Here is a 144,179-nt window from a genome sequence, read left to right as displayed (position 1 = left end):
ACAAAAAAAAATATGAATGTGTGTCCTCATGTAACGTAACTGGTGCTATGTAAAGCGCTCTGATACCTGATTGGATTCGGGTCAAGTTTGCGCTATAAAAAACTCTGCCAAAAAAAAAAAAGATGGTGAGTAATGTGAGTGGGGTAGCCATGGTGAGACTGTGGTTAGTGATGTGAGAGTTTATTGAGTAGTGATTGTGAGACTGTAGTGAGTGCTTTGGTGTAATGATGTGTAGCTTTGGTGAGTGATGTGAGTGCGATAAGAGGGTGATGTTCAATTATACTGTGTAGTGACTTAAGAGGGAGATACATTAGCCTCTGTGATACATGGTTAGTGATGTGAATTTATATTGTGTAGTGATGGAGTGAGATAAGGGGGTGATGCATTAGCCTTGGTGATACTGTGGTTAGTGATGTGAATATTGTGTAGTGATGGAGAGACTGAGGCTAGTAAAGTGAGAATATGGTGGGTGGGGATGGCGATTGATGTGTGTGAGATAAGAGTGTGAAGAGTAGCTATTGTGAGATTGTGGTGAGCAATGTGAGATTGTGTTGTATAACAACAAGACTTTGGTGAGTGACGTGGGTAGTGATAGTGACACTGCGGTGAGTGATCTTGTAGTGTTATTTGTCATGATGTAGAGAAAGTAGCTAGTGGCAGTAGAGTGTGATTAGTAACTATGATGAGATGGGAAACAACCATTACAACACAGTCATTACAACGCACTACCTTTACAACACAGCTGTTACAACGCAGCTGCCTTTACATCGCATGCCATTACAATGCATGCCATTACAACGCATTCCATTACAACGCATGCCATTGAAACGCATTATAAGGTAAGTGATGGGGATTTTTTAGTTTTAGGGTGGGTATGGGCTTTGGGGTACATGGGGATAGTATTTTTACCCCTACACTATCCAACACTTACCCTACTGTTGCACCACTCACTGGAGTGGGAATAGTGATTTTTATCCCTACACTATCCTACACTTACCCCACTGTTGCCCCGAAAGTATTATGCGTTGTAATGGTATGCATTGTAATAGCATGCGTTGTAATAGTAGTTTCTAAAAATGCGTTGTAATGGTAGTTCGATGTAAAAACCTTGTTGTAAAGGCATGCGTTGTAATTGTTGAGTCAGATGGGAGGATGTTCAAGTGTAGCAATGACAAGTGATGTGCTAGAGGTATGAGTGTGATAGGTAGAGATGGTTAGACTGTGCTGGGTAGAGATGGTGAAAGTGTGGTGTTTGTGGTTTTCAGTATGCTTGCAGCTTTGAACAGCTCTGTAGTTCCCTTTATGTAATTACTTTTTTATCATAGTCCACTTAGCCAGTTACTGGACCTGGTTGTCTATTCTGAGATATTTTGTTTAAACTTTATAGTCTGGAGCACATTGTTTGGAGGGACAAATGGTAGGAAGATCTGCTGGGATTGACTTTGTTACTACCATCCCATCCCTGACTAGCGCTGTGAGATGTCAGATTAGATAACTAGTTGGACCTGCTTTGGTAGTCAACATACGTGTGCCAGTGGTGTGCAGCATATCTCTTCAGTTACTCCATGCCTGTTCAGATGGTGATGGGTGGTTTAATGCTGCAGACAGGTACAACATTGGAAGATGGACAAGAAGTGTAGCAGATCAGTCTGATGTGAGAATGAGAGTATGCTGTGTGATGGAATTATTATTCATCCTATATAAATTACAATTGGATGCCCAGCAACTGAGTGTTATGGTATTAGTATTAGTGCAGGCTAGGAGGGTTATATAAGAATTGACATTACTATATAATACCCAGGCTGGACATAGAGCAGGCCTTCGTAGCTTACTTGAACAAAGAAAGTTGTGTAGTGGTTCGGCTGTTCAATATCTGTGGGCTGTAGACTGTACTTGAAGGTGTGATTACGATTCCAGGATCTATCCCAATGTTGTGGGATGATGTAATTATCTTTTAAATAGCCATGTTTTCAACTCTCCTTTGAAATATATATGCTACTGAGTGCTTTGAATCTTGGCAGGAGGTGAGTGCCAGAGTTTAGGGGCTTGTACTGAGAAAGCGGGCCCCCTAGGGCTTTCTTATAGCAAAGTGCAATTCCTGATGCAAGCCTAGAGTGCAATGTTCTATTTAGTTTGTATTGCTTGAATTTAACATTTAGGTGTAGGGATTATTTTCATTGATAGGCTCTGTGGACAATGCAAGGTGTCTTAATCATTGCTCTTCTAGCTATTGATAGCCAGTGGAGCTATCGAAAGAGTGGAGTCATGCATTCGCTTGGATGAAGGGGGAGAAGGAGCCTGGTAGAAGCATTTTGGATTCATTGTATTTTAAGTATGATTAATGACATTGGGGGTCCCAGGGTATAGGCTCTTGGCATAGTCAAGCTTAGGTATTACAGTTGTGAGGATAGCTTGTAGCTTTTGCTGGTATCCAAGGTATGTGAAGATGCAACACACTGTTTTCATTGTGTAGAAGGCGCTCTTTGTGACCCAGTTGACGTGGTATCAATGATAGATCTGAATCCCTGGATACCCCGATGTTTCTTACTTCTCTTGATGGTATTTGCAGTGACTTGAGACCATTATAGGCGGTATGAAGGTATTTGTGCCATCTCCATTATCTGCAGGTCATGATCTCTGTTTTTGGTGAGCTTTAGATGGTTACTCCCAATCCACGTATTATTTTATACCGTAAAGGCGGTCCTCAAGTTTTGAGTTGTTGAGGTCTTCCCCTCCATCCATTTTTAGGATGTTCTGCATGTCATTTGCAGAGTTATAACAGGTGAGGTTGAATTACCTATTCAGATCTGGTAAGGGGGTTAGGCAGATTGATAAATATTAGAGGAAAAATGATGGACCCCTGAATGACGTCACAGTGTTGAGTGTTAGGTGCTGATGTTTGTGATGGGTAGTACTACGCTTTGTCTGACTGATGTATGAGGCAATCCATTTTAAGAGAATTTTAAATAATCCAAGATGACAGAGCCTTTGTAGTAGCATGTGGTGGTGTACAAATGTCACTGATATCTGAGGTCTGGAAGTACTGCTTGCAAAGCAGACTAGTACATACAACTGGAAAGCCAGCAGTTCTACTAGCATCCTTGAATAGAACCAGGCGTTGCTATTGTGGGGTGAGGCAGAAGAGAAAATACTCAAAAGAGATGTCTGTGGGATTCAAAGACATATATTATTGTAGGGGTGGGACGCACTCCTGTTGAATTTTGAAATGCTACCAAGAATGATACTCTCCCACTTTAGGCAAGGCATAGTTTCTAGACAATGCAAGTACACGTCTAACACATGTCGGGTGGAGCTAGGATATTGCCTGTTAATATATATTGTGCTCTCCCCCAATAGGCTGTGGGCAAAACTGTTTATCACCCAGCACTGGTGATGGCTAGCTCTAGTTCTCCACTGCCGTCCTGCCCTGTGATACTAAGGTCCTTATTACGATGTCGGGCGGACCGTTGCGGAATCGAGACCAACTGACCTCTCGTCGACGGTCCCGACCACAGCAATACAATGTTTGTGCTGAAAGCCGTAAACAGGCCATAGCACAAGCTCCTATAGAGAAATAGAATAATCTGTTCATCCTTGCACCTTTAGGTGCCTGCCACACGGTGCAGGGATTAAGGGAGAAGAGGGCCCTGCTAGGGGCCCCTAAAGTCACTTTCCAACTGCTTTCCATGTCGGAAAGCCCGACATGGAAAGCCTGTCCGATACCGACATCGTAATCCCTACGGCGGAAACGCCATCCACAGGGATTAAAGTGAGGCCTCTGACTGGCCGATGGTCTCATTGAGCCCCTCGGAATCCAGCCGGAATGACTGGACAGTATCACTTTCGACCGCCTGCATTGTAATGCGGGGGTTGAAAGTGAAACCCACGATGTGACTCGGAAAAGCTGAGAGTTGAGCTCAGAGGCTTTCCGGGTCTCATAGTAATGAGGCCCAGCATTACATGCCTTTTACAGCTCTACTGTAATGCCTGGTACACTGTGATGTACTGTATGTATTGCCAATACTACTCTTACCCCTACATAACACTGTGTAATTGCGCCAAACTGCTGAATTAATTGTTTGCAGTTATTGTTTTATGCATACGTCAGAAATATTGTAAAACGTATAAAATGAGCTTTATGAATCTCACATTGCCTATCTCCTATATAGCTCTGTTGTAATTGTATGCTGAAAAATATGCCTACGTCCATTGTGTGAAGCTAAAGATCCTTTTGTAACTAACTACACTCTGTACTGCTTGCCATTTTGTTGGTTCTGGAAAAGCCAATAAAAAGATATCAGCAATGTCGGATACTCCTTTCTTCTCAACTGTAAGTTTCAGGTCATCCCAAATGGATATGATGGCTGGTTTTGTGCCTTTGTTTGTTCTTAAACTGGATTGTTGGTCTAACATCAAGACAGTTTCCTGTGCTCCACTGCTCTTTCAAATATTTCTCCTAGAATTGGGCCATTAAATAATGGTCTGTAGTTTGTTGGGCTGGATGGGTAGAGGTTTTTCTTTTTGGAGGAGCAGTGTAGGTGGTTTCAGCTCAGGTGGAAATGCCCCTAGTTCCAAGGACTTGTCGAGTAAGGTTCAGACTACTTCCCCTGTACAAAAGTTGTGTGAAGTTTATGTTTAACGATTTTTGGTGGTACTGGGTCAGAAGGTGATCTTGAGGGTCTGCTTGTTCTGATAATGTAGAGGAAACCTTTTTCTGAGAGGGTATTAAAGTCCTTAGTGGTTGTAATATTGTTTTTGTCTCTTTCTGTAGTGAATGGGTCAAGTTTTGCTATGGTTTTATCTGTGTTCTCCTGAAGATCATTTTCTTTCTTTTTAATTTTTTGGATCAATGCCATGAAAAATGTTTTCACAAAAGGCTTGCGATTGGAGTGTATCTGTGTTTTAGCGCTCTGGATTTCGTAATTCTGCCAGGATCTCATGGATTTCCTTAGAAGGGCAGTCTGGCTCAATTATACGTATGGAATAGTAGTGTCTTGTTCTGGATCTGATGGGTCTTCCATAGGCCCTGCTAAACTGCTGTAGTATGTCTTTTCACCTCTTGATTTTCTCCATTGCCTTGTAGCATGTTGAGTTATGTTTTCATTCTTTTGATGTCAGTAATCCATGTGGTTTTATTTTTATGGTCAACAACTTTATCAGTATCTGATTGTCCAGTGCAGTGGAAAACCTGTTGCATGTCTTGAGGTTGCATATTATTGCAGTTCTTTCAAGATGTGAGTTGGAGTTCTTTGGAGATCTAGTTTTTTACACTTCCTGAATGTGTATTTATCATTTGTGGATGTTGCTGATTTTAAAGTGTAGTTGATAGGTCTGCTGATACGGAAGACAATGTGATGTTGTGATCGCCCCATATTACTAGGGAGTTGCCTGTAACAGTAGACTGTTTCAGGGGTAAACATAACATCCAGGTTGTGTCCACCAAAGTAGGTTGGGCCAGATTAAATTTGTAAGAGTTTGAAGGCCTTAAGGTTGGTTCTGACATCTATAATTATAGTAAGATTCTTCTTGTGAGACCGTATGTTGAGGTCTCCTAGAACGAAGAGCTTTAGTGGTTCAGATGAGTCTTGATGACTGCATTGCTGGATGATGCTCTATGTATTATGAGGTTGGAATAAGTGAGATATGGAGTGGGGAGACATCTTACCAGAATCGTTCTCAGTTGTCATGAAGACATTTTCAATGCGTGTTATTTTTTGTGATTTTTTATGGATGACTACTAGACCTGTTCCAATTTTTCCAAATATGATTTTAGCTGCAAATACTAAATTCATGTTGCATGGTTTTGGTGCAGAATCTTCGCTGAGCCATATTTGTATATTGAAGGTGAGGTCTGGTGTAGTTTCGGAGAGTAGATAAACATGTTCAACCAATCCCTATGTTGAGAGAATAAGCAGCAATTTGCCAGAAGACATATCCTGACATTTGACTTCTATCTTTGAATGCATGACAAAAGTGACAAGATAAAAAAAAATTAAAGGCATCTTTATTAGTCATTCAGCTTCTGAACTTCAGCATGTTTATTGTGGGGGTGTTACAGCATCGTCCACAGCTCTACTTCCAGAGCCTATGCTCAACTGATACAATTGCAACAATAACACAATCTTAAAAGGCTTTGAAAATGCTTCTGTTCATTTGAACAACTCTGCTCTGCTGCATTTGGTTCCTGATGCTACCTTTCTTGGTATGGTATCTGCATTGGAGCTAAGAGATGCTTTTAGGTCATTTTGTGCACACTATAAATGAGATAAGTGATCAAAAATAAATGTATTTCCCTTTAAAACCCAAGCTGAACATTTATCATCATTGCTTTCTTGAGTTGCTTCTCTTAGACCTCAAATATGTGCAGGAAATAAATGTTATTCTAATTTGGCCGTGCATGAAATCAGTCTTCAGATGTAATATGCGACCTAAATGAGTGTCTAGTGATCTCAACAACAGCAGGTGCCTCCCACGGGAACATCTACTGATGGTTTCAGAGGACACTCTCTGTTCATCTTCGGACAATAAGCAAAGAGCTATTTGCTTGAACTATAAGTGTGCAATTCACAAAGAAAAAGCTGGCAGACGACAACTGCTGAATAATTTAAATATTCTCATACTGTTATACGACTCTGTTCATCTTTAAATCCTGCATCAAGCACCCCTTCTTGGGGACCTATCACCTGTGCCTCAATGATAAAGGTCAATGGAGGAGATGTCACATGATGAAGAAGGCGTGTGTCTGATAAGGACTAGACCAGTTGCTAGCCACACTCTGTTTGCAGAACTATCAGCCTTCAGAGACATTTGTCCACACAGATGACATCAAACATTGGAACACAAAACCTTTGCATTTCAGCCTGTGCGAATCCAAAACGAAAACTATCCCGGGCTCTAAGACTTTTGATTTAATTGGTATGGATATATCGGTATTGGGGACAACATTCCTCACCAGTGCTGTGTTTGCTTTTCATACACCAACATTTCCAAAAGGTGACTCAAACCTTGAGTAAACAATTGTACCTGTAGCGTCCTCCCCAGCCTGTGTACCCGCCAATGACTAGCCACACATGTAGCGTAGTATTGCACGTCTTTATTCATTTGCATGTAACTGCGAACTCAACATTCTAAACCAACCTTCAATGCACTAACACTTACATCACAGTTCTGCAGAGTCAATCAGGAGCCAAGAGGATTCCATGATTTCTAACTCACAGACACTATATCCCCCTCTTTGTTAAATATATATATATTTTTTTACTATATATACAATTAAATCTCTTCAATCAGTCTTTTTGGTGCTTTAAATCTTTAGCTAGACCTTGTTCTTGAAAACTGGGAGCTGTCACCATCACTGTCCAAGATCTACTTCAATGAAGTAAAGGCAACAGCAGTAACTGAGGTTTCAGACCCAGTCTCTACTTGAAAAGTTAGATCTGATGAACAATTAGTTAAGTGCATTAAATGGAAATAGTCTCTGGCAATAGAATTCCAAGGGCGCTGGGCAGTCACCATATGTCCCTTGCTGAACATCACTTGAAAGGTTTTGCATCAAATTGAGCATCACATTTTCTTCTCAGCATCTGTTGTGTGAGCACTTATTATCCTTTCTTAAACACGATGTTTTTCGCAGGTCGTCTTGGTCAGCATATCCTTTCATCTTTTGTTTGTTCACAACGAGCCTGTGCACACGTCAGACAGTATCTGTAGAGCAATTTCTCTGTATCATAATTTTTCACAGAATAGAAATACAACATTACAGAAATGCATTCAATTATGATGAACAATCCGGAGTATTGTTTGTTCTTCTTTTAATCCTGAACTGTTGCCCAGGCCATACACGTGTTTCGTCTGGAGAAGTACCCCAAAACATCTTCAGGGCTTACGGCAATAGGAAAGCAACCGGAAATCTCTCTGCTGGTTGTACTTCCGTTCCGACTGGCAAAGGGAAATAAGTATTTCTAACCAATGTTTCGCGTCCAGAGTGTAGACCAATGGTGGAGCCAACAGTAGGGGCTTCACAAGCAGTGTGAATGGTGCATATGTCAATTTTGAGAGACGGTGCCGAAAGTATAGCAACACGGTCTCCAAACTTAGGTCCTCGGACATCGCAGCGTACCCACTTGGAGTTAATTACCCCAGACGCCAGCCGTTCAACCCAACGGCGTGTTGCTATACTTTCTGCTCTGTCCCTCAAAATTGACATACACAGCATTCATGCTGCTTGTGAACTCACACTTGTCTGCATTCAAAGTCAAACATACTTCAGCAAGTATACGACATACTTGTGTAAGAGCTTTATCGTGCTCCTTTTGTGGTGCTTCAGAAACCAATATGTAATTGCTGTAAGTGAATGCATTCATGACAGGCTGTATGATGCATTGAATGACGTCTTGAAACAGTTCTGTAGGGCATGACACCAAAACTTAGGGCTTGATTACGTCTTTGGTGGTCTGGGAGCAGGCTGCCACACCAGTGTCCTGCTCCCAGACCGGCAAAGTTGACTGCCGTTCACCTGCCAGATTACGAGTTTCCTTGCTTTCCGGCGAATGGGCGGCGCAGCAGTCCCATTGCGGTGCCTACTAAAAAGGAACCACAATGGGAGCACCTAATGGCTCTCTGCAGACGGGGGCACAGCATGATCCCCCTGCATGCATCCCCATGCACAGGGGCAACAGGGGGCCTTTTAGGTCCGCTTTTGTCTCCCCAGTGCCAGCCTTTTCATGGCAGGATTACTGCCATGCAAAGGATTGGGGTGAGGAAACTCATAATATGCTTGCTGGTGCCGCAGCTGCACCACCAAGCATATTGGTTCCCCAGACCGCCACAAGACAGCCCGGTATCGCGGATCTCTGGCAGTTGCAATGGACCCCTGGAAGTCAGATGGCTGTATTAGTAATACGGCGGTCGGACAGCTGGTTTAGTGATCCCTGATCACCACCGCACCTCCACCGTGAGTTTGTCGGTCTCATGAGACTTCAAACTCATAATCAGACCATTAGTCTTTTGTAACAAAACAAACCAACATGTGTAGAAAAGGTTGTAATATACTTGCATTCTTCTTCGAGTTATAACTTATGACAACCTTTATTTAAATCAAGGAAAGAGAAGAACTTTGCACCAGTTAATTGCGTTATCATGTCAGCAAAGTGGAGACCTGGATATTGTTCTTGATTAATTGCCTTGTTTACCTGACACATGTCAATGCATGTGCATACAGCTCCTTCACTGTCCTTTTTAAGCACTGCTACTATAGGAGAAACCCATGGCTTCGAGCCAGTAGAACGCCCAATAATATCATGCTTAAGTAATGATTTAAGTTCTTTTTTAACAGCTTCTGGCAAATGAAAAGCCATTTATCTATGTCTTTGAGCAACAGGACATACATACTCATTAATATGCATCTTTACTTTCATACTCTTAAGCTTTCTCAATCCATGAAATAACTAAGGGAACTGACTTACTATTCTGTGGTGAGCATTCATGTTGTAATTCACAGAGATCTGTTCCATATCTGTGGCTGTGCTGAAAGTGAGTAGACAGTCCTTGATTCTGTGCCTTGAAGCACATGGATGATTGCGTGTACCTTCATTTTCTTGTGTTTTATTGTCACTACAAATAAACCTTGACATTTTAAGGATGTTGATGCAGCCCATGTATACACTTTGGGTAAATGCAGCAATGCAGGTAATTCATTGTATTTCTCCTCAGGCATAATGTTTATTGATGCACCACTGTTGATAATGAAAGTTATTGAACAACTATTTACTTTCAGTGTGATCTTCAGACAATGTTTGAATGACTTTGGTGCTTTGACATGTCGATATTTCTTCGACTGATATTTTTCTTCACAAGCGACCAAACATATTTATGCACGCTTTTCTGAGGTAAACATTCACATGGCGCAATAATTTTCATCATTTTGACTTCACACTGATACAGAAGAACTGTTTGATAATGATTTAGATGACGATCGACTTCAGAGAGTGTCGACTTGTCTTTACTCATGTCACTTCTTGGCCTTGTAGGTGTGTGTCAAACATTGCTTCTGGAATGTTCTGGTGGCCATTTTGCCTTCACGCCGTGATGCGCTTACTTTTTCCTTCACTTTGCAAATCATCTCAAAATGGTTCTCCTTCCCACAGCCTTTAAATATCTGTCCAAGAGCGGGACATTTGCCTTTGTATTGAAACTCATGACAAATTCATTCTAAGCACCTGCGGCCTCCATGTCAACAGCTTGTCTATCAGTACACTCTTCAGCTCTAGCAGCCATTAACACTCGCTGCTGACTAAGAGTTTCTCTCAGCTGTCGTCTTCTGAATGAATCTGATAAGACACATAGCTTGTTCATCATTAAATTCATTGAACTTACAATTTATGATGAGTGTTTAGAGTCTCTCCACAAATTCATCAATGGTTTCACCAACTTTCCGGCATTCTTGGGTGAAGATATAAAGTTTGTAATCAACATTTGGCATTTGATTACAATTATGTGACTTCTTCATCAGGTTGCTGCATTTTCTTTATGACTTCTTTCACACCATCACCAGCAAGTTTCTTGAGATACTTGATAATCTTTTTTCTACCTGTCTCTTCAAGTGCATCAATGAAATTATAAAATGTCTCTATCCAAGCCGTTCATTTATTGCCAATATTTTGCTTTTTGGTGGAATTGAACAATAGTGGTGGTTTCAAGAAAGCAGCAGTGTTGTAGTCATTTCTGGGAGTGGACAAACAGTTTGCTTGGACCATGGCAAACTCTCTGGGAGAGCACTGTTGATCTTCAGGTTACTTACCCCCTAACTCGTCGCCAGTTGTAGCATCCTTCCCAGCCTAAGTTCCTGCCAATGACTACGCCACACTCGGAGCTTAGTATTACACGTATTTATTAATCTGCGTATAACTGCCAACTCAACATTCTAAACCAGCCTTCATTGAATTCCACTCTAACACTTACATCATAGTTCTACAGAGTCCATCAGGAGCCAAAAGGGTTCCATCATTTCTAACTCGCAAGACGCTGCAATACCCTCCTTGCTGAATGGGATGGTAGATTGGTGTGGGTTCTATCTCCATGTTTGGGCAAATATATTAATGACCGTGTGTGAGAGAGAAAGTGGAGGGGATGGTGGGCTGTGTGAGGTAAGAAGGGTAGGCAGTGTGTGTGTGGATAATGGGGGTCTTGTGTGTGGGCTTTCACATGTGTGTGCATGTCTGTGTTGCTTGGCCATAATGTAGTGACTTTTGGCTCCCAACGGACTCCATTGAGCTGTGACGTAGGTGTCAGAGTACAATACCATGAAATCGTGCTTTAGAATGCTGAGTTTGCAGTTACACACAGCAGAATAAAGACGTACGATACTAAGCTATGTGTATGGCGTGGTCATTTGCGGGTACCCAGGCTGGGACAACGCTACACATAGTAGGTATGGTGAAATCATCTTATAAGATGACAAATTGTGGAATGTTCTAAAAATAGGTAAGTGGATGCTACGCCTGTATGTAGTGCATTGGCATATGTTAGCACCTGGTGTGACTATCTACCAAGGGGCCTAAACGCAAAACCTGATACAGGTTGGAATGCCTGGCATATGGCAGGAATGCCCATCCAAGCATATGAAGACATTGGACAGTGTATGATGAGATTAACCATGCTGCATAATATGGCAACACCTGCTATGTGACTACCTGGCATATGTTGACAATCTATGCTGTTAAGTAGGACTACCTCCTGAGTAGGCATGTGATAAAGTGACCAGTATATCTTTGGAATATCCAGCTAGTGATGTGATGGCAATATCTGACAGGTACGTATATTTGCGTATATTTTCTTATTGTGGAAACAGCTGAAATAATGTAGTATCTGGGCACGTGATGGTAATACCCACTGTGAAAATGAAGAAAATGGCCTTGTAACAAATGTTAAACTTAAGTGTGGATTCTGACATGACACTGTGTGCTCTATTCAGCCAGGGGTGGAAAATGTCATCAAACAAACATCTTAGTCCTGAGGAATAATTCAGTTGTTTGAGTTTGTCAAATATGTAACCTGACAATAATCGTCCCTAGCTCTGGCACCCTGAGAAGCCCCCTCACACATTATGCCATCCTAGGCATATTTCATGTGTAAATCTGGTATATTTTTATGTCATGACATATTTGAACAACACCACTGTTATAGTGAGTAGCATAGACACATTTGAGCATCACTGCTGTTGTATTGAGCAGTCAAGCAAGTGCGAGCAGCAAATACCCTGGCATATTTGACCAGCATCTCTGAAAGCAGTGGCGGCTGCTGAGTGGCGGGCGGAGGAGATGAAAAATAAAAATAAAGATCACTTACCTGTTCATGCCAAACGCTTCTCATCGTCCTCTGCTCTTCCTCGCTTCCGGAAGCAGGAAGCACCCAGGCTCCCCTAAGCCAATCACAAAGCTGCTGTTACCATGACAACAGCGTCATGAATGGTCTAAGCACCCTTGTTCGGTGCTCAGACAGGGACTGCGAGCCTGTGCATGATCTCCACCCAGGCTGTGTATTACAGCCCGGTGGAGCCAAACCGTCATGCATACTTAAGGTACATATACCACTCCTCCTGCTTCACTCTCAGAGAAGCCCTGCCCTGCCCAACCTGACTCCGTAGAGAAAAATTAAATGATAATGACATCATGTTATTATCATTTTATTTTTCCTTTGTTGCACTGCTCAGAAGCGGTAGGGCAACGCTCCTCCGCCTTTGCAGTGGAGCCGCTGCTGTCTGAAAGTCTGGGACAGTGAGCAGAACTCAGCAATATGCTTAACTATTTGAGCTGCATGATGACACTACAGGTAATACCCTCAATTACTTATGTACCTGACATATGATTGCAGCACCCTGCCAAAAATTACCAGTAGTTGATATGGTATTTAATTTTCGGGGGTTTTTTTGTCCTCATTTGCCTCAAACCCCATTGAACGCACAAGCTGCCTATTTCATTGTTCCTCAATCTGAGGGGAATAGGCATTACATTAAGTTCTCACGGTGCCTTCCACCTATAAGGTACCTTAGCAAACATGGTCATTTCTTTCCCCTACAAGGGGGAGAGGTTTCTCTCTGACTAGGCCGCAAGAACCTGATGAACATCTTTCGTTGAAAAATGGACGGGTGTGCCCAACGTTGTCCAAAGAGTTACAAAAAGGCATAATCATAGGACCCGTTGTTCTTAGATACATTGTTAAAACAAGAGATGAAACAAGAGTTGAAACAAGAGTGTGCCTCCCTATATTCATGCCTTGACCCACTTCAGCAACAGATCCCAAAATGCTATCTTTTTCCTGCTACAGGCTCTGGACAGGTCTATCTTCGAAGTCTCAAGCATCAATGCCAGCCACTCACAATGTGTAGGAGGGGCAGGGTCAATCCAACGTTTGCATATTTGCCTCCTGGCTAACAAGATAGCGTAGTAAACAAGAGAGCTAGCTAGGCCAGTAACTTGTTTTGTAAGGCCAAAAATTATCAAGGCCAAGTCAATTTGACTTGGGGCTTTTAAAATACTCTCCAGTGTCTTCTGGACTTCATCCCAATACAAAGCAATAAAAGGGCAGACTTTGAACATATGAATGCCTGAGGCTTTGGCTAGACCACACTTTTTACAATAAAATTGCGTCCCGTTTGAGAACTTAGACTGCCTCAGAGGGGAAAGATAGGCCCTATGTACGGTGAATATGTGGTTTCTCTTCAGCCAGGCAGGTTTCACTATGCCAAAGACAGTCTTAAATGAGTTCTGCCACAGTTGCTCACACTGTACATTTGGAAGATGTTCACTCTACACTTCATTTGTGAGTTTGAATTCACCATCCACAGCCTCTTCTATTGCCCAGTACCAGTAGGAGACCTCTCTCCTTCCTACTGCCCTGGCTACTAGCTATTGTTCTAGACTATTCCCCCAACCTATGAGTTTCTTCTGGCTTTGGTGGGTTTTGACCCAGCTCTGAAGTTGGATGTACTTGAACTTTGAGAGGCCCACTCCCACTTTCTCTCTTAGTTGTTCCCATGCAAAGAGAGTGCCCTCATAAGCGCACAGGGCCACCTTCCTCTCCCACTACCCAAATCTAAAAGGGGCGATGCTAGGATCTTCTCTAAGTCTCTGAGCAAGAGGTTCTATATACATATCGAAAAGGAGAGGGGGCATCCCTGCCTGGTACCCCTGGTGATCTTAAGTGGTTCCATTGACCAACAGTCTAGCAGACGGCTCTTGATATAGCATCTGAATGGTACGACAGAACTTTCTGCCAAAATTGAATTTCCACAAGACTTCCGATTTTCTGGTGCATAAATATATTTGGGCAAACTCAATGGTAATTATATATTTTTAATATATATGCTATTTTTTCTATGGTATGCCTAAAGATTCCCATTTTCCGGAGGCGCAGCTTCAAGACCTATGTTTACCTATGGTTACCAATCCTTTACAATACACATAGAGTAGACTTGACTCAACCCGCAGAAATATTTATCTCCCACCGTGTGTAATTGACTGTTTGGTTCAGTATACTACATACTATGGAGTGCTTATATTGTACATCTCAAAATTATTCAGAATCCTCACACATTCAACCCTTTAGCTCACAGATGCATTGTCTACAGAAAAAAAGGTTTTTTGTTTTATCACCGGAGAAGGTTTTATTAAAATTATTTATTCAATAAATGCAAGTCAGTTCTACTGGTTTTGCCGGTGCTTGTATTGTAGATCTGGCCTTTGATATACCTTTAGTTGTTTTTCTAAATTATTGTTTTTCCAAAAAAACGTACATACTTTAAATACATACAGAGACTTTTGTGCAGTGGGCTTCATCCATTGGTCTGTTGAACTGTCATCCACCTCTTATTTCCACCCACCACAACATATAACATGGGGCAAAAAGTCCCCCCACTTTATTCTCTGGCTCCCTTCACTTTGAGTGGCTGTATAAAGCCTGTGTGTATTGTTCACATTCATATAAAAAAGTTCCTTTCTCTTCAGTGACCGAGCTGGTTCAACATATTTTATTTGTATTTATTTTTATATTAATTTGAAATACCAGCTATTTATTTTTCTTGTACTTCCAGTGCCCAGTTAGGTGGTGATTTATTTTCTATCTCCTTTTCAACGTTGCCTTTGTAAAGTACCATTGTGACAGAGCAGCTCCATGGGACTTGAATGCTCTGCTTGGTGGCAATTTATTCTTGTTTCTTTCACAAATATATTATTTAAAAATATCTTTAGTTATACTGCCACATTAGTAACTATTTTGAATTTTGAAATTTTTGATTCAAAGGATATGATGGCCATGTTTCAGTGGCTGCAAATTCTCTTTTTTCCCCTTTTCATTTTTGGTGCCGAAGTTCACAATAAAAATAATTTAGAAAAAAAACACAATCATCAGATAAGCTTTCCAAAGCCAGAATGATTGGCTTTGCCAATGCCTCTCTCTTCCACTCCCCCCCCCCCTGCAATCACTATGTTAGTCACACTCAAAGCACAGCGGCCAGCACCGTGAAGTCTTGCGAGTCATACCAGAGTAGTCCGACTGTACTTGCTTGAAATATAAGCCACAACCATATCCAGAGTTAATTAGGGGTAATTTAAGAGGCACCCTGGGAGCTGGAGCACTTGAGGTCCTCGTGGGATGAAGTCACATGCTGACCTTGCTAATCTTTGCTGTGATATCTATTTCAACATACCAAATCTGAGACAACGTTTCGTCTTTGCTAATTGCTGCAGGTGGCATATCTTAGAGGAAAAATAATGTCATCAAAGACATTGCGGACCCATCACTTCATCTCTGTTGTATGCATGTTTTCTGACTGCTATGCGCTAATGGAATGTATTACTGTTTGGTATTTTATGCCAATTGGTAGTGACACCACCTTCACTAATGATGGGAAAATGGGAAAGATGGAACATATCCGTTCACACAAACCCTTTCATCCAGGCAAATTGGGAACTCAAAACTTCCAAAGCATAACTGTATCATCCCCAGCTGCTGGCCAGGGCAGACACAACAAAGTGCCTTCCGTTCAACCAGACTGTCTTTGTGGCCAACTCCGGAACAACTACAAATGTATTCACCCTATCCGTCTTGATAGAGAAAGCGGCAGCCCAACACACCCAACTTCACTGCTGCTTTGTTGATTTTAAAGTGGCCTTTGATCGGGTGCCCTTGTGGCAAAAACTTGAGCTCTGGGGCATACCCCTGGCCGCTTTAAATGCTTTAATTCAACTTCATTCGTAAACATGGATAATAATTAAGTTGGGAGAAGGTTCCCATGCTTCCAGGAAGATTGAGACCAAAAGTGGAGTCAAATAAGGCTGCATGCTGGCCCCTCTCCTTTTTAATTTGTTCGACTCAGATCTATCCCCAATACTTGACAGTGTTAACAGCCACCCCCCCCCCCCCAATTAGATGAAACCCGCATCAGCAATTTGCTAAATGCCGATGACCTTGTGCTATTAAGTCACACAAAAGTAGGCCTACAGAGGCCACTTGCCGAGCTGCTCTCCTGCACCACAAGAAATCTCCTTGAGCTGAACTTGTCTAAAACAAAAACTATTTCTTTTGGGAGGCAAAAGCGGCTGCGTGGAGGATTGGTTCTTTAACAATGCAAAGCTGTAATCAGTGCCTCACTATAAGTGTTTGGGAATTTACCTTGACACCAGGTGCTCATTTTCTAAGCAGAAAGATGCATTAAGGGCCAAAGCTCTTACACTTGAGGTTGTCTCAGCTAAACTGTCAAATCAATTACTTGGGCCACGTCTAACTCCGATGCTGAAGGGGATGAAGGCCAAGATAACAAACTCTCTGTCGTACGGGCATGAGATCATGAAGGGCGCAATAAGTATTTTATTAAACAAACTAACCACAAAAATGTTTAAACGAGCCTTCCGTCTGACAAGATCTGCTTCGCCAGCCCAAGTCAGAGTTGAACTAGGCTTATTAGACCAGCATGGCATCGAGGCAGGTGCATTTATAAAATTCTGTAATAGACTGCGCAACACCCGGGTGGGCAGCCTGGAGGCCAGACTCTGGAACAAAATATCGAATAGCCACTTCAGCCATAAGCTGCGGCATCACCTGGACTACTGCCTTCAACTACTTAGCGTCAAGAAGTATTAGGGAACAAACCCCTCCCATCCGGCGCTAAAGGCAGTCATTAAGAGAAGCGTTCGGCTGTGGTCTTTCCATTCAGATAGGGCAACACTGTCTAGAAGGAAAACACGCCTGGGCAATAATCTCTGATTTTAAACTCGGGTTGAATTATCCTACTTATCTAGCACGTTTGCACTTTTCTGTAAACTGAAGTTCGTGGCCCTGAGGATTGGAGAATGGCCTTTTTTAAAGCACCTGCCTGAACGGCGCCGCCCCGGCACTAGTATCAAATGCAGGAAGTGCGGCTATCACTACGAAGCTATGGAGCATATAGTCTGTGTATGTCCCACTATACTCATCGACAGATGGTCTTTATTGCGGGACGAATGGAACAACATTGGAATAGGTTCCTGCCGCCAAGCCATAATCGCCGCCCTAAACCCAGACAATACGAAGCTGAACATTCAGTTCACCAAATTTGTAAACAGAGCGGCGAAAATGTTGGGAGATAACATAGAGCTGCAAATCTCCATCATCCCGGCTGAGTTGTAACCCTGCTCCGGGTTCAATTAATGAACTTTTGATTGCTAATTTCTGTTGACAGGAACATTGCCCTCTGCTTAACATTAACAGTTTATAGGTCCCTAGCTAGCTTTTGAAAACACCAGTTTCGTAGTTTCTTATAAAAAGAGAGGGGGTGATGCCCTGATTGACCTGACACCTCAGTATTGGACTGCCACAGGTAACCATTATCGTGAGGGTGTCTTTATCATTCCCCCCCTTTTAGAGTCTTTTAGTATTAACCTTAGTCTTTTTAACCCCTTCAGCGTGGCGCGGATTACCGCGCCGTGCTGAAGGTTCATTGCGCGGGCGGGGCCGTGACGGAGCGGTTCCGTCATACGCACAGCGCGACCGATGCGCATGACGGAACCGCTCCGTCATGCGCATCGAAATGGTTAACACCTTGTCACCCGCATATAAGAACCAAATGAGTTTTTTTTAAATGTAAAATTGTAATGATTTTAAGTAATCAAACAACAAAGAATTATTATTATTATCATCCCCAGAAATCAACATTACAACATCATTAACATGAGGGTTCACTGTACTTTTTCCCACTCCATTCTCTTCTCCCAAGTGCTCTGTGAGATTTGTGAAAATGCCCCGATTTCCCAACCCCTGTAGTTCAACCGTTTTCCTGACATGTTAAGACCAGATCATAAACATATACTGCATTTAATTCAGTTTGCAAATGGCAGTGCCATGAATTGTAGGAGGTGTGATGAGTGAGCTAGGAGATGGCTTGTGATCTATTGGGTGGGTTGATTTCCGCACATGTTTTGGAACGAAATGTTCCAATCATCAGTACTCGGTAGACTGTTAGGTACAAAAATGTGTTTACCAAATTACTCTACCTGGTTCCAAGATCTCAGAACTTTTGTGCACCTCTATTTACAATAGATATGCAAATACTGTGATCTATGACTGCAAATGGTAGGTAATGATAGGTTTTGAGTCAATAAATTATGTTCTACCGAATGTTTAGTCCCAGATAAATTCATAACTGCCTAGAATTCACTAGGTAAATGCATTTCCAACAGACATAGGGGTTTGAATGGAGTCTGAAAATGGGAGTACATGTGTCAGCTGAGCGGCCATTGGAAAGTTGGAGGACACCCACAAAGGCTGAACATCGAGGTCCTTCACAAACATTTCCCAAAAAAGGTTTCAATAAGTGTACGTTTAGGGTCAGAAGGTTCGCCTCAACATCCCAATATTTTCTTGGAGTAGTGCTTTCACCACAAGAAAAATGTTTTCTACATTGAGAAAATAATGGGGCAAAAAAATTGCAGTTGCAAACTTTTTCTAACTATTAAAATGTAAATTGTCCCTTGGCATGGGAGTAAGGCAAACAGGCAAATGCAATCTAAAATTTTGAAAAAATGTTAGTTGGACACATTGGTATTTTGATACATTCCCTAAAGAGAGTAAATAAAAATCATAGGTGTAGAGTTGTAGAATGACTATGTATTGACAAAGCTGCCTCCTAAGACTGCTGTAAAATGTAATCCACGGATACTGGCACTGGTTCTCTTTTTGTACTGCCAGTATTGGTTAAATAGGTTTTTAAGACTAGTTCACTTTTGGAAGTTTGATCACAGTGGCTCGCCAATCTTAATCCTGATGGACGTCTGTGATTTCAGTATATAGCGTCTTTTGTCACCGTGTTTGAGTGGCACACATCTTACAGGACTCATAGATGTCCCTGAAACAGCCCCAAGAATCACTATATCTGATCATCAAAAAGGGGTTGAGTGAAGTTTTGTTTTCAAATTTGTCATAGATTTCAGGATACAAGATTTAAAAACACAGACATTTGATTTATGTCAATATTGATGATATTACAGAACCTCTTTGCCCAATCCATCAATCCGTCAGGGAAGGTTAGGTACTTGCCCATTGCTTTTGAGACCACCATTGCCATGAGATCAGCATGTTGATAAGTAGACACTTTCTACAAATGAGTAAACTGAAACACATCTTATCTCACATATCCACCTATTGTATGGCATGGGTTGTAGGAACAGCTGTGAATGCCAATCTGTACTACTGCAATGTGATATACACTGCTTTGCCTGCTACACAGCAATAGCACTTAAGAGGACACAGAATACAGCCGTACGCTTGGGCCCTCCTTTCTGGCACTGAGACCACATCATTGCAGCCATAAAATCCTTATATTGGCTGCCGTTGAAAGAAAGGATGGGGTTTTCGTTTAACTGTCTAGTTTTCCAGTGTCTCAATGGTATTTCCCCCTTTTACTTGACAATTCACGCTTATTTCCCAATCAGGGATCTTAGAAGTTCACATTAGCTATTGCTATACAAACACTGCTTTAAATGAATACTTGTTTGGAAATAAGCCTTCTTGGATCAGGACTTCATCTGCTGGAACACACTACTGCTTCACACTGGAAATCTGATTCCCTGATCAGGTCCGCAATGAAGAGCCAAGTGAAACACCCTACGACGCAACAACTTATATCACCTGCCCACAGGTAATCAACGTTCACCCTTTCTTTTCTACTGTATACAAATACCCAGATTGCATCCTATCTCAATACTAAAAAGAAACCTGTATGAAAATTAAACTGATTTATAGTTCAGGATTATTCTCTCTTCTACCTTTCTATTTGAATGAAACTCCTTACTCTCCATCCTCCGCTTGCCTTCTTACCTCTGAATGTATACAACTCTTTTACATGCCTACTGCCTTAATCTCTACTATACTTCTGTAATTTAACAATATCCCTTCCTTACAGATCATAGATTCTCCTTCTGAGTAATCATTCCTCAATAACCCAACCTTTTTCTAAGCTATGTACTCATCCCACTCCCATAAAGCACAATTTCCCATTCTGTGTAACCTCGCCTAACAATCTCACACTATCTACCCTTCTCCACCGTATTTACTTATCCCATTTTTAATACAATGACACCTAACTCATATTAACTTTGTCCACACTAGAAATTGAGGGAAATGCTTCGGTTTGATCAGAGCACAAGATGAACCCAATAACCAACAGATTTGCAGCAATAATTAATAACCACTGGGTTAAACACTCACTTTGATTTCCGGAATATTGTGCTACTCGCCATGAAGAGCATCAACACCTCGTCAGCACTCCATAAAGGCAATTACAATACAGATCAGTTCAATGTTCTTCATGAAAAACTGAAAAGCACATTTTCTAACTGTTAGGCAGGATGGCACATACAAGACTGGAGCTAAGAGACCTGTAAGGGTTGTGTGTATGCCTGTTACACATGCACTCAGTCAACTAGAATTATTCTCAGGTGTGAGACTCCATAACATTGATTGGGGTAATGGAACAGCCTTTGTGAGATTGTTCACCAAGGTTAGAGATTCACAACTAGTGAAAAGAGATGTCTTCAAAGGACGGCTGTCACACCTGCTTTTTGAAAAGCCCAGAAGGCAGAAACGTGTCAGATGTTCACATTGTTGATGTTTCCTATACCTAATGACTATACTTAATATGTTCTGACCAAGGCGGAGGAGCGTTGCCCCACTGCTTTGAAGCAGTGATAGAAAGAGAAAAGAAAATGATAATAACTTGATGTTATTATTATTTTATTTTGCCCTGCTGTGGCAGTTTGGCGGGCGGGGTGGGGCGGGGCTGCTCTGTTCACACAGCACGGTAGGGGCAGGAGTGGTGGGCACTCTGAAGTACGCATGAAGCTTTGGACGCCCCGAGCGGGCTGGCCAAACAATCATGCACACTTAGCATGTTCTCCACACAGGCTGCAATACAGCCTAGTTAAAGAACATGCCCAAGCCCCCAGTTCCAATCTGAGCATCGAGTTAAGGCGCTCAGACCAATCACAACGCTGCAGTGCAGCGTTGTGATTGGCTCGGGAGCCTGGGTGTGCTTACTGTTCTGCGACTTCGGCCCGACATGGAGGACAGATGACGTGGGAAAGAAGAGGCAGGAGGTAAATCTATTTCTTTTATTTTAGACCCCCTTACTCCCCCAAACCCATCTACCCACCCGCCCTGCCACCCCGGATCTTTGCAGGCCGCCACTTTAACCAATCGGTTTGTTTTTTCTTCATGAAAAGATTTTGGCCAACATCTATCAATCAATCAACCACTGCATTTGTAAAGCGCGCTACATACCCGAGAGGGTCTCAAGGCGCTGGGGAGGGGGGGTGCTACTGATCGAAGAGCCAGGTCTTGAGGAGTCTTCTGAAGGCCATCAGGTCTTGGGTCTGTCATAGGATGGTGGGGAGAGTATTACAGGTCTTGGCGGCGAGGTAGGAGAAGTATCTGCCGCCGGCAGTGGTTTTTCGGATGCGAGGGACTGTGGCGAGGGCGAGGTTGGCTGAGCGGAGGCTTCGGGTGGGGGTGTGGAAGCTGAGTCGGTTGTTGAGGTAGGTGGGTCCGGTGTTGTGCAGTGCTTTGTATGCATGGATCAGGAGCTTGAAGGTGATCCTTTTGTTGACGGGGAGCCAGAGCAGGCCACTCAGGTGGAGCGTGAAGTGGCTGCGGCGGGGGACGTCGAGGATGAGTCTACTGAAGTTTTGCATAAATGGTCCTACAAGAATGACAAAGCTCCACATTGTCCATGAATGATAACATCAATTAACTTCAGCACACAAAAGTCGGGCCTGTAGTAGTTCAGTGTTTCATGGTTAACACTTGCACCTCTACAAGTTGATGTGGGATTTTAAACCATTTTATCCCACGTATCTTCGTTTTTGTGGCAATTATTTCCACAAAAATGGAGGGTGCATCCTAAATTTTGTCCTAAGGAATACCCTTTCTCATTAAGTGCCCTGGAAGTGAAAATAACAAATGTTATACTTTTGGACTACTTTGTATCTAGTGTGCTTCTCAAAATTTGAATAGTGCATATAGCAGGCATTAAGTTGTTAATAAATTTGAGTTGTAATTTTTCACTTTGTTTAACTTTGTTCACAGCTCATCAGTGGCGTAGCCCAGTGGTGGCCCTTATGTTTGCCGTCCATGGCAGCCAAATCTAAGAGTAGGGGGTGGCTGGTGATTCCTGCGGCCGCCACCCCACGATGGTCGCAGGAATGAGCAGGGGAGCCACTGCTCCCAAACTGGTACCGCCCCCTCTTGCTATTCCAGTGCAGCTCATGTGTACTGCACCAACAAACTTTTTCTTGGAGCACCCTATAAACCTTTTATAAATGTGATAAAATACACATTCTCTGATTATTTGTTAGGCTGTGCACTTATTGGTATCTTGGAATCATTACTTGGAGAGGACTTATCTAGTTTCTTTGCAAATTGGCAACGTTTGTCTCAATAATTCCGTAAGGACCATTTTCAACTTGTCGTTCAACATGTTGTAGCGGGCAATTCAGTAAGTCATAAGGCCCAGACAGTGGTGCTTTTTGCCAGCGGGCAAATATGCTCTAGGCCAGCAGCTCATAACTTTTTTACTTCTATGGACCACCACTGAATTATTAATTGAATCAGGGGACCCCAACTGAGTAATAAATCAAGTATACATGATACAAATACTCAGGTATTAAAATATTTTGTTCGATTCCCAATCAAGTATTAAAAATGTTTGAACATTTTTAGTTTTGCTTCTTCATTTGTATATTATTTATTAATTTTAATATTATTTTTTTTTAAACAGTCATGGACCACTTGAGTACGCCTCTTGGACCGCAGGGGTCCTTGCTAAGCAGACTAAGAACCACAGCTCTGGGTGGTTGCTCGGATATGCATTTGGTAGTGCTACTGTGCGTGACAAAAGAGGGCTTCTGAATGTGACATGGGCTTCCGCGCAATAATCTGTGGGTTCTTGTTATATATGACGCAAGCTACTGCTTAATTTGTGCTAGGGATCTCACCTGTATGACAAAGAGGATATTTTAATATAGCATGGATGTTCTTAAATATACCCACAAACACACAGAAATCAAAAGGCACGTGCTACGTTCACATGCATATACAACCAAAAATACACACAATCACACACACACATACAAACACTCAATCACCCATTGTCCTTTCACTTTACATCAAGTGGCCCATGATGACCGACACACCCATTCATTAGCGGGTGTGACTAGGTTATTAAGGGTCAGAGGTAGGCGTCAATGGAGCGCCACATTTCTCTTTGTCTCCCTCTATGCTCTTTCTCTGCCTCACGCATAGTCTCAAGTAGGGGAAGCTGAACGAGAGAGGACAATGGAAAGCGAGGCCGATGGTTCAAACATAATGTGTATTTGTAAAGTGCAAATTCACACCTACGGGTATCTTGGCGCTGAATAACAGATGTTTACTGTTACCCATGGCACTCATTTTATCAACCTCCAAAAAATGAAAATCTGAGTGCACCTGCTGGGATTTGAACCTGTGTCCATGCCCTACAGCGGACACATTAGTCTGCTAAGCCACTAGACCTAGCTTTAAAGAGCACAGGAGAAGACCCTTTGGGACGGGGAACGGGGCATGTGCTGCAATGGCAGTGAGTTACGGGGCAAAGATCAAGATGACTGCGCAGCTTTCCCCTTTTCCTAAGACCAGTACTGAGGAGGGCGACAAAGGCTGCTCTTGGCCATCAGCAGGAGCCATGCTGTATGGCAGGCGCGCAAGTCCATAGGGCTAAATGGGCTTTAGCCCCCTCCCATCGTGTGTCTCGGGCCGGGCTGCTGCAGGTTGAGCTGGGCAATGTCTGAAGTCTTATCTCCAACAATACCCGAGATTTTCACAGGTCTTTAAAAGACCATTTACATGCCTTTGTGAACTGGTTAACAAGGCTTTATGTTTGTTCACTGGTTCCAGTACCCCCTGGGTCCGCACTCTGCCTCTTGCTTACATTTGAATTTTATTTTTACTGCCACGTGGGAGAATGCATTTTGTGAAAAGGCACCGTTCCAAGAGAAAAATACAGGCCATTTGTTGTTGTTTAAAGAGTCTGTAAAGGCCTTACCTTAAACTAAATAGGGCTGAAAATAAAATGGTTTATATTCCTTTGTAACATGACTTTTGTATCTTTGCTTTCTTCAATTACTTGTCATGGATCATTAATTGAGCCCTAGAACACATTTTAAATTGCTATTTATATTTGCTGTTTGCAGTATGGACAAATAAGTGCTAAAAATACTTCCTTTAGGTAATTTTACTTATTTTTGTACAGGCTGGGACTTCACAATTTTAGTGGTGCCGGTATAAATCCGATTAGCTGGCAACCTTAATCAGGACACTGAAAGTTTGTTGCAGGGTCAGCACATTATTTATTTCCTCCACTCTCCATCCCTGATTAACCCCTTCGCTGCTGCGGACATTCCGCTGCAGCGCTGGGGGGGGCAGGGGGGCAGCGCGGTGGGCCTGTGCTCATGACGGAGCCGCTCCGTCATGAGCCACAGTTGAGCTGTGCTCATGACGGAACAGTTCCGTCATGACTCCGCCCATTTGCGTTGTCCCCCCGCACAGGCGGGGAAACAGCGCCGCGCAGGCGGAGCGGCCGCCAACAGGATTGTCATGACGGAACCGTTCCGTCATGAGCACACGGCAACCGTGGCTCATGACGGAACGGTTCCGTCATGAGCGGGGAAGGGGTTAATGCCATAATAGCAATAGTTTAACTTCTATCTGAAATCCTATGCCAGCCGTCAATAAAATGCTGAGTTACTTCAGGTGTCTGAGAATACATTCTGCGTTCAGACAACTCCCTCCTCATTCTCACCTCTCACCTTTCACTTTCATCTTCACCCTGCACTCACAGCGATCACACTGCACTCACACTGATCACCATGCACTCACGCCATTCACCCTCCTCCTATCCTGCACTTACACAAGTTCACTGCTCACCCTGCATGCACATGACACTCCACTCACTTGTCACTTTCACCACTCACCCTACACTCACAGTGATCACACTGCACTCACGCTGCTACCCTGCACCCACACTGTTCCTCCTCCTCTTAACCTGTGCTCACATGAGCACACCATTCACCCTGAACTCACTGTGAACACACTGCACTTATGCCCCTTGCCATGAACTCACACCATTCTCCCTCCACTTACCCTGCAGTCACATCAGCACACAGCTCACCCTGCACTCACAGTGATCACACTGCACTCACACCACTCACCATGCACTCACGCTTTTCTCCCTACACTTACACAACCACACGACTCACCCTGCACTCATGTGACACTTCACTCACCTGTCACTCTCACTCTGCAATTTCACTCAAACAAGCACATCACTCACCATGCATTCGTTCCTCCCACCTGCACTTTCACCTGCATCCAAACTCATATGTCACATCACTCACCCTGCAGTCACTCCTTTCAACCTACTCTACTCTCCCACTATCACTGTGTGCACTCACATAGGCACTCCTGCACTCACATAGCTCACCCTTCACTCACATGGGCACAGCACTCACCCTGTACTCACAGCACACAAACAAGCACTCACACTGCACTTCCGCCTCTCACCCTGCACTCACATTAACAAACTTCTCAGCTTGTATTCATAAAGGCACTCTGTTCATCCGGCCTGCACATAGGAATTATAGTCTGCCAGAACTCATGGGGACACACCACTCACTCTGCACTAACTCCTCTCACCATGCACTCACCAGTCACTCTCACAGATCAACCTTCACTGCCACTGATCACCCTTCACCACACACAGGCACACCACTCACTGTGCATGTATACCGCTCACATCACCCTGCACTCACTCATCTCACTGTGCATGCACTCCTTTCACCGGACTCTCACTTGGGCCCTCCTCTCACATTGCATTCATGCAGCTCACCTAGCACTCACATCGGCACATTTTTCACCCTACATTTACACCACTTACGCTGCACTCACTCACACTATTCTCCATCATCGAGCACCTACATGAGAACACATATTACTCTGCACATAGAAAATTATACAAATCTCGTCAATATACATAGATATCTACAAAGGCACCCACAGAATACCTGCTCTTTCTGTAGTAGTAGATGCCTACTAAATTCCTTCTGCAACAAAGGGGCTGTTGCAAGAGGGGAGTGTGGACTGTGAATGTGGAATGGCACAAGGAGGGAGACTAGGGCTGAAGCATTGAGGTATGGTGATGGATTGAGGATCGTGTGACACCTTAAGCAATTCCTGCTTTTTTTTCATTCACCACAATGCTTCATTCCGGGATTGTCGTTTTTTGTTTTTAGATTGTAAGTCGGGTCTCAAAAACCCAAAAACGCAAAGTGTTACTGGATAAAATCCATGGTTGCTGAAGAAGTCAAGCATTTCATAATATCAGTTGGATGCTGTGATATTACGTTAGAACATGCATTAGTTCATTTCCAATACTGTAACTACTTGATCCACACGTAAAACCAAATATAAGCCCTGTACAGCTATTTTAAGGAAGTGTACTTTCATTCACATCATACTTGTAACAAACATTGATAAGGCAAATATATTATTATTTTTCAATAGCATATAGAAAATATGTTTTAATTAAGCTTCACTAAAGGGCACCACAGGTATGGCAGAAACAGGAGGGTAAACTTTTAAAAGCAGATTGACTAATGGAAGTGTGAGTGGCAGTGTGTCTGTGTGTGAGTGTGATAGTACAAATGTACGAAAGAGTGCAAGAGATGTAGTGAGAATGAGTGTGTGTGAGAGAATGTGTGTGTGTGTGTCAGTGTATGTGTGTTAGGCATGCAAGTGTGCTGCTGGCCAAGCATACTGGAAGCTATTCTTTACTTATGGACAAGGGCACTATAGAATATGGATGGGAGGGGTTAACTATCTCAAACTGCAGACCCTGACATGCTTCTCTTAAGACCATCAATGGCTGTGGAGACTCTAACTGCCTAACTAAAAACAATGCTAACCCAGTCATACCCAGTGGCAGGCACACAGAACACGCAACACCACACAAGGCTAAAGGCCCTGGCATGATGCATGTAATTCTTAGCATATGGGGTGGATCCATAGCAAAATGTTGGAACTGATATTTGAGGTAACTGTTGTCATACGATTTCCTGTACTCATTTTATAGGGGGCGTCAATGGCAAAATGCTGACTCTTGAATACCAAAGGGAATTTTTAGAGGTACCCATGGCTATGGCTGAAGTATTCATGGTAAATTTCTGCCACTGTCATATTGAATGTACTCCTTGGCATAAGGGGCTCACCCATGAAAAAATGATGACATTGGTATAGTGAAGTAATTTCCGACATAAGACATTTGAAAAAAACAAGATCTACTCCTAGGAAAGGCCAGGCTTCCCTGGTGCACCATAAAAGTACTGGAACAGTTCATGAATTTCATCAAGGCTCAGTTGCATTTTAGCAAATTTGATCCCAAAATGTAAGAACATTCTCTGGGGAGAAGTTTACTTTCCCTTAATTTATCTACAAGAAATCTGTTAGCTTGTTTTGCTTGCTGTAATTTGGGGGAAGTATCACGCCCCACCAAATAGATAGATCTTTTTCCTCTTATAATGGGTATGAGGTTAGCTCTTACTCCGTTTCTGGTAATGCTTATCCTGCCCCATTGCTGGGAGTAGGACTGGCTTTAGGGCGGTGCGACTGGTGCAGATGCACCTGGCGTTGGCTTTGTTGGGGGGGCGCTATCTTTAAAAATACATTTTGGTTTAAAATCACATGAACTTCCTTGTGCAGCAGGTAGTTTTCAGGCAACAATAAAAATATCAATATAAGTCTGGTGATTAATGTTCCTACTAGTAAGAGTTCAGAATTTTGTCTAGTTGCAGTTTCGGCTCATCGTAAAGTAGCACGGAGAGTTAATGTGCCTGCTGCATAGAACTTGTACAATGCAGATCACAGAACTGAATGTGAGTGCCCTCTGAGTAGCACTATAAAAAATGAAATATACATCAGAGAAAGGCTATGGAGAGATTAGGTGCACTGCTTGTTAGTGGTAGTGAGGGAATTAATGGAGAAGGAGGATATGGGAGTGGAGAGCACCAAGAAAAGACTGTCGTAACAGCCGCCACCAGAGCTCTAGGCGGCCCTGGCTGGGAGTCTTAACACTCCCCGAAGTTCGGGTCTAGTTGCACCCCTACTGTATGGTGCTGCCAGCACTCTGCCCGCCTGCCTCTCCCACCCCTGGCACTGAGCAGCAGGAGATCTGAACTGCAATCAAAGTGGAGGAGGTGTGGGTAAAGACCCTGAAATGAGTGCTTTGGGGAGTATTGTGACAAAACAGCCCATCACCAATTGCCCTGCTGCAGGGCTTTAAGTGAGCTGGGCCCTGCCGGTGCTCAGCACTAGCAGTTCTTAAAAGCAGGTGCAGAGACGAGTCCCTATCAGGCTCTCCATTTTTGCCCTCACCATCAGGGTGAAAAAAAATCTCAACTCAGCAGCAGTACCACCCTTGACTTACTTTGATGTAACTTCATAGAGACTCGTTACACTTCTTTTAGTCTCATCATTTCAGAACTGAAGCATTTACAATATTATATACAACAAAGCCAAAGTTGTTGCTTATTTATCTTATGCAACTAACAATCATTGGCAAAGCCAATAGTCCTGGCTTGTTGTAGGCATAGTGTTACTTGTGGTTTTATATATCTGGAAGCAATGACAGAAGCAGCAAAATACCAGTCGGGCGGCACACTATGCTAAGCACATTATTTTAGCTTACGTGTTTGATATCCAAGCCCTTAATTACACCAGCCACGCCCCTTTAAGAGCCTCCCCCAAGTTTTTTTATCCCTCTTAAAGCCGTGCACTTTTGGCTGCTGCATATGTGCTCTGATGCTGTTCTCCTACTCTTGCCATATCCACCGGAGTATGGCACGTTGTATGACTTTACAACGCATTCTGTTGTTACGCATGCCTTTACCACGCATGCGTTACAACGCGAATGCCATCACCACGCATATCCTTTACCACGAAAATTCCTTTTACACGCATACTTTTACAACAGTTTTTCGTTGTTAAACTATGCATGTAAATGGCATTTTCATGTTAAAGGATTTTCACCCTAAAAATGTACCTGTTCAATTCCTCATTCCGCCTTACCTTTCCTCTCCGTGATCTTCCGTGGTGATGTTGTACATCGTTAAGAGGAAGCAGAAGTGTTTTTCCGTTTCCTCTTATGATGCCGATTGCCTCCATGTCTTTTTCTTTATACTTCGGAAAAAGGTGCGTTTTTTTTTGTTTTTTTGGGGTGGGTGCCCCCAGCCCCCTTTTTTTATCCCATGCTTTTTTTTGTGGGGGTGAGACCATCCCAAGCCTCCCCCTTTTTTTTTTTTACTTTAGCACACATGCCTTTACTACGTATTTTGTAGTAAAGGTATGCGTGGTAAAGCCTTTTCAATATAACCACGCATGCGTTATAATGCATGCGTGGTTATGGTAATGCGTGGAAACGGCCGCGTTGTAGTGGGCGTTTCCCGTATGGCACCATGCTTTTCAATGCCACACACAACGCTGCACTTTCTTTTAGAGAGGGAGGTGGGTACAACCTTCACTCTCAGGCATCAAAACTTCGTTACAGAAGATGGCGCTACTCAGTATAATCAGTGTCGTTGTCTAGAGTCAGTCACTGCTATTGTGAACCTCGACTCGATTTTCTATTCCCGTCCATTAGTCCTACCACAGAGAGGCAGTTCCCCCACTGGACCCAAAAACGGATTCCTTTTGTCCAAGAGGCATTCTTTAACTGTACAAAGAGAATTCAACTACTTTGCAGAATTCATTGGTACCGAAGCGCTTTATTCCTACTCGAATTACAGATGCTCGCCTAGCAGCAGGATAATGTAAATACAAAGATGTAACCCCCACGATGCGTTACAGTCATTGACTCATTTGATTCGACCTGAGAGCCTTACTTTACCTCCTAAATATCCATCACGTAGCACGTCCTCTCACTCAACCAACTGGCCGCGCAGCCCGCGCTTCACAGCAAATGGATTCGTTACAGCGCGTGTCTGTCAGTTGCTCTCGTAAAGCGGGAGCTCTGATTACAGCACAGCAGATGCAGCAATGAAATCACAGCCTGTGCGCGAGCTCAGATGGCTAAGGAAGTAAGTCATACCTTTGTGCATACTTCAGCTACAGACACGCTTTTTCGTTCTTCGTGTATAATTTTCCACTTAAAGGTCATGTGCAAAAAACCAAATTTTATTTTTGAAAATGATGAAGAGATGATGTAGAGTTTCATCTAAGTCAAGAAATGTGTGGTGGAGAGACTAAGCGGTGCTAAAGCGTGACAGCAAAATAAATATATAATGGGTCGAGGACTAAAAGATGTGACATAAGGAGTGAAAGCAAAAGAGGTGGGTGAGTTTTTTTTTTACGAAACACAAATAATATTTAAGAAAAGTACGTGAAATGACCTGTATTATTCAAAACATACTTGGCCAATATTGGCCACTAGTGTGAGCATTTCATGTGAGGGTGTACCTCGCGCATAAAAGTCATGCGAACAGGCATGGCAGGAGAATCGTTCGAGCGAAATCGTCTCTTGATCATTTTATTTATTTATAAAGTTTTATATAACACGAACATGATCCCGAAGGATATCAGAGCGCTTTACAATTTGAGGGAAAGGAAGGTAAAAGTAGTAGTACAATCGTCAGAAGGGGAATCACCTAAACAAATCATATATGCATATCAAACAAGGTTACAATCGAAAGGGACAATAAAGGGGTCTGGTCTGGCCACGCAGGAAGATGGCCGCCTGACGAGCGAGCTTCGGCGCGGGATGGGCCCCTAACGGAATTTCCTCACCTTATATTGTCCCTGGAGCCTTATCTTCATGCCCAGCTGCAGTCAGAAGGTATGAGGATGTATCGGGCAAGTTTCCAGGCACATGACGGTAACGGCTCTCTTGTATTGAGCGTCAGTGCGGTGTTCGTGCGGTTCTGCCTCATTCAGTGCGCCTCACCTGACGTGTCTCCTCAGGCCGCGCCTCATCCCCTTCAGGAAGCCGCACCCTATATGCTGACGAAGACCATGTGCGCGTTCCTGTCATAGCCACGCCTCCTTCACTCGCTTGAAGCCGCACCTCCTTCAGGCATCTCACTAGAGAAATAATGCGTTCTTTAGCGCGGACTGAATGACATTAAGGAGAGCGCGCCTTTATTTCTGTCGTCACAGCACCTTTGCCACCTCCTAAAGTCAAGACTTGTTCATTCTGTCCCTGCATGGGCAGCGATTCTCTCACATACTGAAGCCACGCTTGCTCAAGTTCATCTGAAATTAAGGCTGTGTCTTCCACCGCTACATGCGCGCCCTGACAGTTGCTTCTCTTCACCTTTGTTGCAGCTGTGCCTACGCGCCTTTAAGTACTGTAAGGATTTGTGCTTTGTCTCCACATGGATGGCATTTCCTCAACATAATAAAACTTTGCCTCATCAAACTTAAACTACAAGAGAGACTAACCCTTTCAATATATAGTAAATTTGCTCCTGTTTCTCTTTTTGCATATATGACTCTTTCTAATGTATTAACACATACAATTACATTGAGTTTATTACCTTAGGAGAAAATAAGCAATGATTTTTTTTTACATTTCAGTGTTTGAAAGTGAGATTTAGGCTTTATTGAGGGAAAAACATATTATTATTATCTGCATGTATAATTATTAGCTGTACTGTCTTTGAATATACTGGTAACCAGTTTCAAACCCTTTGTTATTTATCATTTCACACGTTTGTTTCACCATCCTGGCAATAGTCTCACATCTACCAATTTCATCTCAACAATACTTAACGTGATTATATATAAATATCCCACAAAGCAGAACGGCGTCTTTACGCTTCTTTAGAGTTTCCATCTAACATAACTCCCAAATATCTGCTACTAAGCAAGGAAATAAGACTCCTAAACAACTCCTCTTCGCAGAAGCTTTCAAACAGCCTAACAACACGCCAACAAAAGGTAACACACTTTCTCCATCCAATTTACCTCAAACTTCGCCTCCTATTGCTGGACATGCATCTGCGGAAACCATGCCACGTATTCTACATGAAATCTCTGAGGTTAGTCGTCGATTAGAAGGTATGAACATCACAATCACATCCTTAGCTGAGGAGACCAAATCAATTAGATCAGATATTACAAGCTTCCATGCCAAATTTGAGGGTCTTGACTCCAGAGTTCTGGCAATGGAGAATCGTCTTGATTCATTTCCAAACAAAGATCAAGAGCTTCTATTCCTTCATAGCAAAATTATTGATTTGGAAGATCGCAGTAGAAGAGATAACATCAGTTTTTTTGGGTTTCCGGAACGTATTGAAGGCCAAAATGCCAGAGCATTTATTTGTGACATACTTCCAAATTTGACTGGTATTTCTTTCGATCCACCTTTAGAAATCCAACGAGCTCATAGAATTGGCCCTCCACGTAAAGATCCTGCAGCGCGTCCAAGACTGATCATTGCTTGTTTCCTTCGCCATGAACAAACAAGACAATTATTGGCTGCAGCTCGCTCACAAGGCTCCTTCTCCTTCGAAGGTCATCTCATCCACATGGCAGCTGATTTTTCTAAGGAAACAAATGAGCGGCAGAAAGCTTTTCTATCCATGCGACCTCAATTATGCCATATAGACATCAAGTATGGCTTGTTTGAGCCTGCGCGTTTTCGCATCACCAGAAATGGAGATTCTAAAGACTTTTATGATCCGGAACACCTTCAGAAATTCTTAGACTGTATTCAACCCCAAGACATGGATGTTCAAGCTCAATTTTCGCAACGGGATTAGTCTCAATCATCCTCTACATCTTCTATATCATTGCTGGATCACAGACGACGAAATCTTAGCAGTCCCAGACATCGTGGGAGGGATCTTGAAAGGCTCCATCGCTCACAAGAAGCTATAAACTCTGCCATACAACCAGTTTCTACTGCTACTTTCACACAAGAACCTTAGGGAGATAAGTCCAGATATCCTCTTAAAACTCCCTCAGACGCGGATTGAATAACATTCTGTCATGCAAGTTGCTTTTTTTCTGTCTCATTGTAGTTAACTGTAGACTTCATACTTATCTGTAAGTCTCTCCTTATTGCTACTAGCATTAAGGTTAATTAATTTACTCTTGCATTATGACATTCCCACAATGTTAGATGAATTATAACTAGCTGTATACTTTATCTTCTATCTCTTCAATTCCATACTTATAATGTTTCCTTCCATTCTAGTGGTTACTCCTTGGTCCTAATATTACTTACTATTAATGTTACAAATTATAACATGTTACCATAAGTCATGCCTTCATTTAGTTATCTTGGCAGCTAGTTATCTGATTATAGTTTTAATAATTTTATTGACAGTCATATAATGATTTGATACCATTTTATGTCTATTTATATGCGCAATATATATTCTTATATTTTCTAGGTTACTACAAGTAATCTAATTGTTACTCTATTTTTTCTTCGTAAGAAACGTCCTATAGCCTCTAAATTCTTATTTTGTTCTTCCTTGCTCTTCTATCATCCTCCATCGTATTTATGTTCCTTTACCAAAATGTTCTCATGGGCTCTATTTTATATTATTGTTTCCTTTCCTAATCTTTTTTCTTTTCCAGTGGGGTCCTCACACGCGGCGGCGCTCCAGTCCGCCTAGACCCACGAGTAACAGTTTAGGTTTCCAACTTTTCTCCCTTCGATCTATACCCTCTGCTCTCATAATATTTTGATTTTATCTTTATCCCTTCCCCCTCCTCTTTACTGTACTCCCTATAAACAAACATCTTATAGCTTTGTTTTATATTGTATCATTTGTCTAAATCTTATTTCTTTACTCTTCATTTTTCTTTCTAATTACTTATTGATGTTTTTCTTTTGAGCCAGGGTATCTCTTTTCAATTTCCATTTCCCTTTTATGTTTCTATCCTTTTGCTTTCTTTGACTAGTTAAGAACGCTGATTTTTGCTTTATTTTTATTTTCCTAACACTGGTACTGCTCTAACATGGCAAAAATACACCCCCTAAATACAATCATATGGAATGTGCATGCCTCACCCATTACATTAAGAGGAAGAAAATACTCTCCTATCTTGAGTCCAAGCATGTAGACTTGGTCTTACTCCGAATTGGAGACTCACACATTTGTGTAGGTTCTGTCTATGCTCCTACCGGTACTAAAAAATCATTCTTTCTTCAACTGTCCCGTCTATTATCAGAAATTAATGCATCACAATATCTGATTGGCGGAGACTGGAATGTGACACAAGATTCCATTCTAGATAAAACAGGCCCATTAGACAGGGGAAATGCTTCAGATAGGGCTTTACTAGGTGATATAATGTCAGACACTGGATTAGTTGATCATTGGCGTCTTAGCCACCCAACAGATAAGGAATACACCTTTTTTCCCCTCTGTCCATGGCACATTCTCTCGTCTAGATTATTTCCTTATGGCACAGAAAGTAGTTCAATTGGTCACAGATTCCTGTATCCTGGAAGCAGCCCTGTCTGACCACTCTCCTGTCTTTCTCTCCCTTGAACTGGGACTCTCTAGGCCAGGACGAAAGCCATGGCGTATGAACATACAACGTCACAGGACTCCAAATGGCAAATCCCAACTACAATCGCATCTTCAAAATTATCTTTCCATTAATCAGGGCTCTGTGGCCTCCAACAGGTCTATTTGGGCTGCAGCTAAAGCCACTATTAGGGGTCAATTAATGCGTGATGCAGCAATTGCTAATAAACAGAACGCTAGGAGGCAAACTGAACTAAAACAAGATATACAATCTTACTCTTGCTTGTATATACTGTCTCCAACATTACAAAATTGCAAATCGCTTGAACAAGCTCTTATTGTTTTAAATAGCCTTTTCACATCTAAAGCAGAATATGCTTTACAGAAAATGAAAGGTCGACATTACGAGCAAGGTGAAAAGGCAGGAAGACTATTAACTGCACAATTACGCCAGAGGGAGGCAGCTATTGCTATCCCATTAGGACAGCGCAAGGAGACCTGTGCACAAAACCTCAAGACATTGTTAATGAGTTCGCCTCCTTTTACAAATCCCTTTATACTTCAGATAATCATATAGATTCGGATAAGATGTCAGCATTGCTTACAAAGGTCGATCTCTCTTAGATGACGGTAGAGCCATTCTTGAAGGTGAAATTACTAAAGATGAAGTTTCTCGTGCTATGGCTGCCCTGCCCTATTACAAAGCTCCTGGTGAGGATGGATTCCCTGCCGAATTTTATCGATGGGCAGGTCACGACGTTATTGATACTCTACATGCTGCATTCCAAGAGGCGGAGAATGTATCTTCATTAGGCCCCCTCTCCAACAAAGCTATTATTGCTGTCCTACCTAAACCCGGTAAAGATCCCCAGTTATGCAGTAACTACCGTCCCATTTCATTATTAAATTCCGATATTAAAATCTTAGCTAGTATCCTTGCATCTCGTTTACGTAAAGTCTTGCCTTCCTTGATACATCATACTCAAGTTGGTTTTGTCCCGGGGCGTTCCTCTCGGAATCATTTACGCACTCTGGCCCATGCAATGTGGTCGGCTAAAAATCTCACAGAAGATGCATTAGCACTCTCACTCGATGCAGAAAAAGCGTTTCACCGCATTGAATGGAACTACCTCTTCACAGTCATGGAAAGATTTGGACTAGGTAAGAAATTTATCGACAAGGTACACTTATTATACAACAATCCTTCTGCTCAGGTGAATTGTGGTGGGTTTCTATCTGAAGTGTTTACGATTATGAGAGGGACACGCCAAGGTTGCCTATTATCCCCCCTTCTTTTTCTCCTGGCTATGGAACCTTTGGCTGCTACCATTCGTCAATCTGAGGAGGTTACAGGTGTTCCCCTTCCAATTGGACACTCTAAAATATACCTATCTGCTGATGATATCCTACTAACTCTTACTCATCTTTCCCGATTGCTTCCTTCTCTTCTTCAAACCATTAATGATTTTTCTTCTTTTTTGGGCTACAAGATCAATTGGGATAAGAGTGAGGCGTTATCCATCTCTAATGGAACCACAAAAGCAGCTATACATGGATTCCCTTTTCATTGGCAGCCCTCACGTCTCAAATATTAAGGTATCCTAGTCAATAAAGGGTTAGAAGAAATAGTTGTAGATAATTTAACCCATCTAATTTCTCAAATGTAGCATGATTTCGACAAATGGAAGGCCTTGGGTCTCTCACTATGGGATAGAGCCCAAGCTATTAAAATGGTTACCCTTCCGAGATTTATTTACATTCTAGGTATGCTTCCCCTTCAGATTCCCTTATCCTTACTTCGATCAATATATTCCCAGATTTAAACTTTTATTTGGGGTTCCACTAAACCTCGTCTTGCTATAACAAAGCTAAAGGCTCATCAGTTATACGGGGAATTGGTCTTCCATCTATTGAACACTATTCTCTAGCATTGCACATTTCACAACTTTCATATCTGTTACCTGCCATCAAAGATGTCCCACAATGGGTTCACATAGAACGTCATCTTCTTTCCTCAGATTCAGATCCTTCTCTTTTATATGGTAGTGGTACTAGTTGCTTTGACTCGAAAAATCCAATTTTATCTGCCATGCATAAATCTTGGCATAAAGGTAATCGGTTATTAGGTTCCAATCCGCGAATTCACAACAAGGCTCCCCTCTGGAATAACTCAAGTATCCGTATTAATGGCTGTATGTTATCCTGGCCTGTGTGGCAAACTGCAGGTATTCACTGCCCAGATCAACTTCTTCTTAATGGTGACTTCAAACCGTTTTCACAGCTTAGCACGGAATTAGTCTTCCCCTACATCATTCTTCCAAATATCTTCAGCTCCAACAGTGTTTGAAAAATTATTTAGGGTCACCCCTTTGGTCACTACAAACTTACCCAATATTATGCTATTTACATACTTGGGGAAAATTCAAAGGTGTTACTTCTGGTCTTTACAAAATTTTTACATCTCATCTTTTTTCTAAATCTCTCTCACATGATATTCAATGCAAATGTCAATCCCGTCTATCAATCTCTTATTCAGATGCTGAATGGGATCAGATCCTAGAAAATATTCACAAAGGAGCTCGAGAAGCAAGGCTCAAATTTTGTTTATTCAAAATATTGCATGACTGGAACTGGTCACCAGTCAAATTACACAAAGCTGGTCTTCTTCCTCATACTGTGGTAAATATTTCTCCTTTACCGGGACTGAATTTGATACAGGAACATAGTAAAATAGCTCAATGAAATGAGAGGCAGAATCCGTGATATTAGAGTTTCAGAATGGGCTTTATTCCAATAAGCGATTATAATCGGATGCTTCAAGTTCCATCACCACGGGAGTTCAGGAAGTGAAGTACATACTTTATTGACAAGCAGTAACTTTTATAATACATACATCATAATGAAGTGAATACAGTAGGCGTAACAATTGATAAGGACATTGACGTTTGGTTTACGTAACCGAAAATGGGTGTAATAATGAGTAAAAAGGAACATGATTGGCTATGATGTAATACATAGGTGGATCTATAAGATAATACTTGGCATTGATGCGCGCGCAGCAGTCTGACGTGTAATTGACGTGTAACTAGGGGGTGACGGGGACTTGACATTTAGCTCTACGTGTGGAGACAAGAAGTCTGGGGGGTCAAGTCAACCTAATCCCAAATCATATCTAACATCCTATGTTTAAAGAACTATGTTATCCACAAAAGAAGGACTCTCGGACAGAATCTATTCTATACTGACTGTGCGTGCGTGTACAAGCGTCTAGGTGTCTACACTGAATGCGAGGGGGTAGGAATATTCCATGGTAACAGGGCTATGAATTACTTGCATGAGGACAGAGAAGATGGGCCTTTTTGCTTGGTAACTGGAAGAATGTTTACTTAAGCTACTAGGCAGGAATGCATCGGCTGAGGGGGAAGCAGATAATTCGAAGGTGAAATACAGTTCTTGGCAGAGAATAGGCTGATGTCAGGCTTCGTGAGCCGCGCAGAGAATGAGACAAAGTTCATGGTCACAGATGCAGGCTTGAACTGGAGCTTTCAGAGGCAGAAGGCAAAAGGAGTTCGATGACAGAATCAGGGCCTACTTGCCTGGACTGTAAAATGGCATAAGTGAACCATATAAAGCCGGTGGCCTTTCATATTTAGGAATGGAATATCCAGCCCATTTATGGCGGATCTGACAGAGGACATGTTGACGGTGGACGCACATGTGTTTGCGTCATCATTACTGGAACTGGAGGGAGCATACATGTACTTGCGACATGCACATAGAACCGTTGGGGTCCAAGATAGGGGACATAACTGACCAGAAAAATCCATATTTCCACAATACTACTTGCTGGAGATGTTCCAATTGTGGTTGTGACACTGCTCACATAATTTGTGAATGTCCAAGCATAAATCCTTTTGAACTTACATTGGTACTACCTTGAATTCCATAATGCCTTTACACCTACCACTCACGCCAATTAATATCCTCTTACATGATTTAGGTCACTCCCCAAAGCTTTCAAAACCACAACTCCGTCTTTTTCATACCGCCCTAGCCACAGCTAAAATATGTATATTACGTCATTGGAAATCATCTTTACCACCCTCACAGGAAGAATGGTTGGTAGCTATGATCCAAATAGCTTCACATTAAAGGACGATTTATAATCTTCAGGATCAAGCTGATATATTTCTTCTGACATGGTCTCCATTCCTAAAAACCAACGTTATTGATCCCCCTGTCAACACTTCTACCTTAGCAGATTAATTCACTCCTATTTTCCTGTTTATTCTGTCCGATTGTTTATTCTGCCCCTTCCATTCCTCATGTTCATTCTTTTTTCCTCTTTATTTATTTCTTCTCCTGTTTCTTCCTATACCCTGGCTCATCCTCCTATTATTATCTGGTTACGATTTTATCTTCTCATATATTCCATTTTACACCTCTGCACTCTTCTACATTAGACCTCCAGAATAAACTTTGCTCTAATTTTTATTTATTTTTAATAACAAGTACCTCCTTGTGATAATAATTATTTATATTGTCTACATTTTCATTTATTCTTACTTTTTCTGCAATTTCCTTTTCTTCCCTCTTTTCTTTCTTACAGGTTTTACCCTCCAATATGTATTAGTTAACACTTTATTTGTTTATTCAATTATTCAATTATTTAAAGGCCTATCTGTAATATATTTCTTCATAAGCATTATTTTACATGCTTTATTTAAATATCAATATTGTATACCTATTACTATTTTATCTCATAAGATCTATTTATTCCTGTAACTCCTTGTTTATCGATTTTATTCCCATGATGTATTCTCATTATAAAATTCACTAAAATATTTCAACACAAAAGAAAGGGAAAATAAAGGGTAGGATAAAAACTGGATAATAACGAACTGGGAGGGTGCAAGTGACTAGTAAAGCAGAATAACACCAAACACAGGACTTAGGGTGTAGGTCCAAGGCATTAGAGCAGAGGATACGAGATCATGGTTTAATTGCTCACATAGGATGTTTTATGTTCAAACCCATCTCAGGAGGAAGAAAAAAAAATGCCAAATAGCATTATCACATATATATATACAAAAAGATAGGTAGTAGTGTTCCCTTTAAGGGAGAAACCACACATCAAATGAGAACCATATGTATATATCTGGCAGTCATGAGCGTGTAGTGTTGGTGATGCTAAAAATACACCCGGGGTGCTAGGGCAGCTTACGGCACCTACTACCTAGAGATGCTATCAGCACAACATAAAATAACATGCATGCGGGGTGTGCTGCAATAGCTTATATTGTTTTTGTAAACATTATCACATATTTTATTGAAAAACGGTCATGAAATCAAGATGATGTCAAATATGTCCAGTTTGCGAGATTTCACCCTTGTAATACAAAGGGTGCTTGGGCCTACTATAGACCATGTGTAAAACAAGAGTCCTGCGTAACTGAGGTAAAGACCTAATAGGCATGGACGCGTACATTGTGTTTTGGTACATTTCTTATCAAATATAGCCTTTTAAAGCATACAGAATATATGGAATCAGTAAATGAACAGCTATTTACCTAAATGTTTAACCCTTGTATTGTGTTTCTTGGTATTTATATAGTACACTTTTGGAACTAGTATAACTTTGCAGCATCTCTAACGGTGATTAGTACTGAGAATTGTAAATCCGACAGCTGTACACTACCAAAAATGCTTCATTTTGATTGGATCCTTGCTGGTTGCTATCTACCAAAGAGATTCATAGCTAGTACTTGAGACAAGCATCATGAGATTATCAATCTGCATATCACTGCAACACCATCTAGTTGCAGCTGCCTGTGAAGATCACAGAGTTCTAAAAAAGAATTGGAACCTTTAACTATCTACTAGAATGTGTCTGCCTTGGAAGACATGCTGCTGGAGGAGACAGCTTTAGAAGCATTCACTCCCCTCTACAGAATATGTACATGAAAATGACGTTTTTAGGGCCGGGCCTGCGAGAGCATGTGCTAACGCATGCGTCTCGCTTGCAAGACACTATTGTTAATAAAAAGTTCCTGCAACCCGCCCATTTCTCATGATTTGTTGGCTTGCGTAGCCTAACATCATTCCTATTCCTCTCTGTGGAGCATGGACCAAGCTCTGATTGATTCAACTTAAACAGTGCCCGTACGCTGCTCCCAACGTAATTGAGGTACTATTTTGTTCCGTTTAACTTTTAGTGCCCTGCAAACAGAAGGCATGTGACTGGCAAAAACGTGCCCAGCAGGACAAACAAAATTGCAAAGATTCATTTTCTATAGTTAACTTTCTTTTATTTTGCCATGTCTTCTATTCTCACTTTGCACTCATGTTTTCTTTTGTTTTTGCTTATGGACACTGTTGTAAAAAATGAGGATTACCTTATTGCAAAACGACATTGTTTCATTTTTATTTGTAATTTCTGAGATGATACTTTAACACATAATTGTGCAGTACACTCCAATCCACCCCACTTCAGTTCACCCCACTCCAAACCACACCAATCCACCCCACCTCACCCCAGACCAAACCATTTCAGTCCACCACCCTCCAGTCCTCCCAAGCCACCACATTCCAATCTGCCCCACTCCAATTCACCTCACTCCAATCCAAAACAATGTGTCCCACTGTAATCTAAATCAACCTACCCCACTCCAATCTTTGTCACTCCAATCTGCCCAACTCCAATCCACACAGCACTGTACTTACTATGCCAAAGCTGCTCCTCTGCACAACAACCTAACTTTGTTATCTCAGGGGGCGGAATCTTACCGCCATCTCTGCCCTTTGCTCGTTGATACAGATTGCCAAAGTTCCCAGGCAAGCGGGTGCTGTGTTCTCACTGCTCTATGTAACTAGACTACACTCGCGATTTAAAATGGCGCCTCCAGATGAAACTTCTTTCGCTTTCCATTGAGGTGTGCATGCCACTGTAGAAATATGCTTTCTAGAGGCTGGGAAAGGCTAGCTTGAATTAGCCTTGCTAAAAGACGTCATAGATATTCATTAAAATGTAATCTTAGAAAAATGTTGGATTAAGTTATAGGTCATTTTCATAAAAATTTAATATTAAACAAATTGAAAATGGATTTTGATTTTGATTTTTTTTTTTTAATGTGGCTGGTATTACGGGCAAAAAAAGAAATCAATTACAATTAAAAAAATGTAAAAAAGGGAGGTTATGAGTGTACACAGTAATCTAGTGCAAAAAAAAGTGTACAGAGAAACTTCCTCAATGTTGGGCACAGAGAAACGGCTTATTGATCTCGGTTAGAGGGTAAGGTTCTGCTCATACAGTGTACCTGGTACCCCTCTGGGGATTAGCTTTTCATCAGGATTACTACAATGTTGATAAGATGGGTTATGCTATGAATTGGACCCATGGTATATTGTTGTTCAGCTCCCCAATGTGCACTTTAAGTCTGAACACCCAGCTTTGCTCTTTCTCAAACAGTCTAGACTCACAGTTCACCGGGTCCATCACATGTTCCAGGATCACTCATCGGTAGCCCTGTGCTTTGTGTCTTTTCTCAGTGTAGTGGGTCGACATCTTTATTGTCAGGTGGCCACATCTGAGGTTGATGCGGTGTTCACAGATCCTTGTTTTTATCTTGCACGTTGTCATTCCCACATAGTAGGAATTGCGGGGGCAGGTTAATAAGTATACCACGCTTTGTGTATTACAATTTGTAAATTTCCTCAGGTGCTATGTTGTGCTGTTATTGAAGGAAATTGTTTTCATGGCCTTTGTCAAGTGGCATACACTGCATCCCCCACTCTGGCAATGACCCATAACAGGTGACATTGTACCCTGTGATTGTAATCCATCGGTGGGTGCTTTCCTGCGGCGTGTATGTACTAGCATGTCCCGTAGACTTTGCCCTCGTCTATGGGAGAGCATTGGCTTAGGAAACTCTAGAGAGCTGCTGTTCAGAATGCGCCAGTATTTATTGATAATCGTGATCACTTAGTTCTAGGCTATTTTGTAAGTTTTGATGTAAACAGGTCTTTCCTCCTTTTCTTTTTGAGGAACAGTGTCCAATAGGGTCTCCCTATTGTTGTTTTGTGCCCTTTTCATTCCCAGTGACACTATCCTTGATGGATAAGTTCTGGCCTCCAGTTTGGTTGCCAGACGGTCACTAATTTCATGGCACTGCACTGCACAAGAGACTGGCTAATCCTAATTATAAAAATAGCAGCCCGTTTATCACAAGAACTAAAAACAGAAATACATACCATAGCAGCCCGTTTAAAATCTTCCCAATCCATATCTGGTCTGAAGAAAAGGTTAGAGGAAATGAATCAGACCATGTATGAGTTTGAGGATACACTCAAACAATCAAAATTCCAATAATTAAAAAAGTACACCAACAAAGTCACACATGAGCGGGTATACCCGTATATAAGTGATGGCTATGTCACATCAGGAACTAATTCATGTTACAAAGCAGATAGTGATACAACAGAAACTGGATCCAACAGTTCAGATTTAAGTTCAGGTGCCAGTGGTAAATATCGAGACAGGAGAAGCAATAGGAGAGGCACAGGACCAGGAAATGGACAAGGAAGATTATTGGGCCCATACAATGGTCCACCGATCTATTCTATGCCATATTGCTATGGTCCACCACGACCCCCTCAGATGCATCCATCTAATTTTGAACATTGGGAACCGTCAAGCAGCCCATACCCAAGTCACTCATACAAAAAACACAGGTCTTTTGTTAGGGGCAGGCCAGGAATGCACAAGAGGCAAGCTGAAGAGGAGAACTCAAGTACAGTGGGCCCCCATACAGGTGTCATCTGCGGAATACCCCAGAGTCGATTTGATGCTCAAACATGGGTCCACCTCTTGATCGTCTCAATTCTGTTAGTGTAACAACACAGAATGTTGATCTGATCAAGCGAGGGAAGGAAAGAGAGGGAACAGCAGGGAAGGAGACCTAAAAGGAAATCCACAGATTAGTTTGCTTCATAACACATAAATATATGTGTATATATTAATGATGTGTATGTGTTGACCTTAATACCTGTAAAACAAAAGAAGAAGACTAGAACAATGGATTCTTTAATTGACCCAGGTTAAGAGATTTTTAGAACTGTCTTGTTCCTGTAAAGACCCAATGATACAAAAAAGGAACATCACATATAACCCCTGTAAGTATGATAATACATGAGCTATATATATATATTAGACCTCGAAGCACCTACCAAAGGTATCTACTGCCCAGCGTTTATATACTTCCCCCCTTGTTAATGGCAAATAGAAAACATATTACTCAAGGTCAATACCACCTAGCCAAGATTTCTATTACTCTCAGAGAATATTCTGGTATTGAAAAAGTAACAAACGTTGCCAGGAATAGGAAACTTTAACATTGAAGCAAACGAAAGTACTTGTTCTCCAAGATTCACACCAGCAAGGGAAAATAAACCGTAGGGTTGTTCCCACTCATACTATAGATTTCAGCAAAGAAAGTCACGAAATGAAAACACAGCACCAAAGGTTATTGTACTTGGAGAAACGAAATAACCTGACTCAGTCGAGGAATGAACAATAAGGGCACCCTCTCCACGAGGTTTGAAATGTATTCATCTCCAACGAAAGTGTAATTTGAGTACACAACACAGTGTACTCCGAGTGTCTGGAAAACCTTCTGAATGCCACAGCACAGAAACTTTCAATACGATTAAAGTACAAGAGCGTGTAACCACACGCTAGCAAAGGCAATACTTTTCCCCACGCAGACTTCTGGAACTCTGTTTGCCTGACGATAACCAGAACACGAACACAGCAGCACCGCTACCGTCCAAAGTTGACAATAATCTGCATCGAGTGTTCCGAGCAGCCGTCTCTTGAGGATTCTTGACGGTCACTCATCCCAAGATTCCTAGAGGCAGAACACAAGAAGTCATCCCCAGGGATCATGGGAAATGTAGTTCATGACCTCCAAGGCGAACCTGTTTTCTCCGTAGACAAAATACATCAGGACAGTGTTCATTACGACACACACAAAACGTAACAAAAGGAACAGGTCGGGGTGACCACACGGAGTATGACCAAGGATACACCACCAGGGCCGAGCAACCAATCAGGATCAAGCAACCGACCAGTCTAGTTATCAACCTCACAGAACAGAGCCTCTCAACCCAACAGAGGCAGGTTTTAGAGAAAAGCCTAGGTTTTGTACTGACAGAAATCTTAGACAAATTCAAACTCAGTTGTGAACTTGATGAATTCATGAGAAAGATTAAACGGAAGGCTTTTTTCGAAGGGAAACCTTTGAACGATGACACACACGGGGACACTGGCTTGAGAGTGTAATCTACTTTCACTCCACCAACCACTGCAGTTCCTATTGAGATACTGGCATTCCAGAAGGTTGTTTTGAAAGAGATTGGGTAGATTGATCCCGTCACATTGTGGGGTTTTCACAACCCCACCAAAGAGGAAAAGACAGCCATAAGAGAAGAGGCTAACGAAAAAAATATAGGGATCAAGTCAGCAGATAAAGGGGGAGCCATGGTCATTCAGTCGACAGAGGTATACCGGAGGGAATGCCTTAGGCTCCTTAGTGACGAGAGAAATTATGAACTGCTACCTGCAGATCCAACCTATTTCCTCAGAACACATATTGGTAGTATGACGGACAAGGCTCTAGCACATGACAGGATGTCACAGAAAGAGTGTGATTTTCTGACTAGCAAAACCCCAGTCACTCACTATTTTCATACAATTTCAAAGATACACAAAATCTAGCGAACCCTCATGGACGACCTTTAGTGTCTGGGATAGGCTCAATGTTTGAACCTTTATCTAGGTTCGCTGATGCTTTCTTGAGGCCTATAGTTCAAAACACTAACACATATCTACAAGATCCCAAAGAGGTTCTCAGCCTTCTAAAAGACACTTAATTCGACCCAGACATCCATCTACTCAAGGGTCTGGACATCAAGAGTCTAAATACAATCCTCCCCCATACTGAGACTTTGAACATAGTTGAAGATGTCCTTTTTGAGGTAGACTGGGAGTACCGAACACCAAGAAATGTGGTGATAGAGTGTTATAAGTGGGCCTTAATTTACAACGTTTTTGAGTTTGAATGCTCACTCTACCTTCAGAAACACTGGACCTGAATGGACAGCACCTTTGTACCAATCATTGCAGGTCTTTATGTCCACCATTTGGACTACATAACTACATACTATGCCCTCACAACCCCTATCACAAGCACATAAAACAGTGGAAGTGGTACATTGTCAATGTTTTGTTCATATGTAAGGGAAATGAAGCCACAGCAAAAAACTTATTGGTTAGGTTCAATGCACAAAATGAGTTTCTGAAGTTTGCCCACAACTTAAGCAAGAAAGAGCTCTTATTCCTCAACCTTAATATTATATCTGACTAGGGAACGCTCAGAACCACTACACATGAAAAACCAACAGCCAAGAACTGCCTACTCCTTTATAATATTGTCCTTCCTCGCCATCTTAGAGAGAACCTCCTTTTTGGCCAGTTCCTAAGGTTGAGGAGAAACTGTTGCAAACTAAAGGACTATAAAGTTCAGGAGGACCATCCGGTAACCAAACTAGAAGCCAGAAAATAGTCATCAAGGATAGTGTCACAGGCAATGAAAAGGGCACAAAACAACAATTGGGATGCTCTATTGGACACTCCTCCTCAAAACGAAAAGGAGGACAGACCCATTTGCATCACTACTTACAACATATCCTCGAACAAAGTGACTTAGAGTATCAATAAACACTGGCCTATTCTAAACAGCATCCCTCTAGAGCTCCCCAAGCCAATGTTGTCCAATAGATGACGTCAAAGTCTACGGGACATGCTAGTACATACACGCCACAGGAAAGAAACCACAGATAGATTACAATTACAGGGTACAATATCACCTGTTTTGGGTCATAAGTAACCCTTGTGGAGGATGCAGTGTCTGCACTTGACTAAGGCCATGAAAACAATTTCCTTCAATAGCAACACAACATGGTAACTGAGGAAATTCACAAATTGTAATACACAAAGGGTGGTATACTGAATAATTGACCCTGCTATTTGTACTATGTGGTAATGACAACCTACAAGCTAAAACCAAGGATCTGCGAACACCGAAACAACCTCAGGTGTGACCGTGCGACAACAAAGATGTTGACTCACTACATTGAGAAAAGACACACAGCACAGGACTACCAATGTGTGATCCTGGAATATTTGAGTGACCCAGTGAACTGTGAGTTCTCCCCAAATGCAGAAGGACCGTCACCCATGCCCTCATAACCAGCAGACTGGACTACGGCAACGCCTACTACCCTGGATTCCATAGAACTCTCCTACAGAAACTCCAAACCATCCAGAACACCGCAGCTTGACTCGTCCTCGGGACTCCACGTCACAAACACATGACACATCACCTACGAGACCACCACCGGCTCCCCGTCGAGATGAGGGTTACCTTCAAACTCCTCACCCACGCCTACAAATCCTTCCACAACATCGGACCCAAATGCCTTAACAAGAGAGTCTCCTTCCACGTACCCAAGAGGAACCTCTGCTCCGGCGACCTCGCCCTGGCAGAGATCCCCCGCATCTGCAGAAACAGAGCAGGTGGGAGAGCCTTCTCCTACATCGCAGCCAAAACCTGGAACGAGCTCCCAGTGAACATCAGACACTCCCCGACCCTGCACACATTCAGGAAGGACCTCAAGTCCTGGCTCTTCGACTGATCCGGAGCTGCACCCCCCCCACCCCCCCCAGCGCCTTGCGAACCTCACGGGTGAGTAGCGCGCTCTATAAACCCCTGCTTGATTGATTGATTGATTGATTGAGTAAAGACTGTTTGAGAAAAAAGTATGCTGGGTGTTCAGCCAATTGAGGGCCTCAACGACAATATACCATGAGGCCAATTCATGGCATAACCCATCTTATAATCATTGTAGTAATCCTGATGAAAAGCTAATCTCCAGATGGGTACAAGGTACAATGTATGAGTACAACTTTACCCTCTATCTGACATCAATAAGTCATTTGTCTGTGCCCAACATTGATAAAACTTCTCTGTACACTTTTTGTGCACTCGATTACAGTGTAAACTCAAAAAACACACTTATGAAATTTTAAACATTTTTATTGATTTATTTTTTGCCTGTAATAACCACCACATTTTTCAAAATCATTTTTCAAAATCCCTTAAAAAAATGTAATATTACCTTTTTAAGAAAATGACCCACTGCTTAATCCAACATTTTTCAAAAATTACATTTTAACGACTATCTATGATGTCTTTGGCAAGGCAAATTCAAGCATGCGTTTCCTGAAATTTTGAAAGTCTGTTTTTACCGCGGCACGCATACCTTAATGGAACAAGGAAGTAGTTCCATCTGCAGGCGCCATTTTCAGCGGCGACTGCTACCTGTTAGCAGCAGCTGGGTGTGGGGAAGGGGCGGGGGGAGGGGTCAAATAGGTTAAAACATATCACTTACCTCTCGGCCGGCTACTTTGCCGGCCGCTGCCTGTCCTACGTCCTCTTCCTGGCTTCTTCGGGGAGACAGGAAGCAGGAAGCACCAGGGTTCCCAGGCTCCCTGCAGCCAATCACAATGCTGCAATACAGAGTTGTGATTGGTCTGAGCGCCATGACACGGTGCTCAGCCAAGGGCTGGAGGGGTGGGCATGTTCTTCACACAGGCTGTAATGCAGCCTGCATGGAGAACACAGGTTGTGCGTATGACTGTTTTGGGCCCGAGAGGACCGGCCAAGCACTCATGCTCACATAGGGAGTGCAAACCACTCCTCCTCCTGCTCTGAGAGCAGCTCCCCCCCACAAAGATGGCGCAGCGGGGAGAACTAAAATCATAATAACCTTGGGTTATTATCATTTTATTTTTATTTTTTTTACACTGCAAAAAGCAGTGGGGCGATGCCTCTCTGCCTTAGTGGAGGAGCCACCACTAGCCTTTCAGATTGCGAGCATGGTCTAGTTCTTTAGAGCAGTGAGGACACAGCGCCCGCTTGCCGCAGAACTTTGCCAATCTGCATAAATGAGTGAAGGGCAGACATGACGGTAAGATTTTGGCCCCAGCCGTGCAAATTTAAGGTTCATTTTTTAAAGGAACAGCTTTGACATGGTAAGTTCGGCACAGCTGCTTTAAATTCTATCTTTCAGAGTCCCATAAAAGTCGATTTTGACATGTCAGGATACTTTTCTCCCTTTTTTTTTATAGAGTGTATCAACAAGCTCCTCTCTCCTACCGAGGATCCATGATGCAATAATTCTGCAAATCATATGTAGGTAGTATTTTTATGTGTGTATTGTGCTCAATGTTGTATGTAACAAGGCTCATTTGGTTTCACTAGAAGTGCTCCCCTCGAGTATTGCCATGTATTTTTCTTCACTAAACCTGTCACGATGAGGTGCTTAATTCAGATAATGGACACAACGTTCTCATAAATATCAGCATATGGTGTGTGTTTTAATAAGTACACTGCCAGTTTTTTGGCAGTCTAACTCTCCCATTATGTGTTCACAGCAGTAACACCAAATAGATGGTGTATATTACATTATATATCCTCAGCATGCAGAGTGTGTGCAGCTATACAAAAGGAGTGGTATCAGAGAGTTCAATCCTTGGTCCTAAAGAAAAGCCATGGGGTATGGCTTGAAACATGTAGACCCGTAGAAAGGCAGGTACATTATTGCCTACACTTTCCAAATCTCAGTTTTTAACTGATAGAGCAGAGGTATTTCCTCTCATCACTTTACGACAATTTGCACAGAAATGATTTTGACACTATTTTACATGAAAATGACAAAATGTGTGTTAGGATCCACGTTTAAAAAAAAACACACATATGAAATTCTGATTTAGATACTGCATTATAAAAACATGCAGAATGTTAGAAGTAGTTTTCTGATACACATAACTGTCAATAAGTAGATGTGAAATCTGACAGTTTAATGTGTTCTTCTATTAGATAAAAGTGATAATACCAATAACACAGTAATTCCTATATGAGAATTAAACGCTTCGTATTAGAATGTATAAAGGGGCACTGAAAATTACAAAAGAAAAGTAAGTGCTACAAGAGGTTATGTTAAGACTGCATTTCATGAATCTTATCTTTGATGTGCCTTTAAACTTGTATGCTGTAATAACATATAGGTGCCGATTACGATCCGGTAAAAAATTTCCCCGTGCGACTCGTATCCGGTCTTTTCACCGTACGAATCGTACAAGTGCCGTACGAACTGGCAATCACGATTCGCATGGTAAAAAGTCCATACGAACCGCATTGGGAATCATTCCCCACACGTCCTCGGGTCGGAAAATGTGTCCGACACGTCCTCGTACGATTTACCGTACAAATGTGAAAGGTGAAGTCCGACCGAGGAATCACGATCCATCCCGTGCGTCCGAGGTTACAACCGTATGGAAAAAACACCGTCCGCACCGAACTCCCATAGCAACCATGGAGACGTGCCTGCATACGCGCCGACCCCCCCCAGCCCCCGTACGTACGCGCTGACCCCCCCAGCCCCTGTACATATGCGCTGACCCCCCCCAGCCCCCGTACGTACGCGCCGACCCCCCCCAGCCCCCGTACGTACGCGCCGACCCCCCCCAGCCCCCGTACGTATGCGCCGAACCCCCTGTGTATGTACACCCGTGTACGTTCGAGTCGAACCCCCCGTGTACGTTCGAGTCGAACCCCCCGTGTATGTACACCCGTGTACGTTCGAGTCGAACCCCCCCGTGTACGTTCGAGTCGAACCCCCCGTGTATGTACACCCATGTACGTTCGAGTCGAACCCCCCTGTGTACGTTCGAGTCGAACCCCCCGTGTACGTTCGAGTCAAACCCCCATGTACGTTCGAGTCGAACCCCCCGTGTACGTTCGAGTCGAACCCCCCCGTGTACGTTCGAGTCGAACCCCCCGTGTACGTTCGAGTTGAACCCCCCGTGTATGTACACCCGTGTACGTTCGAGTCGTACCCCCACCCGTGTATGTACGGTGCATACCCCCAGCGCTACGTGCTGGGGGTACGCACCGTACATACACGGGTGGGGGTACGACTCGAACGTACACGGGTGTACATACACGGGGGGGTTCGACTCGAACGTACACGGGGGGGTTCGACTCGAAAGTACACGGGGGGGTTCGACTCGAACGTACACGGGTGTACATACACGGGGGGGTTCGACTCGAACGTACACGGGTGTACATACACGGGGGTTCGGCGCGTACGTACGGGGGCTGGGGGGGTCGGCGCGTACGTACGGGGGCTGGGGGGGGTCGGCGCATATGTACGGGGGCTGGGGGGGGGTCGGCGCATACATACGGGGGCTGGGGGGGGGTCGGCACATACGTACAGTGGCTGGGGGGGTCGGCGCATACATACGGGGGCTGGGGGGGGTCGGCGCGTACGTACGGGGGCTGGGGGGGTCGGCGCGTACGTACGGGGCGGGGGGGATACGGTGCGTACCGGGCCACCTACTCTGGTTGATTCGCGCCGTACTTCGCTTTACCGGCACTTTTTGGGTGCCGTGAAAATATTGCCGTCCGGACTGCTGTCTGTTCGAATCGTAATTCCTGGGTCGTGAAACGCTGCCTGAAAGCGTCCCGACGTCACGTCGCAGCATTCCCGGATCACATTCGTATGTATATTTTCGTCGGTCGGTGTTTTTTACGATTCGTACGGAAATGGTGTTTCCGTGCGAATCATAATTCCATGTTTGTAAAGTTTTACGACCGGGTACGAGTCGGACGGGGAAAACGCTTCGACCGACGGTTCGTACCCGGTTTTTACCGGATCGTAATCGGCACCATTATGTAAGCCTGGGCAGAGTATGCGTAGTGGAGCTCAGCGTAGCTCCACGTAGTAAAAAAAAAAACCCAGTGGAACTACACGGGGCTCTACTTTGCCCGGGGCCATTAGCAATATAATAAAAAAAACAAAAAAAAACGACTTACCTTGTCTCCTGCCATCCCTGCTCCTCGCCACGGTGTCTCCCTTCTTCCCTCGTCCTCCTCCTCGCGTCCCTGTAGGTATTACGTCTTCCGTGAACTGCGCATGCGCAGTTCATGTATGACGTAATACCTACAGGGCGGCGAGGAGGAGGACGCCGGAAGAAGGGAGACACTACGGCGAGGAGGAGGGAAGGCAGAAGACAAGCTAAGTGGTGTTTTAAAAAAAAATTTTTTATGGGGGGCTAGCCTCGTACTCCGCTCCGTCACGGAGGTGGAGATTTGCCAAACTTCGCGTTCCCAGCAGAGCGCGGAGTTGGTAAATCTCCTAAACTCCGCTGGTGGAGCGGAGAACGATACCCAGGGTTAATATAATGTGCAAAAGAAATGTACTAAAATTATATGTGAGTGACAGTGATATATTGAAAATAATTTTTAGGAGTACCCTATACTTACATAAATTAATTGCAATAATATTGAAGTAATATTAATAAGTTTAATTGAAATATTAATGTATTAGTCTATGTGGCGACAGATTCATATTCTAGCACAATTTCATCATGTATGAGCTGTATTTCATGAAGACCTCAACTTTGCATCCTTTCCTCATATGAATTTATGAACTGAATAGTCTGAAGCCTATGGGAATCTTTTGTAAAGTTACCACTTTTGTTCTAACTTTCAGTCGCCTTCTTTGACATTTGCAGCCTACTTGATTAGATTTGCAACAAAAGTTCCTAGAGCAAATGCTGACAGACAATGGATGAGAGCATGAAATTGCTTACTTTGTAAATGCTACAATGATTGTATGACTAAACTACAGTGGCTCTAAGGAAATTATGAGTAATGGATTACTTAATTCTTCTGGAACTGTACACTTTTTACTTACTACATTAGCTCATCCTATTGAGAGCGATCAATGGGACAGATTGGTCTGACAAATTTGGTGATGCACAGGGGTGTAAACCTGGAATCGATGGATTATAATTGCTCAGATTTTGGAACTGATGCGGCGGCACCCTTACCCATTTTGCGGCATAGAGACTGACAATTCAGACTTCCAGAAACAACGCAAACTGTGACGAAATACTGCGATCTGCTGGTATGCTAGCATAGTGGAACCTTTTCTGTTAAAAGGGTTCATGTCAGAGCAGCTGTGGCATTTGCACTGCAGTGTTGGACAGAGGCAGATATTCTGTCTTTATGAACTGGAATTGGTCATTTGGAACTACTGAACACTCCTAAATGTTAGTATGAAACGTAACTGATTTTCCTTGATGATCAACCCTTCCTAAGATAATTATCTCCCTCGGCTGAGGAAGATCTTTTCTTTTATATTTGGATCTCGCAGTCTGAAAATGCTTTATTGAACCTGATCTAATTTAATTTTAGGGTAGTATGCTATTCATTTGCAGCTAAAATAGAAATACAAAACTAAGACTAATTAATCTGCTGATTCTGACTCATTATTTGTTTGTGGTTAAACTCATTTTGATTTGATGGATTCATTCAGACAGATGTGAGATCCTTTGGGAGTTATGAATAATATTGTATGTTAACAATGATCTTATTCAATATCCTCATTTGATATTTGCTCATACTCGAAGTATTCCAGTCCCGTCCAGCACAGAACAAGATTCATCGAAGGACCGTAAAGATTTGGTACAGTAGCTCAAATTAATCTAGGATAGGAGAAAATTTGATAAATGATAGTTAATCAAAAAGGGGCCCGACAAGTTAACGCTAAAACAGAATAACCATTCAAACTAGAAGCCAGAATAAATAATACTTTACCTACTAGGCAGGTATTTACATTTTTTACTTCCCACCCAAAAAAAAAATACTCCAATTTTTTCATCATTTAGTACATATCTATAAGTGCTCCCACGCAATTCGTAGGTTGTGGCATGCCTCATTTCTCAGTGGAACAGGATGGACATAATGATGAAGCATGCCACCAAAGGGCAGCCCTGGTGGGTGATGGTTATGTAAGAAAGCAATGCATTTTCTTCGCTTTGTGGAGGGTAAGTCCATGCAAGCGGATAAGCTCTTTTTTGTTTTGATACATATTGACTGGAGGACAAGCCCCTCTGATTTTTCGTAATCCTCTTTCTCTCCCTTTTTGTTAAAAATCAAAGATGATTTGCCCCAAGAGTTAAGAGACACAATATTATCTAAGGCTTGGGATTTTAAAGATAAAGATATTGGGCTCATCAAAAGTGCTAAACCAATGTGAAGCTAAATGCTGAATTTCAGAGAATTCCACAATACAATTTGAATCCCTAGGCCATTGCTGGGATTACTCCTGTAATTGTCTCAATGATTGAGCATGGCATTCAGAAAGAGATTATGAGGAGTCCATGTAATTCAACCATCATGGGTTTACAAAGAAGCTCAACGGCAAGTGCCGCATTGTGCAAGACCTGTGAAAGGTCAACTCCAGTGTTGTCCCTTTTCATCCTATGGTACTGAATCTAGCTGTGATATTGCTTCAGGTTCAATGTGAGGCCAAGTGGTTTTCTGTCATTGATCTATTTCAAGCCTTTTTTTCTATTCCCTTGCACGAGGATAGCCAGTTCTTCTCAGCTTTCTGTTTCGGCAGCCGTGCCTTGGCATGGTGCTGCAGCCCACAAGGGTATACAGAGTGCCCCTCGATTTTCAACCAGATACTTAAAAAGAATCTTTAATGAAGCCTCAGCATTCCATTCTGGTCCAATATATTGATGACCTGTTGGTGATATTGAATACCCAAGAGGCTTGCAAATGTGACACTTTTGCTTTGATGAACCATTTAGCCGACACGTCCATATTGCAATTCTGCCAGAAGCAAGTTCTGTATCTAGGACACCACATTGAGAAAGGAGCAAGGAAGGAGTCTCGGCAATTATGAAAATGAATCCACCCACCACTCAGAAAGAAGTCCAATTGTTCTTGGGAATGGTTGGCTACTGTCGACAGTGGATTCCCAACTTTTTCCTGATGTCCAAACCTCTCCAGAGGTTGACACACAAAGACGTGTCAGATCCAGTACAATGGAATGCCTTCTCAGAGCTGCGAGAATATCTCTGCAGCACCCCAGTCCTTGAAATGCCTGACTACAATAAGAGCTTTGCATTATTTTGCAGTGAGAGAGAGGGATGCGCTCTCTCAGTGCTTACCCAAATTCCTGGAAATGCGCGAAGGCCAGTAGCTTCTTTTTCTGCTACCCTTGACCCTGCAGCTGTCCTACTGCCAAGTTGCCTGAAAACGGATACTTCCACCTGCGTGAGTCTCGAATAGTGTGAAAATATAGTAATAGGTCACCCAATGACAGTGTTTGGACCCTATTCAGTCCAGATGCTGCTGACCTGAACTCAAATGCAACAACTTAGCAATAGTTAGCTTACCAGATATTAGCAAATAATTCTGGGTGCTGAGAATGTTACCCTTAGAAGGTGTACCATTCTGAATCCTGCCACCTTGTTGCCCATTCCTGGAAATGAGACTATGGGTGATGAGGCTGAACATGATGGTCTAGATGTTACTGATCTATGCATGAAACCCAAACCTGACATACAAGATATGACACTACCTGAATCAGTGCTGTGGCAACAAATGATGGACGGAATGCTGAATGAATCAGACATTTATCCCCAGTCAAGCAATCTGGGTTAAATCCATTGTTCTTTTGATGACCCAGCCATATGCAAATCAGTATTGACACTGCTCCTCATTGGAATAGTCCAGCCTGAAATTCCTGAATCAGAGAATGTGTTGTTCTTGATGGCTCCTGCATGTGTGACCAAGATGGAAATTTGATATCCTCTTATGTGATTTGTACAGTACAGGAGTAGTTGAGGCCTCATGGCTTCAAGGAGTGTTTTCAGCACAAGTGACCAAATTGATATCTCTTTCCAGGGCATGATGTGTTACAGAACAGCTGAGAGTAATGATTTTCATTGTTAGCCAGTATGGATTTGGGGTTGTGCATGATTTTGGCAGTTGTGGTTTGAATGTGGATTCATGACCTCATCTGGGTCACCAATCCGTAATGGAGAAAGCGTTCGAAACCTTCTTCGGTCCCTACAACTGCCTGACCAAATTGCTGTGTCAAACGTGCTGCCCACAGGCCAGGTCTAGGTTATGTGACAGTTGGAAATAAGTATGCAGACAAAACTGCATGTTACTTTGTACTACATTTTTGCATACTTAATGGGGAATATATCAATGAAAGTTTCGATGTCACAAACTACAACTTTGTTGTAGTCTGCAGTTGATACGTGGGAGGAGGCTAAGAGATTGCACAAAGAAGTGCCAGAATCAAAGCAGTAAGGTTGGGTCTGAGCAGTCTGTGTCAAAAGAGACTAAGTTTCAACTGATGGAAAACAAGTATTGCCTGACAGTTTGTTATCTCCTAGGGCAAGGCATTACATGGTCCTCCACATGTAGGGAGATATACAATCATGTCTCTTCAGAGAAACATGGTTTCATCCCAGGTTCAGATTGATGGCTGAAAGTTTATGTCACAGATGTGTGGTATGTCAACAACAGAATGCTGGCAGGAAAACACCAGTAACCATAAGCCACATCGGAAGATCTTGAGGTCCCTTCCACAGAATGTAAATGAATTTCAAAGAGATACTGTGATCGACTGAGATATGTCCTAGTGATTGTTTGCATCATTTCACGGTTGGTTGAAGCTTACCTGACTAGGAGAAATGAGAGTCGAGGGAGATAATTCCACGGTTTGGATTTCCAACTTCTCTAGAGTCAGACTGAGGAACTTATTTTAATAGTGAGGTCCTGAAGATGTTGTGTGAAGCATTAAAAGATGAGCAAAGACTACATTGCAGTTACTGTCCGGAGGCTTCCAGCATTGTGGAGCAAGTACACGGCACATTGACATCCATATTGGCAAAGGTTTGTGCTTAAACATCTCTGAAATGGCCTGATGTGTTGCCCCTTGTGTTGATGAGTCTGCAAAATACCCCAGACAGCAAGACAGGATTGTCACCCCATAAGATCATCATGAGGAGAACTATAAGACAACCAGCTGTGCCTGCGAATGTGCTTGTGAACATTACAGATGACATGATTCTTGATTACTGTAAAGGAGTGGCTGATGTGGTGCGCTCTGTGTCCCACCAGGTTGGAGAGGCAACTGTCCCACCTCATCATGAGCACTGCCAGGTGACTGGGTAATGGTGAAGAAGCAATTGAGCAAGTCATGTTTGGAGCCTGGTTGGCATGGGTCGTAGCAGGTGATTCTGGTTGCTACTACTGCTGTAAAGTGTGGAGTTCTCCCAAACTGGATACATGCTGCTTGTGCTCACAGAGTCCTATGCCCCTTGATGATATAACAGCACTTGTTCCTGAGGTGCCGATGGTAACAGTGAGACAGAGGGAGCAGGATAGTCAAGCTGTTGGGGATCATCAAGCTGCTGGGACAGCACTCGTTTGGCCTGAGGAGGCTCCGAGAGAGGCAACTGTTGTCGGTACAGAAGCATCCAATCTAGTAGAGTTGACTGCATGAAGTTTAGATTCCGTCGAAGTGCTTAGTGCAATGGTAATATGAGTTGTACCCAGAAACCGATGGCCCAGGCGATAGGAGAGACGAGACACTGTCTGACTGAAGTGCAAGTGCCCCGCACCATCCCTGATGGCACTGTTGAATCCAGCCAAAGTGATGGTGATGGTAAAGGGCCAGCAGTGAGAAGGTCAAAAAGAACAAAAGTACCCTGCCAGAGGTACTCCTCACCTGAATGGACTTACATGGAAGCCAAGAATTGGGAGAGAGCATTTTCACACCTTTTGCTATACCAATTTGTATCCACATGAACCTCCTTGAATTTAACTTTGTGGCTGAACTGCGATTTTAAATTACATTGCCACTAGATAGACTGATTCAACTTGTTCTGGAAGTTATCATCAGGGAATTTGAATACAGCATCTACTAAAAGTTTCACTTTAAACTTCGAAAGAGGCATTTGAACTGTGCTTTGCTGCTTATGCTAAAAAAAGAATTAACTGTAAGAAATAATTGTGCTGCAATCTTCTAAAGGTAATGGTCTTTCACTAGAGAACTCATGGAGCCTATTGCAAAGTCCCTCAGACGTAAACGCATGTGTGCATGAGTGTTTGCTGTTGCAACTGCAGTATTAGTTATTTCGCTTATGAGTTTGAGTCTGCCATATCATCTGCATTGACGAAGATCCTAGATCCATCCACACACCCCAAAAGCCTAATCCTACTGGTAATAGATTGCCCCCATTAAATGAGAAACATTTACACACTTCTAGAGGAGATTATTCACTGAATGTGTACACAAAACTGTTGTATGAATACGTCAACACTATGGATGCTAGGAATTGCTACATCTGTATGCAACTGCCTGCAGCGGTTGCTGAGGGAATTTCCTATCACCATATTCCTTTGGCATATCGAGTCACCTGTAGTTTAGTAACAAGTTTATTTTACGGGAAAGGTCACTTCCAGTATTATTACTGAAATCAAGATCTAGTTCTATCTGAAATTCCGGTGCTAAAGCACTTGAATAGACACCAAGATGGCAAGAATGCTGAGATAATGGGACACTTCTTTAGACCCACCATGCCCCTAAACACTGCTTATGCACAGCAACATAATTTAACCTGTTCTAGCACCAGTGTATAAAATAAATTAATTGATTCTGTAGATGACAGATGGAAAGACCTTTTAGCAAAGGCTGTTATGTTATGTTAAATGTTATGTTACATTTCTTATAGAGCGCACATACACCGATTGGTTTCCTGGCGCTAACCTAGGATATTGCCAGAGCCCCATGTGTTTGATCATCTATTGGGTTTTAGGTATAAGCTTGGATATATAACCAAGTCTTGAGAAGCCTCCTGAATCTAAAGAATTCAGTGCAGGTTCTGATGTCCGAGGGAAGAGTATTCCAGAAGCTGGGTACCAATACTGCAAACCTACAACCACCTAGTCGTTTCCGTTTGTATGAAGGAATGAATAGGAGGTTCTTTTGAGCGGAGCACAAGCTCCAGGAAGGTATGTATTTTTGAACATGCCGGGATATGGATTTTGGGCTAGCACCATGCAGGGACTTAAAAATGCACATCTTTGTGGGATAGGAAGCCAATGTAATTTTTTCATAATGGGTGAAACATGTTCCCATCTGGGTTGCTGAAATATCAGCCTGGCTGCTTGATTCTTCACCAACTGCAATCTTTTAGTAAGATATAAAGGGATGCCAAAATATAAAGGTGTTACATGTTTCCGTTCGCGTAAATCGCTACGCTCTGGAACATATCGATTAATTTGGTTAAACTTTTGCTTTCAGCAACATGCTACAGTTGCAGTTAATCCGCGGGTAACAATCGCGGGAGGCTTCCCCAGAGAGCGATAAGAATAAACGGAGGGCGTCTCGGAATAATTTGGAAGCAGCGGCTGTTTTTTAAGAAATTTCGAAGGACACTGCAGTAAAGCTTTGCCGCATCCAGGCAGGGTCCAAAAAGCAATTGCAGTTCTTTAAAGACAAAGTTGTTATCAGGAAACACTAAAATAACACCACACCAGACAAATCACCATTGCACACAGGACTAAAGTCCAGTGCGAATCTAGACATTCAGAAGCCCTGATGAGAGTCCTTGCATCGTTTGGACTAGGACTCGAAACGCGTTGGCATCCATGTCATTGAGGAACTTTTTAAATATTGCTCCCTTTGATTGTAGATGATGATTATCAAAATTCAATGAATTACACTTTATGAACAGTCATTGTTAGATTGTGTAAGAGAAATAATATGTGTTTAGTTCACTTCCGTTGTCACTAGTCAATGTTTGGTATAATTTTGTGTAATGTTTTACGTATATTGTTAATTATGTGGATTTAGTTATTGATTTTCTTTTTTATAATGTATGTAATTCTTTAATGATATGACAACATGTCTTTCTCTTTATAAATTTTCAGAAAACAAATGAATTTTTGAGAAAATAATACAGGTTAATAAAAACCTGATTTAGCAAAAGTCATGTTTGTTGATCACTTCAGCGTTAAAAAATATGCTGTAAGTAACTTGTAGGCTCGGGTAATTACTTTTTTCTTGTTGAAATATAAAGAGTTGGCATAGTCCAGGTGTGAAATCACCACGGCTACGACCACCTGGATCAGAGCTTCCCGAGTAAGTAATCTTCTGATCTTTCTTATCTTTCTGAGCTGAAAGAAACAGGTGGAGGTTACTGCTCCTATCTGGGATTTCATAGTGAGGTCACTATTGATGATCACCCCTAGACTCTTGGCTGAGGAGGAAGGAGTGGGGGATTTGCCGAAAATGTGCATTCCAACGGTCCAAGGGACTCCCTATCAGAATCACTTCGGTTTTGTCTGGGTTAAGTTTTAACTGGTTACTATTCATCCAGTCGCGGCTGTGCAGCATTGTTGCCTGGAATTCCGATACCGAATCAGGTGAATTATCGATAGTGAACACCAGTTGTAAATCATCTGCATATTTATACGTGCACACCTAGAGGTTGAACAAATGAGGGAACAATGAGGAGCCCTGAGGTACTCCACATGTCGTTTCCATTTTTGGTGAGGAGAACTAGGAAAGACGCACCGACTGGGTGCAATCCTCAAGAAATGACTCAATCCATCTGGACGCTGATCCCTTAAGGCCAGCAGCCCTGACACGGTCGATCAGGATACCATGATCGACCGTGTCAAATGCCGCAGACAAATCCAGCAATACCAAGGCTTAGGGGGAGCCCTTATCAACTTTCTCTCGAAGTGTGTGAAGTGTGTCCAGTACAGTAAGTTACTGCCTCGGTTTAATGGGATGGACGAAACCCTGCTTGGTTGGGATCAAGGTAGTCAGACTGCTCAATGAAAGCACAAAGGCTGCAAACCATTGTAAAGATTTACCCTGGGCAAAAGAAGGGAGTGAACACAGAATAGAGGGAAACATGGATGTGCTTTGACTAGATTGGCAAAATAAAGGGAGATTGTGCTTTGTTATTATTAAATCCACAACTGAGATACATTTTGTTGGGATAAGTGAATGTGACCACAGTTTGGAAGTTCAAGGAAATAGGAGAGGATTTTTTGATGAAGGAGATCCTGTGCCACCTGGAGTCTATTATGTTTGTGGTAAGAGTGCATTTTACAGATTACCCAACAGATGGTATGGAACATGTTATTTAGGAATAGTTTTTCCAAACATTTATCATGTAGACCATATTGAGGATTCAACAAGGGGGAAAAGAGTGAGAACCAAGAGGTGAGCGAAAGCTAGTGAGATAGTAGGTGGTACTTTTGGTGCCCTGATTCCAACTGTAAGAGTGCTTCTCAACTCACACAAAATTAGAAATTTAGAAAGCTTTCTACTGCAGTTAACAAGCTAGCTTCTAGTAAGGCTGCAGGCTTCCTAGTTGTTGATACAGAAATGGCCATTAGATCCATGGATTTACAGAACACACTTGCTTTAGACGTCCTTCTCGCAAAGAAAGGCAGTGTTTGCCAGATGTTAAAGATTTAACAATGCTGTACTTACATTCCAGGTATAAGTAAGGACCTGAAGAAATACTTTAGTAACATTACTGACTTGAAGAAACATTTGAAAGGGTTAGCAGCTATAAATGCTTGGGAAGCAGTAGGGAATGGATTTTCTGCTATTGGCAGATGGTTTGATAACTTAGAAAGTGGAATGGTTTGAAGTATCCTGAGACCCTTATTGATATTCTCTGTTTGTGGATTCATTTTTTTGGGTTATTCTGAAAGTATGAAGGCATGCACAAGTGAAGAAGGGAGTAAAAAGGTAGAAAGCAGATGTAGAATAAGAGGAGAAACAGAGTAAAGTTTATGATGAGATGAAACTTCTGGAGGATTCCAGAAGGAAAATGATGAAGACAACAAAGCTGTAATCTGAACATCTGTTAAGAGGTTGATGTGATGGCTTGATTCACCATCAGAGGTGGGATTATGTTGGCCACTCTTTACACATCACAAAACCCAAAAATGACTGACGCTTGACACACAAAATGAATGTGCACTTTGGACATGAAATCCTGTGTGTCTGTTATTCTGACATGCTATACTCGATGCTGCGGATGCTGTGAGTCTTCCCTTAAAGTTTCAGATCTTACATATAATGTTTACTAATGACGAGAGAAATGCACTTGATGATTAGTATAGAAATCTGGTATTATTAATAAAAGATTTCTCTAAAAGAAAAGAATTTGCAAATAAAGTGACTGACGTATTAATCCATTTATATAATTAATACTAGTCGGTCAGTGAAAATTATTTATTTAGATTATATTCTACTCCACAAAAGCACAGTAAAACTTAAACAATTATATAATAGATTCACATACATACATACAATAAAACAATTAAAAATCACATATTAGAATCACATACATTTGGGCCCAGTAAACACTCAGTGCAGTACACTTATAAAAATAGTAGCAGCATAATCACAGACTTCCATACACACACACACAAACACACACATATATACATATATTTACAGAGTATTCAGGATTCTAAAAATGCAAAAATGAAAATGTTCCCCATACATAAAGCAATCCTATAAAGTGCTATCAAGAAAACAAGACATATAGCAATCATTTGCTATCACAATATTCAGGACTCCTATCTTCATAGCATAGACCAGGGATACTCATAGTACGGCCCGCGGGCCGGCAGCGGCCCGGCAAGCCTTTCTTGGCGGCCCGCAGACCTTGCAGACCCATTCAGGTGGGAGACTACCGATTTCATGGCTAGTCTCCCGCCTCCCGATCCCTGCAAGCGAAAACCCGATTCCTCCGGTTTCAGCAGACAGGGCGTGGTATTGTGTAACGTGCTGATTCTTCCAGCAATAGCCAGAATTGCGATGCAGGAGGTCTAGAAGAGGTGAAAACCCAACAAAGCCTCATTAACAAGGGAATGGTCTGTGAAGTACTGTGGGGGGGGGGGGGCGGGGGGGGCGGCGGCTGTGTGTGTGCCCAAAGCTGTTTCAGCCCGGGCTGACGGGGGAGGGGTGTATGCAATGTAATATTCAAATATGTGTTCAAATTCACCCAGTGCTGACATGGACAAAGTGACCAACTTTGTGCCCAAAACGCGTTAGTCTTTCTATTGCAAACGTGTTTCTTGCTGTGGCAAGTGTTGCTTCTGCTAAAGTATTTTACTTATGCACATCATTGCTTGGAAAAGGCCTCCTCTGCTGATCTGTAGAGTTTCACCGTATACTGGCATGTTTGTTTAAGAGGACTTTAGTCATTCTGTGGCTAACCTGTTTCTTTCAGTAGTTAAAAGTATTGTTATGCCTAAAAGCATTTCCTTTAAGTGTTTTGCAGTTGAAGAAATAGCCACTTCTATAGCCAGGCCAGTGCAAACTCTTGCATCCCCCTCTTTCTCTGCCTGCCATTGCGCTCCATGCTTCTGAAAGGTGATAAAAAACACGTGAATTTGCTTTCAAATGTCCGATCCTGCAGCAGCACACTTTCAAAGTCCATACATGACAGAAACCCGATTCAAGGCCCCATTCTCCCCGATTTTTTTTCAGGGAGGGAGACGGAGGAGAGAGAGAGACGGAGGAGGGAGGGAGACGGAGGACAGAGGGAGAGGGAGGGAGATGGAGAACGGAGGGAGATGGAGAGAGATGGAGAGGGAAGGGGAGAGAGAGAGGGAGGGAGAGAGAGAGAGGGATGGAGACGGAGGAGGGAGGGTGAGAGAGGGAGAGAGAGGGAGAGAGAGAGGGGTAGAGAGAGGGAGGGAGACAGGGAGGGAGGGAGACAGAGAGGGAGGGGACAGAGAGGGAGGGGGACAGAGAGGGAGGGAGATAGAGAGCGAGGGAGACAGAGAGGGAGGGAGACGGAGGACAGAGGGAGAGGGAGGGAGACGGAGGACGTAGGGAGAGGGAGGGAGACGGAGGACGTTGGGAGACGGAGGGAGACGGAGGGGGAAGGAGAGGGAGGGAGGGAGAGAGAGAGGGAGGGAGAGGGAGGAGGAAGGGAGATGGAGGAGGGAGGGAGACGGATGAGGGAGGGTGACGGAGGAGGGAGAGAGGGGGAGAGAGAGAGGGAGGGAGACAGGGAGGGAGGGAGACCGATGTTTTTAAAGGTTTTTTTTTTACTCTAGCTCCGCCCCCCACTGATTGCGCCCCCACTGACTCCACCCCTACCAGTGCGGCCCTCGGCCACTAACCACACTGTAATTTCGGCCCCCGACAGAAAGTTTGTGAGTACCCCTGGCATAGACAATCTATATATGACAGTGATTTACATCTTCAGATGGCCTTCTTTATGTAAGGTAAAGCTACACTGCATATTTTAATACTTGTAGAATTTATTAAAAAGGTAAAAGCCTCTTGGTAATAAATGAGGCCCTGGGTCAGAAAGAGAAGATGCAGTGGAACAAATCTAATGTCTTTACAAAATTTACAAAATAACAGAACATGGATTTGTGATTATCTGGTCTTTCCATCACATGGACAGTTTGGGAGGTTCAGAGTCCATGAGTCTGATTTGGGGAATGCTACAAGAAGGTGTAGCTGTTCTAGGTGTAATCCCGTTAACACAAACCTATCCTGGGTGAAAAAAGGCACACAACGGCTGACCAAGGTTCAGCACTTCAATCCCTCTTGCTTATTGAGTAAGTGTCCTGTGCATCTACTTCTGGCACTCGCCGTCGTTGAGTGCTACTGTGATGAAAATATACTTTGGAATGGAAGGAGCACCAGAAACGTATTCAGAACAGATTAAGCCCATAAATCCACTTTATTCAAAAACAGGTATTAAAACCGGCACTCAGCCAGCGCGTTTGATAATGATATCTTTGAGAATAAATTTTTTAACAAATGCGAAACATGGTACGAAGTTTCAGGTAAGCATATTGATCCATTTTTTTCACATTCACATCCAAGCACACGTGTACTGGCATAACTCGGGTAGTTGATTTTGTATGGCACTTTCACTCATTCCAGGATTTACGGCCAAAAGCATTTTTGCATTCATGACTTTATAAGAGCACAGTCACAAAGGTAAAGCCACAGATAGAAAAAAAAGAAATGATGTTGACAATTTGAATTGCTTTTGTTTTCCTGCCTTTAATAGGCTTTTTTTTTTTACATTTGTATGTTAAAAAGCACACAGTTAAAAATGACTTTGCTCTTTTTGTGTCATACATTCTAACTATAAAGTGCATTTTGGGAACAAGAAATAGGTTTGTAATTAGTACTTCAACATCAGTGTTTACAGAAATGACTCAATCCATCTGGACGCTGATCCCTTAAGGCCAGCAGCCCTGACACGGTCGATCAGGATACCATGATCGACCGTGTCAAATGCCGCAGACAAATCCAGCAATACCAAGGCTTAGGGGGAGCCCTTATCAACTTTCTCTCGAAGTGTGTCCAGTACAGTAAGTTACTGCCTCGGTTTAATGGGATGGACGAAACCCTGCTTGGTTGGGATCAAGGTAGTCAGACTGCTCAATGAAAGCACAAAGGCTGCAAACCATTGTAAAGATTTACCCTGGGCAAAAGAAGGGAGTGAACACAGAATAGAGGGAAACATGGCTGTGCTTTGACTAGATTGGCAAAATAAAGGGAGATTGTGCTTTGTTATTATTAAATCCACAACTGAGATACATTTTGTTGGGTGAGCAGTCTATATATCGACATTTAAATATCGAGGGACATAAATATCGAGTCAAAAATATCTAATGTACAAAATATCGAAATAGATAATATCGATGTGCAAAATATAGTTTTTTTTTGTTTAATTATATGTCGATGTAAGTAATATCGTTAGTAATAATATCGACATGTGAAAATATTGTTATTGTGTGTTTAGTAAATATTTTGAAGTTGTTTGTATAAATAGTTAAAATGTATATAATATGAGAAATATTTATATTGTTTTAGGGGCGGGATGTTGGGTTATAGGGGATAAGGGTGGGGAGTGTTTTAAAAAAGTTAATTTTTTTTTTAATATATTGTAAAATTTCATTAGTAAATTTTATTTCAAATTTGAAATGTATATTTAATTTTAGGAGCGGGATGTTGGGTTACAGGGGATAAGGGTGGGAAGTGTTTTAAAAATGTTTATATATTTTTGAATTTTTACAAAAATTTATTTAGAAATTTTAATATAAATTTAGAATTTTAAAATTATTTTTAGGAGCGGGATGTTGGGTTATAGGGGATAAGGGTGGGAAGTGTTTTAAAAATGTTTATATATCTTAGAATTTAAAAAAAGAATTATTTAGAAGTTTTAAATTAAATTTAGAATTTTACAATTAATTTTAGGAGCGGGATGTTGCTTTATAGGGGATAAGGGTGGGAAGTGTTTTAAAAATGTTTATATATTTTTTAATTTAAAAAAAATATAATTTAGAAATTGTAAATTAAATTTAGAATTTTACAAATAATTTTTGGAGCTATACGGGATAAGGGTGGGAAGTGTTTTAAAAATGTTTATATGTTTTAGAATGTTTAAAAAAAAAATGTAGAAATTTTAATTTTAATTTAGAAATTTAAAAATAATTTTAGGAGTGGGATGCTGGGTTATAGGGAATAAGGGTGGGAAGTGTTTTGCAAATGTTTATATATTTTTGAATTGTTTTTAAAAAAAAATTATAATTTTAAATGTAATTTAGAAATTTAGTTAAAATTTTCGGAGTGGGATGTTGAGTTACAGGGGATAAGGGTGGGAAGTGTTGTAAAAATTTTTTTTTAATTTGGAATATTTAATACATTTTATTTGAAATTTGGAATAAAAATATATTTTTTATATTATCTTTTAGGAGTGGGATGTTGGGCTATAGGGGATGAGGGTGGGGAGTGTTTTAAAAAATTTGATTTATGTATGAATAATTTGTATACAAAATTTAGAAAATTATAATAAAATTTCGAATGTTATATTGAATTTTAGGAGTGAGATGTTGTGTTATGGGGATAAGGGTGTGGAGTTTGATAAAAATGTGTAAAATGTTGGTAATATTGTATAAAAAGTATGTATAAATTTTGATTTTGATTGTACAATTTTGAATTTTTTTGGGGCTTGGGATGTTGGCTTATAGGGGGTAAGGGTGGGGAGTGTTTTAAAAATTTATTTGAAATTAGTAATATTGAGTAATTTATATTAAAAAATAATATATTATAATATAATATTTTGGGATAAATTTTAGATTGGGGATTTGGATTTGTAGAGGATAAGTGTGGGTATTTTTTATGTAAATTTTTTAATAATGATTAAAATATATTTTTTTTTATATATTTATATTTATATATTTGTATTGCAATTACTGTAATTAAATACATATTGGAGTGGGAATATAAAATTAATTAAGATTAGTATACATGATCTAGTGTAATTAAATATATTTATGAGTGGGAATACTAAATTAATGAAGTTTTTTTTTTTTTTGTTTGTTTTCCAAAACCTTTATTAACAAGTTGCAACCCCCATACATCTTCACGCCTACAACCTCACGGGCCGGCTACCAGTCAGCATTCCCCCTGTCATCAGCCTTAAAATACACAGCCATATCTCCGACACCCCGGAGGTTCGGCGGCGAAGAGTTGCATCACATTCCAGTCATCAAATCAGCTATGTGCCTATCAATCTCATGGCCATAAAGACGCACTGCACTTACAGTCGCATTTCAACATTGTGTAATAACGGCAGAGTCAGACTGAAGGTTAAAAAACCCAACGCTCTCATGCTAATCAGAAAGTCACAGCTTCCCCCATCAATGTCCGATACGCAGCCGTGCCCCCCCCATCACCCGGGCACACCTGACCCACTGTAGTTTCTCACTGCAAGCACTCCCACCCCAGCCTCCTAAGGGACACTCCGTAACCAGGGGTGACCTCCAGGAAAACCATCTACGTTTGCTGCGTCCCAGCCAATCACTCTCGCACCCGCAATCTATGCGTTACAGCCCCCACTACTATAGCTACAGATAAGTCCTTCCTCCTCCCCACTCCCAGAGAGCTGCCATATTGGCAATACAGCTAACTATCTCCGCATCAGTGTTAGAGCTATCCTAGCTGCAGCGCCTCCCATTCGAAACACAGCCCCAACGCGCCAGCAGGCGCCCTCCAGCCAGGCGTGGCAGCCCCCCGGATCCCAAGCGCTCTATTCCAACCCTGATGTAGCAACTGCGGGGTCAGCACCGCCTGCTTCCAGTTCCCCATCCCCGTCTGAAGCGGCCGCAGCCGCTAGATACGCCCTAAATGGATCCCATATGTCCTTGGCTCTACTGCTCACTGGTTGCGTCTCCGCGTATATTACATTCTGTTCCTGACAGTATAATAAATCAGCCACCCAGTCCTTAAATTTCGGCGCGCGGCCCCTCCCCCACCTGCATGCCACCCTCCGTTTCGCCATCAAAATTGCGATATCTCCAAATTTCCGGTGTACTTTGGGTATGCCCATAGTATGGCCCAACAGCATCATTAGTGGATCGCAGTCAATCGTGTTCCCTATCATGACAGTAAGCGCTTGGTGAACCTGCTGCCAGTACTCAGACACTGTCGGACATAGCCATGCTAAGTGTAAGAACCCAGCCCCTTCCGAGTGACAACGTTCACACCTGTCATTGTCCGCTAGGCGACACCGCAACTTCCGCGCAGGTGTGCAATACATACGATGCAGAAATTTATAGTGTATGATTCTCAATCTGCAGCTGGCCGAGATCTGCGAGGTCAATCCGCAACAGTACGCCCATTGCGCTTCCGTTATTTCTCTCCCTAGATCCTCACTCCACTGTCGGAGCGCTCTGCAGTCACCACTACCACTGTGTTCCCGAATGCTCCGGTATAAGTGCGAAACTAGATGCCTGCCATCCGCAGACGTAAGTAAAACCTGTAGAGGCAATACTACAGCAGGTTCCTCCGGGAACTGTGGTATGACCGCCCACAATCCCTGCCGCAGCCGAAGATAATAAAAGACATCCAGCGGTGTGTGCTGAGCCTCTTGAAACCATTGGTCTTTCGTTTTGAACCGACCATTCAGGAATAGATCTCCCCAGCAGCGGACCCCTAGCCCAGCGCACATCCCCTGGAACCCCCTTTCCTGCAACAAGGACAGACCAGGGTGGTAAGCCAATGGCAGTGTTGGTGCATATAAAAACGGGAGTGCGACTTTACGGAGGACCCGCTGCCACGCATCCACCGTGCATGCCACCGTTGCGGCCGGAGTGTCGAGCACACTTACCGGGCCCTGAATAATGCCTCTCAGTGGCAGCGGTCTAACTATCCAGTCTTCCACAGCCAGCTGTGGCATATATGGCGTAGGCGCAAACCAGTGATATGCAAACTGGGCCTGAGCACTCAGGAAATAGACTAGAAAATCAGGGACATCAAATCCCCCTGCACCATAGGGCTGGGTAATAATTGACCATGCCAAGCGAGGCTGCTTCCCAGCCCAGAACAATCTTATTAACTCCGTGCGAAGCCTACGGAAGAAAAAGGCACCCGGATAGTAGGGGACATTTTGGAACAAATATAAAAACCGGGGCAGCACCACCATTTTAATAAGTGAGGCCCGTCCAGCCATGGTGAAAGGCAGAGAAATCCAGCGCGTAACATCGTCAGATAGCTTAGCAATGGCAGTGCCGTAATTTAAGCGCACTGTCTCCTCCTTTAGCTTCGCTATCTGGATCCCTAAGTAACGCAAGTCCGAGTCACACCATTCAAGCGGGTAATCCAATGAAAAGCGGTGAACCGCAGGAGTCAGGGGAAAAAACTGCGACTTCTTCCAATTAATTTGTACACCAGACATCCGACCAAATACCAAGAATTCTCGGAGCAATGGATTGAGATTCGTCACTGGATCTACCACATATAGGTGCCGATTACGATCCTGGAAAAAAATTCCCCGTACGACTCGTATCCGGTCTTTTTACCGTACGAATCGTACAAGTGCCGTACAAACTGGCAATCACGATTCGCATGGTAAAAAGTCCATACGAACCGCATTTGGAATATTTCCCCACACGTCCTCGGGTCGGAAAATGTGTCCGACACGTCCTCGGACGATTTACCGTACAAATGTGAAAAGTCAAGTCCAACCGAGGAATCACGATCCAACCCGTGCGTCCGATCTCACAACCATATGGTAAAAACACTGTCCGCACCGAACTCCCATTGCAACCATGGAGACATGTCCCCGCATACGCGCCCAACACTCCCCCCAGCACCCATACGTTCGAGTCGCACTCCCCGTTAATGTACACCCCCCCCTGTATGTACACCCGTGTACGTGTACGTGTCGAACCCCCACCCGTGCATGTACACCCCAGTACGTTCGCGTCGTACCCCCACCCCTGTACGTGTCATACCACCGTGTATGTACACCCCAGTACGTTCGCGTCGTACCCCCACCCCTGTACGTGTCATACCACCGTGTATGTACACCCCAGTACATTCGCGTCGTACCCCCACCCCTGTACGTGTCGTACCACCGTGTATGTACACCCCAGTACGTCCGCGTCGTACCCCCACCCCTGTACGTGTCGTACCACCGTGTATGTACACCCCAGTACGTCCGAGTCGTACCCCCACCCCTGTACGTGTCGTACCACCGTGTATGTACACCCCAGTACGTCCGAGTCGTACCCCCACCCCTGTACATGTCGTACCACCGTGTATGTACACCCCAGTACGTCCGCATCGTACCCCCACCCCTGTACGTGTCGTACCACCGTGTATGTACACCCCTGTACGTTCGCGTCGTACCCCCACCCCTGTACGTGTCGAACCCCCACCCGTGCATGTACACCCCAGTACGTTTGCGTCGTACCCCCACCCCTGTACGTGTCGTACCACCGTGTATGTACACCCCAGTACGTTCGCGTCGTACCCCCACCCCTGTACGTGTCGTACCACCGTGTATGTACACCCCAGTACGTCCGCGTCGTACCCCCACCCCTGTACGTGTCGTACCACCGTGTATGTACACCCCAGTACGTTCGAGTCCTACCCCCACCCCTGTACGTGTCGTACCACCGTGTATGTACACCCCTGTACGTTCGCGTCGTACCCCCACCCCTGTACGTGTCGAACCCCCACCCGTGTATGTACACCCCAGTATGTCCGAGTCGTACCCCCACCCCTGTACGTGTCGTACCACCGTGTATGTACACCCCAGTACGTCCGCGTTGTACCCCCACCCCTGTACGTGTCGTACCACCGTGTATGTACACCCCTGTACGTTCGCGTCGTACCCCCACCCCTGTACGTGTCGAACCCCCACCCGTGCATGTACACCCCAGTACGTCAGAGTCGCACCCCCACCACAACCTCCTAAGTACGGGGGGGAAGACTCACAGGACCCGGATCTGCGGGAGCCCGATCCCACCGGCAGCGACGACTCTCACCACTCTGTGGACGACCCCGACCGACCTGGCCCCTCTGGTGTCCAACCACCTGCAGCAACTGCGTCAGGTACAACTGTGCCAACCACCACCCCCACTCCTGCCACATCCCAGGAGACACCCAGGATCCCTGCCCCACCACCACAATGCAGCCAGGCTGGCCAGGAGGGACACGGTGTCCCGGGCACCCAGGAGGAGGCAGGCGACAACGCCAATGCCACCCCTCATGGGTCCCGGAGACCCGATGTACCCACAAGGGCAGGCCAGGTGCAAGTGGGCAGGGGTGGTGGGAGTGGAGGACGGCGGAGGCGCGAGCCTGACCAGTTGGCTGGGGAACCGGTATATTCCCATGTCCGTAACATCCTGGACACATACCGGCAGGACACCACGGGCCTGGCCCAGGTTGTGTCCGTCCTCGAGGGGATCAAGACCCAGCAGGCCCAGCAACATGCGGAGCTACATGCCTGTCTACTGCAACACCAACGGAGGATGGAGGACGGACAGGCTGAGCTCGTGACGGCGTACACGGGAATTCACGATACACTCCGTCGGATGGCCGACAACATTGCCGACCCTCCCTGTGCCAGAGGGCGGAGAACATCACCACCCACAGGGAGGGATCAGGAGGAGGAGGAGGAAACATCCGATGGAGCATCCCAGACGTCGTCACGGCCTGCTTCTGAGGGTCCCCGCAGGAGGGCGGGTCGTCCACGGAAAAGACCGTGAGGGTCGGCGCTACATCACCATCTCCCAGGACACCTGGCCTGGCACCTGGCCCACTGGAGCAACAGCATCACAGCATCAAGAGACATTCTCTGCCACATGGCCCTGCTGGTCACTGTCTGACCAATGTTGACAAAGACTGTGGCATGGACAATGAGGATTTCCAATGGCAAGGACACCAACTCCCCTACTGAACTTTGGATTCCAAACTCCCGGAAAGCCCCTCACTTTATACCCCCCCCCCAAAATAAAATATCACACCATGAAGAGAAGATGCCTGCTGGTTGCATTATTACCTTACATGTGTGTTGTAAAGTCTAAACATGCCTGAGTTCTCTTTTGACTTCAACCATCCACACCCTGGGGCCTGAGTCTGGCACAGGACACACGGGTCACAGTGTATTAGGCAAGACAGACATGGAGCACCATACACACCCGTGATGGGCCCAACCAGCTGAGGGGGTGGCCGCACAACCGTGCTGACAGACACATTGAGTACAGCAACAGTCATGCGCAGAGGTCAGGGATCATGTGGAGTGTCCTGGGGGGCACCCAGGTATGTGTAGACAGGTGGCAGAACCATGTCCTGCAAGCTTGAGTCCGGTGGATGCAGAGAATGGGGGCCTGGCCAACGTTGGATGCATGGGGATGGCACATGTCACAATACCCACACAGTCATGAACATCATGCCCAATACACGGTCTCAGCCCACACACACAGCTTGCATCTTGCTACTCGACACATCAACACATAGCCACTATCCGGGAAAACCATGCCAGACATGCTGGATGCACCGTGGCAACACACCAGCATTGACTCAGAAGAGGCACCTTGGAGGCATAGGGACACCTTTATTAGTCATGTTTTCGGGATAGCAGAGGCAACTTGAAGTACACATGAACACTTCTTGTGGAGTAACATGTGGGTCCAACACTGGCACCCCCCTTCTGCAGCACAAATGCGTGTTAGCCATGGAACTGGCACACAATTGTCGGCTAACAGCTAAACACCCACAGCTGCTCACGGAGAGACTGCCATACACCATTGATCCGCTGATGTGGAAGTCCCACACCATGTCAAGCCAATGCTAACCGTATGTGTCCGAGGACAGTGTCACACACATTGATGCCATCATCACAATCCACTATCCCATCACTGATGACTCTCAACCAGTCAGACCATCTATTCAGGTGTACACAGCTGCATGTCGTGTCCCATGGTGATGCAACATGGCTGCAGAGGAACCAAACATCAACAGGGGCAGTGTGCATACATCGTGAACAACTGCCACACCCAAAACACCCCTGATGCATCCCTTACCCTAAGGAGACTTCCAAACGTGTCCGTGCCTGTAACGCTGAGTCAGCCCACAATGACGTGTCCATGAGGAATAGCAGTGCCACAACAATGCAAGCAGCAGACGGCATGCGCAAGTACCTGGGGAAGAGAGACACACAAGAAGTCAGCCACAAAAAGCACAGCCACTTGCATGTGCATGTACTCGACACATGTATGGATGACAACATGCTAGGTCACAATTATGACTGGGGAAATACAACCATCACTGGCACCATCACTCCAGTGACACACCCACACACACCTCTGACTCACGTGCCATACATGCAGGTGGAGACACACATCACAACACATGCCACACGGGGACCAATGCGTGCACACTCGGACACTGGTACTCACCACTAAGCAAAGAAGTCGCGTATGAGCCGAGTCCGGATGTCCTCTTGCGGCTCCACATCCTCCACATCACTAGCCCCATTGCCAAGCCCTTCGTCCTCCACGGGTGGATGGTCCTCGTCATCTTGATCCAGGATGAGTGGCACAGCTTTCTCAACTGCCATGTTGTGCAGCATGCAGCAGACCATGAAGATTTTGCAGAACTTCGCAGGGGCATGTGGGAGTGCGCCGCCGGTCTTGTGGAGGCACCGAAATCAGCTCTTCAGCAGGCCAAACGTCCTCTCTATCACTCGCCTTGTCCGGCCATGGGCGGTGTTGTAGCGGAGCTAGGCCGGCGTGATGGGGTTGCGGAGAGGTGTGAGCAGCCATGGCATGTTGGGATAGCCAGCGTCCCCTACATGGAAAGCACATGGACATCATTAGAAGTGGTGAAGCGGTCGTGCTGGTAGGCAATGCAAAATACAGGACAGACAGACTGTACCCACCAACAACACATACTCGTTCGTTGCGCAGCTGCATCATCATTTCAGGCATCCTGCTACGCCTCATGATGTAGGCATCGTGTGCTGATCCTGGAAAACGAGCACAGACATGTGAAATCACCATGTTGGACAGACACACCACAAGGGCATTGGTGGAGTGGTAGTGCTTCCGATTGCGGTACGCTACCTCCCGTGCGTGTGGTGGTACCAAAGCTACATGTGTCCCATCTATGGACCCAATGACATGTGGCATCCCTCCCAGGGCATAGAATCCACGCTTGACCCCAGTCATCTGTTCAGGGGTTGGGAACTTGATGAAGTCATCCAGGTGAAGCAACATGGCCTCTAAGAAATGATGCAGCACACGGCAGAACATGCTCTGGGACATGCCACCAACATGAGCTATGGTATTTTGAAAGGTACCCGTAGCTAGAAAATGTAGGGCTGCCATTACCTTCAGCTTGGGTGTCAGTGCCGTAGGATACCTGTGCAGCGGTTGCAGGTGTGGTGCCAGTCTCGCCGTCAACTCCAGAATCAACCGTCGTGGGACGCGGTAGCACCGGATCCGATCATTCTCCCGCATGGCAGCCAAGTCCGGCATTGCTCGGGGAAGAGGCGGCGCTCTGCAGTAATTTGGAAGTGACAAGGAAGAGTGAGTGCACCACAACAACAAATCATTTGTACTGAGCACATGTTATTCTGTCTATACACATATGCTACATACAGAGTGAGGTCTGTGCCACATGCCCTGGACACGTATGCCTGCCAGGTGACACTCCTACCAAGACCCAGCTACACACGGAGATTGAGAACCTCCCCATGCCATGCCATGGGATTAGCTGTGTCCCAGTGCAAGTGAACAGCCAGACGCAAGACAGGAGTGACATACACCCACACATCAGCAGAAGTAGGAGGCCGATTGCAGAGACTGGTAGCGGAACACTAGAGCCACAGGTCACATGACATTACACTAGGACAGCCCACACACCTTGCCATGAAGGTGCACATGTCATGACTCACCACACATTCATTGAGAGGATGCAGACATGTCCTTGTCACGCTACTCCGTGTCCCATGCATACATGCGCACCTCACATCCAAAACCACATGTGGCATGGTGTGCGGAACAGTGTGCGATGTCAATCTACACACAGACACATGTTGGTTGCTGCAACAGCTGCAGCTTTTGAGGGTGCTCCAACATCAACCAAATGGGAAGCCCCCACACATACATGACATAGTCACATCGTGCACCGTGGGTAGTGACAATTCATGTGTGGTAACCCCTGTAACGGGCATCAGGGGACACTTCCGTGTGTTGGTGTCCGTGCCATGCCAGTGTCGGTCATCCCAAGTGTGCAGTACGACATGCACACATGTCCAAGGAGTCAAGGGCATGCCTGGCACACATTGCACCGTCACACATTACATCAGTACACATCTCATCATACATCTGGTGCCTTCTCGACTCAGGAGTAATGTGCCACATCACAGCCTGTCACACCTGTGCCCCACACATGTAGTAATGCACAGACAATGCCTTGATGTCCATTCATCGACAAGTATGTCCATCCATGGACAAGTATGTCCGCCCTATTCCTTCCTGTGTGCTGCCTGTCACCACTGTGATGTGTGAAAACCATTACTGCTGCTAAGAGGGCCTGTATACGTTCCCATATCACTATGGGAGTGCTGCCGTATGTGTACCCATCGTGATGGCGAGCGTACAGGCATGTGTACGGTCCGTACCACTACGAGTACGCATACGCAAGAACACCCATAGTGGTACGGGCCGTACACACGCCTGTACTCTCCCTATCACTATGGGTGTCCTCGCGTATGCGTACACGTAGTTGTACGGGCCGTACACACGCCTGTACTCTCCCTATCACTATGGGTGTCCTCGCGTATGCGTACACGTAGTGATAGTGAGCGTACAGGCGTGTGTACGGCCCGTACCACTATGAGTACGCATACGTGAGGACACCCATAGTGATAGTGAGCGTACAGGCGTGTGTACGGCCCGTACCACTACGAGTACGCATACGCGAGGACACCCATAGTGATAGGGAGAGTACAGGCGTGTGTACGGCCTGTACAACTACGTGTACGCATACGCGAGGACACCCATAGTGATAGGGAGAGTACAGGCGTGTGTACGGTCCGTACCACTATGGGTGTCCTCGCGTATGCGTACTCATAGTGGTACGGGCCGTACACACACCTGTACTCTCCCTATCACTATGGGTGTCCTCGCGTATGCGTACACGTAGTTGTACGGGCCGTACACACGCCTGTACTCTCCCTATCACTATGGGTGTCCTCGCGTATGCGTACACGTAGTGATAGTGAGCGTACAGGCGTGTGTACGGCCCGTACCACTACGAGTACGCATACGCGAGGAAACCCATAGTGATAGTGAGCGTACAGGCGTGTGTACAGCCCGTACCACTACGAGTACGCATACGCGAGGACCCCCATAGTGATAGTGAGCGTACAGGTGTGTGTACGGCCCGTACCACTACGAGTACGCATACGCGAGGACACCCATAGTGATAGTGAACATAGGCACGCGTGTACGGGCCGTTGCTATGCATTTGGGGTGCCCTAGGGCCCCGGAACGCACCGTACCTATGTGTGAAGCTCCAAATTACATAGGGGACACATGAGGGACAAGTATTAAGGCCTACATGCATGCTGGTTGTCATGGAGACCAAGTTCAAATTTTGATATTGTTCAGGAAGGTGCACAGCAGAAGTCAGTTGGAATGAATCTACATTGTTGCAATGTGTTTGTGGGGCTGACATCATGCAGGATAAAAAAACTGATTGAGAACCCACAGACTGCTAGGTTTGAAGGGATTGGAGGAAACATAGGATGCATATGTGAGTGACCAATCACTCTGTACTCCTGTGCATGAGATGGGCCAGCAAGGCAGATATAAGGCAGCCAGGTCCCATGAGGGAGCACTTGCCTGCACATCTCTGTATTCCACAACCCAGCTGCTGCTACTGATTCCCTGGAACCATGTCAAGGGCTGTGGAGAGGTCACAGCCATTCACCCTGGAGGAGAACATGGCTTTGGTGGATGTGATCCTCCCACAGTACCCCCTGCTGTATGGGCGACCAGGTTATCAGGTGAGTTCAGTGTCCACTGGCACAGACTGTGTCCATTTTTTGTGACTGTGACTTCTGCCATTGTGTCCAGGTGTGACACACATGCTATGTACTGTAGGGGGGGTCCCAGGGGGGGAATGCTTGATGTCTCCCAGCAGTGCCCTGAGACAGGAGGGGTGGGTGCCCATCACTCCCAGCAGTGCCCTGAGACAGGAGGGGTGGGTGCAGAGTCCTCCCAGCAGTGCCCAGTCACAAGAGTGGTGTGTGCAGAGTCCTCCCAGCAGTGCCCAGAGACAGGAGGGGTGGGGGCCTATCACTCCCAGCAGTGCCCTGAGACAGGAGGGGTGGGTGCCCATCACTCCCAGCTGTGCCCTGAGACAGGAGGGGTGGGTGCAGAGTCCTCCCAGCAGTGCCCAGTCACAAGAGTGGTGTGTGCAGAGTCCTCCCAGCAGTGCCCAGAGACAGGAGGGGTGGGGGCCTATCACTCCCAGCAGTGCCCTGAGACAGGAGGGGTGGGTGCCCATCACTCCCAGCAGTGCCCTGAGACAGGAGGGGTGGGTGCAGAGTCCTCCCAGCAGTGCCCAGTCACAAGAGTGGTGTGTGCAGAGTCCTCCCAGCAGTGCCCAGTCACAAGAGTGGTGTGTGCAGAGTCCTCCCAGCAGTGCCCAGAGACAGGAGGGGTGGGGGCCTATCACTCCCAGCAGTGCCCTGAGACAGGAGGGGTGGGTGCCCATCACTCCCAGCAGTGCCCTGAGACAGGAGGGGTGGGTGCAGAGTCCTCCCAGCAGTGCCCAGTCACAAGAGTGGTGTGTGCAGAGTCCTCCCAGCAGTGCCCAGTCACAAGAGTGGTGTGTCTAGAGTCCTCCCAGCAGTGCCCAGAGACAGGAGGGGTGGGGGCCTATCACTCCCAGCAGTGCCCTAAGACAGAAGGGGTGGGTGCAGAGTCCTCCCAGCAGTGCCCAGTCACAAGAGTGGTGTGTGCAGAGTCCTCCCAGCGGTGCCCAGTCACAAGAGTGGTGTGTGCAGAGTCCTCCCAGCAGTGCCCAGTCACAAGAGTGGTGTGTGCAGAGTCCACCCAGCAGTGCCCAGAGACAGGAGGTGTGGGGGCCTATCACTCCCAGCAGTGCCCTGAGACAGGAGGGGTGGGTGCCCATCACTCCCAGCAGTGCCCTGAGACAGGAGGGGTGGGGGCCTATCACTCCCAGCAGTGCCCTGAGACAGGAGGGGTGGGTGCCCATCACTCCCAGCAGTGCCCTGAGACAGGAGGGGTGGGGGCCTATCACTCCCAGCAGTGCCCTGAGACAGGAGGGGTGGGTGCCCATCACTCCCAGCAGTGACCTGAGACAGGAGGGGTGGGGGCCTATCACTCCCAGCAGTGCCCAGAGACAGGAGGGGTGGGTGTGATGCACAGTGTGGGCCTGGAGCATTGCTTGTGTAGTTGCCCTCATTCCACCTGTGTCCTTTAAATGGCACGTACTGCTTTTGGCCTTCCCGCAGAGGATCATGTCCCTATGACAAAGGTGCAATGCGTTGGATGCATACTATGCCTTGTTGGAAACAGCTAATGTGTTATGATCTGTGTCCCTGTGACATGTGCCAGGTGTATTGAGGTAGTGTCACTTGTCCATCCTCACAGGTAGACGCCTCTGCCAAGGAGAAGATATGGCTGGACGCCGTCAGCGCCGTGAGGAGTGCGGATGGTCGGAAGCGGCGCCTGCCCCAGGTGAGGAAACGCTGGCAGGATATCCGGTGCTGGACGCGGAGGATCGCACGGGTCCTGCTGGGGGACTCACCTGAGAGCCATAAGAACCGCGGGCGCCGCCGTCTCTCCCACATCCAGAAACGTGTGCTGGCGGTGGTCTTTCCTGACTTGGACAGGCGCCTACAGGAGATGCAGCAGCCGGAAGGGGGTAGGTACATGTGTGTGTTTGTTGTGTTTCACCAGCATTTGTAAGTGCACTGTTCCATGGATACACTTCCAGGGTTTATGGTGCTGTGCAGATCCTGTTACCCACAGTGTTGCAGGCCTCTCCTGCCTCCCTTCCCCACCTTGCAATGTGTTCCCTGGTCTCTGTGTAGTCACTCCATCACAAAGTTATGTAGCCTGACACCTTCTCCAAGTGTACAATGCCTGCAGCATCATGTGTGGGGGTGGTGTGTAACAGGTTTAGTGACCTTGCCTGTGCCCTGTCCAGTTCTGGACTTGTGGGTTCCATGTCAGTTGGCAGTAATGCTGATTTCAGACATGGGAGTTAATCTCTTGAGTGCGAGGCCTTCCAGCAGGCATGTCCCATGTGGTGGCCTGTGACATGATGTGCATGAGTGTGCGTTACGCATAGTGCAGGGATGTTAGCGTGTGTTGCAGTCATTTCCATTCAGGAGCATGGAGTTGTGTGGCCACTACTGTCCCCAGGGGCATCTTTTCCTAGGTATCATGTGTGTAATCCGAGAATGTCGACAATCTCTGTGTCTACAGCATAGGTTGTGCCCTGTGCCATTGTCCCCTGGCACCATGTTTATTGACGTGAGATGTATTACAAGTGTCCACTGTCCAGCCTGACCTGATTTTCCAAGTACATACTCACGGTGGCCATTGCCTGTGTGTCTTGTAGCAATCATCTGATGATGCCCATTTGTACTTGATTCTTTGGACAGGCGCACCTTGGGTATTTGGTGTGCAATCTTGAATTATTGCATCCCATGTGTATTTCACCCAGACTAAGAGATGTAAGTGCTTCCTGTGTCTCCACAGATTTGTCTCATGTAGGGGGTAGGTGGGGCGGCCATGGCCTACATGTCAAGACCTGTCATCTCCTTGCTCGGACTGGCCAGTGTGTGATGTTTGTCTGGACATACACTCAAGGTGCAGCGTGCCAGTCAGGGTGGGCATGTTCTCAGTATTACCTATGCTGCATGTGCCTCTAGTTCCTGGATTTGGTCCCTGCTCATCCCAATTTCCTGCCACGCTGTGTGGTGCAGATGCAGTGCTGTATTGTCCCCAGGGCCTTGCTCCTCAGTCAGAATACCATGTCATCTCATTTGCTATTGTGTCATGCTCTCCATAGTTTTTCCATGGCATGGTGGGTCACACAACTGTGTCTTGCAGGGCCTACGTATGTACCTTGTTTTGTAGTTGTAACTCATCCTTTGTTTCAGGCTATGCACTGTAACCTACGTAGATTTGACTCATGTGACATATGTATACAGGTGTATGATTAATTTCTGTCTCTTCACCCTGCCCACAGCATCGTCGGGGGACACGGAGGGAGACATGGACACAGACGGCGCGGAGGGACCGAGCACCAGTGCCAGCGGTGACAACGGGGCTGGCACTTCGAGTGGGACTGAGGCGGAGGAGAGTGAACCCGGGGACCTGTCGACTGGCACAACAGAGTATGAAGCTGACGGGTCCGAGGATGATCTCTCCGAGTGGGCGGTGGCTGCACCACCATCTGACAGCAGCCCTACATCTGGCACCGCCCCCTCCATTGGCATCACCCGCCTCCCACGTGCTTGTGTCCCTTCCCAACGTGCCCGGTCACCACATGTCTCCTTCCTGCCAGGCACCGCACCCCCTGCCCCTGTCTCCACTGCTGCCGCCAATGCTGAGTCTGTGGACATCCAGCGGCAGTTGCAGATTGGTCAGACTGCGATCCTTAATGTCCTCCATGGCCACAGCCAGGTCCTCAACAACATGGAGGAATACTTGGAGGGCATTCATTCATCACAGGCTGACCAACGCAACTTGCTGAGGTCCATAGACTCCACACTGACTGCAGCAGTGGGTCTCCTGCAGCGCTACGTCCCACCCCCTACCCCTGCTCCTTCCACAATTCCCACTCCCATTCCTGTCCCACATACACCCAGACATAAGCATGCACCCACCACAACAGACACAGGCACCACACCAGCAGGGAAGGTCCGCCACACACCTCCTGACACGCACACACAGGGTGCAGTAGGCACACCCACTGGGTCGGGGGGCAAACGTGTGACACGCAGCCAGAGTGGGAGTCCGCATTCCACCCAATCCACTCCCTCCAAATCCCCTCCCCTCAGCTCTCCTGGCCACATCTCCCCCAAAGACTCCTTCATGGCCGCTCTGTCCCTGAGCCCCACAGTGACACCACCCCGCAAGCGGTCAAGGAGGTCCCCGGTCAGGGTGCTTGAGTCCCCCCCCCTGTCCACACCCTCCCCCAGTGGCGCTGCGACCCATCCCTCTGACCCCCCCCTCCTTGGGGCCTGTGGTTCCTTCGGGTGCAGGGGAGTCCCTGGAGGACCTTGCTAAGGTGTGCAGCGAGATACTGGCCTCCGCCTTTGGCCCTGCCCCACCCCCTGTGGTGGAGTCCTCCATCCCTGCACCCACGACGCCTACCCTTCACCCTCCTGTCCCTGCGGTGCCTGTTTCTTCCCCCCCACATGATGCCCTCACCCCTGTGGAAGACAACGGATTGTAACTGTGCAGGCAAGCTAGGGGACACGCATCCCACTGTGTCCCCCATCCAGCTGGGACTCCTGGACTCCCCTATGGCCTTTGTTAATATTGGACTTACGTCATACTAGTTTTTTGCTCATGCTGAATAAAGCTATTTATTTTTTGCCCTTGGAACACTCCTACATTGCTGGCATTGCTGTTGGTGGGGCTGCTACATGGTTGTGGGTGTTGGTCATGTGTTGGGTGTGTGGGAAATGTAGTAGTGTGCTGCTCATAGGGGGGACCCTGGGATCTGTGTGCCATCACACGGTGTTAGCTACCTTTCTCCATTCATGTAAGCAGTTGCTGCATGTTGCAATTGTCCCAAGGTGTATTCCTTCCTCTGTGTACCCTGACTTCTTCCCTGCAGGGTGTCCCCTGACTTTAGCACAGAGCTGTGTGTCCATTAGCTGGGTGTGTGACGTAGTCCTTCACCTTTGCACATGCATGCTGAGCGATGTTTCCACCTGCATCATTCGTGGCATCCTTGGTAGTCATTGTACTTGTGTATGTGGCCTATTGACATGACTTCATGTGTACATGTTTTCTTTTCTGTGCTATGCATGCGTATACTCCCAGCCTCGCACACATGTGGTACATGTACTGCAGGGTCTTTGTGCACCTGACTGACATTTGTGGGCATGGTATCTGTGGCTACTCCACCCTTTGCGTTCCATGGGCACTGCTGGGAGTGATGGGCACCCACCCCTCCTGTCTCTGGGCACTGCTGGGAGGACTCTGCACACACCCCTCCTGCCTCTGGGCACTGCTGGGAGGACTCTGCACACACCCCTCCTGTCCCTGGGCACTGCTGGGAGGATTCTGCACACACCACTCTTGTGACTGGGCACTGCTGGGAGGACTCTGCACCCACCCCTCCTGTGTCTGGGCACAGCTGGGAGTGATAGGCCCCCACCCCTCCTGTCTCTGGGCACTGCTGGGAGTGTTAGGCACCGACCCCTCCTGTCTCTGGGCACTGCTGGGAGTGTTAGGCACCCACCCCTCCTGTCTCTGGGCACTGCTGGGAGGACTCTGCACACACCCCTCCTGCCTCTGGGCACTGCTGGGAGGACTCTGCACACACCCCTCCTGTCTCTGGGCACTGCTGGGAGGACTCTGCACACACCACTCTTGTGACTGGGCACTGCTGGGAGGACTCTGCACCCACCCCTCCTGTGTCTGGGCACTGCTGGGAGTGATAGGCCCCCACCCCTCCTGTCTCTGGGCACTGCTGGGAGTGATAGTCAACCACCCCTCCTGTCTCTGGGCACTGCTGGGAGTGTTAGGCCCCCACCCCTCCTGTCTCTGGGCACTGCTGGGAGTGTTAGGCACCCACCCCTCCTGTCTCTGGGCACTGCTGGGAGTGTTAGGCACCCACCCCTCCTGTCTCTGGGCACTGCTGGGAGGACTCTGCACACACCCCTCCTGCCTCTGGGCACTGCTGGGAGGACTCTGCACACACCCCTCCTGTCCCTGGGCACTGCGGGGAGGACTCTGCACACACCACTCTTGTGACTGGGCACTGCTGGGAGGACTCTGCACCCACCCCTCCTGTGTCTGGGCACTGCTGGGAGTGATAGGCCCCCACCCCTCCTGTCTCTGGGCACTGCTGGGAGTGATAGTCAACCACCCCTCCTGTCTCTTGGCACTGCTGGGAGTGTTAGGCCCCCACCCCTCCTGTCTCTGGGCACTGCTGGGAGTGTTAGGCACCCACCCCTCCTGTCTCTGGGCACTGCTGGGAGGACTCTGCACACACCCCTCCTGTGTCTGGGCACTGCTGGGAGTGATAGGCCCCCACCCCTCCTGTCTCTGGGCACTGCTGGGAGTGATAGTCAACCACCCCTCCTGTCTCTGGGCACTGCTGGGAGTGTTAGGCACCCACCCCTCCTGTCTCTGGGCACTGCTGGGAGTGTTAGGCACCCACCCCTCCTGTCTCTGGGCACTGCTGGGAGGACTCTGCACACACCCCTCCTGCCTCTGGGCACTGCTGGGAGGACTCTGCACACACCCCTCCTGTCTCTGGGCACTGCGGGGAGGACTCTGCACACACCACTCTTGTGACTGGGCACTGCTGGGAGGACTCTGCACCCACCCCTCCTGTGTCTGGGCACTGCTGGGAGTGATAGGCCCCCACCCTTCCTGTCTCTGGGCACTGCTGGGAGTGATAGTCAACCACCCCTCCTGTCTCTGGGCACTGCTGGGAGTGTTAGGCACCCACCCCTCCTGTCTCTGGGCACTGCTGGGAGTGTTAGGCACCCACCCCTCCTGTCTCTGGGCACTGCTGGGAGTGTTAGGCACCCACCCCTCCTGTCTCTGGGCACTGCTGGGAGGACTCTGCACACACCCCTCCTGCCTCTGGGCACTGCTGGGAGGACTCTGCACACACCCCTCCTGTGTCTGGGCACTGCTGGGAGTGATAGGCCCCCACCCCTCCTGTCTCTGGGCACTGCTGGGAGTGATAGTCAACCACCCCTCCTGTCTCTGGGCACTGCTGGGAGTGTTAGGCACCCACCCCTCCTGTCTCTGGGCACTGCTGGGAGTGTTAGGCACCCACCCCTCCTGTCTCCGGGCACTGCTGGGAGTGTTAGGCACCCACCCCTCCTGTCTCTGGGCACTGCTAGGAGGACTCTGCACACACCCCTCCTGCCTCCGGGCACTGCTGGGAGGACTCTGCACTCACCCCTCCTGTCTCTGGGCACTGCTGGGAGGACTCTGCACACACCACTCTTGTGACTGGGCACTGCTGGGAGGACTCTGCACCCACCCCTCCTGTGTCTGGGCACTGCTGGGAGTGATAGGCCCCCACCCCTCCTGTCTCTGGGCACTGCTGGGAGTGATAGTCAACCACCCCTCCTGTCTCTGGGCACTGCTGGGAGGACTCTGCACCCACCCCTCCTGTGTCTGGGCACTGCTGGGAGTGATAGTCAACCACCCCTCCTGTCTCTGGGCACTGCTGCGAGGACTCTGCACACACCCCTCCTGTCTCTGGGCACTGCTGGGAGTGTTAGGCACCCACCCCTCCTGTCTCAGGGCACTGCTGGGAGTGATGGGCACCCACCCCCCCTGTCTCAGGGCACTGCTGGGAGTGATATGCCCCCACCTCTCCTGTCTCAGGGCACTGCTGGGAGGACTCTGCACACACCCCTCCTGTCTCTGGGCACTGCTGGGAGGACTCTGCACACACCCCTCCTATTTCACAATATGTACGCTCATGGCATACACGGATGTGGGTACCCTCCATGCATTCGAGGTGGGGGTACGTGTCGTACTTACACTGTTGGGGTGGGGGTACGCTCCATGCATTCGAGGTGGGGGTACGTGTCGTACTTACACTGTTGGGGTGGGGGTACGCTCCATGCATTCGAGGTGGGGGTACGTGTCGTACTTACACTGTTGGGGTGGGGGTACGCTCCATGCATTCGAGGTGAGGGTACGGGTCGTACTTACACTGTTGGGGTGGGGGTACGCTCCATGCATTCGAGGTGAGGGTACGGGTCGTACTTACACTGTTGGGGTGGGGGTACGCTCCATGCATTCGAGGTGAGGGTACGGGTCGTACTTACACTGTTGGGGTGGGGGTACGCTCCATACGTACGTGGGTGGGGGTACGTGTCGTACTTACACTGTTGGGGTGGGGGTACACTCCATACGTACGCGGGTGGGGGTACGTGTCGTACTTACACTGTTGGGGTGGGGGTACGCTCCATACGTACGCGGGTGGGGGTACGGGTCGTACTTACACTGTTGGGGTGGGGGTACGCTCCATACGTACGCGGGTGGGGGTACGTGTCGTACTTACACTGTTGGGGTGGGGGTACGCTCCATACGTACGCGGGTGGGGGTACGGGTCGTACTTACACTGTTGGGGTGGGGGTACGCTCCATACGTACGCGGGTGGGGGTACGGGTCGTACTTACACTGTTGGGGTGGGGGTACGCTCCATACGTACGCGGGTGGGGGTACGTGTCGTACTTACACTGTTGGGGTGGGGGTACGCTCCATACGTACGCGGGTGGGAGTACGGGTCATACATACACTGTTGGGGTGGGGGTATGCTCCATACGTACGCGGGTGGGGGTACGTGTCGTACTTACACTGTTGGGGTGGGGGTACGCTCCATGCATACGGGGTGGGGGTAGGGTCCGTACATATCCGTCCCCACGCTATGTGATGCTTGTGCGTCCCGTACCCAGGCCTTTGCCACGTGGGTACGAGCCGTCCCGCCATTGTTGGGGTGACGTGGGTGTGGGCGTGGTACGACTCGTACCCACGCTCTTCAGGCGTGGGTACGGGACGTACCTGTCTGGTTGTGTTGCCGGTTTGCGTCGTGACGGACTTCCGTTGTGGCGGTCGCTGGCTTAGCTGGACACGCCCCCACCCCCTCGTAGTGACCAGGGCATGGGAGTCAGGTATGTCCAGGGCATGTGTGCTGTGTGACTTTGGTGGGGGGTTTGTGGCCTGCCCTGGTCCTGCCACCCCCACTCCACCCCACTTTCCCCCCTCCCTTAGTTGTTCTGACCTTCTGCGGCGTCTGCGTCCGAACCTGTAGAGGAGGTCGACTGCTATGAGGGCCGGGATGACACGTAGGTTCGGGTCCATGTCTGTCCGTCGCGTACGGGTCCTCCTTGTTCGCGTCGTCCTGTCAGTCCGTCGCGTACTGGTCCTCCTTGTTCGCGTCGTCCTGTCTGTCAGTCGCATACTGGTACTCCTTGTTCGCGTCGTCCTGTCTGTCCGTCGCGTACTGGTCCTCCTTGTTCGCGTCGTCCTGTCTGTCCGTCGCGTACTGGTAGTCCTTGTTCGTGTCGTCCTGATTTCCCGGCAGTTTTTGGCAGCCGGAAAATATTCACCGTGCGGGATGACGTCGGTGCGAATCGTAATTCCTGGTTCGTGAATGGCAGGCTGCGAGCGTCCCGACGTCAGGTCGGCGCTTTCCCGGATCGCATTTGTAGGTTTATTTTGTTCGATCGGGGTTTTTTACGATTCGTACGGAAATGGTGTTCCCATGCGAATCGTAATTCCATGTTTGTATATTTTGACGACCGGGTAGGCGTCGGACGGAGAATATGCTCCGTCCGACGGTTCGTACCCGGTTTTTACAGGATCGTGATCGGCGCCATAGTGTCAAATCATCCGCATACAATGAAACGTCTATCTGACGCTGAACACACTTAAAAGCGCTGTGCTTATGCAATTGCCGGATACGGCACGCCAATGGCTCGATCGCAATAGAGAACAACAACGGAGATAACGGACATCCCTGTCTGGTGCCTCTGGTCAAGGAGATCGGGCCCGATAATTCACCATTAATTAACACTCTAGCCCTTGGGTCAGTATATAGCAACCGTATCCAGGCAACAAATAATTTAGGAAACCCCATTCTGTATAAAATAGCAAACAGATAATTCCACTCTACCGAATCAAATGCCTTAGTAGCATCCAGAAAGACAGCGGCAACTGGCAGCTCCGGCGATATTGTATTTATCAGTGAGAAAAGGGTACGCAAATTGTGGGCCGTAGATCTCCCAGGGATAAACCCGGACTGGTCCGGGAGGGCTATTTTAGTCATTAATAATGATAGCCTATTGGCCAGCACCTTCGCTAATATTTTAGCGTCGCAATTAATCAAAGAAAGCGGCCTATACGCATCACAGTCAGTGGGGTCCTTACCCGGTTTCAACAACGAGGTGATCAGCACCTCCCTCATGGACCTCGGCAACACTCCCACTTCCAGCGACTCCTCATAAACCTCCTTGAGGACTGGGGCCATGATATCAATATAGCACTTATAAAATTCCGCCGGCAACCCATCCAGGCCCGTCGCTTTACCATTACTGAGAGACATAATCGCTTCCCTGATTTCATCCAACCCAAATGGCGCTCCAAGAAACTGTCTATGGTCGTCACTTAGCCAGCACAGTGCCACATCATCCAAAAAATCCCCAAATACCACCTCGCCAGCGCTGCGTGCTGTATAAAGCTCTTCATAATGTGCAGTGAAATGCTCTAAAATACCTTTGGTGTCTCGATGTGCAACCCTTTCCGATGAGTATACCTCCAATATGTGTGTTGCGTAACGCGGTTGCCGAGTAACTTCCGCCAGTACGCGCCCTGGCCTCTCCCCCTCACAAAATCTGCGAGCCTGCCAATGTTTGCCCCGGAAGCGGGCCTCCCTATCCGCTTCCTTTTCATACTGCGTCAGCTTTTCTCTGAATTCTGAATGGAGGGGGCCCATCGGCTCCCGGCTCATCCTGGTCTCTAGCCCCTTAAGTTCCACTTCCAGTTTTGCAAGCGTCCTTCGTATGTCTTTCAGGACCCCAAAACTCTTCGCAATGTAGTAGCCCCTGACCGTCACCTTAAATGCTTCCCAGATGGTTTCCACGCTGGCTACCGAGCCTTTATTGCGGGGAAAAACTCCGCGATTTCCTCCCCCAACTCTGTTTGAAACAAGGGGTCCAGAAGTGCCATGGGTTGCATGCGCCAACGTGTGGTAGCCCCCCCGCAGCCCGGGACTGCCACCTGAACCAAAACCGGGCAATGATCTGAATATGTCCGCGGCAAGTGCGCAACCCTACCCAGATCCACTGCTATGCCCCGGGACAGAAAACAGTAATCCAGTCTAGCCCAGGTATTAGCAAACGTTGTATAGTGCGTACCCTCACGCAGCCCAGCATGTACAAACCTCCAACTATCAATCAATCTCCCTTCCTCCACTATACCCGCTAAAGCATCTCGCGCCCCGGTGTTGTATTGATGACCGCCATCTGATCTGTCCAATCCCGGGGTCAGTGCCACATTAAAATCGCCACCCCATAAAATATGCATGGAGCCAATGTTCAGTATCTGTCCCCACAGCTGTGTGAAAAAGGTCGGTGAGTCCACGTTAGGACCATAACAGTTGATTATCGTGATCGTGTCAGTACCAAGCCTGCCCCATAACACCGCAAATCTGCCTTCTGTATCCACACTCTCCCCCAACTTCACAAAAGGCACCGTTTTTTTAATCAAAATCGCCACCCCTCTAGCATATCCGGAATAGGACGAAAGCTGCGCACCGCTGCCCACTTGCCAGCAAAAGTATAATGTGATCTGGGACTAAGGTGCGTCTCCTGTAGTAGTGCGATTTGTACCTGGTGCTGCTCTAAATAGCGGTTGTGTGGGGAGAGCACTCCGATAATATGACAATTTAATCAATGATTCTCCATAGGAAAAAACAGCGGTGCATCAGTTATGTAGGAGTTTGTCCTCTCCTACTGAGATCAAGACCGGGTATTGACAGGTTGAGAGCCTGTATGTAACTGAGCACTGTTCACAAAGTGTCTTATCTGACACTAACTAGTTTAAGAAAAAATATATGTTTAATTTTCAGCATAGAAACAAAACATTTTCTAGAGCTTTTTTCAATGTCTTCATGTAAGACAGCAAGTAAAGATATAGCGGTTTGTACCAATACAAATTAATGACATTTGTACATAAATAACTTGGTTACAAACAGATTTCATGTGTAGCACAAATTCAATTTACATATTATAAACATGACGTAGTGTAACGAAAATTACAACACAGCAGAAATTTAAATGCCCAATGCATTTCGGAACCAGGTGCTCCCTTGACCTGATTCTTCTTATTATCGAGGAGCTTTCTAAAACCATTAAGGATCTTGAACAAGAAATTAATACACTGAAAGATGAACTTCAAAACAGGTTAGAACATGACACCTGGAGAATTAATCTAGAGGGCTTGAACATAAAATTAGACAAGTACAGCAGAGAATTACAAGAGGGCAAACTCAGGAAGTATAAAAGAGACACTATCGACTACAAGTTAAATGAGGTTTACACCTGGGCCGAAATATATGCTCGCAAGAGATTCGAACCACGTAAACCAACAACACATTCATCAGAGGAAAGTCTGGTTTCAGACAAGGACATTTCTACATCCAGAACACCAGTGCAGCCCGCAACCTCATCCTCTAACTCACAAACTTCAACTAAGGATACCACTGAACAAGTCGATAAAACCAGCACGGTGTCTTTTTTATCCCAGGCCCCGGATCAAGGAATACCTCCAGCTCTACAACCAGAGACCCAAAGTGTAACAACAAGACCAGGCGAGGAAAGGGCAGGAAAATCGTTACGCAGCGGGAAGAACATTCCCTGATCATAAACATTTCATCTGTCGATATAACACCCCACCAAAAAGCCATTCTAAATAGAGGCTTGTCTTTTGTTCCAACCAGTCATGCAAACCAATTGGACATTGATGTTGCACTGTATAAGTTCATGCGGACATTACGTCTACGCCATTATTTTTCTAACGTGGTAATCTCAGAAGCAACCCCAGCAACCAGCAAACTGACAAAATTTAAGCCTCGCAGTACCTTTCAAGCCCCTGTGTCCCACAAGATGCTGGATACATTTGAAATTATGATTAAAAAAGACATCCAAAACTTAACTCTTCGCCCTAACAAACACCGGAACTTGACGAACAACGAAAGAATCACATTGAGAACCCTTGCTAACAACCCAGACATCACCATCCAACCCGCTGACAAGGGAGGAGCAATTGTCATAATGGACACAGAATTCTATTCACAACAGGTTAACACTCACGTGAATGACCAATCAATATATCTACCATTACAAACCGATCCCACACCACAACTTGAAATCATCTTACAAGACATCCTGAAAAGAGCATACGATTTAGGATGGATTGACGAACAAACCAGACAGTTCCTCACCACATCAGATCCGCGTAGACCTCATCTCTACATGTTACCTAAAATACATAAAAATCTACACCAACCACCCTTCAGACCAATTGTTTCTGGATGCGGTTCAATTTTTGATGCCGTGGGCAAATACCTGGATCATTACTTACAGAAATTTGTGCAGAATTGGTGGTCATACACCAAGGACACCACAGACTTCCTTAAGAAACCTGAGCTTATTCAACCAAACATCCAATCCACCTGGTTATTGTGCACTATTGATGTGGTGGCTCTCTACACCTCTATTCCTCACTCCACAGGTATGGAGGCAGTTGAATGGGCTCTTCTTCAACGCGAAGATATTGACATAGAAAAGGTTTTCATTTTACAACTATTGCACTTTTGCCTCCATCACAGTTACTTCAAATGGAACGAACAATTCTATGCCCAACTCTCGGGAACCTCTATGGGTTTTCCAGGGGCTCCTTCGTATGCCAATATCTTCATGGCTATGTTTGAACAGGAGTATATCATGGACATACCTCAGTGGTGGTCAAACATTTACACCTACAGCCGATCCATTGATGACATCTTTCTGGTATGGACCAACTCCCAGCAACTCCTTGAACAAATGATAACAACTCTAAATTCCCATAACTCCAGGATTCAATTCACCCACAAAATTGAAACACAGACCATCCAATTTCTTGACGTCACCATTAATAAAAATCCAGACGGACATGGATTAACCACTACAGTCTACACCAAACCCACTGATCGCAACAATGCGTTACATTTTTCCAGCTTCCACCCCAACAATCTCATTAACAATCTACCTTACTCCCAGTTCATCCGAATTAAACGTATTTGTTCTAACACAGTTGACAGCACAGCTAAGATCAATGAACAAAAAGAAAAATACCAGGAACGAGGGTACCCTTCTACTATTATTGACTCTTGTGCACAAAGAGCAATGGCTAAATCACGTGAAGAATTACTGACACCTACCAGAAAAATCAACAAATCAAACATAGTGTTTACATCTAAGTATTCAACCTGTTCCATTGCTATCAAACGAATCATCAACAAACGTTGGGAACTACTATCTAACGAGACGGACTTCAACAACATTTTTTGTGAATTGCCTTTGCATGCTTACACTAGGGGTCAAAACCTGCGTGAACTAATATCTTCCACAAAAAAGAAACCTCAGACTTGCCGCACCCACAAAGGCACTTTGAAATGTCAAAATTGCTCGCATTGCAACAACATCATCCCAGGAAACATCTTAAAACATCCCACCACAGGCAAGGATATTCTGCTCCGACACACTAGTGACTGCAATACCTCTAATGTAATCTACGGGATTAAATGCCCGTGTGGCAAATTATACATTGGAAAAACCCAACGGAAAATGAAAACACGTCTTACTGAACACAAAAGTCGTATCAGAACTCAGAGCAAAAATTCTCCTCTGGCGTCCCACTGGCATGAAGCATGTCACTCCATATCACAACTTAGATTCCAAATCATCGAACATGTGGAGCAACAACAAGGAATCAATACTCACCTGAGACTCCTACAAAGGGAAGTGTTTTGGATTAAACTTCTGGACACCATGGCACCAATTGGTCTTAATGACAGGTTAGATATGTCGTCCTGTATTTAATCATAAGCTCACTGACCAATCCGCGAAACCCTGGGCTAGTATTCAAACTGCAGAACCAGTGACTAGCATCACAGCATAATAAAAATCCCCATATCATGTCATACATACACCAACATCTTGTGCAACATTTTCTTTGTCACAACACACATCGTTGCTTTCAACGTAACTCTTTGCGCTTATTCCCAAACTTCAGTGTCTATCTTATCGTCACACTCCTCATATTGCCGATCCCGCATAACACAATACTCAGCATTGCCTATAGGGTTTACCACCCCCTACATTGCCACACATCGCTAATTCTCTCTGCACTATTAATGTGCAAGCTGCTCATCAAATTCCAGCTGGAATGACAGCTTATTATAATTTTCGTTTCTACGATTGCGTAAACCACCGTTCACGATGCACATTCTTGTTCTGACTATTTGGCTTCCTTTTCGTTCCCACATCGTTAGTATTTCATGCACTTTGATGCATTCGCCTACACTTCTCAGACCTTTTACTCCGTTCCAATATGGCGCCTATGTGCGCCTGTAGAATATCAAGAAAACCCGGTTTATAACATATGTTTTCTATAGTCCGTCGTTTATGGTGAACACTTCCGGTTCACGTCCCGGTCTGTCCTTCTTAAAGCATCTTTACATTTGACTCCTTGCACTCGCTTATTCGTTTTGGAGAACCGTCGGTCATTCTTGTCTCGTAGCACTTCGAAAGGTGAGGTTTCTCTTCCATGTCCTACGTTGGTCGAGTACGCTGTTAACCACGGCTACACCATTCTTCTAAAAATACTTCTTTCCTAAAAACGCGTTCTTTCTCTCTTTTTTTCAGCTCTTTATAAACCTTTCTGGAGGTAAGATTTACACCCGTCTGGCAGTGCGCGTAATTTTCTCTAGATTGCACTAATGTAGTTTCCGGTAGCTCCGTACAGCCTACCTGGCACGTTTTTTGTTGACTCTTTGCAATTATTTTTCACACAGCTTCTTATTCAAACATCTTATGAGAGGTAAGATTTACTATCACTTCTGAAACCCCTTTTTTTACCCGCGAGCACACGCATTGTATTCTTGGTCTGATCAGTTTCATTAACCCGATTTGGTTCGCTTACACATTTTCAGAACCACGAGTTTCTTCCAACCCAGGTAAGCGTGAATTTGGCAATGTTATACTGTCATCTTTCACGTACACCGCACTACCTTAGTTGTTGCTGACTTGGTCACGTTTTGATCTGTTTCAGAGAACTTTTACAACACACACGAACAGGTAACTCGCTTTCAGATATGACCGCTCTTCATCAGAGTTGTAGAGATTGAGCCCCAATTACATTATTCTAACTAGCGACATGGTTTATTTTGTATTTTTCAGACTGGCCCCTGACGAAGGAACCGGCTGGTTCCGAAATGCATTGGGCATTTAAATTTCTGCTGTGTTGTAATTTTCGTTACACTACGTCATGTTTATAATATGTAAATTGAATTTGTGCTACACATGAAATCTGTTTGTAACCAAGTTATTTATGTACAAATGTCATTAATTTGTATTGGTACAAACCGCTATATCTTTACTTGCTGTCTTACATGAAGACATTGAAAAAAGCTCTAGAAAATGTTTTGTTTCTATGCTGAAAATTAAACATATATTTTTTCTTAAACTAGTTAGTGTCAGATAAGACACTTTGTGAACAGTGCTCAGTTACATACAGGCTCTCAACCTGTCAATACCCGGTGCTGCTCTAAATAGGCCATCACCTTTCTGCATTTTCTAGCATCATTCAATCCACGGACATTCCATGACAATACCGTGACCCTCTCCCTCCTTGCCTTCTCAGTCATCCCTCGACCAATACACACCTCCCTGACAGCGACATGGCACCCTGCATCACCATCTCGCCATGTAACCGTACAATCAACAGTGCTAGCAACCACAGCCACAGTGCTAGATCCACATGAGTAAGCAACTCAGCCCTCCGATAACCTTCCATCCTTACGGTTCTCCATGAACAAAACTCCCCGCTCAGACCCCACCCTCCCTCCCCCACCCCTGAACTCCCAACACCCCGCTCCGAACTGTCTCCCCACCATCCTCCCCCCTCCCACTGAAGCAAACCCCAACCTGCCAGCCATGTCCCCTCCCCGTCCCTCCCACCCGTGCCCCCCAAACAAGGGCTAACTCGCTCCACATACCACCCCATAAACTCTCGGGTATTTCCCTGCGGGAAACATGTCTAGGTGGCACCACTAATTCCCCCTCATCCTCTCCAGACTCGCACCAATCCGGTGGTCTGTCTCGATGAGCCAGAGGGGTGCCCGGCGGTATATACAATGGCTACCCTAGAGTACTCAGCGAAACCCACTGCAGTCCGGAACCTATGCAAAAGAGACACCTAGGTGCCGATTACGATCTGGTAAAAACCGGGTACGAACCGGCGGTCGGAGCGTTTTCCCCGTCCGACTCGTACCCGGTCGTAAAACTTTACAAACATGGAATTACGATTCGCACGGAAACACCATTTCCGTACGAATCGTAAAAAACACCGACCGACGAAAATATACATACGAATGTGATCCGGGAATGCTGCGACGTGACGTCGGTACGCTTTCAGGCAGCGTTTCACGACCCAGGAATTACGATTCGAACCGACAGCAGTCCGGACGGCAATATTTTCACGGCACCCAAAAAGTGCCGGAAAAGCGAAGTACGGCGCGAATCGACCAGAGTAGGTGGCCCGGTACGCACCGTACCCCCCCCAGCCCCCGTACGTACGCGCCGAACCCCCCTGTATGTACACCCGTGTACGTGTCGAACCCCCCCGTGTACGTTCGAGTCGTACCCCCACCCGTGTATGTACGGTGCGTACCCCCCGTGTACGTTCGAGTCGTACCCCCACCCGTGTATGTACATTGCATACCCCCGTGTACGTTCGAGTCGAACCCCCCCGTGTACGTTCGAGTCGAACCCCCCTGTGTACGTTCGAGTCGTACCCCCACCCGTGTAGGTACGCGCTGGGGGTACGCACCGTACATACATGGGTGGGGGTACGACTCGAACGTACACGGGGGTTCGACTCGAACGTACACGGGGGGGTTCGACTCGAACGTACACGGGGGTATGCACCGTACATACACGGGTGGGGGTACGACTCGAACGTACACGGGGGGGTTCGACTCGAACGTACACGGGGGGTTCGACTCGAACGTACACGGGGGTATGCACCGTACATACACGGGTGGGGGTACGACTCGAACGTACACGGGGGGTTCGACTCGAACGTACACGGGGGGTTCGACTCGAACGTACATGGGGGTATGCACCGTACATACACGGGTGGGGGTACGACTCGAACGTACACGGGGGGGTTCGACTCGAACGTACACGGGGGGGTTCGACTCGAACGTACACGGGGGTATGCACCGTACATACACGGGTGGGGGTACGACTCGAACGTACACGGGGGTATGCACCGTACATACACGGGTGGGGGTACGACTCGAACGTACACGGGGGGTTCGACACGTACACGGGTGTACATACAGGGGGGTTCGGCGCGTACGTACGGGGGCTGGGGGGGGGGTCGGCGCGTACGTACGGGGGCTGGGGGGGTTCGGCGCGTACGTACGGGGGCTGGGGGGGTCGGCGCGTACGTACCGGGGCTGGGGGGGGTTGGCGCATACGTACGGGGGCTGGGGGGGGTCGGCGCGTACGTACGGGGGCTGGGGGGGTTCGGCGCGTACGTACGGGGGCTGGGGGGGGGGTCGGCGCGTACGTACGGGGGCTGGGGGGGGTCGGCGCGTACGTACGGGGGCTGGGGGGGGTCGCCGCGTACGTACGGGGGCTGGGGGGGGGGTCGGCGCGTATGCGGGCACGTCTCCATGGTTGCTATGGGAGTTCGGTGCGGACGGTGTTTTTTCCATCCGGTGTAACCTCGGACGCACGGGATGGATCGTGATTCCTCGGTCGGACTTCACATTTCACATTTGTACGGTAAATCGTACGAGGACGTGTCGGACACATTTTCCGACCCGAGGACGTGTGGGGAATGATTCCCAATGCGGTTCGTATGGACTTTTTACCATGCGAATCGTGATTGCCAGTTCGTACGGCACTTGTACGATTCGTACGGTAAAAAGACCGGATACGAGTCGCACGGGGAAATTTTTTACCGGATCGTAATCGCCACCCTATTGTAACATCGGGTCGCACACCAACTCTGAAAAACTCCCAGTAAAATGCTTAATAATCCAGCCCAAGTCCGCCGTCCCTGCAAGCAGACAGAGAAACGCAGGATATCCAGTCCAGTGCAGTGTCTGTATAATACAATTCCCCCATCCTAGCGCTCCTGCAGAGTACTTACTTGCCCCAGGCAGCTAGTGCGTAAGTAATGTCTACCCCCACTCACTGTTCACCATCCATCCTCTCCTCCTGCAGCAGTGCCTGCTCAGCGTCCTCCTCCACACCAAGCTTGTGAGTTCGCTTGTAGTGCTTGAGGAAGTCCTCCACCTGCTGAGGAGTCGTAAAAAATCTCTGCCTGCCTTGGTAGGTGACCCGCAACCGGGCCGGATACAACAACGCGTAGTCCAGCTGCAATTGTCTCAGCTTGGCCTTCACTGCCAAGAATTTCCTGCGTTCCTCCTGGACTATCGGAGTGAAATCCGGAAACAGCGTAAAGGAGTTGCCCTCGAATGACAGGGACCTCGTGCCTCGTGCCGCCCTCAGGGCCGCATCCCTGTCACGATAGTTCAATAGCCGGGCAATGATGGGTCTGGGGGGTGCTCTCGGTTTCGGCCTAGGGCCCAGGGCACGGTGCGCCCTCTCCACTATGAAGTGGGAAGAAAAAACATCCGAACCTATCGCCGTTAGCAACAACTTTTCCACATACTCCTCCATTTTGCCCACATTGGTCGTCTCCGGAAGACCTATTATGCGAACATTATTGCGTCTGCTTCTCACCTCTAAATCCTCGTTCTTGGACGCAATAACACGCAGCAGGTTGTCCATTCTGGAGAGCTGCGAGGTGTGCTGCGAAACTGTGTCATCTGTGTCCGATATCCGCTGTTCCGCTCCCTTCAGGCGCTCCTCGTGCGCATCCAGTTTATGCACCACTGCATCCATTCGCGACGATATTCTATCCACTTTGTCAGCGATCGTCGCAAATCCTTGGCGCATCTCGCGCAGAACCTCCTGCAGATTCGCCGTCGCAACCGAGGAGTCCCCTGCAGCTCCACTCGTGCTCTCCAGCACTGGCGACCCCTCCACATGCTTAGTCCCCTTTTTACCGGATTCAAACGTTAGCTTAGACTGCCTCGTGTCCGTCTTGCCCATCCTGAGCAGCTTTCCGGGCACTACTCCGTCCCGTTGGCCGGTACGCCCTGCTATCCCCAATGCGTTAGAGTCCAGCACACCACACTCAGCGGGCGAGTATAATGGGGGAAAGAAGGCACGCCGCCCGCACGATGCATCCCCACCTGCGGGCCCCGTTCCCCCGCACCGTCAGCAGCTACTCCAGACGAAGCGCCTGCCCTAACTTAGCTACAGTTCTTCCAGGCGTCTCCAATCGTGCCTCACAGCTCCAGCGCCCAACAGCTTCAGGCCAGCGCACGGGATAGAGGGAAAGGATGTAAGGTCGTCCCCCAGCGATCCTCAGTCCACCGCAAGCAGGCGGCGCACGAGGTCCAGCGGCGCAATCGAAGTAATACGCCGTCTCCCGGGAAGGCTACACACCGCACACCAGCAGCGCCACGGGTAGCAATATAGGCCACAGCTACCCCATCAAACTCCGCATGAGTCTCGCCGACCGCTGGCGCCCACGCTGTTGCAATAGCCCGAGGCAGCCCAGGGCAGCGCGCCAATCCACTCCGGGGGCACCGCGCTCCGTGCCCAGTCCACCCCTCACAGGGGCAAAGGGGGGCCACAGCGCTACACCCCCGCTTTGCCAATCAGTGCTCACGCTGCCTCCTCTCAGCCTGCCGGGTCCAACCGCTCCTTATCAGCCGAGGACTCCTCCGCCACAACGCCCGGCAGCCCGGTCCCTCCGCAGCTCCCGATGCAGGGGGGGGGGGAACAGTGTCGTCCCCAGCACTGTCCGCTATGCCTCCGCCCTGGGGTTCCTGCGCCGTCCGCTACTCCTGCGCCGGGACTCGGGGTCAGTAGCACTCACTGCGTGTTACGGAGGCCCACGGCCGTTACTGCAGCCCCGGCCTCGCGTAGAAAACGTCCCCAGCGAGCCGCTGCACGTCCTCCACGCGTTCAGTCCGTCAGAACTCCCGGGCCCCATAACTTCTCCGGCGTCGCTCCTCCAGCACTCAAACTTGGTCAGCCAGCACCGGACCCCAACAGCAGCCGCTGCATGTAGTTTCAGCACCCAGGGTCGCCAAAGAAGGATATTAGGGCGGATAATTGCCGCCGGACTGCGGGTGCCTTACACTAAGGCGACCATTCGCTAGTGCGCCACCTAGCATTCCCCTAAATTAATGAAGTTTAGTGTTTTGCAACTACCATAAATAAATATAGATTTGAGTGAGAATAGTAAATTAATTAAGTTCAGTGTCCAGCACTTATCTTAATTAAATATAGACTGGAGTGGGAATAGTAAATTAATTAAGTTCATTGTCCAGCACCTACTGTAATTTAATATAGGTTGGAGTGAGAATAGTAAATTAATTAAGTTCAGTGTCCAGCACTTATCTTAATTAAATATAGACTGGAGTGGGAATAGTAAATTAATTCAGTTCAGTGTCCAGCACATACTATAATTAAATATAGGTTGGAGTGAGAATAGTAAATTAATTAAGTTCAGTGTCCAGCACTTATCTTAATTTAATATAGACTGGAGTGGGAATAGTAAATTAATTTATTTCAGTGTCCAGCACCTACCCTAATTTAATATAGGTTGGAGTGAGAATAGTAAATTAATTAAGTCCAGTGTCCAGCAGTTATCTTAATTAAATATAGACTGGAGTGGGAATAGTAAATTTATTCAGTTCAGTGTCCAGCACCTACTGTAATTTAATATAGGTTGGAGTGAGAATAGTAAATTAATTAAGTTCAGTGTCCAGCACTTATCTTAATTAAATATAGACTGGAGTGGGAATAGTAAATTAATTCAGTTCAGTGTCCAGCACCTACTCTAATGTAATATAAGCTGGAGTGAGAATAGTAAATTAATTAAGTTCAGTGTCCAGCACTTATCTTAATTAAATATAGACTGGAGTGGGAATAGTAAATTAATTAAGTTCAGTGTCCAGCACCTACTCTAATGTAATATAGGTTGGAGTGAGAATAGTAAATTAATTAAGTTCAGTGTCCAGCACTTATCTTAATTAAATATAGACTGGAGTGGGAATAGTAAATTAATTCAGTTCAGTGTCCAGCACATACTCTAATTAAATATAAGTTGGAGTGAGAATAGTAAATTTATTAAGTTCAGTGTCCAGCACTTATCTTAATTTAATATAGACTGGAGTGGGAATAGTAAATTAATTAAGTTCAGTGTCCAGCAGCTAGTCTAATTTAATATAGGTTGGAGTGAGAATAGTAAATTAATTAAGTTCAGTGTCCAGCACTTATCTTAATTAAATATAGACTGGAGTGGGAATAGTAAATTAATTAAGTTCAGTGTCCAACACATACTCTAATTAAATATAGGTTGGAGTGAGAATAGTAAATTAATTAAGTTCAGTGTCCAGCACTTATCTTAATTAAATATAGACTGGAGTGGGAATAGTAAATAAATTTAGTTCAGTGTCCAGCACCTACCCTAATGTAATATAGGTTGGAGTGAGAATAGTAAATTAATTAAGTTCAGTGTCCAGCACTTATCTTAATTTAATATAGACTGGAGTAGGAATAGTAAATTAATTCAGTTCAGTGTCCAGCACCTACCTTAATTAAATATAGATTGGAGTGAGAATAGTATATTAATTAAGTTCAGTGTCCAGCACCTATCTTAATTAAATATAGACTGGAGTGGGAATAGTAAATTAATTAAGTTCAGTGTCCAGCACATACTCTAATTAAATATAGGTTGGAGTGAGAATAGTAAATTAATTAAGTTCAGTGTCCAGCACTTATCTTAATTAAATATAGACTGGAGTGGGAATAGTAAATTAATTCAGTTCAGTGTCCAGCACCTACTCTAATTTAATATAGGTTGGAGTGAGAATAGTAAATTAATTAAGTTCAGTGTCCAGCACTTATATTAATTAAATATAGACTGGAGTGGGAATAGTAAATTAATTCAGTTCAGTGTCCAGCAACTACTCTAATTTAATATAGGTTGGAGTGAGAATAGTAAATTAATTAAGTTGTCTGTAGTGGGAGTAGTATGTTAATTAAGTTTGGTAAATAGCAAATATTAGAATTAAATATAGAGTTGAATAGGAACAGTTAAATTAATTTGTTTTAATTTACAACAAATCTGTAGATTTTAGTTTTGGTTGGATAAAAGATAGAAGTTATATCAGAATGCAAAGTCCAAATTTTTGTATAAAATAGTAGAAAGGAAAATAAGATTTGTTTTATAGTTGTTGGAATGTATATTAATTAGAGAGAAAATATTGTTTATTATTACACATATTATAATAATTAAATCATTGAAATAAACATGTAATAAAATAATTAATATTTAACATTTGTATTATTGTAATAATTTTTGTATAATGGATATATATTTGTTTAATGTATATTTTGGACATTAATATATGAACAAACAAAATAATTAAAAAAAACAAATCTGATTTTTATAGCTGTTTGATATTTTTAAATTTATATTGTGTACTCTCAATATTTGTAGACTTTATTTGGATTTATAAGAAATTGTATGTTTTGAAATATATGATAAATATATTTTAATTATTAATATTTATATTAGATAATTAATATTGAAATTGTTTACATTTTAGAATATTTCTTTTTATTTTTAGTTTTGGTATGTTGTAGATACAATATATTATTATATCATGTTCATCCATTTTTTTTGGTAATATATACAGTTTTATTATTATATTAATAAACATATTTTATTTATTATATTTATTTTCATAAGTTAAATAATTTTCACATATATAAAAAAAATAGGTATTCTTTTTGAGTATTTTATTCTAATGTTTTACTAATTTTTAAAGTAATGTGTAATGTTAAATAAATAGTTAGGGCATTTATTGGGATTTTCTTAGTTGTTATGTTTGTTTGGGTCTTTTATTTTGTAACCGCTCGCTGTTGTTTTGGGTTATTTTGGTAGAATCCAGGTCGCGGTCGGGAGCTGTTTCGCGTTTGAGAAGGTAAGAGTTATTTTCTTTATTATTAAATAGTTTTAAGTGTTTTGTGGAAGTAGTAATGTAATAAGTGTGTATGGATTGATGTTTTAGAAGTTAGGGTGTTAGTAATAGTTTGTATACGGTTTTATAATTTACGTTGTGTTCCGTGTTTGTGGCTTTGTTAGTGTTTTGTTATTTAGGTGTGTTAAAGTTTTATAGTGTTTGAATAATGTTTGTAGTGATGTTTTTAGGTGCATTATGCGTGTTTGTGTGTGGGTGGGAATGTTTGTTTCTCTTTTGTAGGTTTTACGGAGAAGATATTTTCGTCTCTTTCAAACACCTTATTTTTTTTAAGGAAGTGTGTATTAGTTGTGTTTACTAATCTTTATTTTACACTTCCTTTATTGTTCGGGTTTCCAGGAGCGGTTATTTACCTTTTTAATATTTTTCGGGATTTTTATGGTTAATGGATAGTCGTTTTTTGGCGTAGACGTTTTTTTCGAAAAACAGTTGTATTTTTCCATTTTATTTGGATTTCTTTTTGATACCTATGGATTTTGAACTACCTGGATTTATTTGGAGGGAATGTTATTATCCCATTGGAGCAACTACACAGGTAAGTTTATTTAAATATTTTAATTGTGGGTGCGCAAATCTTATATATTTAATATTGTTGTTGTGTACTTGGTTTGTTTAATTATGTTGTCTAAATTTATGTAGATATAAATTATTTATATATTTTAGACCACATAATTAAATATGTGATATAATAAAGTGGTTTATTTATGTTGTGATAGTTGTTTTAGTAGAATTGTGGGTTAATATTTTGGAAAGGGTTTAGAAGAGAGTTTGAGCTATTATATTTAAGTACTCAAGTCCTCTTGTGGATGGGTATAGCTGTACCTGTTGTTGTAGGTAATTATACATTTGAGTAGTTTGTCTAGATTGTTTTGGTTTTAATTGTAGGACAAATTGTTGCATTCTTAATTCTTGGAAACTTTGTTCCTTTTGTATGGCAATTAGTAGTTTTTGTAGTGTTGGAGTTGTTCTCCCAGTAGAAGTTAGGAATGCATTATGCCAGCCCTCGACGGCGTTGTTAGTTTTGGCTTGTTGGTTGAGTGTACTTACATATACATTCCACCAAGGTATTTGGAACTTGGGCTGACGTCTATGGCCTGATCTGTGTAGTCTCCCCACCCAGGTATCCTCAAAATAATCTAAGAGGGGAGATAACTTTACTTCATTTTGTTTGTAGAATGGACTTTCTAATAAAAGATTGTAATGTTCTGCAACATCTGTGGTTGGTACATAAGCTAGGGCTGTTAGAAGTTTTATTTGATGTGCAAAACTTATGTTTGTGGCATATTCTACACTTAGTGAAGATTTTTGTAAATGTCTCCATATACATTGGTTTAGATGGAAGTAACATCCTTGGATAGCTGTATGGGGGTACAGTTTTAGAATGCAATTTATCATGGCTTGCTCAAAGTCTATGATAATTCTTTGAGGGTAAAAATCATTTGATTCTTGTTTTAGTTTTCCTAGCATTTCATTATATGTTGTATTTTGTTTGTTAGGTAATAGTGCATAAATTAAAGGTATGGAAGTGTTGTGATATTGACCGTGTATTATGTAAAGCTGGTAAAATGGTTTTGGGCATATTGTAAAGGTGCCATCCATCATCCATGTTTGGCATTGTTGGAGTTTAGTTATATTGTTTGCAGTAGCAAACATTATGATTCTTTTTTCTGTGCTTTTGTTATCAAAAAAAATAAAAGGTTCATTATTGTGGGTGATAGTTAATTCTGGTGGAATGATGATATCTTGAAAAGTTTTAGGGGATGGTATAGTTGTCGTGGTTGATTTTTTGGTCCTAGCAATTGTTCTTTTTATAGAAGCAATTGATGGTAATTGGCCTCTTGCTTCTTTGGGCACTCTAGGTAATAGTTCTTTTAGGATTACACTTGTAGCAGTTTGTGAACCAGTGCTTAATTCTTTTATATTTTCAAGGGTTGATCTGACTTCTATTTCAGAGAGATTGGGTGGATGGTTATGCTCTCTTGTATATAGTACAGTTGTTTCTCTTGTTGTTGCTTGTCCGTAGCATTTGTTAGAATAATATTTAGAACACTTCCAGTTCACTTTTCGGTCCGTCTGCTTTTCTTGGGTGTATGTGTAACCCATGTAACACAATAGGAATTTTCCTTTCTGCGAAGTTATAAATTGGGCTTCTTCTGTCATCGTGATGTGTTAGAAATCTGGAAAAAATGTATATGAAAATATATGCAATAGTACTTTATATATTTCTATGAAAATAGGAAACAAAAAACTATTTTATATATACTTACCAAGTGTTTTTGGTTGTATTTGAATGAAGATGTTCTTTGTAGACAAAATGCTGTTTAGTTGATGTAGTCTCTGAAAGTTAAAGAAGATATATTGTTTTGGTTGGTTTAGTTTTTTAAGTGGGGTGGTATTGCTGTTTGGTATAGACTATTTTTTTTGTTGAAACGTTTTTTATTGTTTTACAAATCAACAACTCAACAAACATTCCCCCGCCTTCACCCGTCCCGGAAGTACCACACATTTATCATCAAGACCAATTATTCAGGAGAAGGAACAACCTTCCCACCCAGTTCTCTACCCCCCCCTCCCCCACCCCATGTCAATGTACCCCCGTCCCTTACCCCTCTTCCTATGTGCCCCTCCTCCCTAATAAATAAGATGCAGGAGCCCAACCTCTCCCTAAGCAAACGGAGCCTTCCCTCATGCCGAGTGGTATAGACTATAGGTGTTAATTTATACAGGTTTTTAAAAACTTAAAAAAGAGAACATGGATTTGTTTAGGGGTTTAGGATGTTTTGGGGTTTGAGTAGGATTTAATTAATATTTTATAAAGTATTTTGATAGTATACTTACTTTTTTAGTGAGTCCTTTCTGGCAATCTTCAATATTTTCTTTAGCTGTTTTGAGTAATATCTGTAGTGGAAACATAAAGAGATGGAATATATAAGTTAGTTATTTATTTGAGTAAATATAAATTAGTGTTTTAGTTTAATTTGGCAGTTTAGTTAGAAAAGATTATTTACTTACGTTTTTAGAATAGTAGTAGGATGTAGGTTTCTTCTGTTTAGCAGAGTTTCTTCTTCGTTCAATGCTTTGGTTTAAGGCACAGTAGAAGACTTGTTTTAATTGGTTTATATAGTGGTTTTAAATTGTTTCTTGAATGTTATTGGTTGTTTTCTGTATGTGGCCTTTCTATTGGATGGTTTGAATTTTTTTTAGTTAATTGGTTTCCTTTTATGGAAAATGCTAAGTAAGAGTATATTTAGTTTTAAAGGAGGAGAGTTTTAAATAATTATATATAAAAAGATTGTTTATAATGTGTTGTAATTTTGTTAAATGTGTTCGAAATGCCTATGTGATAATTATTTCAGTGTTTCTTTATTATGTTGTTAAATATTTAGATCGTTATGAATGTTATGTTTATGTTTAAGTAGAATATAATTGGGAAATGTATGTTTTCGGAAAATATTGTATTTATGTTGTTTAAAGTATTGGTTTTATTAGGATTAGAATTGTCGATATATTTTAAAAAAACGATATTATTGATGTCTATATTTTGGTTATCGATATTTGTTACATGTGTTATATTTATTTACTTATGTCGATATTTAGTATTGCGATATTGATGTGTGCGATGTTTGTGTGATCGATATAATTGTATTACGATATTGTAGTGTCGATATTAGTGTAGTTTTTTAATTAAGTATACAATGTCGATAATTTTGATGTCGATATATTTGATGCGATATTTGTGTAGTTCGATAATGTGTCTTTCGATAATATGTCAGAGATCCCTTTTCTTGGGATGAGTGAATGTGACCACAGTTTGGAAGTTCAAGGAAATAGGAGAGGATTTTTTGATGAAGGAGATCCTGTGCCACCTGGAGTCTATTATGTTTGTGGTAAGAGTGCATTTTACAGATTACCCAACAGATGGTATGGAACATGTTATTTAGGAATAGTTTTTCCAAACATTTATCATGTAGACCATATTGAGGATTCAACAAGGGGGAAAAGAGTGAGACCCAAGAGGTGAGCGAAAGCTAGTGAGATAGTAGGTGATACTTTTGGTGCCCTGATTCCAACTGTAAGAGTGCTTCTCAACTCACACAAAATTAGAAATTTAGAAAGCTTTCTACTGCAGTTAACAAGCTAGCTTCTAGTAAGGCTGCAGGCTTCCTAGTTGTTGATACAGAAATGGCCATTAGATCCATAGATTTACAGAACACACTTGCTTTAGACGTCCTTCTCGCAAAGAAAGGCAGTGTTTGCCAGATGTTAAAGATTTAACAATGCTGTACTTACATTCCAGATATAAGTAAGGACCTGAAGAAATACTTTAGTAACATTACTGACTTGAAGAAACATTTGAAAGGGTTAGCAGCTATAAATGCTTGGGAAGCAGTAGGGAATGGATTTTCTGCTATTGGCAGATGGTTTGATAACTTAGAAAGTGGAATGATTTGATGTATCCTGAGACCCTTATTGATATTCTCTGTTTGTGGATTCATTTTTTTGGGTTATTCTGAAAGTATGAAGGCATGCACAAGTGAAGAAGGGAGTAAAAAGGTAGAAAGCAGATGTAGAATAAGAGGAGACACAGAGTAAAGTTTATGATGAGATGAAACTTCTGGAGGATTCCAGAAGGAAAATGATGAAGACAACTAAGCTGTAATCTGAACATCTGATAAGAGGTTGATGTGATGGCTTGATTCACCATCAGAGGTGGGATTATGTTGGCCACTCTTTACACATCACAAAACCAAAAAATGACTGACGCTTGACACACAAAATGAATGTGCACTTTGGACATGAAATCCTGTGTGTCTGTTATTCTGACATGCTATACTCGATGCTGCGGATGCTGTGAGTCTTCCCTTAAAGTTTCAGATCTTACATATAATGTTTACTAATGACGAGAGAAATGCACTTGATGATTAGCATAGAAATCTGGTATTATTAATAAAAGATTTCTCTAAAAGAAAAGAATTTGCAAATAAAGTGACTGACGTATTAATCCATTTATATAATTAATACTAGTCGGTCAGTGAAAATTATTTATTTAGATTATATTCTACTCCACAAAAGCACAGTAAAACTTAAACAATTATATAATAGATTCACATACATACATACAATAAAACAATTAAAAATCACATATTAGAATCACATACATTTGGGCCCAGTAAACACACAGTACAGTACAATTATAAAAATAGTAGCAGCATAATCACAGACTTCCATACACACACACACACAAACACACACATATATACATGTATTTACAGAGTATTCAGGATTCTAAAAATGCAAAAATGAAAATGTTCCCCATACATAAAGCAATCCTATAAAGTGCTATCAAGAAAACAAGACATATAGCAATCATTTGCTATCACAATATTCAGGACTCCTATCTTCATAGCATAGACAATCTATATATGACAGTGATTTACATCTTCAGATGGCCTTCTTTATGTAAGGTAAAGCTACACTGCATATTTTAATACTTGTAGAATTTATTAAAAAGGTAAAAGCCTCTTGGTAATAAATGAGGCCCTGGGTCAGAAAGAGAAGATGCAGTGTAACAAATCTAATGTCTTTACAAAATTGACAAAATAACAGAACATGGATTTGTGATTATCTGGTCTTTCCATCACATGGACAGTTTGGGAGGTTCAGAGTCCATGAGTCTGATTTGGGGAATGCCACAAGAAGGTGTAGCTGTTCTAGGTGTAATCCCGCTAACACAAACCTATCCTGGGTGAAAAAAAGGCACACAACGGCTGACCAAGGTTCAGCACTTCAATCCATCTTGCTTATTGAGTAAGTGTCCTGTGCATCTACTTCTGGCACTCGCCGTCGTTGAGTGCTACTGTGATGAAAATATACTTTGGAATGGAAGGAGCACCAGAAACGTATTCAGAACAGATTAAGCCCATAAATCCACTTTATTCAAAAACAGGTGTTAAAACCGGCACTCAGCCAGCGCGTTTGATAATGATATCTTTGAGAATAAATTTTTTAACAAATGCGAAACATGGTAGGAAGTTTCAGGTAAGCATATTGATCCATTTTTTTCACATTCACATCCAAGCACACATGTGTACTGGCATAACTCGGGTAGTTGATTTTGTATGGCACTTTCACTCATTCCAGGATTTACGGCCAAAAGCATTTTTGCATTCATGGCTTTATAAGAGCACAGTCACAAAGGTAAAGCCACAGATAGAAAAAAAAGAAATGATGTTGATAATTTGAATTGCTTTTGTTTTCCTGCCTTTAATAGGCTTTTTTTTTTACATTTGTATGTTAAAAAGCACACAGTTAAAAATTACTTTGATCTTTCTGTGTCATACATTCTAACTATAAAGTGCATTTTGGGAACAAGAAATAGGTTTGTAATTAGTACTTCAACATCAGTGTTTACAGAAATGACTCAATCCATCTGGACGCTGATCCCTTAAGGCCAGCAGCCCTGACACGGTCGATCAGGATACCATGATCGACCGTGTCAAATGCCGCAGACAAATCCAGCAATACCAAGGCTTAGGGGGAGCCCTTATCAACTTTCTCTCGAAGTGTGTCCAGTACAGTAAGTTACTGCCTCGGTTTAATGGGATGGACGAAACCCTGCTTGATTGGGATCAAGGTAGTCAGACTGCTAAATGAAAGCACAAAGGCTGCAAACCATTGTAAAGATTTACCCTGGGCAAAAGAAGGGAGTGAACACAGAATAGAGGGAAGCGTGGCTGTGCTTTGACTAGATTGGCAAAATAAAGGGAGATTGTGCTTTGTTATTATTAAATCCACAACTGAGATACATTTTGTTGGGATGAGTGAATGTGACCACAGTTTGGAAGTTCAAGGAAATAGGAGAGGATTTTTTGATGAAGGAGATCCTGTGCCACCTGGAGTCTATTATGTTTGTGGTAAGAGTGCATTTTACAGATTACCCAACAGATGGTATGGAACATGTTATTTAGGAATAGTTTTTCCAAACATTTATCATGTAGACCATATTGAGGATTCAACAAGGGGGAAAAGAGTGAGAACCAAGAGGTGAGCGAAAGCTAGTGAGATAGTAGGTGATACTTTTGGTGCCCTGATTCCAACTGTAAGAGTGCTTCTCAACTCACACAAAATTAGAAATTTAGAAAGCTTTCTACTGCAGTTAACAAGCTAGCTTCTAGTAAGGCTGCAGGCTTCCTAGTTGTTGATACAGAAATGGCCATTAGATCCATGGATTTACAGAACACACTTGCTTTAGACGTCCTTCTCGCAAAGAAAGGCAGTGTTTGCCAGATGTTAAAGATTTAACAATGCTGTACTTACATTCCAGATATAAGTAAGGACCTGAAGAAATACTTTAGTAACATTACTGACTTGAAGAAACATTTGAAAGGGTTAGCAGCTATAAATGCTTGGGAAGCAGTAGGGAATGGATTTTCTGCTATTGGCAGATGGTTTGATAACTTAGAAAGTGGAATGGTTTGAAGTATCCTGAGACCCTTATTGATATTCTCTGTTTGTGGATTTATTTTTTTGGGTTATTCTGAAAGTATGAAGGCATGCACAAGTAAAGAAGGGAGAAAAAAGGTAGAAAGCAGATGTAGAATAAGAGGAGAAACAGAGTAAAGTTTATGATGAGATGAAACTTCTGGAGGATTCCAGAAGGAAAATGATGAAGACAACAAAGCTGTAATCTGAACATCTGATAAGAGGTTGATGTGATGGCTTGATTCACCATCAGAGGTGGGATTATGTTGGCCACTCTTTACACATCACAAAACCCAAAAATGACTGACGCTTGACACACAAAATGAATGTGCACTTTGGACATGAAATCCTGTGTGTCTGTTATTCTGACATGCTATACTCGATGCTGCGGATGCTGTGAGTCTTCCCTTAAAGTTTCAGATCTTACATATAATGTTTACTAATGACGAGAGAAATGCACTTGATGATTAGCATAGAAATCTGGTATTATTAATAAAAGATTTCTCTAAAAGAAAAGAATTTGCAAATAAAGTGACTGACGTATTAATCCATTTATATAATTAATACTAGTCGGTCAGTGAAAATTATTTATTTAGATTATATTCTACTCCACAAAAGCACAGTAAAACTTAAACAATTATATAATAGATTCACATACATACATACAATAAAACAATTAAAAATCACATATTAGAATCACATACATTTGGGCCCAGTAAACACTCAGTGCAGTACAATTATAAAAATAGTAGCAGCATAATCACAGACTTCCATACACACACACACACACATATATACATATATTTACAGAGTATTCAGGATTCTAAAAATGCAAAAATGAAAATGTTCCCCATACATAAAGCAATCCTATAAAGTGCTATCAAGAAAACAAGACATATAGCAATCATTTGCTATCACAATATTCAGGACTCCTATCTTCATAGCATAGACAATCTATATATGACAGTGATTTACATCTTCAGATGGCCTTCTTTATGTAAGGTAAAGCTACACTGCATATTTTAATACTTGTAGAATTTATTAAAAAGGTAAAAGCCTCTTGGTAATAAATGAGGCCCTGGGTCAGAAAGAGAAGATGCAGTGTAACAAATCTAATGTCTTTACAAAATTTACAAAATAACAGAACATGGATTTGTGATTATCTGGTCTTTCCATCACATGGACAGTTTGGGAGGTTCAGAGTCCATGAGTCTGATTTGGGGAATGCCACAAGAAGGTGTAGCTGTTCTAGGTGTAATCCCGTTAACACAAACCTATCCTGGGTGAAAAAAAGGCACACAACGGCTGACCAAGGTTCAGCACTTCAATCCCTCTTGCTTATTGAGTAAGTGTCCTGTGCATCTACTTCTGGCACTCGCCGTCGTTGAGTGCTACTGTGATGAAAATATACTTTGGAATGGAAGGAGCACCAGAAACATATTCAGAACAGATTAAGCCTTAAATCCACTTTATTCAAAAACAGGTGTTAAAACCGGCACTCAGCCAGCGCGTTTTGTTCCTTGTGCAGAAGAAACTTCATCAGGGCTTAATAAGTAATGTAGGGTATTCACAATAAGTCCTACTATTGTGGGGGAATGTTGTCCAGGTATTCAAATCACATAAAGGCAAAATGAATCAGATCCCAGCTCGAATTCTTAAAATATAAAGTAGAGTTATCCCAATAGATCCTCGTAATGGGTAGAAAGGTTGTCCGAGTGTTGGACTCTCAGTGAAGGGAAAATTAATCAGATCCCAGCTCGCAATCTGTTCAGAAGGATAATCCCAGTAACGACATAGTGGCCGGCAACAATATAGTCTGTCCTGGCTGTTTGTCACTTCTAACAAGCATCCATAGATCCCCTGTGTGGATAAACCCATACAGTATCTATCCACGGTGGTATTTGCTCTTTTCACACACTCCCTATTGGCTTCTTTTTTCCCCATGTAAACTGTTCTTATTTTATTTTGGTAAACTGGAAAATGCTATGGGGATGTAAAACAGGCTATCGCCTAGATCTTGTGATAATATGTTTACATACTGAAGCCATAATATCTTTCTGCGGTGATCAAGTCCAAGGCAATCCCTTATGATATCCCTAGTGAATTTAGTGCCCAGATCCAGATACTGTGCCACCTAGTTAGTGTATTGAGCTTGATGGCGTCTTCCATATACCCAATGTCAAGTTATAGGCAGGGGTGGAACTTGAGACAGACTAAAACCTGCAAAACAAAAGAAAATCCTGCGTCTGTAATGCGTTACAGTTTGACCAGCCCCAGACTGAGGAACCATGTAATGCATTTGGGAGGCATTTACTTTTATACAGTTTTGTGATGTCTCTAAGGATTTGTTACCTATCTTTTTAGCAACACTTTGAACTGCTTCAGTGGCTCCTATATATTTTAATTTGACAGTTTTCAAGTGTGGTGTTAATCTCCTTTCAGAGAAAACAATTTGCCAAGATAATTAAAATTATTTACTTCTTCTAGTTTTTAACTCTTAACATAATGGTTCTTTCCTTGTTTTGGTCTTTTGCCACATACCATTCAGCAGGTTTTGGTTAGCTTAAGTTTTAGATCTCTACCCTCCATAAAGGCTACAAAGTGGTTTATCAATTGCTGGAGACCATTTTGTCTATGACAAAAACACCACATCTTCTGCATATAATAAAATTATAGTGACTCAGGACCCCACTCTAGGCACGTAGCCATCCACGCCGTTTATATACAGTGAGAACAAAAGCCGACACAACCTTGCGTTAACCATGTATTACTCGGAACTTCTAAGTGCATTATCCGTTTTCCCCAAAATGCATGCATGATGTTAAGGTTGAGTAGATCTGGGAGAGATGACAAATTATATATGTTGAGGCCACCATACCAATTATCAACTGCTATAGTTTTGTGTGGTTCACAAGATCAAAAGCCCTGGTCAAATCTGCAAAGCATAGATGAATATTCCCTTGCATGCCATTGTATATTTGCTAACAATAAGGTGCAAATTAATACCCTGCTCCACTGCGTCTATGTCTTTCCTGAACCCATTTTGTGACCCTGCCAGTATAGATTTCTCTTGAGCCCAGGCTTCTAGCCAACCTAGGATCACCCTACCCATTGTTTTCACTGAGGAGTCCAAAAGTGATATTGGTCGATAACATTTGGCACTTCCTCTGTCCCCCGTTTTATATCTCGCCTATGCAGCACACATGCGTTGCATAGAAGAGACCTTTAGGAATTGATTCAGTATTTGGCCCAAAAATATGCACGCGTTGCATTGCTTTCAATGGCAACGCGTGCACGTTTAGCGATTCACTTGCGGGAGCGAGCTTTGAAACCATCTGGTTGTAATTAACAAATGGTTCCTGCTCGCTCCCACAAGGGCAAGAGGCGCAGGCCCCCTCCTCTCTCCCCTCCCCCTGCTGCCTCCTCGTCAAACTTACGCGCTTGTTTATGATGTATTCTGTACATTTGTGTTTTGTCTTCGTGAACACCTGTTTGCATAATCGTGTACGATTTTACATGTAAAAGCATTTTAGAAGGCTAATTCCTAAGACAATATTGCAAAATCTTTGTTAAATGTATTACTTTGAATTTCCTATTATTATCAGCACCGATGCATGCATAAAAATGGATCAGTGCATGGCCTTGCGCCGGGTTTTCATTGGACGGGGGGCTGGCTTCGGTTTCCGTGTCATCACTCGGGCCTCTTTCTGTCTCATCCCAGATGCCACTCGTCTTTCCGGCCAGGCTCATATTATTGTCCCGGATCGATAGACTCCCTTCGGGGGTGTCATTCATTGACATCACGTCAGATTCCATATCTCTAACGATGATGTGCTCTTTCCAGCTCTCCTTCAGAGGGCGCCTCGGGGCCCGGGGCGGTTTTCGCTGCTGACTGCTCATCCCTCTGAACGTGCAAACTGTGATATGACCGTGCGGTAACTCCTGCAGCTTAAAATGAATACGACAGATGCCGGATCGATCATGTGGAAGTTGGAGCTGTGGGGCGGTCAAGTGGCGGTGACCTCTGCTCGAAATGTCTTCTGTCTGTCTCTCTGTATGATTCCGCTGCTCGTCCCCGTGAAGAGAGCGAACCCCCCCGAAGCCCCATCGCAGTAATGCCCGTGTCCATCCACATAGCACACATCAAGCAGAACTTTGTCTTTTGGTACTCAAACACCATGGCACTTTAGAGAAACTTTTCACTTATTAAAAAAAAAGACATATTCATTCCCTTGATTGTTGATGCTTGTGTAATTGTGAGTGGAACTAATTGCATTGGCTGGGAGCTAAAGGTTTGCTGCTCGGAGACAATGAACGAGCAAGCAAATTTCACAGTTAATTTTTTCTGTGGTTGTATGATATAATGATATCTTTGAGAATACATTTTTTAACAAATGCGAAACATGGTACGAAGTTTCAGGTAAGCATATTGATCCATTTTTTTCACATTCACATCCAAGCACACATGTGTACTGGCATAACTCGGGTAGTTGATTTTATATGGCACTTTCACTCATTCCAGGATTTACTGCCAAAAGCATTTTTGCATTCATGGCTTTATAAGAGCACAGTCACAAAGGTAAAGCCACAGATAGAAAAAAAAGAAATGATGTTGACAATTTGAATTGCTTTTGTTTTCCTGCCTTTAATAGGCTTTTTTTTTTTACATTTGTATGTTAAAAAGCACACAGTTAAAAATTACTTTGCTCTTTCTGTGTCATACATTCTAACTATAAAGTGCATTTTGGGAACAAGAAATAGGTTTGTAATTAGTACTTCAACATCAGTGTTTACATTTATTTGTAGACATAGGGTTGAGTCCCTAAACTATTATCATAAGTTTGTAAGGGGAAAATGCCCTTGAAAATGGGCAGCCATGTTTACTGAGCCTGGATATGCTGATTCACATCAGGAGGTGTGGATGGGAGGAAGTCCAGGCCCCAAATGCACTTTATGCACTCCCAGATTCATGCAGAACCTCAATACACCCAAGCGCAGTGGGCAAGCACTTGCTTCACACACTGGTTACAATGAGCCAAGTTCCTTCTCAAGTCAGCTGGCTCCACGACTTTATCAGAATCACCGATTGAAGCACAATTGACATGAACGGCCCATTACCAGCCTCATATGGCAATGCATCAAATCACATTTATTTACTTATTTTTTAAAGAGCACCAAAATCCAAAGAACATTTTAGTGCTAAAATGGAAGACAAATCAAACAAGGAGAAAAGTAACAACGAGAACAATAAGGGGGGCAGTGGGCAGTAGTAACCAAACGAGAATTTCTACCCACAAATTAGGGTTAGAATTGTAACTATATTCACCGCTACTGAGGATTTACAGGAGCAGATTAAGATGTCAGAATTGCAATGCTAGCAGGAGGCATTCTTCAACGGCCCTATGCCTCACAGGGCTGCCTTAGTTGAACTGGTGTGTGTGTGACATGCATGGACTTCATCACCCCCTTCCATGAGAGAATTAGGCAGAGATATCTGCACCGGGAACTGCCCAGTCTGCATATTTTGCATCTGAGGTATTCGAAGATGGCTAAAGCAAAATGTGCATTCACACCAACATGTGTAATAGTGCTACTTCTTTTTAAGACAATCAAGATAGTTTGAGATCTGTCCTCTATACTACGGCTTGCGGTTACGAGCAGGGGCGTGCTGTGTGCCATTTGTTCAGTTTCGGATTTCAAAGGCTTCGCGTTGCGCTCACTTTGTGGCCGCAGCCGCGCAGCCGGTCACCGTTTTCTGTAAACAGCGCTTGTTTAAACCTTGTTTCGGATTAACGGTAATGAGACTATTAAACTTTACAGCACAACAGAATAAGAGCTCACATTCTACCTCACAGAGAACTTGAAGGGGGGTAAAGTGCGGCGGACACCGATATGTGTATCTTGCCAGTGTGCAAAAAAGCAACTTGTGAGAGTGCAGTAGAAATCAAAATTAAACGCACACGGCCCCTGTGCGTCCGCCCACAGGTGTTTTCAAGCAAAATGATCATTTTTAAAAAGTGCCACAGATTTACCAGGTGCAGTACGTCACTTCCGCACAACACCACAGATGAGCACAGATGTAATGCATGCCGTTGTGTACCTACAGCACGTCACATGCTGCAAATACGCATGCTGTGCACGTGAGAAAGTAGGCATCAATAAATAGCATGAGTAAAATCGTATGATATGACATCAATTAAAAAAACACATGGAACACAAAAACATAGAAAAGAGGCATACCTGCACGAGCCACTCACTCAAAACAAGCATTGGCATAGCCAATAGGTCTTGCCTTTGGGACCTTATAAGTGTTTAGCCATACAACAGTTGATGTTGTTGCATCAAGGATTTTATGCTGGATAACTAAACACTTGTAAGGTCCCAAAGGCGAGACCTATCGGCTATGCCAATGCTTGTTAAATATAGGAAGGACCACACTTTCATGCCAGGATTTCGGGAAATGTCCTTGCGCTGCTGCATTGAAGATTTGGGTTAGTATTGGACCCCATAAGAAAGTGTATGATTCAAAAGCATCCACTGAGACCCCGTCGGGCCCTGGTGCTTTCTCCAGGGCAGTACCCTTTAAGGCACATCTTTCCAAACTCTTCATGTTGGTGACACAACTTTTTGGGGAAAAGATTTTAGGGACACGGTAACGTGAGCGAGCGCAGCGAGCGAGCCCGAACCGCCTAAGGGGGATTCAGGTGGGTTCTCCCCCCGAGAAATTTTTGAAAAAGTAGTGGGCAAATGGTGCATTTCCAAGCAAATTTGAGAAAGCGGGAAGGTTAATAAAGCAATTGTTAACCTGTTCTAACAAAGACAGTGACTGGCAAAACTGAGTGTAAGCAAGGTTAGGTTTGTGCATGAAACAAGAATATAATCATGCACGCATTGACACATGCCCCAGTGATTTACGGCACAAAAAGAGCTTGCATTCTCTCTGTGTAGTTCTCTCTCTCACCCCCACACACACATACACATGCATATTCCCTCTCCTCACATACACACATATACTTGCACTCTCTCTCTCTCTCTTTCGCACGCGTGCACACACACACACACTCACTCCCTCTCAGACACACTTACAGATAGATGCACACACACATACTCTCACACACACACACACACCCTCGCTCTCTTCCTCACACACAAACACCCGCACTCTTTCCCTATCTCGTTCACACGCACATTCTCCCTCTCACTCTCTCCCACACTAACACTCAGATAATATGCACAATATTGATCATATCATGTAAGCGTTAGCAATGATAGCTGGGCATCAATAATAACAATGACCTTCAGTGGGCGTTGAGTATTGTTTCTGTGCACCTGCAAATTGCGATTACTAGCCCACACCACCTCCCTTGAGTAAGCCTCAGACTGCTCTGGAACACTACCTCTATATTTACGCTGTTGGCATAAAATTAATATGGCTCCAATCTTAGAGGCGTAGTTTGTACCCCTTCCCTGGTGCTAAGTTACTTAACTAGTATGGTGCCAATCTCAGAGGTGTAATAACTACAACTCCGAGATTGGCGCCATACTTGTTAAGTAACCTAGCATCAGGGAAGGGATACAAACTACGCCTCTAAGATTGGAGCCATATTAATTGTATGCCATCAGTGCTTTACTATTTACTTACCGAGTGAGTGCCTGAGATGGTGGGGTAGAGGCGGCTCCAATGCCACTGTGTCACAACAAGGCTGCACACTCATGGCAGAGCCGTGAGCAGCGTCGTAGCACTCCCGGAGGGGGGAAGGTCAATACTTCCACTGGCCTCTCGCTGTATCCAGGCCTGCATCACTCCACCGCTGAGACCACCGCTGAATCGAGCTCCTGACCATGAGGCTGTATCTTCTTTCTTCCCTCATTGACAGCGCCCGGCCGGGCCCCTCTGTGAGTAACTCTTGTTTATCCTACACTTGTCTTGAGCCACACATTCTTTGGTGTGCACCACTCACACTAACAGTCCATTGCTCTCATTCCAGGTAATTAACCTATCTGGTATTATTCCAATAAGGACTTTTCACTTTTTCCTGTTTTGGCGGTTCCAGTTAATATCCTTATTACTCTATTTCAGATGTTCCATATTGTTTGGTCCTGATGAGACCCCCAAAGTGTTCTTTGGGTCGAAACGCCATCGACACATATTACAAACGAACCACTCTTTCAGTCTTTATCATTGTGTTAAGAGGACTGTTAACTCATTTAGTATACTTACCTGTGGTGGTTTTGTACAAACTGAAAACTTTTTTATATGTCACCAACTGTCACGCCCCCTTTTTAGGTCTCGGCCTGACGTGGCAGCGCATGCGCTGCCCTCGTCATACGCAGCTTCTTGGAATCGATACGATTCCAGAAGCCTCGTCCCAGCTCCGCCTTCAGCTGTGATTCGTGCGCGTCTTTTGGCGTCACGAATTATGCCAAAGGCAGTGCAATGATTGCACTGCAGGCATGTCACTCCCTTATTGTTGCCACCCTGTCTCCTTTTATCTACGCCCTACGGGATTGTAACTTTTACCCGCGGCGTTACACTAGTGTCTTTATTTACTGGGGAAGCACTATTTGTTTCCCCTTCCGTCTGTCTCTCTGAGACACAGCTGCTTACCAGTGTTGTTCTGTACCATAGCCTAGACGGTTATCTCTAGTATGTTGATTCAAAAAGTGCTGATGTGAGTTTGTACTTCGAACTACTGAATACTGTATGGACCCTCTGTTCTGTTCTTTGGAAGTGGGTGCTGAATCGACGTTGCATTTTGTTCCTTAAGACAGCACAGAACGTAAACTGCACTATGTTTTGCCACACCAGCGATGTGACGTCACACTATGTGTAAGCAGTAGCAGTGAAGCGACACCACATTCTCTCGGGCTGAGATTACTGTGCATTTGGTTCCTTAAGACAGCACAGAACATAAACTGCACTATGCTCTGCCACACCAGCGATGTGACGTCACACTATGTGTAAGCAGTAGCAGTGAAGCGACACTTCGTTCTCTCGGGCTGAGATAACTGTGACCTCACACTGCGTGTTGTTAAGTAGCAGTGAAGCGATGCTGCGTCCTCTCCGTGTGACACAGCGATGACGTCACACTGCCTGTTGTTAACTAGCAGTGAAGTGCGTTTTGTTAATGGTCAAGTGACAGTGCATCTTGTTCTATGGCACAACGATGAAATGACAGTGTAGTTTATTCAAAGAACGTTGAGGTCACCTGTGTTTTTGCGTGGTAGTGGCTGAAGGAAAGCCCTATTTTTATTTTGTATCGTACAAAGTCGAAATTACAACGTGTACCTTATTAGTTAAAGTAAGCGCGCCCTACAAATGCACGCAAGATAAATACAAAAATCAAATAAATAACACACCATGGCAGAGAGTGTTGAGGACAGGCCATATTTTCAGTTCAGTAGTAAAGCTTGTTGAAGTGACACTATTTAGATCTGCACAACATACTTCTGAAGTTACAATGTATTTTGCTTGATTGAGAGACCGACATTAGAATGCATTCTGCTCTATTTCAGATAATGTTATAATCTATTTTACTCGATAGCCGAGGATGTCCTGTATATCTATTTGGTATCAGAAACTGTTGACGTTGCATTATATTTTGATCAATAGCAGAGAGTTTTGTACACATATATATATATATATATTAATTCAGAAGATTTACATTGTATTTTCTGGTAGCAGAAAGCGTCGAGGCGACGCTGTACATTTATTTTAGATCAATGTTGAAGTCACAGTGCTGTTTGCTCGGGAACACAGAGTGCTGAGGGGACTCCGTATATTTGCCTCATAGAAGCCGTTTTGTGCGGTAGCAGAAGGCACCGGGGTGACCTTGCATATTTGGGTCATACAAAGTCATTTGTTCGACAGCAGAGTGCGCTGAGGTGACCCTGTATATTTGTTTTGAATCAGATAATGCTAAATTGACAGTGCTGGTGGTGAGGCGACCCTATATGTTAGCCTCATACAAGACATTTTGCCCGGTAGCAGCTCTCTACTACTCTCTACTGCTCTCTACTCACTACTCACTCTCTACTCTCAACTACTCACTCTCTACTACTCACTCTACTACTCACTTTCTACTACTCTCTACTACTCACTCTCTGCTACTCACTCTGCTACTCTCTACTCACTCTGTACTACTCACTCTCTACCACTCACTCTCTACTACTCACTCTCTACTACTCTCTATTACTCACTCTCTACTACTCACTCTCTACTACTCACTCTCTACTACTCATTCTTTACTACTCTCCTCTACTACTCACTCGCTACTACTCTCACTACTCACTCTATTACTCACTCTACTACTCACTCTCTATTACTCTATACTACTCACTCTCCACTACTCACTCTCTACTACTCACTCTCTGCTACTCACTCTCTGCTACTCACTGTCTACTACTCTCTACTTACTCTCTACTACTCACTTTATACTACTCTGTACTACTCTCTACTTTTTACTACTCACTCTCTGCTACTCACTCTCTACTACTCTATACTACCCACTCTACTACAATCTACTACTCACTCTCTACTACTCACTCTTTACTACTCTCTCTCTGCTACTCACTCTCTGCTACTCTCTACTCACTCTCTACTACTCTCTACTACTCACGCTCTACTACTCACTCTCGAATCACTCTCTGCTACTCTCTACTCACTCTCTACTACTCTCTACTACACACTCTCTATTACTCACTCTGCTACTCACTCTCTGCTACTCACTCTCTACTACTCTCTACTCTCTACTCACTCTCTACTACTCTCTACTACTCACTTTATACTACCCTGTACTACTCTCTACTCTCTACTACTCACTCTCTACTACTCACTCTCTGCTACTCACTCTCTGCTACTCTCTACAACTCTGAACTACTAACTCTTTACTACTCACACTCTACTACTCTCTAGTACTCACTCTCTACTACTCACTCGCTACTCACTCTCTACTACTCACTCTCTACTACTCACTCTTTACTACTCTCCTCTACTACTCACTCTCTAATACTCTCTACTACTCACTCTCTATTACTCTCTACTACTCACTCTCTATTACTCTATACTACTCACTCTCTACTACTCACTCTGTTACTCACTCTCTGCGACTCACTCTCTACTACTCTCTACTCTCTACTGCTCACTCTACTACTCTCTACTACTCACTCTCTATTACTCTATACTACTCACTCTCTACTACTCACTCTCTGCTACTCACTCTCTGCTACTTACTCTCTACTACTCACTCTGCTACTCACTCTCCGCTACTCACTCTCTACTACTCTCTACTCTCTCTCTACTACTCACTTTCTACTACTCTTTATGACTCACTCTCTACTACTCACTCTCTACTACTCTCTACTACTCACTCTCTGCTACCCACTCTCTATTACTCTGTACTACTCACTCTCTACTACTCACTCTCTGCTACTCACTCTCTGCTACTCACTCTCCACTAATTTCTACTCTCTAATCACACTCAACTACTTTCTACTACTCACTCTCTACTACTCACTCTCTACTACTATCTACTACTCACTCAACTACAATCTACTACTCACTCTCTACTACTCCCTTCCTACTACTCTCTACTACTCACTCTCTACTACTCACTCTCTATTACTCTATACTACTCACTCTCTACTACTCACTCTCTTCTACTCACTCTCTTCTACTCACTCTCTACTACTCACTCTCTACTACTCTAATACTCACTCTCTATTACTCTATACTACTCACTCTCTACTACTCACTCTCTACTACTCACTCTGCTACTCACTCTCCGCTACTCACTCTCTACTACTCTCTACTTTCTCTCTACTACTCTCTACTACTCACTTTCTACTACTCTCTACTACTCTCTATGACTCACTCTCTACTACTCACTCTCTACTACTCTCTACTAATCACTCTCTGCTACTCACTCTCTATTACTCTGTACTACTCACTCTCTACTACTCACTCTCTGCTACTCACTCTCCACTACCCTCTACTCTCTAATCACACTCAACTACTTTCTACTAATCACTCTCTACTACTCTCTATTACTCACTCTCTACTACTCACTCTCTACTACTCACTCTCTACTACTCACTCAACTACAATCTACTACTCACTCTCTACTACTCCCTTCCTACTACTCTCTACTACTCACTCTCTACTACTCACTTTCTATTACTCTATACTACTCACTCTCTACTACTCACTCTCTTCTACTCACTCTCTACTACTCACTCTCTACTACTCTCTACTACTCACTCTCTATTACTCTATACTACTCACTCTCTACTACTCACTCTCTACTACTCACTCTGCTACTCACTCTCTACTACTCGTTCTCTACTACTCTCCACTACTCACTTTCTACTACTCTCTATGACTCACTCTCTACTACTCACTCTCTACTACTCACTCTCTGCTACTCACTCTCTATTACTCTGTACTACTCACTCTCTACTACTCACTCTCTGCTACTCACTCTCCACTACCCTCTACTCTCTAATCACACTCAACTACAATCTACTACTCACTCTCTACTACTCACTCTCTATTACTCTATACTACTCACTCTCTACTACTCACTCTCTACTACTCACTCTCTACTACTCACTCTCTATTACTCTATACTACTCACTCTCTACTACTCACTCTCTACTACTCACTCTGCTACTCACTCTCCGCTACTCACTATCTACTACTCTCTCTCTACTACTCTCTACTACTCACTCTCTACTACTCTCTACTACTCTCTATGACTCACTCTCTACTACTCACTCTCTACTACTCACTCTCTGCTACTCACTCTCTATTACTCTGTACTACTCACTCTCTACTACTCACTCTCTGCTACTCACTCTCCACTACCCCCTACTCTCTAATCACACTCAACTACTTTCTACTAGTCACTCTCTACTACTCTCTATTACTCACTCTCTACTAATCACTCTCTACTACTCACTCTTAACTACTCACTCAACTACAATCTACTACTCACTCTCTACTACTCCCTTCCTACTACTCTCTACTACTCACTCTCTACTACTCACTCTCTATTACTCTATACTATTCACTCTCTACTACTCACTCTCTACTACTCACTCTCTTCTACTCACTCTCTACTACTCTCTCTCTACTAACCACTCTACTACTCTCTACTACTCACACTCTATTACTCACAACTACTCACTCTCTATTGCTCACTCTCTACTACTCACTCTCTACTCTCTACCTCTCTCCACTACTCTCTACTCTCTACCTATACCTCTCATAAATACAATTATATGCATGCATACACATACATATATGCATACATATGCATGTTATGTATATGAAAGTTTGAAAAACACTAATAAAAGCGAAGCTAAAATGCCGCCTAATTACAAACAGGACTGCTTTAACTTAAACGAGGGCGAGACCTATTGCATTTTCAATGCTTGTTTAGGTTCTAGTTCACTTGGGACACTGACCACACTGTCTGTCTGTTTTTATGATGTAAAGAGTAAAGGCTTAATAAAAGTATCTCTGGTAATCTATGGTGTGTATAACCTTGATTCTTTCTCTGCCTTCCATTCCCACAAATATCTGCCATTGAGCGTTCTAATTGCCATATATCATACACATAGTCCACAGGAAGCATTGTTCCCTGTTACATAGTAGCTAACCTGGTTCCTTGTGAGTAGAGTGACACTTGATCTTGATATATGCATTATACTAAAGGCCTGGCTTGTGGACCCATGAGAATTCCTTAAATGTTTGCAGATTTGCTGCCTCGCTTCCTTGGCAGGAGTTCTCACCAACTGTTAGTCTGAATTGATACATTCCCTGTAACAAGTAATAGATACATGTCTGGGAACGGATTCCAATGATGAGCACATGAGAACTCTGTAGACAAACAATGGACTGTTGCCTTTACCCATGAGTGTGGGACCGAGATGATGCTCCCATGTTCACCGTGTGATTTTTCTGCGTTGCTGCTTTCTCAATGCCGTGTGCAACTATACGGGCTTTTGAAACAAATACAATGGATTTCTATTGATGACGTACCAAAAAGGGAGTTGATGATTAACTTCATCGATTATAATTTATTGAATGCCCGGGACGAAGGGCAGATGACTTCGGAATTCTTTACAGAACCATTTTCCCTATTTCCCTGCAAAAACCAAATCCCATGGCCACTTATATGGACTCTTAGAGACATTTCCCTATGTCACGTTAATTTCCCTAAGTGTGGTTTAGACCGACACTTTTCGACACCTTGAAGACTCCTGACCAAGCTTCTGCAATACTGTTACTAATACTCATTGTAATCTTTTGCCTAATCTCTATTGTCTTTTGTAGATTTCAACTAACAGCAGTTATGATCCTTTTTTTGTGTCAAAGAGAATTAAATTGCTAAACGGCTAAGAAAGACCAAGCTAGATTGTATTGCGAGCATCAGATGTTGTTGTTTTGCATCGTGGCCACAGAGCTACTTGTTTGTTTGATTCTTGTTTGCTTACATTTCTTTAGGAGACTAGGCCTCCCTGTTGCTATATCTATACAGTTTGATTTTAAGGATGATCTACTGAAACCTGATTTTTAATTTGTAATGAACATCTTTGAATTGGCTACCAATTTCTGGTACTCATTTTGGAGCCAAATTGGTTGCACTGTTAATTAAAAGTTCAGACAGAAAAGGCAAACTCTCTCCTCCCTCAGTGTGACGTAGGGTGACTAACTGGCATGGGTGCAAATTCAGGTCGGTAAGTGTGAAAATTCAGGACAAAGGGTCAAAGATCAGGTCAAAAATTCATGACAGAAGGTCAAAAGGTGTAGTATTAAAGTAAGTAAATAGACAACCACTTAAGTACAAGTTAAAATAAGTTTATATTAGTTTGAGACAATCGTGCACTTAACGGTTTTTTGGTATGCGCGCAGCTTTGAAAAACTGTGCAGGTCTTTTTGTGGCATTTCATATGATAATAATCTATGTATATGGTTACTGCACCGGGTTGTCCAGTCTGATATTTTGTTTACAACTCATGGTCCTGAGCAGGCATGTTTGGTGAGAGAAGTGGTCAGGAAGATCTGTTCAGATTGACTTTCTTACTAGCATCCCATATCTGAGTGCTATTGTGAGATGTAAAGCGGCATGCATAGATGAACTAAAGGGAGGATTGCTGTGATGAACCCACTATAGGGAACGCATTATGGGTGTTTCAGCAAGTGGAACTTAAAATATGGAATCTGACTTTGCTTATGGGGGCTTCGCAGAGAGTTGCATTAGCTGACGGAAGTCACAAAGGTGCTTTTCACTGAGGCTTTCCTAAAGAAGGCAGTGTTGATACACTATTACATAGTTTATTTTGTATGCCTTGCCTATTGCTACACACATAATGGACATCTCAATGACAGCTCATGACACTATGTGGCCCTCCCTAAAACCTTACACCTAAAACAAAACATGCAAACATTTACAATTACTAGTGTAACATTCAAGTAGCAGATGGGTGTCACTCAGAATGTCATATGCATGATGTATAGATCCCACACATAAGCACACAGCAAATACAGAATAGTAACACATAGGCAAGGGAGTAGCCAGAAAATGTAAATACCTCCCACTTTAAACTAAAGCTCTTATGGCACCAAGAAAGCAAAGTAAGTCATCACAACCCCCCCCCCCCCCCAGAAGAGCTCCCTTGCCCAAAGATCTAGCCATTCATTCTACCATCAAACCCCTGATATCCACCATTTCAAATTTACATTCTGTCATCTATTAATTCTTTCATCCATCATTCAGTCTTTCACCATTCATTCTGTCCTTCCATCTATGTTCCCGTCCATATGCAAACCTTTTCAACTATTTGCAGACCTATACATCATCTATCCTTACATCCATCATTTCACTCATCCCTGCCTCCATCCACCCTTTCACTCATCCACCCATCATCCGTTCCCCCTTCCAATCCATTCTTTCACTCATCCATCCACTCTTCCATCCATCCATCCATTCACTCATCCATCCAACCATTTACCCTTTCACCCAAGCCACCTTTCACTCATCCATTCACTCTTCCACTCTTCCGCTCATCCATCCAAACATTTACCCTCTTACCCATCCAGCCATCTTTTCACTTACTCATCCATCCACCCAGTCACTCACCTCTCCACCCATTCAACTTTTCACTCATCCATCCATTTTTTCTTCCAGCTCTCCACCCTCCCTTTCACTCATGTATGCATTCTTTCACTCACCAATCTTTACATTCTTCTTTTCACACATGCAGTTACCCATTCGCCCATCCATTCTGCCAATCATTCAGCCATGCTTTCACTCATCCATCCATCCATTCATCCTCCCTTTCTCTCTCCATTCCCCTTTCACTTAGCCACCCACACTTCCATCCACCCTTCACCTATCCACCCACTCATCCATTTACTCATCCACTCATGAATCCATACATTGACCCTATCACTCATACATCCTTTCACTTATCCATCCATTCTTTCTCTCATCTACCCTTTCACTCATCTATCCATCCTTTTGTCCATCTACCCTACCTTTCACTCACTCACCCATCCCTACATCCACCTTTTCACTCATCCATCCATCCATTCATTCACCCTTTCACTTATTAATTCATCAATCCATCCATCATTTCTCTCATCCATCTACCCATTCACTTGCCCATCATCCAACCTTTCACTCATCCATCCATCCTTTTACTGATCCATTCACCCATTTACCCATCCATCAACCCTTCCATTCATACATCCATCTATTTACCCTCATCCATCCTTCCACTCATGCATCCATCCATCCATTCTCTCATTATCCAGCCATTCACCCTTTCACTCACACATTCTTCCTTTCACTAATCCATTCAGCCATTTACACATTCCTTCACGTATTCACTCACCCACCTTTTCACATTAATTATGAGCTGAGCCTTTGTCTACTGAGTGGCAGACAGAAGAGGCCCACGTGCAGCTTTGAAAACTATGCAGGTCTTTTTGTGGCATTTCATATGACAATAATCTATGTATATGGTTACTGCACCGGGTGGTCCAGTCTGATATTTTGTTTACAACTCATGGTCCTGAGCGGGCATGTTTGGTGAGAGAAGTGGTCAGGAAGATCTGCTGGGATTGACTTTCTTACTAGCATCCCATATCTGAGTGCCATTGTGAGATGTAAAGCGGCAAGCATAGATGAACTAAAGGGAGGATTTCTGTGATGAACCCACTATAGGGAACGCATTATGGGTATTTCAGCAAGTGGAACTTAAAATATAGAATCTGACTTTGCTTATGGGGGCTTCGCAGAGAGGTGCATTAGCTGATGGAAGTCACAAGGGTGTTTTCCCTGAGGCTTTCCTAAAGAAGGCCGTGTCGATACACTATTGCATAGTTTATTTTTGATGCCTTGCCTATTGCTACAAATAAAATACACATCTCAATGACAGCTCATGGCACTATGAGGCTCTCCCTAAAACCTTACACCTACAACAAAACATGCAAACATTTACAATTACTAGTGTAACATTCAAATAGCAGTTGGGTGTCATTTGAAATGTCATATGCATGATGTATAGATCCCACACATAAGCACACAGCAAATACAGAATAGCAACACATAGGCAAGGGAGTAGCCAGAAAATGTAAATACCTCCCACTTTGAACTAAAGCTCTTATGGCACCAAGAAAGCAAAGTAAGTCATTACAACCCTCCCCAGAAGAGCTCTATTGTCCAAGGATCTAGCCATTCATCCTTCCTTCAAGCCCCTGATAGCCACCATTTCAAATGAAACATTCTGTCATCTATTAATTATTTCATCCAACATTCAGTCTTTCACCATTCATTTTGTCCTTCCATCTGTGTGCCCGTCCATATCCAAACCTTTTCAACTATTTGCAAACCTATCCATCATCTATCCTTCTATCTATCATTTCACTCATTCTTGCCTCCATCCACCCTTTCACTCATCCATCCATCATCCATTCACACTTTCACCCAATCCATTGTTTCTCACCCATCCACTCTTCCACCCATCCATCCATTCACTCATCCATCCAACCATTTACCCTTTCACCCAAGCCACCTTTCCCTCATCCATTCACTCTTTCACTCTTCCACCCATCCATCTATTCACTCATCTTTCCAATCATTTACCCTCCTACCCACCCAGACATCCTTTCACTTACTCATCCATCCACCATGTCACTCATCCGTCCATCCATACAACTTTTCACTCATCCATCCATCCATCCATCCTTTCTTCCAGCTCTCCACCCTCTCTTTCGCTCATGTATGCATTCTTTCACTCATCAATCTTTACATTCTTTTCACTCATCTCGTTACCCATTCACCCATCCATTCAGCCAATCTATCATCCATGCTTTCACTCTTCCATCCATCCATTCATCCTCCCTTTCACTCTCCATTCCCCTTTCACTTAGCCACCCATCCTTCCATCCACCCTTCACCCATCCACCCACTCATCCATTTACTCATCCACTCATGAATCTATACATTGACCCTATCACTCATCCACCCTTTCACTCATCTATCCATCCTTTTGTCCATCCACCTTCCCTTTCACTCACTCGTCCATCCTTACATCCACCCTTTCACTCATCCATCCATCCATCCATCCATTCATCCTTTCACTTATTAATTCATCAATCCATCCATAATTTCTCTCATCCATCTACCCATTCACTCGCCCATCATCCAACCTTTTACTGATCCATCCACCCGTTTACCTGTCCATCAACCCTTCCATCCATACATCATCTATTTGCCCTCATTTATCCTTCCACTCATGCATTCATCCATCCATCCATTCTCTCATTATCCATCCATCCACCCTTTCACTTACCCATTCACCCTTTCACTAATCCATGCAGCCATTTACACATTCCTTCACATATTCACTCACCCAAGTTTTCACATTAATTATGAGCTGAGCCTTTGTCTACTGAGTGGCAGACAGAAGAGTCCCATAAAGAACTTCACCCTTGCTGTAGTTCCTAAAGCAAGGGGTGGGGTGGTGTGCATTGGGGGAGGATTCACTATGCCCCTGCACATAGGCAATCTGAAAACTTGGAAGTCATTAGTCATGCATGGTGCACAGTGCCAGGACATGAGGTGACTGTGACATGGTCTTCTTTCCAGGGCTTTAAGTAGGATGAAAAAACTGGAGGTCTCTCCAAGCGGCGTGTCTGATGTAATTAAGTGTGTGGCTTAAAACACCTATGCTAAAAATATATGCTGAGCATAATGTGCCGCCCGACTGGTATTTTGCTGTTTCTATCATTGCATCCAGTAACATTAGGCCTACAACATGCCATGACTATTGGTTTTGTCAATGGATGTTAGTTGCATAAAAAAAATGTAAAAGCAGCAACTATGGCTCCGTTGTATATAATATTAAAAATGCTTCAGCTCTGAAATGATGAGTGTGAGACTTGGGGGTCTCTAGTTGGCACAGGCATGCACTTGTGACAAATAGGGACCCTCTCCTCTAGTCAGGGTAAGGGGGTACACTCCTAAAATAACCCCTGCTCACCCCCTTGGTTGCTTGGCACGAGCAGACAGGCTTATCTCAGAGGCAGTGTGTAAAGCATTTGTGAACACATACAGTAATCAAGTGACAACACTACATATGGACACTACACAGGTTTTATATCAAAAATAAGTATTCTTTACCTAGATTTACCACAAGACCATTAAACGACAAAAATTATACAATACTGTTACTTTAGATGGTAGAATTTTGTTTAGTTCTCTTAAGTTCTTAAATGCGACACTTTAAGTCAATGTACCTTTTAGATGCGACACGCAGGGCAACGAAAGTGCTGCAACGATGTTGATGCGTTGAAGATTTTGGTGCAAAGAAATAAAGATGTGAAGATCTTCCAGATGCGGTACGCTTCTCCGATGTTGCGTGAAGACTCGAGTCGATGCTTCAGCTGCAGCGGCGACACCCTTTACGCGATGCGACGACAGCGGCCTTGGCAGCGGCACTCTTCTCCGATTTTGCAAGACGCTTACGCTCGATACGATGCTGCAGCGGCGACACACCTTTACACGATGCGACAGCAACAGCTCCGACAGCGGCACGCTTCTCCGTGGATGCGAGGTGCTTTTCTTGATGCGGTGCAATGCGACAACTACGATGGCTGCGATGGCGACACGCTTCTTCCTCGATGCGAGACTCTTCTCTTGATACGGTACAATGCGTCAGCTACGATGGCTGCGATGGCGAAATGCTTCTTCGGCGTTGCGAGACACTTCCTGGATGATGCGAGATGCTTCCGCTCGATGCGATGCTGCAGCGGCGACACACTTTATGAGATGCGACGACAACAGCTCGGACGGCGGCACGCTTCTCCTTCTTGAGTCGCGCTTCCAGCTCCTTGCGACACGCAGTCCCTTAGAAGGCCCAACAGCAGCAGCAGGCACTTCCAAAGAACTCTGGGGAGCTGGGGAGTAACGTTTGTTGTTCCTGAGACTTCAGCAGGAGGCAAGCTCTTTTCCAAGCCCTTGGAGATCCTTCACAAGTTGAGCAAAAGTACACACAAATTTCCTTTCTCCTCTCTTTGGCAGTAGGCAACCCCTGCAGGCCAATCCCCCAGTTTCAGGTATAGTCTCTCCTCAGTTTCTTCTTGGTTCCTTTCCTCAGCAGAGGTTCTTCTTGTTTCCCAAAGTGATCTAAATTCTTGGGATCAGGGTCCCAATACTTATACCCCAAAATCCTTTGTCCTCTGAGGGCAGAGGGGCCTTTGCCTTGTTCAAACCGTTTCTGGTCAGTCCTGGAGCACTTTTTTTACCTGACTCCTTCTTTCCTTTCAGAGTGCAGGGAAGAGACATCAGACGCACCACAGGAGGTGGAGCCAGCATTGTGGAGGGAAGGCACAGCCCTATTCAGGTCCCAGGTGCTCCCACCCATCTAGATGCAGATCTCTCTGTTCACCACTGGGACACCCCACCCTGTCTATATACACAAAGGTATCCCCCAGTTAATTTGAGGCCTAGGAGGAGGGGGAACAAGGGTAAATACAATTAGAGCAACCTCTTATCTGGTCTATCTAATTTCAAAAGTGGTGATTACTCAAACAAGACATTTCCCCATGAGACAAAACCTCAGCACAAACACTACTTAGTAGGACAAATTCTACACACAGAAACTGCTTTCATTCTAATTGTTTTTATTTATCAAAAACATTTGTATTTTTGTTTTTTCAATATATGTATATTTTTTGAATATTTTAAACTCAAGTGTTCATAAAGATATTTACAAATAAAGACAAATTCATATTATATTTCAATTGAAAGAAAGATCATAGCGTGATTCTATCCATTTTGATACGTATTATAATAACCCCAAAAAAGAACACCGTCATCCTTCCATTCTCGCCTATCATTCTCATCACACATACCATCAATCATACTACACAAAAAAAAACAGTAAAATGACAATAAAAGCACATATATGGTGGGGTCCTATTCGCTGTTGCTATCCATCATAGTTGTCAGAATAAAGATTTAAGCATTCACTGATCCATTAAGTTTGTTTCTGGTTAATTTCTCTTTAGCTTAGTGCTTAGGTAGGACTCCCGGATGTGTAATCACTGGTCTACGCACGTTCCGGTGAAAACAACAATTTTATATCACCTTCTTCAGGACCAAGAGAAAAATACTTTACATCTGCATAGTGGTCTGGGGTTTTTTATCTTCAGACATAGAAGTATCTATAGTTCAATGAGGTACTGCAAAATCCAAATTGGTGTTGCCAATCATTTATGTCGTCAGCGAGTAGTTCCCTAATCAGTGAATTCTCTTCTACAACAGAGATTCTTGAATTTAATTAAGTTGGAATCCAGTAGTATATTATAATCGCTATATGTCATCCATATCTTTGAAATTATTGTAATTGCATCTATGTAATGGAGAAACCGGTAGTTTCCCAATTTGGATTAGTGGACCCTTTCTCTTGTATTTTAACATTTTTATATGGTTTATTTACTTAGTAGAGCCTTCTCGGAAGTTCAATCTTGGTGTTGTCAGTCTGGTTGCAGTTGTCCCATTGCAGTAAAACATGGTGATACGGTAGAGAGGCTGCGGCTGGATGGAGCTGAAGTTCCACCCTGCAATGGGACAACTGCAATCAGACTGACAACCTAGGAAGCTTGCTGAGGAGGCGGACTGCTGGGTCAGTACCAGGGTCCACAAGGGTCACGTGGGAGACTCAGCCGAGAGTGGGCAGGGTCCCCAGCAGAAGAGTGGGGGGACAAGGGTAAACAGAGGGAGATCTATAGAAGCTTCCTAGGATTAGTCAGCCTACTATCAATCTGGTGCTGGCGTAGCTCAGGAAAACAGTTACTTGACAAGTGCCCCCATGCAATCAAATCAAGAAGTCCCTGAAAATCATCAACTTTGCTACCCTTCACCCAACAATCCAATGCTCTGCAGAAAAAAGTGACATATTCAATATAGGTACTGTTTGCTATCTTTGTGCAACCCCTGAACAATGAGACAGTGTAAGAACAATAACTTCTTCTTTTTAACTTCTTTCGCCAGCTTCTTTTTATGAACTGGCACATAGCAGCATGGGCGTTTTTGTACATTTGTTTAGTACATTTCTTCCATCTAACCCTAACAGAATGCCCTGCCCTAGACCGAGGCAGGAGGAGGCCACCACAAGCTGTAACAGCTCAAACTGGCTCATTGTCATTCTTTATGTGACCCATACAGAATGGCAATGGGTGGGGCTGGTCTTGTGGTCAGAGAAGTTCAGGGCGGCACCATCAGGGAGCTGAGGCCTCTCTCATGGCAACAGCTCTGCTCCCTGCAAGGCCCAAAATTATGGACAAAAGGCATCCGTAAAAGGGATCCTCATGGACAATGGACATGCGCTCCAAATTACAGACGGCTCGTGAAATTTAGGGACGGTTGATCACCCTAGTGGGACGCAAAAAGGTCCTTTGGAGTGTGGTAAATAATTTAATTACCGGGACTTAATTTGATACAGAACATAATAAAAATAGCTCAATAAATAAGAGGCAGAATCCGTGGTATAAGAGGTTCGGAATGGGCTTTATTCCAATGGACGATTCGGAATCGTGGCCTCCAGGTTCCATCACCACGGAGGTTCAGGAAGTGAAGTACATACATTATTGATAATTAATCACTTTTATACAATAGGCATTACAGTGAAGCAAATGCGAGAGGCGTAACAATTGATAAGGAAGATAACATTATTCATGCGTAATGAAAATGGGCGTGATTGGGCGTAACAAAGGAACGTCATCAGGTATGATGTCATAATGGGGTGGTTCCATGAAAGAATTTCGCAATGTCAGCAGAAATACTTGGCAGAAATGTGCGCACAGCAGCATGACGTGTGATTGACGTGCGACTAGGGGGTGAAGGGGACTTGACATTTAGCTCTACATGTGGCGACAGATGTCTGGAGGGTCAAGTCAACCTAATCCCAAATCATATCTAACATCCTATGTTTAAAGAACTATGTTATCCAAAAGAGAGGCCTTCTTGGAGTAGAATCTTATTCTATACTGACTATACTGACTGTTAGTGCGTGTACAAGCGTCTAAGTGTCTACACTAGATGCGAGGGCAGAAGTCTTCCATGGTAATAGGGCTATGAATTACTTGTATAAAGACAGAGAAGCCGGGCCTTTGCTCGGTAGCTGGCAGAATGTTTACTTAAACTACTAGACAGGAATGCATTGGGCAGGGAGCGGAGCAGATAATTTCGAAGGTGAAATACAGTTCTTGGCAGGCAGCAAGCTGATGTCAGGCACCGTGAGCCGCGCAGAGGATGAGACAAAGTTCATGGTCACAGATGCAGGCTCGGACTGGAGCTTCAGAGATAGAAAGCAGAAAAGCTTGATGACAGAATCAGGGCCTACTTGCCTGGACTGTAAAATGGCATAAGTGAACCATATAAAGGCGGTGGCCTTTCGTACTTAGGAATGGAATATCCGGCCCATTCATGGCGGATCTGAAAGAGTACATGTTAACGATGGACGCACATGTATTTGCGTCTTCATAACTGGAACTGGAGAGAACATACATGTACTTGTAACATGCACATAGAACCGTTGGGGTCCAAGATAGGGGACATAACTGACCAGAAAAATCCATATTTCCACAGGAGGACCAAGTTAGCAAGTAAGTAAAGAGTAGGTAAATGATAAAGCCAGAGGGGTCAAACCTCGAATAAAAGGTCGGACCAGTATTGCAAGTTTGAGTCCGCTGGATCAAGGGTGTGGGGAGGGACTTAACTCTCTACTCAGAACTCTTCACAAGCTGATGGGCATAATAAATAGTAGGGTCTGACAGGGGCGGCTCCTCGATTGTGGTGGAAGAGCATCCCCCCTCACTAAACGCCAGAAGAGGCAAAGGTCAAAAAGAAAATGGTAATAAAACATTTTCATTATCCTTTTTCTTTAGTCCTGCAGGCTGTGAGCTGAGGGAGGGGCGTGGCCACCCCTACTGATACTGCAGCTACAGCACCAGGGAGGAGGGGGGAGTGGTGGGCACCGCCAAATGCACATGATGGATTGGCCTGCCTTCTTGGGCCAGCCATACCGTCATGCGCACTTAGCCTTTCTCCTTCTGGCTGAGTTGTACAGCTGGGTGGAGAAACCAACACAGGCTCCCAGTCTATGTCTGAGCGCTGAACCAAGGTGCTCAGACCAATCACAGCGCTGCTCACATGCTGGGATTACTAGCAGTGCTGGGATTGGGAGCTGGAAACCTGCGCAGTGTGCAGCAGTTCCTGGATGGGACACGAAGATCGGGAGCAAGGCGGCGGCTGTTGGAGCAGGTAAGTTGTATTTTCTTTATTTATAATTCAGGGTTATTTTTGTTTGTGTTCCTCCTACCCCCGCCCACCACTTCGCAATACGAGTGGCTGCTACTGGGCTCTGATAAATTCAATGTCCAGTAAGACTCTTTGCTACAGTAACAAGTGTGCATACCAGAGTGTATTTAAATATTGTCTACTCCTTTCTATTTTTCATGACCTCGCAAGAGTCCAGCGAGATCGCAACATTTAAAAAAAAAAGAATTAACATTTTATTAATCGCTGTACTTATGTCTTATACACCTCCTCTCAATCATTCATTCAAACAACTTTATTCGGGTTTTAGCTATAAAAACCATAAAAGTTACCAACACATAAAATCCATAAAAATTTTACACTATTCATCACATGGTGAACCATTTAAATTATACACAATTCATCACATAATGAGGGGCGTGACACAGGCCCCCGCAGCCCCCGCGGTGCGGGTGGGGGGCCCAAGCTCCAGGGGGCCCCCTTGGCACTGCACTCTGGCCAGAGAGCTCCTGATTGAGCCTGGAGGGGGCCCCTCTTCGTACCTTGCAGGGAGGCCCCCTCCATTTTTGTTACGATAGTGCACATAATAGTCCTGATTCAGGTAGAAGCCTATAAAACAATATTAAGAGCACAATTCCTTCAGCCTTTTAATCGAAGCAGGTCCTAGCCTTCCCAGCAGATTTCAGGAAACTGAGGACAAAAAGGATACAATCTTCGTGCAGCAATTGTAAATAAATGAGCACTGAGCGTACCTGCTTATAATTCAACCTCTTTAAAATAGGAATAATAAAAGTTTTCCGGGGGACCTCATAAAATTTACAGAACATCAAAATATGTATCAGATCCTGTGGAGACTCATGGTCGCAGCCACAGGGTGCTTACAGCTGTCCTCTACAGCCCCCCCCTGGAAATGCAATCAAAAAATGAAAGAAGCACAGACGAAATCTAGTCAATAAAAAATATTCATATGTGCTAAAAAAAAACAGTAAATACGGTCAATGGAGTTGTTTTCAGCATTATACATTTCCGCACACTAGGTTTCCTCAGTTCCAGCTCTTCCCTCTCTCTCATCCTTAGATTAATAAACAAGGTTCTCAGCCACTCCACATCCTTTTTGATTACTGATTCCGGATTGTTGTACAATTCTACTCTTCCTAAGCAGCCAAAGCTACTCTTGATGTATCTGAGCCAGGGTATGTGGTGGGCGTAATCCAAAGTCATGCACTCTTTCAGTATTAACTGATTCAATGACAGCCCTTCACTGAGCCAGATTTTCAACCAGAATATTAAAGGGCGGTGTGCCACCATATCATTCAATTAGGACACCCCCAGCTCTTCATGAGCCACCATATTAGATGAACCACAGTGCACACCCAATAAGCGCTTCAGGAATACATTCTCAGCCACTTGAAGAGTATCTGAAATAACATGCCCCCAAATTTCACTACCATAAGAGAACATCGCAACACACTTGGCCTGATATATTTTCAAAAGAGCTGCGATTGGTCCCTTACTCAACTTGGAGGCAAAAATGAAAATGGCTGTGTTTAGCCGCACGTGATCTCTCCTCTTTTTTTATTTAAGGGGGCCCAATTCATCTGATCATCCAGTACAACCCCTAGGTACAAGAAGGAGTCAGTGCGAGGAACCTTAGCAGATCCTACCCTAAATTGGAGAAAACAAATTGTGCGGGGGCCCACCTGCATGACATAAGATAGAAGTACTGCCTTTGCCTTTGCATCTTATGAGAGTGACAGTGCATTCTAAACCAGAGTTGTCCCATGGCTTCTGGCCACTCCCTTGAAGATTGCAGGCCACCTGCCTGCAGTCCTATTGTTAAATACAATGAACTGTTTTCATACTAAACTGAAGGAAACTAACAACTGTGTCACATTTCCTACGTCACTAGATTATGCGGGAATTAGGTCATAATAACCTGCAGAACATTGATTTAAGCCTAATTCCCATCAGTGACAGCTACAGATGAAAGGCGGACGTCTTGGCCCTACAGTCCCAGCACCCAGAAAGTAGCAAGGCTGGACAGCGATCGCCAGCGCGCCATCAATGGTATCGTACTTGCTCCATCAGACGGCATTGGACATCACAAAACCAGAGTTTCAGTGTAAAAGAGCGAAAGAGAAGGATCCCTGTTGTTGATAGCAGGGCTGGTTTGAGGCTTCAGTTTTCTACCTGTCATGTGCTGGTAACCTCTGACAGTGTGCAGTCCCTTGAGCCCCTTGGCCTGAGTTTTGGCCAACCCCTCTCTTTTCTTTGCTCCAACGGATGGGCAGTGCACCGGAGGATCTAAGGCACTGCATGATGAAAGGAAAATTAAATGCATTGGGTGCATTTGTGTGAAAGGAACCTCCGAGTGCCGGGCCGGGCGCTGCTCTGCCCGAAGTTTGCTGATTGCCGCGGGTGCCCTGCTGTGCAGGCCCCGCTCTGTCAAGCGCTTTCCTCCCCTTGACGTTTCTTGGGCTGGCTCCGCCGAGCCGGACTACATCCCCCACAAGCCTCGGGGCGGCGAGGACGCTGCCAACGTCACGACGGTGCCCCAGAGGCGTATAAGATCTGCCTGGGGCCGAGTCCTTTTGTGGGTGCATTTGTGTGAAAGGAACCTCCGAGTGTCGGGCCGGGCGCTGCTCTGCCCGAAGTTTGCTGATTGCCGCGGGTGCCCTGCTGTGCGGGCCCCGCTCTGTCAAGCGCTTTCCTCCCCTTGACGCTTCTTGGGCTGGCTCTGCCGAGCCGGAATACATCCCCCACAAGCCTCGGGGGCGGCGAGGACGCCGCCAACGTCACGTCGACGCGCCAGGAGGCGCATAAGATCTGCCTGGGGCCGAGTCCTTTTGTGGGTGCATTTGTGTGAAAGGAACCTCCGAGTGCCGGGTGCTGCTCTGCCCGAAGTTTGCTGATTGCCGCGGGTGCCCTGCTGTGCGGGCCCCGCTCTATAAAGCGCTTTCCTCCCCTTGACGCTTCTTGGGCTGGCTCCGCCGAGCCGGACTACATCCCCCACAAGCCTCGGGGGCAGCGAGGACGCCGCCAACATCACGACGACGCGCCAGGAGGCGCACAAGATCTGCCTGGTCCCTCGTCCCGCGGGGACGCGTGCGGGACGCGCCGGGAGAAGCCCGGGACAAGGGCGGGGCCGTCCTAGGCCATCAGGGGCTGGAAGAGGCTGTGCTGGGCCACCCCTCTGAGATTTTCTCGACGGTAAGGTGTGGTGGCCGTGGGGCCGAAAAATTGATGATGTGTAAAAAGAGGGCCACTGGAGTTAAGCTAAATGGGGCGGCAGGGGCCACTCTGGACTCGTATCTAGTTAGAGCCGCAACCGTGTTTACTGCTGAGATAGAGAGAACAGAAAGGCGTCTGTCCATGGAGGTAGTGAATGTAACATCAGCTCAACTGCTATTATCTTCTCCATCGCCAACGTTGGGGATACCTAGAGACCTGGCAGACCTGTCCGTGCCAATCGCATCTCCTTCCATCGTTTCCGCTGGGAAGGAAGAGTCCAGGACTGGGTCAGTACTTATCGATGATTCACCGATTATTGCCCCCTCCCCCCTCGCCCCCATCCAAGTAAGGCGTACAAGGGCGGCGAGTCTGGTACCAGGCTCGAAAGTTAAGAAGCAACAACCGGGAAAGGCTCCTAAAGTTGGGACTGCCCCTCAGCCAAGTCCCGAGTCCCTCTCCAAAAAATTGTGGGTTAACATCAAGGAGAAGATTGATACCACCCTGGCTCCCTTAATCTGCAGACTGGACTCTATTGAGGAGATGGTCACTGCTTTAGAACATAAACTTGGATGTACTCCCCTAATTGTACATCCCTCCTGCATAACATGGCACCCCCTTGTGCTACTGAACAGCCTGCACCTCCTGAGACTACAACGCCAACTGAATTTTCCTCAAATGTCGACGCTCCTCTTATTCCATCTGGAGCAGGTTGCCCCAATAATGTCCTAAAACCTAATTGTCCTTCATGGGTTCATAACCCCTTAAATCCACCTGCCCCCAAATTAGGGCAGCCTTCCAGCGTTTCAAATCCAACTTCCAGGAGTCTTTGTGAATCTGGTCCTGGAAAGGGGTTTACGCTAGTCAGGGAAGCCTTTCCACTGGTCCTTGTTCTAGCCAACGTGCCACCTTTGAGACCCGACCAAGTGGAATCATCTACCACCCTGATGGACAAAGCATTATTCTGGCTAACCAACAACATGGACATTAACGAAAGGGGTGGCTATCAATTGGCTAAGGAGATTATTATGGCTAGACGAGTACCATGGGTGGGCACAAACGCAAAAAAGTTCGGGGGGGATTGTATTGTCATTAATTTTTCCAGGAAGGATGTATTACCTAATGTACTTGCTAACTTGTTCCCACCCCAGAAAAGGTCCCCTGGTATAATTCCTTTAACGTTGGATTTTTTCCAACCGAGCGTTTTTAGGAAAAATGTGAGTTCTAATTTATCTAGGGTCCAGAATGGCTTGTTGTTTAGGAGGGTACTTCCAAGTTATTCAAGTGTTCTCAGTCTAGACAATAGATATTCTGCTTTGACAGACCTGGAGGAGTGCGATTGACTCTGGGTGGAAGCCACGAGTCTCGTGCCAGCTCCCTCTACAGGTATCCTACAGCCCTTTGATCGGGCAATAAATGATGGTAACAGTGGAGTTTTATGTACCTTACAATCTGATGCTAGGAATTCTCTATTGTTAGCATCCCATGGAAGTAACCCAGATTGCGAGTCCATAAGCCCAACCTTGTATGGAAATCAAAATGCCGCTCCAAGAAATCCTAGAAGAGGAGGTAAAATGCTCATATTATCATGGAATATCGCAGGTATTGGCCAAAAACTTTTATTAGAGGATTGGGGTAATTTTATTGACAAACATGATATTTGTCTAATACAAGAAACTTGGGCCGTTGATCCAGTATTCCGGATGGGGTATCTTAACTTCTATATTCCTGCTACTAAAAAACTCCAAGGGCGCCCTGCTGGTGGCCTGGTGATATGGGTTCGTCAAAGTCTGTGCTGTAGAGTTGTCCCTATACATCTGATCGGAAGTGACATCCTAGCAATTAAACTCATTTGGCCTCATGGGTGCACCATAGCCTTATTTAATGTTTATGCCAGGGGTTGCAGGGGTGGGTTAAGGTCTGAGGTAATTACCGCTCTGGATCTGCAGTTGGACACCCTTCCTGGTTTCATAGCATCTATTGTGGGAGGAGATTTTAATACCACCTTTGAACCCTTGGGAATTGAGGAGCAGGAGATTACCTCAGCCAGGATATCAAATGGGGTATCCAAGAACTCGAGCTTCCACTCGTCAAAAGATGGACTGATGCTGCTATTCAACTCAAAGCACTATGCCTCGAAAGAGGACTTAGAGCAGCAAATGGCCGTACTAGATCGGACCCCTTAGGGGCTAACACCTTTGATAATGGACGCCATAGAAGCCGGATCGACTATCTATTGGTAGACGTAAGGCTTTGGCGGTGCCTAGAGGATAAGAAGGTAGTGTGGCATCTGGAAAGTGATCATAACCCCCTCTGTTTAGATTTTTTGATAATAAACGAAGAGAGGGTCGGGAACCCAACAGAGGCCCTAACACCACCCGACTCGGTAATCTCTAATGATAAGCACCATGTAAAATGGAACAAGATTAGGGATTATCCCTTGAAGCTGGCAGCCCTCAAAGCAGAGGTTATGAAGCAAACGGCTCTTATTGAGTCTAGAGCTACTAGCCCCGAATTCCCACAAATTATGATAGACTCTCATTTATCCCTCTTTGCCAAGCTAAAAACTTATTTTGTTCAAGCTTCCAGGAATGGTAAGCAGGCATCAAAACTTAATAAAGCCGGATGGTTTAATGCCAATTGTAGGCTGGCACGCCTGAAATTGATTGAAGTGCTCAAATCTAAAGATCACTTTGGGGTGAGAGATGCTAGGGACAATTATAGGCGAGTGCAAAGGGTGGCAAAAAGAGAATGGGACTATGAAAAGTGGCAGGAACTCAGAAGTGCTTGCGTAGCCAAAGACTCCAAACTATTTTGGAATATTGTTAATTGGGACCGGGGAGGGTGTCCGGAACCGCCCCAAAATAATGTAGCGCAAACACAGTGGCTCGATTTCTTATACCCCAGTATGCCAGAGGCCCCTTAGATTATGTTTTATTTATGAACCCTTTTAAATTTTATCAAGGTATGGTGTTCTCCCCAAAGGACGTAGACATAGCACTTGCTTGTGTGTTGGGTGGGAAGGTCCCCGGCATGGATGGTATTCCTGCTGATGTCTTTTTAAGCGATAGATCAACTTGGTGCCAGTACATAGCTTTTCTAGCTAACGCTTTGGCCAACATGTCCCCAGTCCCACCATCTTGGAAGGGAGACGAAATTATCCCCGTTTTCAAGAAAGGAGATAAATCTCTTCCCAGCAACTACAGGCCCATCAGTCTCATTGACTCTATACAGAAAGTAGTGGGCCGATTGGTGCTAAATAAAGTACAAGTGTGGGCTGAAGAAGCAAAAAATTTGTCTCCGTTCCAGGCCGGGTTCCGTTTCTGTACTAGCACCATTGACCAGGTTTTCCGGTTTCTTACCATCTACTGGAGAACTGTGGTCTTGGGTAAGTGGTCACTATATGTTGTCTTCGTAGACCTCAAGTCGGCTTTCGACTTAGTCCCCAGAGGGAAACTGTGGGGGGTGCTGGGGGAAATGGGGATGGAGCTGGAACTGTTAACTCTACTCGTGCGCCTACATGAGGACAATTTTGCCAGGATTAGGTGGGGGTCACAGGGGGAGGTTACCGACTTCTTCCCTGTCGAGCGTGGTGTTCGGCAGGGTTGTGTGTTGGCTCCCACCCTGTTTTCTTTGTACATCAACGGAGCAGTTGAGTACCTCTCCCTGATACCATCTGACGCCTCTACCCTGGCGGGAACTCGTGTCCCGGTCCTCATGTTCGCGGACGATACGCTGATCGTCTCCAGGACCCCGAGTGGTCTACAGAGGGCTGTGAATGCTTTTAGTGACTTCTGTACAGAAAGAGGGCTTGAAATTAATACTTCAAAAACGAAGTTCTTGTAAATCAACCAGCACAAGTCTATCAAGGGAAGGATATTATTAAATAACGTGCCCCTTGAGCAGGTGGATGCTTTTACGTACTTAGGCATATCACTACAAAAGGACATGGGCTGGAAAAGTCATTTGAACCTCACAACTTTAAAATTTCACCAGCATATAGGTGCCTTGACAAAGAAGCACAAAATGTCTCTTACAAAACCTGTCACCCCGGCCCTTGAAATTTATAATATTCAGACGGTGAGCTCAGCTTTATACGGAGCAGAACTGTGGGGATTCAATGACCTAAGTCCTGGCAGAGAACAAATTCTTACGTTGCCTCACAGGGGTCCCCCAATGTACTCCGATGGTTCCTCTCTGCCTAGATTTGGGCAGGAAAAACATAGAGGATATGGCAAAGTTACGCCCGCTTTCATACTGGAGGCGTTTATGGTCTACACCGGAGCTTTCACACTTTGCCCAGGGCCTTAAAGATGTGATTGCTTTAGATTGCTTTTACAAAATAGGATGGCTCAAAGAAATTAGAACCATACTTACTAAGCTTGATCTGGTGCACCTCTGGGACAGCCCGGAGACTTCAGTTTTTCCAACCAAGATGGCTCTAAAGCAAAAATATTGGGAATTGTTTTTTTCAACATCTTTTCAATCTATTCCTGCCACTAGCTTATCAGGCCGGTTTTTGGATCTCAAATCCTGGCCTGTGTGTGAGAAGTATTGGGATCTTATCGAGAAGCCATTTGATAGGAAACTGTTTTTCCAATTTAGGATTGGTTCTCTTCCTATTCAATTTTTTACACGTAAAAGGGCTTCTACTACTAGTTGCAAGTGCCATAATCGTTTGACAGAGGATGAAACCATTCCACATGTATTTTTTATTTGTCCGCTATATGCGGTACCGCGACGCAAATGGTTGAGACCAATCTGTTTGTCCTTTGGTACACGGAGCTGTATCTCCGTCTTAAGAGTTCTAAGCTCCGATTGCAGTCCTCATATAGCTATCGCTGTTGCTAAATTTTTAAGTTGGTTTTGGGCCATCCGTACACGTACTTTAAATTCTATTGTTACTGTTTAAATTTAAACAATTGTTACTACACCTATGCACCGATATGTGATGTTTCTTTTTTTCTAACTAGGGAAATTCACACATAAATGTTTTATATGCTTTTATGATTTTTAATTTATAGTGGAGTTTTATAGAATCTAATAACTTTTTTTCTTGTATTATTTTTATATAGTTTTGTCCTGTTTTTTGTATCATCTTGTGCTTTTATGACAAATGTCGAAATAAAGCTTTATGAATTTTTGAAAATTAAATGAAAGAGCAGCCCAAACATCCTCTGACACTAAATAGCGAGTGTTAGAGCCTGAAAGTGTTGCTGAGCGTGAAAGTCTGTTGCTCTTTCCGATTAATAGTACTTGGGTCTGCACGAGATGATCTGTGCCCATGACCAACGAAGAGCACAATATCTGTAGTGCCTGCCGCAAAGGAAATATATTGGTGCACTGTCTTGAGACATTGAGACTTTCGATTGAGCTGTGAGTGTTTGCCAGGAGGGCACTCCAACGGATACGGAGAAGCACTATTTTCATGGAAGGCCTGAATGAAGAGGCCCAATGCGGAAAAAAACAACAGAAGCAGATTTGATGGACGATAGAAGCCTACCAGAGAGGCTTAGAACGGACTTTGGCATAGCTATGGTTGCACAAGCGGTTCCCGTGCAATTGCATAGAACGGGTGTTAGGAGACTGATTCTTATTGTTTTGCTGGCATTTTTTTTAGAGTAGTATTCTGTTTAGTAAACGCAGAATGAAGTCTATCCTCTGTTGAAGAGTATCCCCATTTCACCTGAGAGCATTGATGAGGATCGCCACTGTTTCACCTGAGTATACAATAGTCACTGAAATGCATAAGAGCCCTAAAAAGGTTCGCTAAATAATTTTAGGATTTGCTTTTCCCTAGGATTGTGAAAAAATGATAATCCTGTTTGTAATAATGGTCATTACTTTCTTCTGCTATCTGAATGTTAATTATGACTCGATGCTTTGTTCTCTTTGTATCCCTGTTGATAGCTTACATATACCTGCTTAAATGAAATGTGTAGAATGGAAAATGCTCACCTAGCAATGAATTAGGATTTGCCTGAGTAATGGCAAAAGGAGGATCTGACGAAATTTGATTACGGCTCCATCTTGCGTATTGACACCATTGTGATGTTGCCCTCACTCAGGCACCGACGACCTTCGAAGCGTTTCTTCGTACTCTGAACTGTAACATGTTAAATGACCTTTTTCCTTTTCCTCTGAGCAAGGTACACTCTGGGACCCGGCTCGATGCAACTAATTTCCGTGATAACCATCTATTGACCCTTGGTGATCCTTCTCTGCCTTCCCTTTGTTTTACGAATCACCACCTGCATCACGCAAACACGTCCTGTTGTAAATTAATTAAACTTAGGAATGCTCATGCCACCTGGCCTATAGGGTCAGGTAGAGAACACGACCCTAGGGAAGGAATTTCTATTACCTGTTATCCTGTATCTTGTAAAAGGAATGTTTGCTAGTGGATGACATGTTTTTTCTTTGCACATTGAGGGCGTTGTTGCTTTAGGGGATTTAAGCGCTATAAAAGACGGTGAGCCACGGCTTGAAGTGGCAGTCTCCTGAGAACCTACCACTGATGTACTTCTAGGACAACTGTACCTAGCTGCAGCTAATAAATTGAAGTTCCTATGCCAACAGAGTGTTCCGTGTCTCTGTACATTTGGAAGGCGAACTCAGAAGATTTCAGGCGTACCCTGCGCCGCCAGGCCTAATTCAGCCTGGTTCTTCAAACCGAATGACCTTACCTTCTGCAAGCTTTAAAAGACCTTTCTATTTCCTTAATCTCTTTCTAGCTTAAGGGTCTGCATTAGCGCTGGGATGCCTCCGGGTAGCCATGCGCTCTAGAAATGCCTTTTCAATTAAATTAAATTCAAACCCATTTTGCGGCGAAATTGTATCCTGACTGGAAATAAATGCTAGCGTACAGCAGCACCATGAAGTCAGAGATGGAAAAACAGACACTGTTGCTGGTGTGAGAGAAAACACATGGTGGCTGTTGTGGAGTCACTTTGGTAACACGTAATTAAATGCACCC

Source organism: Triturus cristatus, chromosome 2_1, assembly GCF_964204655.1.
Source record: "Triturus cristatus chromosome 2_1, aTriCri1.1, whole genome shotgun sequence".
Taxonomy (NCBI): Eukaryota; Metazoa; Chordata; class Amphibia; order Caudata; family Salamandridae; genus Triturus; species Triturus cristatus.
This window is presented reverse-complemented; position numbering follows the sequence as displayed.